At 45.2% G+C, this 119,212-nt stretch overlaps 3 protein-coding genes and 1 long non-coding RNA gene across 7 annotated transcripts; 2 read left to right on the top strand and 2 right to left on the bottom strand.

Moving 5' to 3' along the window:
- Positions 1-15,981: 15,981 nt before the first annotated feature.
- Positions 15,982-17,680, top strand: LOC110743543. Its single transcript, XR_002522807.2, has 2 exons — positions 15,982-16,289; positions 17,202-17,680. It is a non-coding gene; the product is annotated as an uncharacterized LOC110743543 (long non-coding RNA).
- A 19,272-nt stretch (positions 17,681-36,952) lies between these two features.
- COL9A2 (collagen type IX alpha 2 chain) lies at positions 36,953-55,138 on the top strand. 4 transcript variants are annotated; one of them, XM_031667385.1, is made up of 32 exons: positions 36,953-37,123; positions 38,565-38,639; positions 39,828-39,863; positions 39,947-40,009; positions 41,438-41,491; positions 41,613-41,648; positions 41,743-41,766; positions 42,109-42,162; positions 42,508-42,561; positions 42,672-42,719; positions 42,911-42,967; positions 43,051-43,104; positions 43,435-43,488; positions 43,885-43,938; positions 44,038-44,091; positions 44,211-44,264; positions 46,013-46,066; positions 46,496-46,549; positions 46,764-46,817; positions 48,033-48,077; positions 48,454-48,507; positions 49,055-49,108; positions 49,379-49,432; positions 49,517-49,588; positions 49,809-49,844; positions 49,939-49,983; positions 50,073-50,105; positions 50,310-50,456; positions 50,801-50,855; positions 51,178-51,366; positions 52,096-52,173; positions 52,601-55,138. In XM_031667385.1, exons 1-32 carry the CDS (start codon positions 37,049-37,051, stop codon positions 52,798-52,800), a joined length of 2,070 nt encoding a protein of 689 aa, XP_031523245.1. In that variant the 5' UTR covers positions 36,953-37,048; the 3' UTR covers positions 52,801-55,138. The 4 variants fall into 4 exon arrangements, with proteins under 4 accessions (XP_031523245.1, XP_031523246.1, XP_031523240.1 ...); XM_031667386.1 differs by lacking the exon at positions 36,953-37,123 and adding an exon at positions 37,840-38,465; XM_031667387.1 differs by lacking the exons at positions 36,953-37,123; positions 38,565-38,639 and adding an exon at positions 38,714-39,629.
- Positions 55,139-59,832: 4,694 nt separating this feature from the next.
- Positions 59,833-106,045, bottom strand: ZMPSTE24 (zinc metallopeptidase STE24). The gene is made up of 10 exons (XM_031667388.1): positions 105,706-106,045; positions 102,979-103,125; positions 95,539-95,625; positions 94,882-94,998; positions 93,280-93,432; positions 91,336-91,477; positions 81,550-81,734; positions 67,506-67,610; positions 62,966-63,109; positions 59,833-61,538 (listed from the first exon to the last, which is right to left on the bottom strand). Exons 1-10 carry the CDS (start codon positions 105,826-105,828, stop codon positions 61,314-61,316), a joined length of 1,428 nt encoding a protein of 475 aa, XP_031523248.1. The 5' UTR covers positions 105,829-106,045; the 3' UTR covers positions 59,833-61,313.
- A 3,011-nt stretch (positions 106,046-109,056) lies between these two features.
- Positions 109,057-113,734, bottom strand: TMCO2 (transmembrane and coiled-coil domains 2). Its single transcript, XM_003891655.5, has 2 exons — positions 113,141-113,734; positions 109,057-109,471 (listed from the first exon to the last, which is right to left on the bottom strand). Exons 1-2 carry the CDS (start codon positions 113,369-113,371, stop codon positions 109,154-109,156), a joined length of 549 nt encoding a protein of 182 aa, XP_003891704.1. The 5' UTR covers positions 113,372-113,734; the 3' UTR covers positions 109,057-109,153.
- Positions 113,735-119,212: the final 5,478 nt, after the last annotated feature.

Genomic DNA, 119,212 nt, shown 5'->3' with positions numbered 1-119,212 from the left:
TTTTACTGAATGTTATTTGGGAAGGGTGGAGGACAGTGATTAAAGCATAGCACAGAACAGGCAACTCCTTAAAAATGATTATTAAACGTCATTGTACAAAGCCACGCTTGCTACAGATAATTTCTCATTGGCTGTCCTTTTCCTTAGGGATCCACCTGCCATCTGGCTTGTGTTTTCATTCACTCATTCATTCATTCACTGAGCACAATGTTAATGAGAAATTTCTAAGTATCAGGCACTGTACTAGGGGAAAAGGAAACACCATGATCCGATTTGTGGTTTTAAAAGGTCACTCTGGCTGCCATGGAAATAATTAATCAGGGAAGATGGTAAGCAGATGCTAAGAGTTATCTAAACTCTAGTGAAACCCTCTCCTCCATTTCTTTACTTTCTCCCAAGACCAGGATCCCTCAAAGCTTTCATCTCATCAGAGGAAAATTAAACATTTCTATTACTTTATTAATCACAACAATTAAATTTTCTGGCTAAGTCTCTTCCCTTCTAGCCATGCCTAGGGGACTTGACTTTTAAAAACACACAAGTTCATTGGGGTGTTTTTCCTGAGAAAACCCATCCAAATAGGTATTACCGTAACAATTTTTCCGTTGAAACAGTCAAGATTAACCAGTTACTGGGTGTGGTGCCACATACCTGTAGTCCTAGCTACTCAGGATGCCAAGCCAGAGCATCACTTGAGCCCAGGAGTTGGAATCCAGCCCGGGCAACACAGTAAGAACCACCCCTCCAACCTCCAATGTACCCTGTTACCCTGTCTCAAAACAACAACAACAACAACAAACCAGTTAATTGCGATGAGTGGTGATTGTACCTCAGTTCAAGCCCTCCCCATCTTCATCTCCTCACTCTGCAAATAGCCTTCTGGCCTTAGTCTAAATCTGGTTAAATTAAACCTTCACCGTGCTCTCTAGAGGGAGCTTTTAAATGCCAAATCTGATTGACTCACACTCTCCTGCTTAAAAAATCATTTAGTGGCTCTCCATTGCCTGTGGCAGGGTTTCTCAAATTTTTCCACCTAGTGAGAGATATCATGGCTTTGTGGTTAAGCACACAGACTCCGGGGCAAGAATGCTTAGGTTTAAATCCTCAGCTTTTCCCATCTATTATCTATGTGACTTTGAGCAGGTTACTTAGCCTCTTGGTGCCTCAGTTATTTCACCTATAAAATGGGAATGATGATAACATTAATAGTACCTATTTCACAAGATTATTATGAGACTTAGCTGAGATAATTCCTGTCATATAATTAAAACAGCCCTTGGCACATAGTGAATGATAGACCATTCGTGCTCTTCACTAAATATTTCTGGTGTTCTGCCTTCTGAGCACATGGTAGGATTTTATTTCCTGGTTTTCAAGTGATTGGGGAAGACCAATGGGTTTGAGCAGAAAGAATGGATCGCTTTGTCTCTGAAGCATTTATTTGCTGCTTTGAGACTCTTCTGCTTCTCTTTCCCTCTGCCATGGCAACCATCGATGCTGAAGATGTTGGTTGCTCTATTAGCCTGGATTTCTGTGTAGCTGATAAACAAGAGCTCTCTGCCAGCCCATAGAGGATAACTTAGCATAAGCAAGAAATAAGCATTGTGTTGCCATTGAGTTTTGTTTGTTTGTTTACCACTGTATAAGCTAGCCTATCCTAACAGATATATCAAGTATTAGCTTTTTTTTATTATCATTACTAATAGCAGAGTAAAGTGAGAGCATAGCCCAGGGTCTGAGGATATAAACAAAGCAAATTGCTCTTCACGAGTACACATTTTTGTTTGAAATGCTGAATTTTGCTTTGACAAGTCTTGCAAAAATGTTCACTCTGTTCCATCATGCACATGTTATCTTATATAAAACTGTTTCACATTAGTTACAGAATTTTCTTTTTCTTTTTTTTTTTTTTCTTGAGACTGGGTCTCGCTCTTTCACCAGGCTGGAGTGCAGTGGTGCGATCCTGCCTCACTGAAACCTCGCCTCCCAGGTTCAAGCAATTCTCCTGCCTCAGCCTCCCAAGTAGCTGGGACTACAGGCACATGCCACCATGCCCGGCTAATTTTTTGTATTTTAATGGAGACGGGGTTTCACCCTGTTAGCCAGGATGGTCTCAATCTCCTGACCTCGTGATCTGCCCACCTCGGCCTCCCAAAGTGCTAGGATTACAGCCATGAGCCACCGTGCCCAGCCAGTTATAGAATTTTCTATCTGTCCCAGTGGCTACTGAGCACAGTTTGGTTGCACTGTATCTAATGGATTTCAGAAAATTGGAATGAATTGAAGAATCCTGACACCACATTTCATAGTCAGCTTCCAGATAATTTCTCTTCTTTATTGTTTTTGTTTTGTTTTGTTTTTGTTTTTGTTTTGGTGGCAGTAGAATTTATTAGAATGTGCCTTTTAAATAATTATTTGAAATAGAAATGGAGTCTTGCTTTGTTGCTTGGGATGGTCTTGAATTCATAGCCTAAGGCAATCCTCACACCTTGGCCTCCCAAAGTGATGAGGTTACAGGCATGAGCCCAGAATGTGGCTTAATACAGGCACCTGGGCTTGCCCACATTGCTCTCAGTATATAAAGCTCGAATGTCTTGGCAATTTTTCTTGAGTAATGACACTAGGAAGTTGACAGCCAGGTGCATGTTATGTACAAGCTCATCGTCTGTCATCTTCACATGGCCAACAGCCACAGCCAGACATAACACCTTCTTCATCTGAAACTTGGTTGTGGACTTCATCTCATCCACTCTGGCCACCATGTTTTTGTTGTGTGTCAGCAGGGAAGGGAACTCACCCACCTTATTTAGGCCTGGGCCAAGGATTCATGGGATCTGCTTGATCAGAGACTCTGAGGCTAAAAAGACATCATACTTCTTTGACAGCTGTTTGACCAGTTATTATTCTTACTGAGCTTTTCAGCACCTTGATATCCCTGTGGAGGATATCCACAGTCTTGGACTGTTTTTTTTGTTTGTTTGTTTTGGAGACAGGGTCTCACTTTGTCACCCAGGCTGGAGTGCAGTGGTTCCAACATAGCTCACTGCAACCTCGACTTCCCAGGCTCAAGCAATCCTCCCATCTCAGCCTCCTGAGTAGCTGGGACTACAGGCGTACGCCACCATGTCCAGTTAATTTTGGGTATTTTTTGTAAAGACAGGGTTTCACCATGTTGCCCAGGTTGGTCCTGAGCTCCTGGAATCAAGCAATCCTCCTGCCTTGGCCTCCTAAAGTGCTGGGATTACAGGCATGAATCACTAGTGCCTGGTCCATCTTATTTTTCTTTAAAGAATTATTTTCTGTTTGTAGAAATAGGATCTGGCTATGTTGCCCAAGCTGGTCTCAAACTCCTGGCCTCAAACGATCCTCCCCACTCAGCCTCTCTAAGTGCTAGGATTACAGGTGTGAGCCACCATGCTCGGCCTCTTTTTTTTCTTTAAATCAGAGTATTTTGAAACCCCAACTCACATAAATAAGAACAAAATAAAAACCGTTATATTAGAGAAGCCACAGTAGCAAAATGCCCAGATTACTATCAAGAAAGAGGTATGGTGAACATTTTTGGACTATTGCCACAGGAAACTTTCATTAGTGTATCTTATAGCTAAGAGATCAAAATCTCTTAAGCCATATGTTAATCAGTTTCTGATTCACTGGCCAGTCACTTTACCTATTCTGGATAACATTCATAGAATGACTTGTTCATTTAGAAAACTGGATAATTATGCTCCCTGTTTTACTGTGAGCTCTGTGTTATTCATCACATGCAAATGAGCTTAGTGAGACTAAGCTTAGTGAGCTTTATGATTCCCCTCTGGCTATGGCTGGTCTAAATGCTGCCTCTGGCGGCACCGGCTGAGTTCTGCCCGGGGTTGCTTTCCACTGTGACAAGGCAGCACTGAGTTCTAATGCAAAGTCCCACAATTATTGCACTCTCCTTCCCCCAAGCACGCCAGTTCTCTCTCTGATCAACACAGCTGCTGGTGGGGAATGGGGGAGGAGTGGCATCAGCAATTCAAGACTCTTTTGTACTCTCTTCAGTGTCTCTTTCTGTAATATGAAATTAAAACCAAGTACTGTGATTACTCACCATATTTTTGATTCATATAAAGATGATTTTTTGAGTGGATAGTTGTTCAATTTGGTGTTCCTGTCAGGAGGACAATTGGTGAGGTCTTCTGTTTTTGGCCATCTTGCTCTGCCTTCCGATATATTAGATTTTTTTTTTAAGTTTTAAATCAAAGTAAAACATGCACATAGTTTTAAAAGTCAAGAAATTATACAAGGTGTATAATGACAAACAGTAATCTTCTGCCCCATCTCTGCCCACACCGGTCCCTACTCCTCTGAGACAACCATTTTCCACTCTTATAGCTGTTTCTTGTACAATTTATGTATTGCCCAGATTACATGCTTATACCACCATGATTTACCTTCTCAGCTCTGTTTATTCACTTCCTGATATGGAAGATGAGGATTTAGATTTCTTTATATATACTCCCACAGACTTCCTTTCCCACATTCTCCTAGTATAGTTAAATAACAATATTTTGTTAAATTAATGCTCAATGTTTATAATATTATGACTTAATATTATTGACAGTTGTGCTTTGTACTCATTGATTACATTTTTTTCCTGGTTAAACTTTTTGTTTTTCCTGGAGTCAATAATTGCTCCACTTTGAAGTGCTTAATTTTCTATGAATCTATGATTAATTCATCTCCCAATCCTCTGACAGAAGAGAATTTCCTCTTAGTAAGTTCTAACACATCAGCTAAGCTATAAATTTCATTATTCTTGGCACTGTCCATCCTGAAGCTTCTGCCCTGCTGCTCCAAGCTGGAGGAGGCTCCTGCTGCTTAATCATCACCCTGAAATTCCCCTTCACTATTATCCTGGGAATAGCCTTCCTCTTTTTCCTGTATTGAATGCTCTGTTTTCTGGATTTAGTGCTTACGAGGGACTGAGCAAGTATAACTGACCAAGGCCTACTGCAAGAACTCTGTAGTATAATGATAGGAAATTGCCCACACCACAGCATATCAATGTGAAATTGCAGAACACTGGGGGAAAAGGCAAGATCTGTAGTTTCCAGAGAGGAAAAACAAATCACATGAAAAAGAATCAGGAATGAGAATAGCATGGAGTTCTCAACAGTAGCACTGGAAGCCAGAGGGCAATGAAATTTTGCCTCCAAAATTCTGAGAAAAAAAAAAAGAATTGCCAACCCAGAATTCTGTACCAGCCAAACTGCTATTCTAGAGGCAGTGTTGAATAAAGACAGTTTCACATACTGTAGATTTCAAAATCTTTCCTCCTGTGCTGGTTGTGTTCCATTGGCTTCCATGTCCTCTCTCGGCCCTTCACCTGGCTCTGAGGTCCAAGAGACAACTTTGATGGGCGGCATCAACCTGGCTCCTCTGCACACCAGCTTCTGGTTGTGTTCAACCAATGGGAAGAACAGTGGGAAATCAGAAGGCAGGAGGAGAGAGAAGTCGAGTTATTTATTTTCTCCTCTTTCTCCCTGCTGGCAGAGCTACTGCCCCCCTCCAGGGACAGCCAAAGTGTCTGCAACAGTGGCCCTCGTGCCTGTGATAGTGGCTCTCTCCTACAGCGAGGGTTCACATCACATTCTGGTCATACTCTCTCCCATGGCCTCTTTAGGCTTTGAGGGCAACAGCCATCTGCACTTGCTCGCCCCAAGGTACATGCCCTCAGTTGATTTTCTTTCTTTTTTTTTTTTTTTTTTGAGACAGGAGTCTCCCTCTGTGTGAGGCACGGGTGCAGTGGCCACATCTCCAGCTCACTGCAAGCTCCACCTCTGGGGTTTGCAGCCATTCTCCTGCCTCAGCCTCCCAAAGAGTAGCTGGGACTACAGGTTGCCCACCACCTGCATGACTAGTTTTTTAATATTTTTTTTTTTTTTTTTTTTTTTTTTTTTTTTTTTTTGAGATGGGTCTTGCTCTGTCGGCCCAGGCTGGAGTGCAGTGTGGCCCGGATCTCCAGCTCACCGCAAGCTCCGCCTCCCACGGGTTCGCCATTCTGCCTCAGCCTCCCGAGTACCTGGGACTACAGGCCTGCCACTGCCCGGCTAGTTTTTGTATTTTTTAGTAGAGGCGGGGTTTCACCGTGTTAGGCAGGATGGTCTCGATCTCCTGACGTTGTGATCCACCCGTCTCGGCCTCCCAAAGTGCTGGGATTACAGGCTTGAGCCACCGTGCCCGGCCTGTTTTTTGTATTTTTTTTTTAGTAGAGACGGGGTTTCACCGTGTTAGCCAGGATGGTCTCGATCTCCTGACCTCATGATCCGCCCGTCTCGGCCTCCCAAAGTGCCCTCGGTTGATTTTCTTTCACCCTTCTCACACTTTATAAAATGGTCCCTTCTTTAAACTCTCCTCACTGGCCTCTTTTGCACTGGCCATAGACTTCCTATTGGAATCCTAACCAGTTCACCTCCCATGGACACTTTGTCAAAAATGACAGCATAATCAAGCTGGGAGTCAGAAGCCTTAGGAATCTACCTGGTGCTCTCTTCTATAGCAGCTAAGCTGGCACCCAAGCCACAAGGCAAAGTCCTTCCCCCTCTTCCTTTCCCTTTGCTCAAGCAGAGGAGTCTCTCCCTGTGGTCACCAGTGCCCCAGGCCCACGGCAAGTACTCCCTGGCTTCTGTTGATGTTCATTCAAGGCCTAAGGGCTCTTCAGTCAGCTTGTGGTGAATGCTGCGAGGTGTGGGACTCTCCCTTCAGGGCAGTGGGCTTCCCTCTGGCCCAGGGAAGGTTCAGAAATGCCATCTAAGAGCCAAGGTCTGGAATTGAGGACCTCAAGGGCCCACTTGGTCAATCTGGTACCTAAGCTGCAGGACAAAGTTCCCTTTACTCTTCCCTCTTTTTTTCAAGCAGAAGGAGTCCATTCCTGTAGCCATCACAGCTGGGAATGTGCCGGGTCACACATTAAGCCAGCACATCTCTGAGTCTCATGCAAGGCCCATGGTGAGTCCTGCCTGGGTACTGCTTCTGATTATTCGGGGCCCAAGTGCTCTTGAGTGAACTGGGTTCTTCCATTCAAGGCAGTGGGTTCCCTTCTGACCCACGGTGTGTCTAGATATATCATCCAAAACCTAGGGTCTGGAATAGGGGCCTCAAGACTCTGCCTGGTGCCTTGTCCTACTGTGGCTGAACTGGTATCCAAGTTGCAAGACAAAGCCCTCTTTTCTCTCTCCTCTCCTGTGGAAGAAAGGACTTTCTCCTGGAACTGCAAGCTATGCTGCCTGCGGTTGGGGAAGGGATGGCGCAAGCACTACCTTGGCAGCCCCAGCTGGTGTCTCATTGGGTCATGTGTCCCCCATGTCCACTGGCTTCAAGCCCAGTATAGCATCAGGACTTTCCCCAGAACTGCAGTCCTCATGGCCTTGACGGCCTTTCAAGTTTACTTAGAATTCCAGAGCACTTTGGCCTGGGGTGTTGAGACTACAGTGAACTGTTTCCAACCACTGGTATGGACAATTCCCCTCTGGCGAGGGTTGATCTAAATGCTCCCTCTGGAGCACTGGCTGAGTTCTGCCCAGGGTTGTTTTCCACTGTGACAAGGCAGCGCTGAGTTCTAATGCAAAGTCCCACAATCACTGTGCTGTCCTTCCCCCAAGCACACTGATTCTCTCTCTGAGCCACACAGCTGCTGGTGGGGAATGGGGGAGCAGTGCCATCAGCAATTCAAGACTGTCCTTTGAACTGGGTGCAGTGGCTCATGCCTACAATTCCAGCACTTTGGGAGGTCAAGGCAGGCAGATCACCTGAGGTCAGGAGTTTGAGACCAGCCTGGTCAACATGGCAAAACGCTGACTCTACTAAAAATACAAAAATTAGCCAGGTGTGGTAGTGGGTACCTGTAATCCCAGCTACTCAGGAGGCTGAGGCAGGAGAATCACTTGAACCTGGGAGGCAGAGGTTGCAGTGAGTCAAGATCTTGCCACTGCACTCCAGCCTGGGCAACAGAGTAAGACTTTATTTCAAAAAGAAGAAGAAGAAGAAGGAGAAGGAGAAAGAGAAGGAGAAGAAGAAGGAGAAGAAGAACTGTCTTTTGTACTCTCTTCAGTGCCTCTTTCTGTAATACAAAGTTAAAAGCAGGTACTGTGATTGTTTATCGATAACTACAACTTTTCAAGACATAGACAGTCCAATGAGATATAGACAGAAACAACAAAAATTTAAAAAGGAGGGGAATAAAATGTTGCATTTTTATTAGTTTTTTTCTTTGCTTGTTTGTTTATGCAATCAGTGTTAAGTTGTCATCAGTTTAAAATAATGGGTTATAAGAGATGATTTGCAGTCCTCATGGTAACCTCAAATAAAAAAAAACAACAGATAAACAAAAAATAAAAAGCAAAAAAGTAAAGTGTACCACCAGAGAAAACCACCTTCACTAAAAGGAAGACAAGTAGAAAGGAAAGAAGGAAGAGAAGCCCGCAAAACAACCAGAAAACAAATAACAAGTGGCAGGCATAAGTCCTTACTTACCAATAGTAACACTGAATGTAAATGGACTAAACTCTCCATGAAAAGACATAGAGAGACTGAACGGATGAAAAAACAAGACCCGGTGATCTGTTGCATACAAGAAACTTACTTATAAAGACACACATAGGGGTGCAGTGGCTCATGCTAGTAATCCCAGCAATTTGGGAGGCCGAGGTGGGTGGGTCACCTGAGGTCAGGAGTTCGAGACCAGCCTGGACAACATGGGGAAACCCTGTCTCTACTAAAAATACAAAAATTAACTGGGCATGGTGGCATGCACTTGTACTTCCAGCTACTTGGGAGGCTAAGGCAGGAGAATGCTTGAACCTGGGAGGCAGAGGTTGCAGTGAGCTGAGATTGTGCCACTGCACTCCAACCTGGGCAACAAAGCAAGGTTTCGTCTCAAACAAACAAACAAACAAACAAACAAACAAAAAAGATACACAAAGACTGAAAATAAAGGAATGGAAAAAGATACTCCATGTCAATGAAAACGAAAAAGAACAGAAGTAACTATATTTATAACAGACAAAATAGATTTCAAGACACAAACTATAAAAAGAGATAAAGAAGGTCATTATATAATGATAAAGGAATCAATTCAGCAAGAAGATGTATGTATCTGCATCCAACACTGGAGCACCCAAATATATAAAGGAAATATTATTAGAGCTGAAGAGAGAAATAGATCCCAATACATTAGTAGCTGGAGACTCCAGCACCCTACTTTCAACATTGGACAAATCATCCAGATAGAAAATCAACAAAGAAACATCAGACTTAATCTACACTAAAGATCAAATGAACCAATAGATACAAAACATTTCATACAACAGCTGCAGAATACATATTCTTCTCCTCAGCACATGGATCATTCTCAAGGATAGAGCATATGTTAGGCCATAAAATAAGTCTTCAAAAATTCAAGACCAGGTGCAGTGGCTCATGCCTGTAATCCCAGCACTTTGTGTGTGTTTTTTTGTTTTGTTTTGTTTTGTTTTGTTTTGAGAAGGAGTCTTGCTCTGTCACCCAGGCTGGAGTGCAACGGTACAATCTTGGCTTACTACAACCTCTGCCCCCTGGGTTCAAGCAATTCTTCTGCCTCAGCCTCCCAAATAGCTGGGATTACAGGTGTCCACCACCACGCCCAGCTAATTTTTTGTATTTTTAGCAGAGACAGGGTTTCACCATGTTGGCCAGGCTGGTCTTGAACTCCTGACCTCAAGTAATCTGCCTACTTTGGCCTCCCAAAGTTCTGGGATAACAGGTGTGAGCTACTGCACCCAGCCAAAAATCAGTAGCATTTCTGTATGTCAACAGCAAACAATCTGAAAAAGAAATCAAGAAAGTAATCCCATTTACAATAGCTACAAATAAAGTAAAATACATAAGAATTAACCAAAGAAGTGAAGGATCTCAACAATAAAAAGTATAAAACATTGATGAAATAAATCAGGAGGACACAAAAAATGGAAACGTATTCCATGTTCATCGATTGGAAGAATAAATATTGTTAAAATATTCATATTGCCCAAAGCAATGTACAGATTTAATGCAATCCCTATAAAAAAAAAAATTCCTCACAGAAAAAGGAAAAACAATCCTAAAATTTATATGAAACCACAAAAGACCCAGTATATCTAAAGCTGTCCTGAGCAAAAAGAACAAAGCTGGAAGAATCACATTACCTGACTTTAAATTATACTACAGAGCTGTAGTAACCAAAACAGCATGGCATTGGCACAAAAATAGACATATAGACAAATGGAACAAAATGAAGACCCCTGAAACAAATCCATAAACCTACAGTGAACTCTTTTTGAGCAAAGATGCCAAGAATATTCACTGGGGAAAAAACAGTCTCTTCAATAAATGGTGCTAGGAAAGCTGCATATCTATATGTAGAAGAATGAAACTAGACCCTTCTCACCATATATGAAAATCAAACCAAAATTTGATCTAAGACTTAAATCTAAGACTTCAAACTCTGAAACTACTAAAAGAAAACACTGGGGAAACTCTCTGGGACATTGGACTGGGCAAAGATTTCCTTTTTTTATTTTTATTTTGTTGTTGTTGTTGTTTGTTTATTTTTGAGACAGAATCTCACTCTGTGGCCCAGGCTGGAGTGCAGTGGTGTGATCTTGGCTCACTGCAACCTCTGCCTCCCAGGTTCAAGGAGTTCTCCTGCCTCAGCCTCCTGAGTAGCTAGGACTACAGGCACACATCACCATGCCTGGCTAATATTTGTATTTTAAGTAGAGATTTGGGGTTTCACCATGTTGGCCAGGCTGGTCTCAAACTCGTGACCTCAGGTGATCCAAAATTTCTTAAGTAATACCTCACAAGCACAGGAAACCAAAGCAAAAATGGAAAACGGGGGCCATTGGAAATACTCAACAATCCAAAGGAAATAATCAACAAAATGAAGAGACAACCCACAGAATGAGAGAAAAAATGTGCAAACCATTCATCTGACAAGCGCTTAATAAACAGAATATACAAGGAGCTCAAAAAACTCAATAGGAAAATGTCTAATAATCTGATTTTAAAATGGGCAAAAAATCTGAACAGACATTTCTCCAAAGAAGACACACAAAGGTCAAACAGGTATATGAAAAGTTGCTCAACATCACTGCTCATAAGAGAAATGCAAATCACAACTACAATGATATATTATCTCACCCCAGTTAAAGTGGCTTTTATCCAAAAGACAGGCAATAACAAACACTAGAGAGGTTGTGAAGAAAAGGGAACCCTCGCACACTGTTGTTAGGAATGTAAATTAAGACAGCCACTATGGAGAACAGTTTGGAGGTTCCTCAAAAAACTGAAAATAGGGGCCGGGCATGGTGGCTCACACCTGTAATCCCAGCACTTGGGGAGGCCGAGGTGGGCGGCTCACAATATCAGGAGATCGAGACCATCCTGGCTAACACGGTGAAACCCAGTCTCTACTAAAAATACAAAAAATTAGCCAGTCGTGGTGGCGGGCACCTGTAATCCCAGCTACTCGGGAGGCTGAGGCAGGAGAATGGTGAGAACCTGGGAGGTGGAGGTTGCAGTGAGCCGAGATCACACCAGTGCACTCCAGCCTGGGCGACAGAGCGAGACTCCATCTCAAAAAAAAAAAAAGAATTAAAAATAGAACAGCCATATGATCCAGCAATCCCATTGCTAGGTGTATATCCAAAAGAAAGGAAATCAGTATATCGAGGGGATATCTGCACTGTCATGTTTATTGCAGCGCGGTTCACTATAGCCAGGACTTAGAAGCAACCTAAGTGTCTGTCAACAGACAAAAGGATAGAGAAAATGTGGCACATACATACAATGGAGTACTATTCAGCCATAAGAAAGAGTGAGATCCTCTAGTTTGCAACAAGAATGGAACTGGAGGTCATTATGTTAGTGAAATAAGCCAGGCACAGAAAGACAAACTTCACGTGTTCTCACTCATTTGTGGCAGCTAAAAATTAAAACAATTGAACTCATGGAGATAGAGAGTAGAATGATGGTTACCAGAGGCAGGGTGGGGGAAAGTGGGAATGGTTAATGGGTGCAAAAATATAGATAGAATGAATTAGGTCTAGTATTTGCTGGGTGCCGTGGCTCACACCTATAACCACAGCATTTTGGGAGGCTGAGGCAGGTGGGTCGTTTGAGCCCAGGAGTTCTAGAGCAACCTTGGCAACATAGTGAGACCTCATCTGTCCAAAAAAATTTAAAAATTAGCACATGCTTATAGTTCCAGCTACTTAGGGGACTGAGAAGGGAGGATCACTTGAGCCCGGGAGGTCAAGGGTACACAGTGAGCCCTGACGGTGCCACTGCACTCCAGCCTGGGCAACAAAGTGAGACTCTATCGCCAAAAAAAAAAAAAAAAAAAATCTAGTATTAGATAGCACAGCAGGGTGACTATAGTAAAAAATAATTTATTGTATATTTTAAAATAGCTTAAAGAGTATAATTGAATTGTTTGTAACACGAAGAATAAATGCTTGAGACACCTCATCTACCCTGATGTGATTATTATGCATTGTATGCCTGTATCAAAATATCTCATGTACCCCATAAGTACATACACCTACTATGTACCCACAAAAAGTAAAAATTAAAAATAAACAATTATGAATACATATTGAAAGTATAATAGCATAGTGATAATGAGGAATAAGCAAAAAAGAGACCAAAACAAAAAAGCTTAGTAAACAGGCACTGATACTCATCATTCTCTTTGAAAACTAGTCAGAGGCAAAAGCACCACTATCATACCCTGAGTAGAGGCTGGAAGAGTGTTGAAGGTGGCAAAGCAAGAATAGAACTCTGGTCAGTTTCTATTAGTGGCCATTAATTTTAATGGCAAAAACCACAATTACTTTTGCATTAACCTAATATTACTATGTTTAACTCAGCAACATTTTCCCCAACTATTTTTATATTCTACTTCAGTATGGAAAACATAACTGCATGAGACAAATCTCTTTATCAGTATCAGCATAAAATGATCTGTAAAACCTTCAAATGAGGCCAGGTGCACCTCAGGCCTCACTTTGGGAGGGTGAGGCGGGCAGATCACTTGAGGCCAGGAGTTTGAGACCAGCCTGACAAACATGGTGAAACCCCGTCTCTACTAAAAATACAAAAATTAGCTGGGTTTGGTGGTGGGTGCCTATAATCCCAGCTACTTGGGAGACTGAGGCGGGAGAATCACTTGAACCTGGGAGGTGGAGATTGGAGTGAGCTGAGGGCCGAGATCACGCCACTGTACTCCAGCCTGGGTGACAGAGTGAGATTCTGTCTCAAAAAAAAAAAAAAAAAAAAGATTATTCAATGTTTTGGTTCATTTCACTGCTCTGATATGCCAACCTAGTTGGTCACAAGTTATACTACTAAAGCTAATAAAATCCAAAACAATTCTCATTTAAAAAAAAATTAACTAACCTTATATAAAAAAACTTGGCTGGGTGCAGTGGCTCACGCCTGTAATCCAAGCACTTTGGGAGATCAAGGCAGGCGGATCCCAAGGTCAGGAGTTTGAGACCAGCCTGGCCAATATGGTGAAACCCCATCTCTACTAAAAATACAAAAATTAGCCGGGTGTGGTGGTGGGCGCCTGTAGTCCCAGCTACTTGGGAGGCTGAGGCAGGAGAATCGCTTGAACCTGGGAGGCGGAGATCAGTGAGCCGAGATCACGCCACTGCACTCCAGCCTGGGCGACAGAGCGAGACTCCGTCTCAAAAGAAAAACAAAACAAACAAACAACAGCAACAACAAAACCTCACAATCTTACTATTATCAACCCCCATGGACTCTAGGAGATAATTTGAGACATTTCCTGTTGAGGCAGTCTTTATTCCATTTGAAGTCACCCTCGGATGAGCATCCCACTGGATTTTTCTCTGCTTGTGCCCTGCCTACAGAGCCCAGCTCTCTGTAAGTTCAGAAGGCCTTTGAATGAGAATCACGAGAAACCCAACTCACAGTAGCTTGAAGAGTGGTTTATTTTATCACTGAACAAGAAATCCAGAGGCAAGGGAGTGGTTTACATTGATTCAGTTACTGGACAAGGCCATCAATACCCAGGCTTTATCATTCTGCTTTGCCATCCTCAACCTATTGTATTTTTATCCTGATATTCAATGGTTCTCAAAGTGTGGTCCCCAGACAAGTAGCATCAGTGTCACCTGGCAACTTGTTAGAAATGCACATTCTGGCCAGGCACAGTGGCTCACACTCTGGGAGGCTGAGGCAGGAGGACTGCTTGAGGTCAGATGTTCAAGACCACCCTGGCCAACATAGCAAGATACTTGTCTGTTTAAAAAAAGAAAGAGGGCGGGCGCGGTGGCTCACGCCTGTAATCCCTGCACTTTGGGAGGCCGAGGCGGGCGGATCACGAGGTCAGGAGATCGAGACCATCCTGGCTAACACGGTGAAACCCCGTCTCTACTAAAATACAAAAAATTAGCCGGGCGCGGTGGCGGGCACCTGTAGTCCCAGCTACTCGGGAGGCTGAGGCAGGAGAATGGCGCAAACCTGGGAGGCGGAGCTTGCAGTGAGCCGAGATGGTACTCCAGCCTGGGCGACAGAGTGAAGACTCCGCCTCAAAAAAAAAAAAAAAAGAAAGAAAGAAAGAAAGAAATGCAAATTCTCAGCCCACTCTAGATGTATGAATCAGAACCTCTGAGGACAGGGCTCAGCAGTCTCTTTTAAGAAGCCCTCTGGGTCAGGTGCAGTGACCTGTAATCCTAGCACTTTGGGAGGCCAAGGAGGGTGGATCACCTGAGATTAGGGACTCGAGACCAGCCTGGCCAACATGGTGAAAACCCATCTCTATTAAAAAAAAACAAAAAATTAGCCCGGCATGGTGGCAAATGCCTGTAGTCCCAGCTACTCAGGAGGCTGAGGCAGGAGAATCGCTTGAACCTGGGAGGCGGAGGTTGCTGTAAGCCAATATCGTGCCATTGCACTCCAGCCTGGGCGACAAGAGCAAAACTCCACCTCAAAAAAATAAAGATTTTTTTGGGTGATTATAATATCTCTGGTTTTAGATCACTCTGGATATAATATCTCTGGATTATAATCACTCTGGGTGATTATTCTGGTGCACATTCAAGTTTGAGAACTGCTGCTCATGCAGATCACCTCATGGTCACAAGACAGTCACCACAGCTCTAAACATTGCATCATCTTTCAGTGAAGGAAGAAGAGAAAAGGAATGTCCCCAGTCTTAGCTGTTCCTTTCATCAGGAAAACAGAAAGCTCCCAGCAGTCTTTCCCTTAAGACTCCTTGGCCAAAACCAGGTTGCATGGCTCAGCCTCTAACTGCAAAGGACACCAGGAAAGCCCTTATGGCAGGAGGCAGCAAGAGAGGTGGGTGCTGGACATGGCTGTGGGCAGCCCGGGACAATGTCTGCCATGGAGTCCATGGTGGTCAGGACCAAGGATAATGTCATGCTTGACTCCATCTGCAAACATAGTCTTTGAACTTTCAGATTCTTCAGATGGGAGTACCTAGACATAGAAATTTCATTATTGTTAATATCTATCAATTGTGGTCGAGATCATTACTCATCACGCTAAAAGAATCCTTTCCCATCAAAAATGAGCAGGAGGCGCCGTGTATGGTGGCTCACACCTGTAATCTTAGAGCTTTAGGACCTCAAGGAGGGAGGATTGCTTGAGGCCAGGAGTCTGAGACCAGCCTGGGCAACATAGCAAGGCACTGTCTCTACAAACTTTTTAAAAAAATTAGCAGAGAATGGTGGCTTGCTCCTGTAGTCTTAGCTAAGGTGGGAGGATTGCTTGAGCCAGGGAGTTCAAGGTTGCAGTGAGCTATGATCATGCCACTGCACTCCAGCTTGGATGACAGAGCAAGACCCTGTCTTTAAAAGCAAATATATATTTTTTTTAATTAAAATATTTTTAAATGAGCAGGGGAAACAACAAAGAAGGAAGAAGAGAAGGAAGTGATGAACTCTGCCTTGACAGAGTTGAGTTCTTTTCCGAGCAATCAGGGAGGAGAACATTACAGGCAGAGAGATTAATATGCATGAAAATGTGGAAGTGAGAAAGAACTGTGAGCTGCCTAGAGAGGCTACGTGTGGCAAGCATTAGGAGAAGCTGGATGGAGGGTGAGGGCCCGATCACGAAAGGCCTTGTATGCTGTTTTGAGGAGATTGAACTCCACCCTGTTCCTAATATCATTAAAGCTTGGAGGGCATCTTATCCTGGGTCCACAGATGGACTTTGGTACCTTATCAACACTATTTATTGTAAGTATTATCTATAATATCAACCCTCTGAAACTGTATGAAAAATTTCGTGCGGCTACTCTGCCTATGGAGTAGCCATTCTTTTGTTTCTTTACTTTCTTAATAAACTTGCTTTCGCTTTACAAAAAGAATAAAAATTCATGGATGTGTGGGTGTGTGTAGTCTTCTGGAGAGAGGGCCCCAGATTTGCAGGGATGTGCATAACCCAAAGAAGTTTAAGAATCTGGCTGGGTGTGGTGGCTCACACCTGTAATTCCAGCACTTTGGGAGGCCGAGGCAGGCAGATGGCTTGAGGCCAAGAGTTTGAGACCAGCCTGGCCAACATGGTAAAGCCATGTCACTATTAAAAAAAAAAAAAAAAAAATGAAAGTAGGCTGAGCGCGGTGGCTCACCCTTGTAATCCCAGCAATTTGAGAGGCCAAGGTAGGTGGATCACCTGAGGTCACGAGTTTGAGTCCAGCCTGACCAACACGGTAAAACCCCATCTCTATGAAAAACACAAAATTAGCCAGGCGTGGTAGTGCATGCCTGTAATCCCAGCTACTCCGGAGGCTGAGGCATGAGAATCACTTGAACCCAGGAGGCAGAGGTTGCAGTGAGCCAAGATCATGCCATTGCATGCCAGCCTGGACAACAAGAGTGAAACTCTGTCTCAAAAATAAATAAATAAATAAATAAAAGAATCACTTCTTTAAGGAGTCAAGGAGTTAATCATTGTATTCTGTATTCATCACCAGAATAAATGTATACTCAGACCAGACTCTAGATCCAGGTTAACTAGAAAAGACAGAGTTCAGATCAGAGTTGGGATTCTATCTTCTTGTCCACAGCCTTTCCTGTGCAATGTCTGCAATGGACAATCTCCAACAAGTGCCAAGAGAGATGAGTGTCTCCTTTTCCCCTCCTTGTCAGGCCACAGAATCCCTCCTCTCTCCAATAACCTCTCAGCCTTGCTGTCTGTCACCACTCCCAAATGATGAGAAAGGAGGGAGTGGGACATCTGTGAAGAGAGACCCACCAGCTCCCCATCAAAGCCGGGGCACTCCAGAAGCCACCAGAAAATGGAACAAGAGAGGATTCTTTTCCAAGGAGAGTAGGACAAGCACAAGGGAACTTCTTGTCTACGACAGGTCCTTGTGATTCTGGGTAAGGAGGGAGATTGTTTGGATCTGCTCCTGACTTTCAGTCTTCAGAGTCTCCACTTTGGAGGCTTATAATGATTATTTGTAACGAGTTAGTGAGCAGAATGGGGCAGAATAATATCACAGGTTTCTTAATCCAAAGAGAAATGATTTTGTAAAAATCCCAGTAAACAACAGAATTTTAAAATGTTTGTTTTAGAAAAAGATACAGAAATGTTCTTCACATGACTAAACCTCTTCACTAATGGTGTTGTTTTGGTTCCTTCCAATTAATTCCTGAGTTTAAGAAGTCTTTAGGTGCCACATACCTGAAATCTTCATCCAAATAGACACAATAGGGCCTTACTAGGGCCGTTGATTTAGGTGGTAACTTCCCTGAATTCACTGGTTGGGGCCCTACTTACCCAAATATATGATTTACATAACTGGATCCTGAACAGGAAGTAGCGCAGATTTGCAAATCACCACACAAATTCAGTTTTGCACCAATAATACAGTTTCCTCCCGGTTTTGTCTCTTACTGAGAAACAGATGGGTCACCCATCATTGCCAGCCCACCCTCTTCTGTCCTGGAAGCTCTCACTGATTCCTGTTCTGTCCTGGAAGCTCTCACTGATTCCTGTTCTGTCCTGGAAGTTCTCACTGATTCCTGAACCTCTTCTGATCATGCTTTTATGGTGTCATGCAGTAGGGACCTCAGGTGTGCACTCTGCGTCGTGCACCCTTTGTTAATCCCCAACATGATCTGGTGGGTCTGATCTGATTCCTATGTGTCTGGTACTTGTATACCCTGAGGCACACGCGAGGATATCCTGTTTGTTCTGTTTGGGTATTCTACTGACCCCTGCTGAAGGCCATGACTCAGGAAACCAGCGGCTGCCTCTCTGTTGACTCACCTGGCCTAGTCTCTGGCCCTGATGCTATCTAGCTGTTGGCTTCATCTTATGACCTATTCCATGACCTCAGAGTACTCTGCTGGGCAGCTACCCCATAGCTTCTTGATACTGGGAACACATGGTCACACACCTGTCCTCCTCACTGGTGGGAGATTCAACCCCACAGCCTCTGAGAGGCCTGGGAGTAGTGTCCCCCCAGCCAACCTTGACTCTGTGGAAAGGTGGGAGATGATTCTTGCCTTCTGTCTGACTTGCCTGCTCTCTGCCATTTCCAACTGACTCAATGTTGGAGATAACATGTTGGACAAGGTGCTTCTGCAAGTCAGCTTAGAAGGAATGGAACACTGATGCTGGGATTGCAGAGAAAATAATTTTGTGGCTGGGCATAGTGGCTCACGCCTGTAAGCCAAGCACTTTGGGAGGCCGAGACAAGCAGATCACGAGGTCAAGAGATCCAGACCATCCTGGCCAACACGGTGAAACCCTGTCTCTACTAAAAATACAAAAAAAAATGTCTAGGTGTGGTGACACGTGCCTGTAATCCCAGCTACTCGGGAGGCTGAGGCATGAGAATCTGAGAATCACTTGAACCCAGGAGGTGGAGGTTGCAGTGAGCCGAGATGGCACCACTGCACTCCAGCCTGGCAACAGAGTGAGATTCCATCTTTAAAAAAAAAAAAAAAAAAAAAGGAAAAAGAATACAATTTAGTACCAGCTGTTATGAGGATTCAAAATAATAAAAAGCTGTGCCACTTACTAGCTGTGTGACCTAAGGCAAGATACTTAACCTCTGTGTGCTGCAGTTTCCTCATCTGTAACATGAGGATAAAAAGGTGGTTGTGAAAATTAGAAACTATATAGATGAGAAGTGTCTGAGAAGTACCTGGGATACTGTACGTGCTCAACAAGGGGTAACTATCGTTATTATTGACTATGAACAGCAGGCCTATTTTTGACCCCAGCTTTATCATTAACATTACAAAACTTCGCAACATCAGCATCCAAAAGCAAAAAGAATAATCTAAGAAAAATTCACAGAAATGAAATTGTGAGAGAATTTAATAAATTAAACATCCCAATAGGAAAATAGAGAAGATAATATGAGCAAGCACTTTAAAGAAAAACAAAAATGAGGCCAGGCACAGTGGCTTATGTCTGCAATCCCAGCACTTTGGGAGGCCGAGGCAGGTGGATCACCCGAGGTCAGGAGTTCGAGACCAGCCTGGCCAACATGGTGAAGCCCTGCCTCTACTAAAAATACAAAAATTAGCTGGGCGTGGTGGCATGTGCCTGTAATCCCAGCTATTCAGGAGGATGAGGCAGGAGAATTGCTTGAACCCGGGTAGTGGAGGTTGCAGTGAGCCAAGATTGCACCTCTGTACTCCAGCCTAGGCAACAGAGCGAGACTCCATCTCAAAAAAAAAAGAAAAAAGAAAAGAAAAGAAAAAGAAATAGTATTTTATTCTTCCATTGATTTGTATTTCTTTGATTTCTAGTGAGAGCAAATTTTTTCATACGTTTATTAATTTTTTTTCGAGGGGGGACAGAATCTTGCTCTGTCTCCCAGGCTTGAGTGAAGTAGTGCGATCTCTGCTCACTGTAACCTCTGCCTCCCAAGTTCAAGCGATTCTCCTGCCTCATTCTCTGGTGCATGCCACCATGCCCAGCTGATTCTTGTATTTTTACTGGAGGCGGGGCTTCACCGTGTTGGCCAGGCTGGTCTCAAACTACTGACCTCTGATGATCCACCCGCCTCAGCCTCCCAAAGTGCTAGGATTATAGGCGTGAGCCACCGCGCCTGGCCTAAAATTGTATTTCAACCTCCATGTGGGCAAAGATTTTTAAACTATAATACTTCCTGGGCTGGGAAGTGGAAAGCAGGTAACCTTGTACAATGCTGGCAAGGAGGGGGTTGTAATTTGTTAACTCAATTCTAGAGAACAATTCAGAAACACATATCAAATGTCTTAAAATATTGTGTACTCTGTCTTGATATTTTGCTTTCAAGAATGTATCCTAAAGCAATAATTATAGTTGAATACAAGGATTTTTTTTTTTTTTTTTTTTTTTTTGTTTGAGATAGAGTCTTGCTCTGTCACCCGGGCTGGAGTGCAGTGGCGCAATCTCGGCTCACTGCAAGCTCCGCCTCCCGGGTTCCCGACAGACATTCTCCTGCCTCAGCCTCCCGAGTAGCTGGGACTACAGGCGCCTGCCACCTCGCCCGGCTAGTTTTTTGTATTTTTAGTAGAGACGGGGTTTCACCGTGTTAGCCAGGATGGTCTCGATCTCCTGACCTCGTGATCCGCCTGCCTCGGCCTCCCAAAGTGCTGGGATTACAGGCTTGAGCCATTGCGCCTGGCGAATACAAGGATTTTTTAAGTATTTTATTTATTTTAAAAAATTATTTTTCTTTTGCAGAGATGAGGTCACGCTATGTTACCCAGGCTGGTCTTGAACTCCTGAGCTCAAACAATCTGCCTACCTCGACTTCCCAAAGTGCTGGGATTAAAGGTGTAAGCCACTACACCCAGCTAGGATTTTTAAAACATTATTTATAATAGTGAGAAATTGAAAACACACCAAAATAAATTTGAAAAAAATAGACGAGTATGTAGAAGAAATGACCAAAAATTTTTCTAAGCATAAAATTCATGGAATGGAATAAATCTCACACACACATACACACACACACACACTTAATGTATGTTTTTAAAGATCATAAATTATATTTAAAGGAAAGCAACTAGCTGGAAGAATATGTACCACAAATATGCCGAATTGTTAATATCCTAAAACACTACACTAAAAATGTGTATGCTATACTATAAATCAATAAAAATGCCCTCCAACAAAAAAATAAACAAAGAATTACCTGAAGACAGGCCGGGCACAGTGGCTCATGCCTGCAACCCCAGTTACTCTGGAGGCTGAGCCAGGAGAACCACTTGAACTTGGGAGGCGGAGGCTGCAGTGAGCTGAGATTGTGCCCCTGCATTCCAGCCTGGGTGACAGAGCAAGACTCTGTCTCAAAATACAAACAAACAACAACAAAAACCCAAGAATCATCTGAAGACAATTCACAGAAAAAGTGTAAGTGGTTAATAAACGTAAGAAAAATATTCAGCCTTGTTACCAATGAAAGAAATACATATGAAAATGAGATTTGGCCAGGAGCCATGCCTGTAATCCCAGCACTTTGGGAGGTCAAGGCTGGCAAATCACCTAAGGTCAAGACTTTGAGACCAGCCTGGCCAATGTGGTGAAACTCCGTCTTTCCTTAAAGAAAAAAAAAAAAAAATACACACACACAAATTAGCTAGGCGTGGTGGTGCACTTGTGGTCCCAGCTACTCGGGAGGCTGAGGCTGGAGAATCGCTTGAACTTAGGACGTGGAGGCTGCAGTGAGCCGAGATCGCGCCACTGCACTCCAGCCTGGGCAACAGAGTAAGACTGTGTCTCAAAAATTAAATAAATAAATAAATAAATAGATTTTTAAGCCAGGCCAGGTGGCTCACGCCTGTAGTCTCAGAACTTTGGGAGGTTGAGGCAGGAGGATCACCTGAGCCCAGGTGTTCCAGGTTGCAGTGAGCTATGATTGTACGCTCCAGCCTGGGCAACAGAGCAAGAGTTTGTCTCTTTAAAAAAATTAAAAATAAATGAAACGATATTTTTAAAAAAACTTATCAAACCAGCAAAATAAGTTTAATTATAATACCTAATGTTGTGGAGTATACAAGGAACTACGGATTTTCATTTACTTGGAAGTTTAAATTGGTTAAAAATTATTTTCTGAAAAACACCAGCAATATATTAAATGATTTTTTAAAAAATCATACTTTTGGTTATGTGCAGTGGCTCATGGCAGTAATCCCAGCACTTTGGGAGGCTGAGACTGGAGGATCTCTTGAGGCCAGGAGTTTGAGACTAGCCTGGGCAACATAGCAAGATTCCATGGCTACAAAAAATTAAAAAGTTAGCCAGGTGTGGTCGTGCACACCTGTAGTCCCAGCTACTCAGGAGACAGAGGCAGGAGGATCGCTTGAGGCCAGGAGGTTGAGGCTGCAGTGAGCTGTCATCATGCCACTGCACTCCAGTCTGGGCAACAAAGCTAGACTTTGTTTCAAAAAAAAAAAAAAATCCTATTCTTGTCTTTGAGAACCTGTTCTAGCAGTATCCAAAATCCAAAGGACACGATTTAATAAACGCACAAAGCATTATGTGTTGTAACTTTCTTCACAGCATTATTCACATTTTTGTAAACATAGGGGCTGGTTAAATAATGTATTTATATAGGGGTGAAGGGTTAGAGCAGGGAAAGCGATTGCATTTTCATCATCTAGTTCCTTGATTCTGGTGGGCACATCAGCTACTAACAGATATAAAAGTGACTTTAAAAGTATATTGTGGCCAGATGCAGTGACTCACACCTGCAATTTCAGCACTTTGGAAGGCCTAGATGGGATTGCTTGACTTCAGGAATTTGAGACCAGCCTGGGTCTCAACATAGCAAGACCTATCTCTTTAAAAAAAAAAAAAAAAAAAAAAAGGGTGATAGAAATACCTGGTCTGAAGACTACTTTCTAATATAATATAATATAATATAATATAATATAATATAATATAGAAAAGAAAGAAACTCCAGCATAATACTTCCCCTCCTTTCTCCTCCAGCCAGATGCAAATTTAACATTATAATACACAATAGATGTATTCTAAATGTATTTAATAAAATATTAAAAAACAATGAGAGAGATCTTTATATACTGATCAGGAAATAAATTCACGATATGCTGAAGAAGAGAAAATTGTGAAGAAAGATTTAAAAATGAAAATAAAAGGTTGGGTGCAGTGGCTCATGCCTATAATACTAGCACTTTGGGAGGCTGAGGTGGGAGGATTGCTTGAGCCCAGGATTTCAAAACCAGCCTGGGCATTGGGGCAACATAGTGAGACCCTATTTTAAAAAAAGAAAAAAGAAAGAAAAATGAAAATTGTGCATGTGTGTGGTGGGGGGGGTGCGTGGATAAATTGATAGAGTGTTTTTAACAGGTGGAAGTGTAGATACTGTTTACTTTTTTTTTTTTTTTTCCTTAGAGACAGGGTCTTGCTCTATTGCCTAGTCTGGAGTGCAGTGGCACGATCATGGCTCACTGCAGTCTCAAACTGTTCCACCCTCCTCAGCCTCCAGGGAGTAGCTAGGACTACAGGTGTGTGCCACCATGCCCAGACACATTTTTTAATTTTTTGTAGAGATGGAGCCTGCTATGTTTCCCAGGCTCGTGTCAAACTCCTGGTCTCAAGTGATCCTCCCGCCTTGGCCTCCCAAAGCAATGGGATTACAGGTGTAAGCCACTATGCCCAGCCCCTATTTTGCTTTTTACAAATGACAACAAAAAATAAAAGCAAATAAATGTCAGTCTTTAGAGCTGAGCTGTCTGTTTTGCATCAATAGAAAAGAAACTCCTCCCACAACCACACCTTATGAAAGAAAGAAAGAAAGAAAGAAAGAAAGATCTCCTTAGGGACTAACCTGGAGTTGTGACAGTTGTGGCTCAAAGCATTGCTTTCTGAGCTAGGAATGAACTGCAATCACTGCCATTCACTAGTGAGGCAATGGTCCGGCTGCCTGACGCTCTCCCTCTGCCGCCCCCACCCTGAGCTCCAAGTCACTTCCTCTATCATGATGTTTGCATTGGACGTCTCTGCCATCATCCTCCAGCAAATCATGCAATGAGGGTTCACAGAACGGACTGTGTGAGCTCAAAGGAATCTTGCCCATTCATTTTCTCAGCAAATACTCAGCTTCTATTTCACCCTGGACCCTTGCTAAGCAACTGAGGATACAGCAGTGAGGCAGATACAGTCCCTCCCCTCTTGAAGTTTACAATCTAGTAGATAAGACTGAAAAATAAATGGGTCGTTCCGGTAGCATACAATACACCCTGACAGGAGCACATTGGAGGGGGCACATAGCTAGACTGGGACCAGAGGGTCTGGGGGAGAGTGACAGGGCAGGATTCCAGAAGAGTTTAGATGTCTAGCTTGGATGTCATCTAAGAACAAGTAAGAGAGAACTAGATGAGGAGCAAGTAGGAACAATATTAGAAAGGATAGGTGATGGCAGCCTTGACACCGTGAGGCTGCAGGCAGTTTAGTAGGCCTGCAATGCAGGATGCTGGAGGCAGGAGAGAGGAGAAGGGAGAGACATGATGCTCCACAGGAAAGGAGGGCCAACTCACAAACGTTGCTTTATAACAGCCACGGTGAGAATTTGGTCTGCATCCAAAAGTCCATGGAAAGCCATTGGAGAGTTTTAAGCAGCAGGCTAACGAGACTGAGTTTGCTTGGACAGACCACATTGACTACAAGATTTAGAGGGGTGTGGTAAGCAGAAATATGACCCCCCAAAGATGACCACATCCTAATCCCTGGAACCTATGAATATGCTACTTTACATGGCAAAGGAGATGTTGCAGGTGTTGTTAAGGATTTTGAGAGGAGGTGTTTATCCTGGATTAACTAGATTGGCCCAATGTAATCACAAATGTCCTTTAAAGTGGAAGGTGGGGAGAGAAGAGAGAGCCAAAGGAGATTTTACTGCGCAAGAGTGGTCAGGGAGATATCACATTGTTAAACTTTGAAGATGGAGGAAGAGAGCCACAAGCCAAAGAATGCAGAAAGCCTCTAGAAGAGAGAAAAGAAAAGGAAATAGACTCTTCCCTAGAGCCTCAGGAAAGGGATGCAGCCCTGCTCACGTCTTGATTTTAGCCCAGTGTCATTTGGACTTCTTACCTACTGAGCTAGAAGTAACAAATTTGTATTGTGTTTGTTTGTTTGTTTGTTTGTTTTTTGAGACAGAGTCTCGCTCTGTCACCAGGCTGGAGTACAGTGGCACGATCTCGGCTCACTGAAACCTCTGCCTCCCGGGTTCAAGCAATTTTCCTGCCTCAGCCTCCCGAGTAGCTGGGATTACAGATGCCCGCCACCATGCCCAGCTGATTTTTGTATATTTAGTAGAGACGAGGTTTCAACATGTTGGCCAGGATGATCTTGATCTCTTGACCTTGTGATCCACCTGCCTTGGCCTCCCAAAGTGCCGGGATTACAGGTGTGAGCCACCACGCCTGGCCAGAAATTTGTATTGTTTTAAGCCACTAATTTTGTAGTAATTTCTTATAGGAGTAACAGAAAATGGATACAGATTATGTTATTGCTGTAACAAATACCTAAACATGTAGAAGTGGCTTTGGAACTGAACTTCGGGAAGAGGCATGAAAAATACTGAGGAGCATGATGGGAAAAGCCTGTATGGCCTTGAATAGACTGCCAGGAGAAATGTGGATGCTAACAGCTTGGACAGGGAGGACTCTGAAATCAGTGAGGAGCAGAGTCAAGAAAATATGAACCAGGCCGGGCGCGGTGGCTCAAGCCTGTAATCTGGGGAGGCCAGGCGGAGGCGGATCGCGAGGTCAGGAGGTCGAGACCATCCTGGCTGAACACGGTGAAACCCTGTCTCTACTAAAATGTCTAAAAAACTGCTTGAGCTGATGTGGCGGTGCCCTGTAGTCAGCCTTCGGGGGCTGAGCAGGAGAATGGCGTGAACCGGGGAGGCCCGAGGCTGCAGTGAGCTGAGACCGACCCACAACACTCCAGCCTGAAGCGACAGAGAAAGCGAGACTCCGTCCTCAAAAAAAATATGAGACAATTTAGAAATTTATGAACAGGCTTGGAAGAAATATGGCTGTTAAAGGTGCTGTGGGTGATGGCTGAGAAGGAAGTGGGGAATATTTTGGGGGAAACTGGAGGAAAGGGGATCCTTGGTACATAGTGACAAAAAGCTTAGCCAATGCCTTGAAGTTATATGAAACACAGAACTTATAAACAATGGACTTGAGGCTGGGCAAGGTGGCTCACGCCTGTAATCCCAGCACTTTGGCAGGCCGAGGCGAGCGGATCACCTAAGGTCAGGAGCTCAAGACTAACCTGGCCAACATAGTGAAATCACATCTCCACTAAAAATACAAAATTAGCTGGGCATGGTGGCAGACACCTGTAGTTCCAGCTACTAGGGAGGCTGAGGCAGGAGAATTGCTTGAACCCAGAAGGCAGAGGTTGCAGTGAGCCGAGATAGTGCCACTGTCCTCCAACCTGGGCGACAAAGTGGGGCCCTGTCTCAAAAACAAAACAAAACAAAACAACAACAACAACAAAAAAAAAGTGAAATTGGGTAGTTAGCTAAGGAGATTTCCAGGCAGTGTTGAAGCGTGTGGTCTGGTTTCTTCTTGCTGCTTATAGTAAAATGTGAGAGGAAATAGATAATTTGAGAGTAATGTTCAACAGAAAATGAACCAGAACTCGATGACTGGGGGAATTCTCAGCCTATTCAGATTGCAAAAGATGTTAAAAAGATGAAATTCACTGTCAGGAAAGTGTGCTTTAGAGAAAAAGCTAAGGACATGGCTGGACAACCTCAGAAAGATCAAAAGATCAGAGTACCATGCCTGTAATCCCAGCACTTTGGGAGGTTGAGATGGGAGGATTGCTTGAGCCCAGGAGCTCAAGATCAGCCTGGGGAAACATAGGGAGGCCTCAACTCTACGGAAAACAACAACAACAACAACAACAACAAAATTAGCTGGGTAGGTGGTGCATACCTGTAGTCTCAGCTATTTGGGAGGCTGAGGTGGGAGGATTGTTTGAGCCTGGAGAGTCAAGGGTGCAGTGAACTGTGATTGCACTACTGACTCCATCCTGGGCAACAGAGCAAGACCCTATCAAAAAAAAAAAAAAAAAAAAAGTTCAGAGTATTCTGTCACATAAGAGGTTTTTTGAAGCAATTAAGTGTGAGACTCATATATCCCCCCAGCTACCTCAACAGAAGACAGAAATAGAAATGGGCTTATCAAGTGAAGATCTGCAAAGGAGCATTTTGTCTAATGGAGTGACATATATGAGAGACCCACAGGGTTCTTGAGAATTTTATACCAGCAGAAACACTGGAGCTTGGACTGAACGGGATAGAGAGGGTATGAAATGAAAGAAAGCTATAAGATCCCCCAAATTCTACAGGCAGGAAACAAGTTGATAAAACCACCCAGCTGCAACCATGTGCTGAATCTTTCATGAAAAAGGAAGAATGGGCTGGGCGCGGTGGCTCAAGCCTGTAATCCCAGCACTTTGGGAGGCTGAGATGGGCGGATCACGAGGTCAGGAGATCGAGACCATCCTGGCTAACACGTTGAAACCCCGTCTCTACTAAAAAAAAAAAATACAAAAAAAAACTAGCCAGGCGACGTGGCGGGCGCCTGTAGTCCCAGCTACTCGGGAGGCTGAGGTAGGAGAATGGCGTGAACCCGGGAGGCAGAGCTTGCAGTGAGCTGAGATCCGGCCACTGCACTCCAGCCTGGGCAACAGAGCCAGACTCCGTCTCAAAAAAAAAAAAAAAAAAAAAAGAAAAAGGAAGAATGACTCAGAGGACAGAGCTGGGAGACCAGAGGGCAGAGTCCTGAGCTGCAAAGTATTATTTCCAGGCTTTGAAACCTAATGGAGTTTGTCTAACTTAATTTTGAAATTGCTTGGGACTGGTGACCCCTCTATCTCTTCCTTTCTCTCCTTTTACATGGGAATGTCTATAAGTGTTATCCTCCGCTAGACCCATTATCATATTTTGGAAGCAGAAGCTTATTTTCTAGTTTCACATGTCCACAGATGGAGAGAAACTTTGCCCCAGGATAGATTATGCTGAGTCTCATCCAATACCTAATTTAGATAATATCTATGATAAATTTGAAACTCTTGAGCTAATGAGATGTAAATGAGACTATGACCTTTGAGTTGATACTTTAATGGGCTGAGACTTTCAGGGACCTTGGAATAAGGTGAATGCATTTTGTATGTGAGACAGATATGAGTACTGGGACCAGAGAATGGTCTGTGGTAGGCAGAATAATGACCCACCAAAGATTCCTCCAGAACCTGTGAATCTGTTACATTACATGGCAAAAAGAGACTATGAAGAATTGATTAAACTAAGGATTATGAGACAGGGAGATTATCCTACATTACCTAATAGGCCCAATAATCACAGGGGTCCTTAAAAGTGGAAAGGGGGCCGGGTACGGTGGCTCATGCCTATAATTCCTACACTTTGGGAGGCCGACGCAGGCAGATCACTTGAGGTCAGGAGTTCGAGACCAGCTTGGCCAACATGGTGAAACCTCATCTGTACTAAAAATACAAAATTAGCCAGATGTAGTGGCGAGTACTTGTAATCCCAGGTAGTCAGGAGGCTGAGGCAGGGGAATCACTTGAACCTGGGAGGCGGAGGTTGCAGTGAGCCAAGATCATGCCATTGTAGTTCAGCCTGGGCAACAAGAGTGAAACTCCGTCAAAAAAAAAAAAAGTGGAAGGGGAAGACAGAAGAGAGAAGCACAGGGAGATTTTACTATAGTATGGTCAGTAAGACATAACTTTTTTGGTTTTGAAGATGGAAGAAGAGGAAACCAAGGAAAGTGGGAAGCCTCTAGAAGGTGGGAAAGGCTGGGCATGAATTATCTCCTTGAGCCTTCAGAAAGGAACACAGAGGGAAAACAATGGAGCAAAACTAGAAGCAAGGAGTTAAAATAAGAGGCAGTTGCAATACCCCAAGCAAAAGAGGATGGTATGCTGAATGAGGCAGGTGCAGTGGGGATGGAGATAGGTGGATGGATTAAATACCTATGAGGTATAGTCATTGGGACAAGGCGATGATATTTCTCAGGGAGGAGAGAGGGAAGTCTCTTCTCCAGGATGACATCCATAGTTTTGGCTTATGCAATAGGACAGACGGTGGGACCACTGGCTGTGTAGGCCACACAGGAAGAGGAACAGGTTTGTGGGCAAGAAGATAATTTTATTTGGGACATGTCAGGTTGGTGGTGCTTGTGGAACATCCGAGAAGCAGTTGGATAAGCAGGTCTGAGACTCGGGAAAACATATAGGTAGTAGTTAAAGTCAACCTGATGGATAAGATGGCCCAGGAAGAGTATGAAGAATAAGAAGACAGGACCCGACCTTGTAGAGTGCTAAGTAAGGGTGTGCAAAGAAAACAAATCTACAAGGGGCCTGAGAAAGAACAGCTGGAGAGGTAGAAGGAAAGCCAGGAGAGTGTAGTTCATGTAAGCTGACACTAAAGCTTATCAGTGTTGGGCCAGCACTGGGAAGGAATTAGATGGAACAAGTGGGAGGTCAGATGAAACCACGGTCAGGATTGGCAGTTCTGAGGAGTTTGGAGGAGCTCTGTTCTACCTGGAGAAAGAAGCACTTGTGGGAAACTGATGGTTGGTATTTTCTGCCCAGGTATATGAGGGCAGCCAGAGTCCAGGTGAGCAAACTTGTTTAGGATTCCAGCTCAGCCCAGAATGGGCAGCTGTTCCCAGGAAGGGGTTCCAGGTCCTCTCACTATGCTGTAATTAAGAGACGCAGCCCCGCCCCAACTTGCTCCACGGGACTGACCAGCTGTGTTTGCTCTTCTCTAGCAGGGAAGGCGGATCATCTGTCACCTACTCTGTTTTCTGAATATTCATCCCACTCCCTGCCTTTCTTACAAAGTTCCTTCTGCCAGTTAACCTAGTGTGGTGGCAGGCGCCTGTAATCCCAGCTACTCCGGAGGCTGAGGCAGAAGGATCGCTTGAAACCGGAAGGCAGAGGTTGCAGTAAGCAGAGATTGCCACGCTGCACTCCAGCCTGGGCGAAAGAGCGAAACTACGTCCCAAACAAACAAACAAAACAAAGTTCCTTCTGCCCAAAACGAATATCCAAAGCGTTCTGAGCACTGTGCTAAGTACTTCATGGTCATCGAGAGGCACTGATATTCTCCCCATCTTACAACTGAGGAAACCGAGGCTTAAAGAGGTGAAATGACTTGCCCAAGGTCACAGTCAGTATGTGGCAGAACCAGGATCCAAGTCTAGCTGAATCCAAATTCTAAATTCTAATTCCCCAGAAACCACGATTGCTCCCTCGTTGGGTTCCTATAGTGCTTTATCAACCTCTATCTCCGTTTCATCTCGCTAGGAGCTCCCGGAGAAAGGGGCTTTTAATTCGTCTTGTCAAGCAGTCATCATGGTGTGCCGCCGCAGAAGACCACTAGGTGCCGCGAGAGCACCAACCAGCCTAATTTACTGCTCACCTGCAGTGACTAAAGGAGTAGCTGGTGGGGAAGGGAGCCGGGCCTTTTCTTCTTGCCCTCCAGCCCACCTCTCCTTCCTATCAGAGGTGGGAAGAAAGGATTGGGAGATTGGAAGGTTAGAAATTAGAGATTTGACCGGGCGTGGTGGCTCACGCCTGTAATCCCAACACTTTGGGGGCCAGAGGCAGGTGAATCACATGAGGCCTGGGGTTGGAGATCAGCCTGGCCAACACGGTGAAACCCCATTTCTACTAAAAATACAAAAATTAGCTGGGCATGGTGGTGCGCTCCTGTAATCCCAGTTACTCAGGAGGCTGAGGCAGGAGCTGAGGTTTGAACCCAGGAAGCAGAGGTTGCAGTGAGCCGAGATGGCACCACTGCACTCCAGCCTGGGCAACAGTCAGAGCCAGTCTCAAAAATAAATAAATAAGTAAGTAAATAAACAAATAAATTTAGAGATCTGAGGAGCGTAAACTGGGGCAGCCCAGGGCTAAAGTTAAACAGAAGATCCTAAGACTTCTCTGAGAAAGGCTAGAAACAACAAAATAAAATGTTGTGGCAAACGTCGACAGGCTGGGTCTCAGCCCCACTCCTCTGTCCTCCCTTTTTGTGTAGATCCTAAAATGCACAACCCTATGCTGTGGCCTTAGTGGAAAACGGGTGAAATGTATGTTACTGAGACCTATCCAGCGCTAGAAACTGTGGGAAACAGCCGTGTGTCCTTGCGGAAATCTCTTCACGCCTCTAAGCTTCAATCTTCTTGTAAATAAAATGAGGATAATAGGCTGGGCACAGTGGCTCACACCTGTAATCCCAGCACTTTGGGAGGCCAAGGTGGGAGGATCGCTTGAGCCCAGGAGTTCAAGACCAGCCTGGACAACATAGTGAGACCTCATCTCTATTAAAAATAAATAAATAAATAAAATGAGGATAATCAAGGGACCTACCTCATTGAGTGGTTGTGAGGAGTTAAACACAAAATGCATGTGCCACACTGATACAATATCTGTCGTATAGCAAGTGCTTAATAAATATTGTTATAAACAATAATTATGATAATATATTTAAATGTAAACATTATTGTCGTATTTGTCAGGATTCTCCAGAGAAACAGAACCAATAGGATATATATAGATACATAAGAGGAAATTTATTATGGGCGTTGGCTCATGCAATTACAAAGGCCAAGAAGTGCTATGATAAACCGTCCGCAAGCTGAGAACCAGGAAAGCCGGTAGTGTAATTTAGTCCCCAGTGGAAGGCCTGAGAGTGGGGTCGGGGAGGGAAACTTGTTCAAGAACCAGGAGCTCTGATGTCCATGGGGAGGAGAAAATAGATGTCCCAGCTCAAGGACAGAGAATTCACCCTTCCTCTGCCTTTTTTTTTTTTTTTTTTTTTTTTTTGAGGCAGAGTCTCGCTCTGTCGCCCAGGCTGGAGTGCAGTGGCACAATCTCGGCTCACTGCAAGCTCCGCCTCCCGGGTTTACGCCATTCTCCTGCCTCAGCCTCCCGAGTAGCTGGGACTACAGGCGCCGCCACCACGCCCGGCTAATTTTTTGTATTTTTAGTAGAGACGGGGTTTCACTGTGTTAGCCAGGATGGTCTCGATCTCCTGACCTTGTGATTCGCCCGTCTCGGCCTCCCAAAGTGCTGGGATTACAGGCTTGAGCCACCGCGCCCGGCCTCCTCTGCCTTTTTATTCAAGCCCTCAGTGGATTGGATGCTGCCCACTCAAATAGATGAAGGTGGATCTTCTTTGCTGTCAGTCTACTGATTTAAATGTTAACTCTTCCAGAAACACCCTCAAAGGCACACCCAGAAATAATGTTTTGCCACCTAATATCCCTTAGTCCAGTCAAGATGATACATAAAATCAGTACACAAAATTAACAGTCACTGCAGGTCTGGTGGCTCATGCCTGTAATCCCAAAACTTTGGGAGGCTGAGGCGGGAGGATCATCTGAGGTCAGGAGTTCGAGACCACCCTGGCCAACATGGTGAAACCTCGTCTCTACTAAAAATACAAAAAATTAGCTGGGCATGGGGGCGGGTGCCTGTAATTCCAGCTACTTGGAAGGCTGTGGCAGGAGAATCGCTTGAACCTGGGAGGCGGAGGTTGCCTCCCAACACTTTGGGAGGCCGAGGTGGGTGGATTACCTGAGGTCAGGAGGTCAAGACCAGACTGACCAACGTGGTGAAACCCCGTCTCTTCTAAAAATACAAAAATTATCCAGGTGTGGTGGTGTGGGCCTGTAGTCCCAGCTGCTTGGGAGGCTAAGGCAGAGAATCGCTTGAACCCAGGAGGTGGAGGCTGCAGTGAGCCGAGATCATGCCACTGCCTTCCAGCCTGGGCAACAGAGTGAGATTTGGTCCCCAAATAATGAAAATAATAATAATAATAATAAACGGTAGTTCTTAGCTGCTGCCTTCATGATGATGTCATTTAATTATCTTCTCACACTACAGGCCTGACACATAACGTCCTCAACAAATATTTGTAGGATAAAAAAATAAAAATAGTTTTCAATCATGTTCTCTGTGTTAATCCAGCTTGTTGATCCTGAAGAGACTTTCTGGAGGTGGTGTCTTTAAGGATGAACAGGAGTTTGCTGAGGATAATTGCACCTTCTATTTTAAACAGAGCAGTGCCTAGATACAGAGAAAGTGTTTGGTAAATATTTTGGAAAGAAGAAAGAGAAAGAGGAAGAAAGGAAAGAGAGAAGAGAGAAAAGAATGAAGAGGAAGAAGAGAGGAATGAAAGAAAAGCTCAAGAAGGGCCTGACACAGTGGCTCACACCTGTAATCCCCACATTTTGGAAGGAAGGCCAAAGCAGAAGAATCACGTGAACCCAGGAGTTCAAGATCAGCCTGAGCAGCATAGTGGGGTCCTATCTCTACCAAAAAAAAAAAAAAAAGAAAGAAAGAAAGAAAGAAAAAAGACACAAAACAACAACAAAAACCTTAAGAAGGTTTTTTTCTTTTAAAATTTAGCCTTGACTTGAAACTCATCAAGGAGGTTTTTTATTTGAGCTAAGGATCTCTGAGATAGGCTACAAATAGGATCTCTAGCAAAATGTTTCTCTTTTTTTCTTTTCTTTTCTTTTCTTTTCTTTTCTTTTTTTTTTTTTTGAGATGGAGTTTCACTCTTGTCACCCAGGCTGGAGTGCAATGGCGCAATCTTGGCTCACTGCAACCTCCGCCTCCCAGGTTCAAATGATTCTCCTGCCTTGGCCTCCCAAGTAGCTGGGATTACAGGCGCCCACCACCACACCCAGCTGATTTTTGTATTTTTAGTAGAGACAAGGTTTCACCATGTTGGCCAGGCTGTTCTCGATCTCCTGACCTTGTGATCTGCCCACCTCAGCCTCCCAAAGTGCTGGGATTGCAAGCATGAGCAACCACACCCAGTCAATATCTGAAATTTAAAATGTGCTGGATGTATTGAGTAGATTTGACATAATTGAAGAAATAACCCATAAGTGTAAATACAAGTTAATGGGATCAACCAAACTGAAGCAAAGAGGGAGAAAAAACTGAAAAAAAAAAGTGATCACAATCTTTACGGCCTAATAGACACTGTTAAAAGATCTAATACATGTATAATTGGAGTTCCACAAAGATAAGAGAGAGAGATTGTGGATAACAACAAATATTTGAGGAAATACTAGCTGAAATTTTCCACTTTTGATTTTTTCTAAGCAGCAATCTATAGACCAGAAGATTAGAAACCCACAATTTGCTGGGCACGGTGGCTCACGCCTGTAATCCCAGCACTTTGGGAGGCTAAGGTGGGCAGATCACAAGGTCAGGAGTTTAAGACCAGCCTGACCAACATGGTGAAAGCCTGTCTCTACTAAAAATACAAAAATTAGCCAGGTGTGGTGGCGCACGCCAGTAATCTCAGCTACTCAGGAGGTTGTGGCAGGAGAATCACTTGAATCCAGGAGGAGCAGGTTGCAGTGAGCTGAGATCGTGCCACTGCACTCCAGCCTGGGTAATGGGGCAAGTCCATCTCAAAAAAAAGTGACATTAACACTTATCCTTGAAGAGGTGGGGTCTCTGTTCCCTCCCCTTGATCCCAGGCGGACCTTTGTAATTGCCTCAACAGTAAGAATGTAGTGAAGGTGCCACTGCATGACTTCCAAGGACGGGTCCTGAGAGGCAATTCTCTTCAGTCTGGTGCTCTCCTACTGCCTCTGAGCTGCTATAGAGGATGTTCAGCTACCTTGAAGCCGCCATGTTGGAGAGACTTTATGGAAAGCCCACAAAGGGATAAAGGAGAGAACTGTCCAAGCAACTCCAGCTGTTCCAGCCCCAGCAGTTGAAGGCATCCCAGTACAGACATCAGACATGTGAGTTAAGAAGCCTTCTAAGTGACATCAGGCCCAGCCACCATCTGACTGTGACCTCATAACAGACCCCAAGCCAGACCAAACCAGCAGAGCCACTCCCGAATTCCTAATCCAAAGAAATTGTCATTTTAAGCTGCTGAATGTTAGGGTGATTTGTTATGGTGCAACAGGTAATTAATACACCAATGTGTGCTGTCCAGACTGTGAATCTCATCCCCTTTCCATAATTTCCACACACAAAAGAAAACTTACTCACACAAGGCCTTCTTTGTGGTTAGCCACAAAAGATGAAGAGATAAATGATGTGAAACCAACAACTTAAAATTAAATTTTGAAATCCCAGTTCCAAAAATCCTTTATAGATTTACCCCACCCACCCCAAGCAATGCCTACCATCCCTCTCTTACATCCTCCTCCTCCTGCTCTCATCTTCCTACAAACTTCAAATTCTTCACACTGTTAGGCAGAACAATTACATTCTCTCAAGCTCTTTCTCCCAAACTCAGCTCCAGGACAACCTTTCAGAGTCCAGAGCCCTTTGCTAACATGCGCCGTGGAGCTGGACTTTTCTAGCTCCAACTAGATTCATCATTTCAGCAGATCTGCCTGTGGCCAGCTTCCCCACATTGGATGCCAACCTAGTAAAACAGCTATCCATAAATAACAATGAAAGCTAAACTGCATCAAGCACCTACTATGTGCTGGTTCGAGGTTAAACGCCTCACATGAGTCAACGCATTCAATCTCCATAAAACCCCTTTAAGATAAGGACTATTTGCCGGGCACGGTGGCTCATGCCTGTAATCCCAGCACTTTGGGAGGCTGAGGCAGGCGGATCACCTGAGGTCAGGAGTTCAAGAGCAGCCTGGCCAACATGGCAAAACCCCATCTCTACTAAAAATATAAAACTTAGCCAGGCATGGTGGCTCATGCCTGTAATTCCAGCTACTCGGGAGGCTGAAGCAGAGAAATCGCTTGAACTCGGGAGGAGAGGTTGCAGTGAGCTGACATCGCACCACTGCACTCCAGAGCCTTTTAAGACTGTCTTTAAAAAATACATATATATATTAGATATATAGACTATACAGATATATAGACTATTAGTATCCCCATTTTACAGATGAGGAAACTGATACTTCATAGAGTTTTAGGTGCCTGTAGTCATATGTATAATTGTGACAAAGTCAGATTCCAAATCATTTTACCAATATTGCTTAAGTGAGTGGTAGGGAAGGGAAGGCTCTCTGGAGTCAGGCTATGCTGGACAGTGGGGTTTGGAAACTCTGGTGAATAAAGTGGTAGTTGTTTCTATGAACATGGAGTGAGAAGGCCTCATCCTAAACACACCAGTGCTTAAGGCAGCTGCAGAGAATAAAAGGGAATAGAAAAAGGGGAGCTGGATGGCAGGAACATGGATGGGGAAGACTTCAAGGTCAGGTGAAGATGCCAACAGCTTCCTGCCTGGAGGACTGAAGAAGGGTTGGGCTTCACTGGAGACCCCCAGGAGACGGATCTGCTTGTTGGGACAGAGGTAGGGAGGTGAAAGCGAGGTGAGGAAGTTGGGGGTTGGGGGAGGTGCACACCACCACTAAAGAGCTGGAAGAGGCCGATGGAGTATTCGTGAGACGGCTGATCCAGGAAGGGCTGTGGCATATTAATATGGAAAAGGCCTGTTTGTTTGTGCTTGGAGAGGAAGGAGCCAAAGTAGAGGGGAGCAAGGAGGGCGGGAGCTGGGGAGAGCCTGCAGCAAGGTCTGCAGAGGCCGAGGCGCTCTCGGCCTGGGCCCTGGAGAGGACGTGGGGTAAGTGATGGGGCACAGGCTGTGCGTCGGGGGAAGGTGCTGGGGCCTGAAGGTCCTGAGGGGGACCTCAGACGGCCTTATGCCTCCTCACAAAGAAACCGGACCATCATCTCCGTCCGGCACCCCGGTCGCCCCTCGGATTACCAGGCTAAGGCGCCCGGGAAGCCCGGGCAGAGGATAGAGGGTGGACCGAGCGGGGCGGAGCTGGATGCCGGGCGCCGGCCTCCCTCCCCGCAACCCCGCTGGTCCTCTCAGGTGACAGCTCACGCCGGCCCCCGCCCCGCCCCCCGCATATTCAGGAGCCCCGGCCCACCCCGCCCGCGAACAGCCAGCGCCAGGAGCCTCTGCCGTCGGTGCGTGCGCGGACCCGCACCCGTCCCCCTTGACCTCGCCGCCCGCCATGGCCGTCGCTGCGGTCGCCCCCCGCTGCCTCCTTGTTCTTCTCCAGGTGCTAGTGCTCGCTCTGGCGCAGATCGTAAGTCTCGCAGCCCCTCCGCTGCCAGGGTCCAGGGTGCAGGGTCTGGGGTCCGGGATGGAGGAGCTCTGCCTGTGTCCCGCGCCTACTGACAGCCCTAGCCCGAGGGGCCACCTGAGGACAGCGCCACCGGCAGGTCCCCTGGGTGGGTGCATACATGGTGCCCATCGCGGCACTGTGAATGGAGGTGGCTGAGTCGGGGAGTCAGAGGGGACCCGTCCCGAGACGCGCGGCCCCGCCCGGGACAGGCAGCGTGGGGCAGGAGCTGGCGCCCGGTCCTGGCAGCCCGGGGAGCCCAGGTGGCAGGGCATACAATGGTGCTCATTCACCCGCTGCGCAGCCTCCGCCCCCGCCGCCTCCCAGTGGGCGCCGGCTCCAACCAGACGCCGCTATCGCCCCTAGGCGGCCTCTCGGCCCTGCCCGCCAACCCACGTCTCCCTTCCGAGGGCCGCCGGGGGGCTGCGGGCGCGCGGGTAGGGCAGAGACCCGGCCCCGTGGGGTGCTGGGTGTGGTTCCGAGCTCGCCTGCGGGGCGCCAGCCTGGCACTTCGCGGCCTGGGGAGGTGGTGGGCACCGGGACCCCTGCCTGGGTCCGAGCTGGCCTCTGAAAAGGGCCGCCTTTTAAGATCTTTGATCTGTTCAGAGATGGGCAGCAGGACGGAGATTCTCCAGCTGTAAGCTCCCCTCACCTTCATATGACTTGTGACCTCCCTGAAACCTCACACCCACCTGCATTGAATTGCAGGCAACCGGGGTCCACGGAGAGGGTCTGCTTTCTGGGAGGTGCAGGCTCCTCCTGCTTGCCCGCAGCAGTCAGGACTTAGCGGAGGGAGGACCCGGCAGTTGTGCTGCGGGAGGGGCGCTCCGAGTGGGAAGAGAGTACCCGCTTCACCTCCCTACACCTCCTTTCCCTGCGCCTCCCCTACTTTCCCGTCGGGTTTTCCCGCACCATGGGGAGAGAAGGAGGCGCTGTCTCTGCCTGTGGTTCACGTAAGAACAATAACCCGAGTCACCGCTCACTGAGGGCCGGCAGCCTGCTAGGCACAACCTTGCATTCCATCTGTGATTTATTTGAGCTGCCCACGTCTCCAGCTATTCCCCACCGCCACCGCGCAAGGGCAACCTGGCACAGTAGAAGTCGGGCACCCAGGGCGGAGTCCTGGCGCCGCTGCCCACTCTCAGTGACCATGGACCCTTCATGTTCAGAGCCAGTTTCTGCGACTGCAAACGGCGGCCCGTAACAGCGCCCGCCTCCCGGTTCTGAGTATTCTTTAAGATTATGCATTTGGCACACAGTGCCTGCTATGCAGAAGGTTCTCAATACGTGGGAGTTCACGGAGGAGGTGCGCCCCTAGGACCCCGCTCCCAGGGTCGCTTGCAGCCCCGGGGACGCCCAGCTTCCCGCACTGTCTGAGGACTGCCCCCGCCGTGTGTGTTTTCAGAGAGGTCCACCGGGAGAACGGGGCCCCCCGGGCCCCCCGGGACCGCCGGGAGTGCCTGGATCCGACGGCATCGACGTGAGTCTCTAACAAGGGACCAGGGCGGGAGGGAGGCGGCGGACAAAGGAGAACTTTGTGAGCGCTGTGGTGGGGGTGGGGACTGGGGTGCCCAGAGATGTAGTGCCCCCGTCGCCAGTAGGCGGCGCCGGCCCGCACCACAAGGACGCCGTTTGTTCTGCAAAAACCTCAATCCAGGCCTGACTTGCGGAGCGGGTCGTAGCCGCCGACGGACAAGGAGCTGCTGTTCAGTCCGCCGGCCGCAGCTCACAGCGAGGCCTCATGCCCCTCCTCTCCTTTCCCCTCCTTGTGGGGTGGGAGGCGCCTCAACCCCTCACCCTGCCTCTGGCACATCTGGACGCTTCTTCAGGGTCATTGGGAGCCTTGGCCAGACCGCCGACCAGCTTGGGCCAGACTCCTGTCTCTTCCCTTCGGTTTTCTCTCCCTGATTTAGAATCAGCTGGGCTTGTTCCCTGCAGGGCGAGGGTTAAATACTTCATTCTGAAGGCTCCCGCAGGAGGGCCGCTTGATGTTTACCAGTCTGGACAGACTTCTATTCAACCTGGTGCCCCCACCCCCTAAACACAGGATGCTGGGCCCCCGGCCAGGCCCTGGCTGCTAAGGGCTCTGAAATGCCTGGAGGCCTCTCTGGGGCTGAACCGGACTCCACCGGCCCTGCCTGCCCACCACCAAGGGTCCTTTGTCACTGGAAGGAGGTCCTTCCCTCCTTGGGAACACTGAATTTCCCCCTTACAGTCCCCCTTGGTCCTTGCCACTGGCTCAGTTTCCTGTTCTCCTGCCCTGCAGTCTGGAATAGAGCTGCTGCCCAACTTGCTCATCCCCCTTCACGTTTCTCCAGAAGCCCCAACCTTCCTCCCACACGTGCCCAAATCCAAGAGGCATCAGCGTGGAGCCCCCAGCCCTGGTAGTGGGTCTCACAGCTGGCACTTCATGACATCAGCATGTCTGTACCTTCTTGCATGTTGCTGTCACCCTCTCCAGCCCAGCCAGGTTTATTCTCATGCTCCTATAATTTGCATTTGGATTTTATTTTTGAGGAAAAGGGGGCTCTTTTCTCAAAAATTGCAAGGCTTAGGGGATGTAGACAGAAGAGAGGAGAGTGAGGAGAGCCTTTGGGAGCGGCCTGCCAGGGCCTGTGTGTGCCCACGTGGGCCGTATTGTGCTGTCTCACCAACTTGTATCTTGCAGGGTGACAAGGGGCCCCCTGGCAAAGCTGGCCCTCCGGTGAGTGCTTTATCCTCTTTAGCCTTGACCCTTCCTGCTCTTGCTCTCCTCTGGCTCATGTTTGTTCCATCTCTGTTTTCAAGGGACCCAAGGGTGAGCCTGGCAAAGCTGGGCCAGATGGTCCAGACGGGAAGCCTGGGATTGATGTGAGTACCTGCAGGTCGGATGGGGTAGGGAAGGGCTCCACCAATTGACCTCCAGGGCCTGGCTCTGGCATCTTCACTGATCTGTTCAGAGATGGGCAGCAGGATGGAGAATCTCCAGCTGTGAGCCCCCCTTCACCTTGGTATGACTTGTGACCTCCCTGGAACCTCACATCCCCCCGCCAGGGGCATTGATTTGCAGGCAACCGGGGTCCAGAGAGAGGGTCTGCTCCCCTGCAGCAGTCAGGACTTAGTCTCACATTTCTGGCCTCCAAGGATCAGGTTGAATATGTTGGGTGGGGCTGTCCTTGTGTGCCCTGTCCTCCCTCTGCTCTTCCCCCGACCCCTGCCCACAGTCTCAGGCATGACTCAGGAGAGAAACATCACTTAGCTGATACCCCAGAGCTCCCAGGTGCCCCCAAGGTCACAGGCTCCTGGACACAGCCAGTCCCAGGGGCATGAGGACGACATCTGGTGGGAGTTACACTGGGTCAGTCACTGAAAGATGGGAGAAAGGAGAAACCCCCATGACTTGCCTCTGCCCTGCTGGTTCATGAGGTGTGACCAGGGCTGGGACAGTCACCAGGGCCTCTTCAAACTCATCCATACCCTGCAATGATTACAAGGCATATTGCCTTCTATATTGCATTGGTTCTCACATCCACCCAGAGAGGCACCCACATGAGAAACTAAGGCTCAGAAAAAGCTTCCAGTGGCCTGGTGTGGTGGCTCATGACTGTAATCCCAGCACTTTGGGAGGCCAAGGTGGGCAGATTACTTGAGGTCTCAGGAGTTCAAGACCAGCCTGGCCAAGATGACAAAACCCCGTCTCTACTAAAAATACAAAAATTACCCAAGCATGGTGGCACGTGCCTGTGGTCCCAGCTACTTGGGAGGCTGAGGCACAAGAATCACTTGAACCCAGGAGGCGGAGGTTGCAGTGAACTGACCTTGCACCACTGCACTCCAGCCTGGGCAACAGAGTGAGACTGTGTTGGAAGGAAGGAAACGGGAGGGGAGGGGAGGGGAAGGGAAGGGAAGGAAGAAAAGAAAGAAGAGAAAGTAAAGAAAGAAAAGAAAAGAAAAGGAAAAAGTTGCCAGGGCAGGACATCAAGCAAATGACCAATCTTGACCCATGGCTAGGTCTTTTGACTCCTGAACCCAGAGGCATGAAGCCTGGGCCTGGCATGAAGCCAAATCTTTGGGCTTTGGTTTCTCATCTTTCAAAAGAAGGGAATTGTTCTACCTGCCTCCTAGGGTTACTATGGGAACTGGGGAAAAGGAAAGACAGGTGTCAAGGTTCCCAGGCCTTCATGAGGTATGGTGAAAGGGACCATTGGCCCACCCAGGAGGGACCCTTGAACCTGTCCTGTTCTGTGGGTCAGGGGGCAGGTTGGCCCTCACTGATCCTACATTTTCATTCTTCTGCAGGGTTTAACTGGAGCCAAGGGGGAGCCTGGCCCCATGGGTATCCCTGGAGTCAAGGTAAGGGGCCTGCTGGGGCCTCAGCAGGGGCAATCTAGGGACAGCATTTGGGAGTGGCTGTAGATAGGAAGTAGGGGCCAGGGAAACCCCAGTGTCTGAGCCTTTCTCGTTGCTCCCGCAGGGCCAGCCCGGGCTTCCTGGTCCTCCTGGCCTTCCAGTGAGTATAACCTGCAAGGGCTTCGAGGGACTCTCGGGGGAGAGGGGATCTGCAGAGAGAGCCATGAAGCCAATTTTCTTTCCTTCTGTTACAGGGCCCTGGTTTTGCTGGACCTCCTGTAAGTCCTCAGGGATAGGTCAGGGTCCCCAGAGCTCCTAGGGAAGGAGGGGACAACAGAAAGGCTTCAAGGGAATGGCCGCCATGGGGAGGGCCGGTGTGCTGTGATAGTGTCGGGAATAGGTGGACCTGCCAGAGACCCAGGGCCAGCCCACTCTGGGCCTGTCCACTGGCTCTGCAATTCTCTGGTCCTTAAAGCCCTAGTCTGTCAGTCTCTCGGGGGTTGGCAAAAGAAAAAAAAAAGTAAAAGTGGAGAAACGGGCTTTGGTTGCCTGTCTCTACCTTCATGCCCAGGGTATCTGACCCTCTGAGGCATCCTGACCATCACCTCTCTGCTCCCTAGGGACCGCCTGGACCTGTTGGCCTCCCTGGTGAGATTGGAATCCCAGGCCCCAAGGTGAGCGCCAGCCACCTTGTTCGCTGCCTCCTGCCTTCTATCTCCAAGCTGGCAAGCTGGGTGGTCTTTCTGGAAGTTCCTGGGCCTGCTCCTGGCCACTGGGAAACTCCTCCAGGTCTGGGGCAGAAGCCCCTCCTATGAGCCCACCCGGCCCTAGGTCTTTTAGGGACGCCAAGGGCTGGCCCCATCCCCTGTCAATCAGGCCTTGATGTCCCAAGATGGTGGATCTCACAAGGTGACCGGGAAGACAGGGTGGACAGGGCAGCGGCAGGACCTGGAGGAGGGCACTAGGGTAAGCTGGGAAGGGCTGGTCAGGGGTATGATTTGGGCTTCTTTTGCTTCCAGGGGGACCCTGGACCAGATGGACCATCGGGGCCCCCAGGACCTCCAGGGAGACCTGTAAGTGTCCCCAGACACCCCGACATGGCAAAGTGCAGGGGAGCAAGCCTTTGAGCAAGGCTGCAGTGGGAAAGGGTCAGGCAAAGCTCCATCTTCATCTCTCCTCTCAGGGTCGCCCGGGAACCATACAGGTTCTGGAAGGCAGTGCGGATTTCCTGGTGAGAGGCGAGGTCTGGGGCGGGGCTAATGCAGGGAGGCGGGGCCACAGAGACGGCGGGGTCGGGAGAGATGGGGAGGGGCTGCAGTGCAGGGGTTCCACCAGATGAGGCGGAGGAGAGCACAGGAGTTGGAGAGATGGGGGCGCACCGCCCAGCTGATCACAGGGCCCTGCGGATTTTTCTTTTTCCAGTGTCCAACCAACTGTCCACCGGGGATGAAAGGTCCACCAGGGCTGCAGGGAGTGAAGGTGAGAGCGCCTGGCCTGAATCTTGGGAGGGTGGTCCAGCTGACAGGAGGGGACCTCGTATTGAGCTCTCTCCTTCCCTTCAGGGACATGCGGGCAAACGCGGGGTTCTGGGTGATCCTGGCCGCCAGGGGAAGCCGGTGAGTGCGAGGGTGAGGGCTGTGGGTCGAGGATACGTGGAGATGGTCCTACAGGGCTCTATCCCCTTCTTCATCCCTTCGCCTTCCCCTTCCCCTGTGGGTTCTGGGGACAGAGCCTTGAGCCGGGGGCTGGTGACCTGTGCTCCGGGTCGGCATGTCTTTGGTCATGTCTCCTTGCTTGGCCTTTCTCTATCTGTGACATGGGACTGTATGGTTTGTAGGAGTCCTTCCTGTCTGCTTGTGCAGGGGAAAGGAGATGGTATCTTCGCTTGTCTGTATATGTGTCTTGCCATCTGCCTGCCTGTCTGACAGCTCATCCCTGCCCTTTAGGGTCCCAAGGGAGATGTGGGTGCCTCTGGAGAGCAAGGCATCCCTGGACCACCGGTAAGGAACACCTTGCCTCAGCGGCCCTCTTCTCCCTCACCCCAGAAGCCCTTAATGGAGTCATTCGCCTGCTCAGGCCTCTAGCTTGTAAAAGAGACACCTGTGTCTAGCTGGGAGTGTCTCTGGATGGGGAGAGGGAGGCTGAAACTGTCAGGAATGAGGGACAGGAACCAAAACTGTCAGCAAGAAGCCCAGGCTGAGGTCCAGGTCTGACATCGTCCCTTTGAGTAACCAAGTGAGTCCCTCCTCATCTCTGAACCTCAATGTCCCATCCACGAGACAGAGACTCTGCTGCCTACCTCAAAAGGGCACTGGAAGGCTGAAGGTGGGCGTCAGACAAGGTATAATGACGTGGGCTTTGCAATTGCCATTGCTGTCATTTTCCTGTCTCAACAGGGTCCCCAGGGCATCAGGGGCTACCCGGGCATGGCAGGGCCCAAGGGAGAGACGGTAAGTGAATCTCGGGGTGTCATACAAGAGCTTCCAGGAGCCACCTTCTGGCCCCTGGAGTTCAGCCAGGACTGACCTGCAACCCTTTCCTCTCTGCAGGGCCCTCATGGATATAAAGGCATGGTGGGCGCCATTGGTGCCACTGGGCCCCCGGTAAGCCTGCTTTTGCTCCCCCACCCCTGAGGCTGGAGCTCCTACAGCTACAGCCACAGAGTGGGCGTGGCTCCCCCTGAGCCTGTGTGACCTGGATTCCTGCTTGTCTTTCTTGCCAGGGTGAGGAAGGTCCTAGGGGACCGCCAGGCCGAGCTGGGGAGAAGGGCGACGTGGTGAGTCCTCAGGCACCCATTGTTCAGTCAGGACCCCTGGGGAGTACTGGGCAGGACAAAGCTCTCCCTAAGGCTGTGTGTGAGAGTGTGAGTGTGAGTGTGTGTGTGAGTGTGAGAGTGTGAGTGTGTGTGTGAGTGTGAGAGTGTGAGTGTGTGAGTGTGTGTGAGAGTGTGTGAGTGTGTGTGAGAGTGTGTGTGCGCGTGTGAATGTGTAGTGCGTGTGAATGTGCAGTGTGTGTGTGTGTAGACTGTGTATATGAGGGTGTGTGTAGAGTATGTGTGAGGCTGTGTGTGTAGTGTACGTGAGTGTGTGTGTGAGGATATCTCTGAGTGTATGTATGTGTGTATGAGTGAGTATGTGTGTGCACAAGTGGGTGACCTGCTGGGGAGGACCATCTGTGCCAAGAGCCCAGTCAGCCCAAATTCAGACTTTAGGAGAAGCCCTGGGATCCAGTCCCATGGTCACTGGGGCCAGACAATGAGATTCCAGCAAATCAGCCATGGGGCTAATGGGATTTGGTCTGGATCCCAGTTCTCTTAACTCTGTTTTTTTCTAATTAGTAGACCTGTTGGGGGAAGCAGTTTTAAGTTTACAGAAAAATGGAGCAGAAAACACAGTTAACTGTTATTATTATTTAGTTTTTTTAATTATTATTTTCTTTTCTTTTTAAATTTTAAAAAATTCTTATACTTTTCTTTTTCTATTGGATAGCAGAGATCATCGAGTTGTTTTGTTTTGTTTTGTTTTTGAGACAGAGTTTTGTTCTTGTTGCCCAGGCTGGAGTGCAATGGTGCAATCTCAGCTCACTGCAACCTCCGCCTCCCCGGTTCAAGAAATTCTCCTGCCTCAACCTCCCAAGTGGCTGGGATTACAGGCATGTGCCACCACGCTCAGCTAATTTTGTATTTTTTGTAGAGACAGCGTTTCACCATGTTGGTCAGGCTGGTCTCGAACTCCTGACCTCAGGTGATCCACCTGCCTTGGCCTCCCAAAGTGCTGGGATCACAGGCGTGAGTCAACACGCCCAGCCATATCTAGTTTTTTTAATGCGATTTTTTTAACTATACAGAAAACCAGTGAGAGTGATATAAAGAATCCCCATGTACCTATCACAGGTTCCAATTCAGTTACTAACATTTTGTCATTCTTGGATCCTCTATCTCCCAGCCCCCTCCTTCCTTTGCTTTTATTATTGCTTTGCTCTGATGTTTTCAAGTAAATCCTTAACATCCTATCATCTCACCCCTAGATACTTTTGTACATATCTCTAAACAATAAGCACTCATTCTCATATAATCACATTATCACAACTGACAAAATCAACAAGTACTTCCTAACATCATCTAATGACCAGTCTCTGTTCAGTTTTTCCCAATTATCTCAAAAATGTCTTTTCCTGGTTCTTGTTCACACCGAGACTCACACAGCATCCACACACTGCATTTGGTGGTTGTGTTCCTTTGGCTGAGTGGAGGGTGGGGCCTTGGCCAGAGTCTCAGTGGATGCTGGCTCCCACCCCTGCTCCTGCTCAGCCCAGCCTGGCCTCCTGGCACTGACTTCTCCCTCCTGCGGGTGCCAGGGCAGGAAGGGTACTCCCAATGCTCCCTCCTCCAGCCCCTGCATGGTGTGGCCTGTGCCAGAGGAACTCTGGGACCCAGAGGCCACTGTTCTCAGTGGTTCCCCTCTCTGCACAGCCAGACAGGGACCCGATATCCTGAAGGTGACCTGGTGTCTCTCCGCTTTGCAGGGCAGCCCAGGTATTCGTGGACCCCAGGGGATCACAGGCCCGAAGGGAGCAACGGTAGGTGCCAGAGGCCTAGGCCCACCAGGACAGAGACCAAGGGCCCTGTTGCTTTGTCCAAACCCCCAGAAGAGAAGCCTGGGATGCTAGTCTGAACTCTGCAACTGGTGGGCTGGCTCTGTAACCTCAGGAAATGCCTCCCTTTCTGTGCCTCACATCTGTAAACAGGGGTGATGACATAAGGGAGGTCATGGGGAGCTTGCAGCAGTCGGGGACACCACCCTCCACACTAGGGAAGGGCTGTGTTCCATGGTCCTCATCCCCTTCCCACTTCAGCTCCCCTCCCCTAGTTGGCTGGTGGGGCTTCCTGGGATGACCAGAGCCACTCCCTCCCTGCACACTGCAGCTGTCGCAGAGGAACGGGGGTGGGTGGCCGGACCCCAGACATCTCTGCATTGTCACTCTGCCTTGAACTTTCCTCCTGAGTAGGGTCCCCCAGGCATCAACGGCAAGGACGGGACACCAGGCACGCCTGGCATGAAGGTAGGAGTGGGGCTGCAGTTGGGATTGGTGCAGGGGCAGGGCCTTGAGTCCGACCACGCAGGTTCTAGACACCTAGAGCCTGGGGTCCTCGGTTCTGTCATGGACATGCCATTTCTTGCCTCTGGATCTCAGTTTCCCTACCTGCATCTGGGTAGAAGCCATGGCCCTCTGGCTGGAGCTTTAATTTGTATCTCTGGTTCTCTGTCTATCCCAGGGCAGTGCAGGACAGGCAGGACGGCCAGGAAGCCCAGGCCACCAGGGCCTAGCGGTAAGTATCAGGTGGAGCCATGGGGGCTGGCCAGGGGCTAGTGGCTGATGAAGTTAGAATCCACACACACCCGGGGTTCTTGCTCAATCACCACCTCTTGCCTCATTACCGACTCTGGCCCCTGGCCTGGCGAGGGCCTCATCACTTGGACAATTACTCTAGCCTTCTCTTTGGCCATTCCAGTCCTCCATGTTGGCTAAATGGAATCTGACCATTTCCCCACTATAGCACCTTCCATGACCCCCCACCGCCTCCAGGAAAAAGTCATTCAGTCCAGTCCTTCAATAAGTAGTTATTGAGGTTGGGTGCAGTGGTTCATACCTGTAATCCCAGCACTTCAGAAGGCTGAGGCCAGGAGTTCGAGACTAGCCTGGCCAATGTGGTGAAACCCTGTCTCTACTAAAAATACAAAAATTAGCCGGGCATGGTGGCGCATGCCTGTAATCCCAGCTACTCAGGAGGCTGAGGCAGGAGAATTGCTTGAACCCAGGAGGCAGAGGTTACACTGAGCCAAGATTACACTGCTGTACTCCAGCCTGGGCAACAGAGCAAGACTCCATCCCAAAAAAAAAAAATTATTATTGAATATCTGAGGTATACTAAGTGGCAGGTAAACAATTATAAACAGGACAGATGCAATCTTTGTCCTTGTGGCTCATCTTAGCATTCAATGACCACCATAATCTGACCCCAACCTGCCTCCTGCCGTATCAGCAATGGCCCCTCTCTGTCCTTTCCCTTCTCAACAGGCCTTGGCTTTTCTGCCTCCACACCTTTAGGCCTTTGCTGGTCCCTGTGCTTGAAATGCCCTTTCTGGTCTCTTGTGCCTTCTCATTGTTCAGGGCCATCTCCATTCCATACCTTCTGGAGTCCAGTCCATGGGAGCCTGCCCTCCCTCCCTGTGGGGGTACTGAGTGGCCAAACCTGTTTCTGTGCACACGTGTAAACTTGTGTTCCTGGGCTCAGGCACCTGAGAGCACATACTCATCTCTTCCCCATAGACCCCAGGTCCTGGAAGGCAGGCCATTCACTGTGCCCCACTCCTCTCCCACCACTGTGGGAAAGTACAGTTAAGTTCATGATGCCGTGGCTGGGCCTTCTGTTGTTCAGCCCCCACAGGTGGGGGAAATCTGGATTGGGGATGGGAGGCAAAGCAGCAGGTGCATGGGGCTCCCCCCTGCCAGGCCAGAAACTGACTTCAACTTCTTTCTGCAGGGTGTGCCGGGCCAGCCTGGGACAAAAGGAGGCCCTGGAGACCAGGTGAGGCGATCCCAAGCTGGGGACAGAATTGAGCAAGGAAGTCTGGGGCCAGGAAGACAGCAAGGCCCAGGCCTTAGCCAAGTCTCAGAGGCTCAGCCTGAACATAAGCCCCTTGGGCCTAACCACCTCCCTCCTGCCACCTCCCACCCATCATGCACTCCTCAGCCTGCCTCAGTGTAGATAGGATGGCATGGCTTTAAATCCAGAGGAGAAACAAACAGGAAAATCAGGAGCCAAGAGGACTGAACCAAGAATACCGTCTGTCCCTCCCCAACTCATCTGGTTCCAGGCTCTGTTCAGGCTTCATTGGGTTTCCCTGAGGCCAAGGGCCTGACTGGGCCACCCAGACTGACCTGAGAACTGTGTTTTCCTGCAGGGTGAGCCGGGCCCGCAGGGCCTTCCTGGGTTCTCTGGTCCCCCTGGGAAAGAGGTAAGTGCTCCCTCCACTGACAAAAGGGTTCCTGCTTTAGGGTGAGGCCATGGGGTGGAGCCCTAACCTAGGGAGAGTTAGTCTGGCTCTGCCCTGACCCAATGACCCAGGGAAGCTCTTTCTCCTCTCTGGGCCCATTTCCCTATGTACCTTGCAGGGAGGGTGGGGACTAGCTCTGTTCTGGAGTGTGACCTTCCCAGATGACCAAGTTGACAGACTGGGAATCCAGCAGGCAGAGTTCTTCATTCATTTATTCATTGCATAAACATTCACTAAATACTTGCAACTATGAGTCTCCTCCTCACACGGAGGGTATAGTTTAATGGAAGAAATAGACATGAAATAAATGATCACATAAGTAATTCAAATTGTGTTGGATCCTTTGAAGGAAAACTACAGGGACCCAAAGGCATGGAACAGGGGGTCTGGGAAGCCTTCCCTGATGAAGCAAAGTAGCTGAGACCCAAGGGTAGGGAGGGACTGGCCAGGTGTGGAACGGTGGGTTCCACCAGGACAAATGCTTAGCCCCAAATTCTCCTTCCTCCAGGGAGAGCCAGGGCCTCGAGGAGAAATTGGTCCTCAGGGCATCATGGGACAGAAGGTAAGTACCTGGCACAGTGGCCCCTCGCCAGGGGCCTCTGCAGCAGCTGGCACTGCTGGATATAGCACCTGCTCCATGCAGCCTAGCCTGTGAGAGGCCTCCCCAGGCATGGCCTGGGTTTCCTTTGCTGGTCTGCCAAGTGGAGCAAAGGACCCCCTGCCAGTGACAGCAGAAATGGAGGGCACCCTGACCATGCCATGTCAGGCCCGGGCGCGAGAGGCTGCATCTGCCGAGAGCTGCTGAGGGTGTGGCCTTCTCTTTCCATTTCAGGGTGACCAGGGCGAGAGGGGTCCAGTGGGGCAGCCGGGCCCTCAGGGAAGGCAGGTGAGTGCAGGCCAGCTGAGGTGGGCAGGGCATCATATCCAGGCCCCCCACTCCATTTATTCCTTTGGTTTCTTTTCTCCTCAGGGCCCTAAGGGTGAGCAGGGCTCCCCTGGAATTCCGGGGCCCCAAGGCTTGCCGGGCATCAAAGGAAACAAGGTACCAGATGGGGCTGGGAAACACCTGGGAAAGGCACCCTAAAACAGGGGAAGTGGGGTCGGCAGGACGCAGGTCCTTCCGGAGCCTCCAAACCTGCAGGTCGCAGGGTTCTGGTCTGGTCGGCGAGGCAGAGTTGGAAAGAGGGGTGTGGCAGAAAGTTAGGTGGGGGACCCCGTGGAGGGGGTAACTCGCCAAACCCCTCACTCCACGCTTTCTCCAGGGCTCCCCAGGGAAGACCGGGCCTCGCGGCGGAGTGGTGAGTCCCAGCGCCCCTATTCCCAGCCACCCCCAACCCTGCTCCTCGTCCCCGCCACTGCCACCGCGCGTCCGACCCGTGGTTCTCTCTGCAGGGTGACCCGGGGGTGGCCGGCCTTCCTGGAGAGAAAGGCGAGAAGGTGAGCGCGCCACCTGGGGAAGGGCGGGGAGCGGCGGCTGGCCCTGGGGTCCCCCACCGCTTCGTGACCGGGGCTCCTTGTGCCTGCAGGGCGAGTCCGGTGAGCCGGGGCCCAAGGGACAGGTGAATCCTCCCGTTCCGACGCCGCAAGTCCTCCCCTCCCCGCGTTCTCCGACTTTCCTGGGCAGCCCTGGGACCTCCACTCTCCCGGCCCCTCCCTTCTCCCAGCCCCACCCAATTCCTGGACCCCCACCCCCCACTCTCGCCCACACGCCCCCGCCCGGGCGCCTTCTCACCCGGCTCTAATCCCACCCCATCCTCCCGTAGCAAGGAGTACGTGGAGAACCCGGCTACCCCGGCCCCAGTGGGGATGCGGGCGCCCCAGGGGTTCAGGGCTACCCTGGTCTCCCCGGCCCTCGAGGACTGGTGGGGAACCGAGGCGTTCCAGGACAGCCCGGGAGACAGGGCGTGGCGGTGAGTTGGGCCCCGGGGTGGGGGGTGATTCTTCTAGGTAGATCTGTTCTGGGGTGCAGCTTACCCGCCAAAGGCTAGGGGTTCCCAGAGACTCACCGACTTCCCCCAGACTGGTTCCAAGCCCAGAGCAGACAGGAAGGCTGTTGAGTGCAGCCTGAGGGATTACCCCGCGACCTTCCCAGGTAAGCCCGTGGCCCTGCCAGGTACAGTCTGTTCCTCAGCTTGGCAGTTAATGACTGGACACCAGAGTCTCCTCCGTGGCGGCCTCACGCTCAGCCAGGTGGGAGCAGGAGCGGTGGGCCCTTGCAGCCAGGGGCTTCTCCCTGAACGGCCTCTGCTTTCAGGGCCGGGATGCCACTGACCAGCACATCGTGGATGTGGCGCTGAAGATGCTGCAAGGTGAGGGCAGCAACCCCTCCTCACAGTCCGTTCGAGGGCATCGTCGCCCCCTCACCCTTTCCCGGAGCCTCCATGTGTTCACTTGTCTGAAAATCTGGAGTCCTGGGGTTCCTTCCAGCCCAGTCTCCGAAGGGCTTCGGGACCTTGAATAAGTCACTCTGGGCCTCTGACTTCCGCAAAACAGAGCCCAAGGAAGGGGGAACTTAAACACGGTGCTTTGCTGTCTGCAAACCTAGGGGCCAGGGCCCACAGATGCTCTGCCTCCCCTCGTGTTACTGCTGACACCCACCTCATAGACCTCCCTCTCCCTCCCTCCCTCCAGAGCAACTGGCTGAGGTCGCCGTGAGTGCCAAGCGGGAAGCCCTGGGTGCGGTGGGCATGGTGGGTCCCCCAGGACCTCCTGGGCCCCCTGGATACCCAGGCAAGCAGGGACCCCATGGGCACCCTGGCCCTCGGGGTGTTCCTGGCATCGTGGGAGCCGTGGGTCAGATCGGGAACACGGGGCCCAAGGGTGAGTGCTCCTCTGCAGTGGGCGTGGCGGCCAGGCAGGGGGTGTTGTCCCGGCCCGCCCTTTCCCCATTCCCTTCCCAGGATGACATACAGACCCTTCCCCAGTCCCTCAGCCACATAGTCCGGGAGACACTCCTGGACTTTCTTTCCCAGTAGCAAATGGATGGAAACGAATGTACTATTTTTATCACTCAGGGTTTCTGGGGTTTGTTTTTGAATGTGCTTTGTGATACCCCATAAGCATCTTTCCATGTCAGTAGAGATGGGGCGGCAGACCAGCGGAGCAGTCAAGCAGGCAGGCTGGAGCCACACATGGGTGTGAATCCAGACTCCCCTTTCTCAGCGTGGCTCTCAGACAAGTTACCTACTAATTTCCCTGGGCCTTAGGTTTACCATCTGTAAAATGGGGACACTGAAAGTACCCACCTCATAGTGTAGCAGTGAGGACAGTAGTTCATATAGCGTTCGTCTTAGTTCACTGCTTGATCCACAGTAAATGCGAGATACTGTTATGCTTACTTTCCTGTAATAAACTTTATTGGCTACATAATCTTCCATCCTTTGTCTGCACCTTCCTTTATTTAACAAGCCCTGCATGATCATTTCCAACTTTCCTCTATTATAAACTAGCACAAAACAGGAATAATTTCTGTGTGTGAAACATAGCAAAAAATAGAGGAAAAGCATTTTTCAATTCTGAAAAAATGAAGATTCCCTTTTTTGTCTACAGGAAAACGTGGAGAGAAGGGTGATCCAGGAGAAGTGGGACGGGGGCACCCCGGGATGCCTGGGCCCCCAGGGATCCCAGGTAAGCTGTTGGCCCTGCCCAGCTACAGTGTGTTCCTCAGCTTGGGAATTAATGACACGTGGACACCAGGGCCTCCTCCATGGCGACTACATGCTCAGCCAGCTCAGTCCTTGATACTCCGCTTCTGCACCCCTTTGGAGCACCCGGGAGTCCCTGGGTGGTTCTAGCTCTGGAAGCTGGACCTCTCAGGACTTCCCAGGACCCACCATCATCACTTTACGAAGGTGACGGATGGGACGTTTGCTCCCAAAACTCACTGGGAGCTGGGAGTAGGGGACAATCACGTAATCTCTGCCTCTGGGGCAGAGTCCCTTCTCCTGTGGTGTCTTTGGCCTCATTTTCTCCATCTGAAAAATGTCTCCACCTTCAAAATCCTGGGTCTGAGGCAAGAGGCGCCCCTAATGTCTTAACTTTCTCCTGTTCACAGGACTCCCTGGCCGGCCTGGCCAGGCAATCAACGGCAAGGATGGCGATCGAGGGTCCCCAGGGGCTCCAGGAGAGGCAGGTCGACCTGGGCTGCCAGGCCCCGTAGGGCTGCCAGGCTTCTGTGAACCTGCAGCCTGCCTTGGAGCTTCGGCCTATGCCTCTGCCCGCCTTGCAGAGCCCGGATCCATCAAGGGGCCTTGAGCATCAGGCCCGGACAGAGCCCGGCAGGCATCCTGGGGGAGAGGACCAGGTCCCCTCTGGGTGGACATGTACCCATCCCCAACCCAGGAAACCATCTCCCCCAGCACCTTCTGTCTGGAACCCAGGAGTCCTGAGGAAAAGGAATTCTAAAACATCGGGGAAGTGGGGGGAGAGCACTGATGGGTGAAAAAGTGAGGCCAACACACAGGGCAAGTGGTGTCGATGGAGTCGAAGCTCTGAAGGAATGAGGTGGCTTTCCTTCCAGGGGGCATCATTCGGCTGTCACCAAAACAAACATTGCAATCTGCACCATTCTCCACTGGCCATCTTGTCCTTGGGTCAGTGGGACGTGGGCACCCGGGGAGGCCTGGGCCCTGCCCAGCTACAGTTCCACCCCTCAGCTCGAGGATTAATGACTGAGGTCTCTGCCAGTTCCTGAGCCCATCTCCCTCTCTGACCTATCAGGTGACTGCTGCTGGGTGACCACCCTGAGGCGGCTATACCCTTAAGCCAGCCCCACTACTTCCTTCCCTGCCTCCCAACTGAGTATTTAAACATCAACTCCCTTCTCTTTCTCGAATAACTCCCCACCCCTTTCTCCCCAGATCCGCCCAGGCCTTTCTGTAAATAAAAGCTCCCAAGTTGGGTACAAACCAGGATATCGGAGTTACTCTATCCCGAGTTAACCAGGACAGAGGAGTTGTTGGGCTTCTCTTCTTGTGGATGGGGCAGTTGTTGCTGGGCCTCCATTGCCCAGGCAGGAAGGACAGAGGCTCTGGAGGGGGAAGGCAGGATAGGGCGTTTTCTCTGGGCACCTGAATTCTGAGCATTAGGATGGCATGGCATTTTTGAGGAACATCTGTGAGAGGAACTTGAGAATGGAGGCAGGATGCTGACCTACTGTGTAACTTTGGGTGAATCCCTTTTGAGCCGTTGTACAACTGTGGCAAGGACTCACCTGTATCTTGCTCAACCCAGTATAGCACACCCAGTGTCTTGCCAGAGTCTGCCACTTGGAAGGTCATCTGTGAGTTTCAGCACCCACGGTGTGCTGGCCCTGGAGTAGGAGCTGGTAGTGAAAGATTGGAGGACCTTGTTCTTGCCTTCAAAGGGTTTCCGGGTTCATGAGAAAAACAGATATGGACTTGGATGAAAAAAGTCCAGGAGAGACTGGCTCAGATCTGATCTGTACCACCTGGGGGTTCCCAGCCCATAGCTCTGTAGGCCTTCAAGGAGGAAGAAGAGGGGAGGGGGCTGAGGCTCAGGGACTCCAGCCTGAAGTCCAAGCATGTGCGGAAGCCTAGGCCCTCCCACCTTACCATAAACTTGGCTCCAAGTCCCCTCTATGCTGATGCATCCTTGCCCTCCTCCTTCTTCTCCCCCCTACCCTCCACTAGCCCATCTTCCCTCCTCCCTCCTCCCCTCAACACACATTTACCACTAGTGACATCTCAGCACCCCCTACCCCAATCCAGGGACACAGGAGGAACACAGCGGCGTTAAACTGAGGGCCACTGATGTGGCTTCACCCTCCGTGCTTGGGCAGTTCCCGAGTTAATAGCATCTCAGTCCCCAGGGAAGGCCACGCTGCTACCGTAGCCGCCAAGTACCTACTGGAATGCAGGGCACAGAGGAGGAAGGGAGAGGATGCGAGCTGCAGGAGGCAGCTGAAGCCAAGCCTTGGGCAGGCTCTCAGGTATTACATACCTGGTGGGGAGGAGGGTTCTCCCTTCCCTGGGCTGGATCCCTCACTTGCTCCTAGTGCCTGGAACCTTAGGTTTAGAGAGCCACTCTACTCCTTGAAGTCTCTTCGTGCACCTGCCCTGGGGCCCTTTCCTTGTCCCTCTCTGCAGCCTTCCCAGAGATGGTCCACTGGAGGGTTTCAGCACCACAGAGAGGCTGATGATTCACAAATCTCATGCAGTTACACCTCATTCCTTCTGACAGCAATTTGAAGGGGCTGAAAGGGGGCTAATTCCTAAGGACCAGTGGTTGGTAGCCTATGTAAGACTCCCTGGTGGGTGAATTTCACTCAGACCATTTGCTGTGATCTACGAATCTCCTATATGCCTTTCTAAACTCACCTCCGTGCTTGGACTCTGGTACATTCCACTGCAGCGATACCAGCCTATGCTGTTCCTCTAACACGTGCACCACACACAAGCCATGACCTCTGCTTGGAATGTTCTTCCCCAAAATATCACTGCCAGTGACCTTGCTTCAGGTCTTTATTCAAAACTGACCTCATCCTTACCCTGATATTCCATAATACCATTCCGCTTTATTATTTCTCTTCCACACTTACTGTTCAACATAAAGCACTAGAATATAAGCTCCACAAGGGTGGAAACTTTTGTCTCTTATTCGCTGTTCTATTCTGCAGCACATCAAACAGTGCCTGGCACACAGCAGGTGCTCAATAAATACTTATTAAATGAATATGTTCAGGATGCTCAGAGGAAGACCCCACCAATCATCAAACCAGGAAGAAAGGGATCTGGTCTCCAGATCCCTTGTGTGCGGCTGAAATGTGTTCTGAGATGGCCCAGTGTCCAAGTTTTATTCCCTCACCTACTGAGAACAGGGACCTGCCCTTTTGACAGCTGAATCTTGGGAGGCAACAGTCTGATGCAAAAAAAAAAAAAAGTAGGAACTCAGTTCCCCTGTTTACAATTAGGAAAAGAGGGATTTAGAAGTTTAACAGAAAGGGCATTGCACCAAGACAGCCCAGCTCTTTGGCAAAGGTTCAACACCAAACTGCACCTCTAGAATGCAGCCTGCGAGGAGAATCCCACACCTGCAGCTGCTGACTCCTCTTTCAAACTTGATCTCTAGCTATCCTCTCCTCACCCTAAAGGCCAGCTGGGTTAGAACCTTTTTTGTTGTTGTTGTTGTTTTTGAGACAGAGTCTCACTCTGTCACCCAGGCTGGAGTGCAGTGGTGCGATCTCGGCTCACTGCAACCTCCACCTCCCGGGTTCAAGTGATTCTCCTGCCTCAGCCTCCCAAGTAGCTAGGACTACAGGCACCCGCCACCAGGCCTGGCTAATTTTTTTGTATTTTTAGTAGAAACAGGGTTTCACCATGTTAGCCAGGATGGTCTCGATCTCCTGACCTCATGATCCACCCGCCTCGGCCTCCCAAAGTGCTGGGGTTACAGGCTTGAGCCACCGCACCCAGCCCAGAAACATTTTAATTTTGTGCTTATTTACATCATAGCAATTAGGGTGAATTATTATATCACCAAGTATCAATTGTTGAGCTCTTATATTAGTAGATACTGTGCTAAGCGTCTGCAAACATTATCTCATTCTATCCCTACCACAGCCCTGTAAAGTAGGTATTACCCCATTTGTCATGTTAAAAAATAAAATCTCTGTTTCAATCCCACCTGTAGATACTATCCTAAATTTTTGCTCCCTTTTATGGGAAGGGTTGGTCTCACTTTGGCTTTTAGCTCACTGCACTGTTCTCAGATTCCTGCGCTGATTTCTCATCTCTCCAGTATCTGAAAGTCACTTGGTCCTTGGACCACATCTTTTTCTCTGGCTTCTCTCCTATCTCATTCAGTTTCATGGCTTCAACCCTTATCTATACATCCCCAGTCCAGATCTCACTGCTTAACTTGATCCATTGATCCAACTGCCTACTCAACATCTCCCCTTCAATGTCTGATGGGTATCTCAAATTTAACATGTCCAAAACAATTCCTGATCTTCCCCTCCAGAATCCCCCCTCCTGCGATCTTTCCCATCTCGCCCAAGGGCAACTCCATCCTTTCAGTTACTTAAGCCAAGGACACTGGAGTCATCCTCCACTCCCACTTTATCTCTTAGAGCCCACATCTGATCCATCGGCACATCCTGTTGGTTCAGTCTTAAAAATATATCCCAAATCCAGCCACTTACCACCTCCTGACTACCACTCCAGTCTAGCACCATTATTTCTTGCAAGAAGGACTGCAAGCATCTCCCAACTAGTCCCCTGCTTCAACCTTTGCTCCTCAACATAGAAGCCAGAGTGGTCCTATTAAAAATTCAGATCATGTCACTCCTTCGCCTAAAACTCTGCAATGGCTTCCTACCACACTCAAGGAAAGCCTGAATTCTTACAATGGCCTACAAGGCCCTGCAAAATCTAGCGTCTGGGATGCTCTTCCCTCAGACACCTCCCTAGAACACCTCACTCTTCATTTCCTTCAGGTCTTGGTTCAAACATGACTTTCAGTGATGCCTTTTTGTGACCACCCTATTTAAAATTGCTGGCCAGGCACGGTGGCTTATGCCTGTAATCCCAGAACTTTGGGAGGCCAAGGCAGGTGGATCACTTGAGGTCAGGAGTTCATGACCAGCCTGGCCAACACGGTGAAGCCCCATCTCTACTAAAAACACAAAAATGAGCCGGGTGTGGTGGTAGATGCCTGTAATCCCAGCTACTTGGGAGGCTGAGGCAGGAGAATTGCTTGAACCTGGGAGGCGGAGGTTGCAGCGAGCCGAGATTGTGCCACTGCACTCCAGCCTGGGCGACAGAGTGAAACTCTGTCACAAAAAAATAAAAAATAAAAAAATAAAATTACAGCTCCCACCCCCACCCAAACACCTCAGCCTCCCCCTTTTTTTTCTAAAACATGTATCACCATATACATAAATTTTAGTTGTTTGCCTCCCCCATACTAGAATGTAAACTCCAAGAGGTGGAGGATTTTTGTACCTTTTGTTACTATGTATTCCCCAGCACCTAGAGCAGCGCTTCGTAGAGTGGGGACAGATGGAGAAATACAGTCTCGGTCAAATTTCTTACCCAAAGTCTTACTAGTAAGTGGCACGTTGGATTAGAGAGCCCGAGGCTTAATCCTAATACTTTACCTGTTATTGACCGTCATCCAGAGAGCCAGAGGGGAGCTCTGACTCAGCCAAGGGCAGAGTAAGGCTAATCTGCTTCCTGAGTATTGGTGGTCCCGGCTTCATGGGTTTTTAGAACACACAGAGGTATCTTCCTAGCTGTTTCTGGTCAAACTGTTTAGGAATCCTCCTCCCTGGAAATCATCCTGGATAACAGGGAAGAGCCCAAGGTTTCCTTATCCATATTGTCTAAATGGGCCTATCCCATTCCCTGATGGATTATATTTGCCTTCCCACCAAGCTGTACTCAGCCTGACACACACCGTTCAAGTTATATCACTGTGGTCTTAAAAGTTTCTGGATAAAAGTTTTGGATTACAAATTATCTGTAATTTTCTTTGTTTTGCCCTTAGGAGAGAACGTAAGGCCCTTAAGTGGTATGTTAGCTTTCTGCTAATGATGGCAGAATACTCAAAACTATCAAAGATATACAAAGTTTATAAGAACACGGCCAGGTGCGGTGACTCAAACCTGTAATCCCAGCATTTTGGGAGGCTGGGGCGGGCAGATCACAAGATCAGGAGCTCGAGACCAGCCTGGCTAACATGGAGTAACCCCATCTCTACTAAAAATACAAAAATTTGCTGAGCACGGTGGCTCACCCCACAATCCCAGCACTTTGGGAGGACAAGGCAGGTGGATCACCTGAGGTCAGGAGTTCGAGACCAGCCTGGCCAACATGGAGAAATCCCGTCTCTACTAAAAATACAAAAATTAGCCAGGCGTGCTGGCCCATGCCTGTAATCTCAGTTACTCAGGAGGCTGAAGCAGGAGAATCACTTGACCCTGGGAGGCGGAGGTGGCAGTGAGCCGAGATCGCGCCACTGCACTCAAGCCTGGGCAAGAGAGAGAGAGTCTAAAAAAAAAAAAAAAGAAAAAGAAAAGAAAAGAAAAAAATACAAAAATTAGCTGGATGTGGTGGCTCACATGCCTGTAATCCCAGCTACTCAGGAGGCTGAAAAGCAGGAGAATCTCTTGAACCTAGGTGGTAGAGGTTGCAGTAAGCCGAGATCACACCACCGCACTCCAGCCTGGGTAACATGGTGAAATCCCACCTCTACTAAAAATACAAAAAATTAGCCAGGCATGGTGGCGCAAGCCTGTAATCCCAGCTACTCGGGAGGTTGAGGCAGGAGAATCGCTTGAACCCAGGAGGCGGAGGTTGTGGTGAGCTGAGATCAGGGCATTGCACTCCAGCCTGGGCAACAAGAGAGAAACTCCTCAAAAAAAAAAAAAAAGACCAAGTAGAAGGTTTCCTAGGGAGGGAATATCACATGTAGGATCAGCGGTAACAATAAGCATATAAAGCATAAGGGCAAGCTGGGACTCTCATTTGGTTCTAAAACCACTGAACTGATCCTGGGAATTCTCCTATCCTAAACAGAGGCAGAATTTACAAGCAGTTCTCAGACCTCAGCAAAGGACCAACTCAGATAAAGCCAGTATATACACACAACAGAGATTCTACCTTAGATTCAGAGCTTAACTCTGCTGGAGTTGTGCCATTTTACCCAAGGCTCTGACCTACTCAATTTTGCCCCTGCTGCACATCCACCAAGTCTTAGGGTGCAAAGTGGCATCTCTTCCTTTTTTGGTGGGCCTATCTACTCTTCCTTTGATTGGTCAATATCTCAGGAACCCACCAGTGACTGGTCAATATCTCAGGAACCTACCAGTATCCTTTTGGCCATCCCTATGCCTCTGCCATCCATAAAGTGTGGGTGACTAAGTCAGTCACATATTTAAAAGCTAATTACTGCCACCATATGTAAGGAAAACCAAAGAGGCAGCTGGAGCAGACCAGGGAGGCCCAACAATTTGAGGTTATAAAAATGGAGAAGGAATGGTTCCAAATGAAGCTTCCAAGGAAATATCTGCAAGAACTGGTGATACTCTGGAGCAGAGGAGGAGGAAGCCACTGAAGAGACTCTGTGTAAAGCCTAATGATGAGTGGTGGTGCTGACACTCATCATTAGGTGGTGCTGACACCACTCATCATTAGGGCTATTTCTTCATTCCCCTCTTCATTGCTAGCACCTAGTTCCTCTTGGGTAATAAACATACGTTCAGGTAACAAACGATACACAAATTAAACAAATGATACACAAATATCAAACTAAAGACAAAGTACATACATTTGCATTGGCAATGTTTAATGTTTAACTTTTGCAGAACTGAAATTTGTATTCAAAGGCACAGAAGGAAGGAAAGGCAGTTATCAGAGCATGAAGTCACAGATAAAGGATGCTGAATAAAAGGCATAGGACTGCTCCTCTTTAGCCTCAGGAAAATAAATAATGCAGTACTAAACTAGATTTTCACTTTTATTATATTTCCATGTGAAGACATCACCCAAATGTCAGTGGAACAAAAGACTTTATGGTCAGATACCAAAGGCGCACAGTCGATCCCACTTTGGAATAAATGCCCAGAAGGTAAGCATTATCAGTGAGTGACAGCTCTAGGCACAAACTAAGTTCTCATTCAGAAAGTGGACAGAGATATGAAGCAGTGAAACATACAGCTTTAAAAACTGGAAATCTTTCATGACATTTGTTTTCAAAGTAAACATTATCTGCATTTCCAGAACTGTAATTTTCAAGAGTAGAATCAGGCCTGATTAAGCAGTACTTATGACTTACAGATAAAATTACAAAAATAAAAATGAAAACTCTTCTGCCCTTGAAAGAGATAGAAAACTATATTTTTTCCCGAAATGTCATAGAGATTCATTTCACCCTTATGTCGCTTAAAAAATGTTATTTTTGTCTTTCATGTTCTGCCACTTTTAACATAGCAAAACGTGTTTAATATGGCCATCTCTGCTAAGTGAAAGGATGTATTATTTACTGCATGAATGAGAAAAAGCTACAATTTACTCCCAATGGGATCATATTTACCATGTGGGAAAAAAAGATAAAGACAGAGATTTTCCAAAAAATGAAAACAAACAAAACACAAAACTCAATGATTTAAAATATCCTATACATAATTTCTAACTTCAAAGCACTATGAAAAACTCTTGATCAGTGTGTAGCAAGAGAGGGAAGAGAGAAATTTAAAATTTGGTAGGAGAGCATTTTTCTAACTACTTTCATTTAAATAATATTGGCCTTACCAACTATTACCTTTCTTATTTAAAACACTGATTCACCAGATGAAATCATAACAGCATGAAAGTAAGACCAGATTTCAACTTAGGTATGAGCACAACGATTCAGGACCACGGTTTCCGCCTCACAGAAAGGATTCCCGAGGTGGTGCTCCCTCTTTCAAACATATGCCCTCAAACACCTCACATGCAGTTTCCATGTAAGTATATAAATAAAACAAGTTCTGTATTTTTCCAAACAATTTTACAACTTGATGGTAAATTAGATGTCAAAGATAAAACTATGCCTTTAAAAACATTAAGCTTCAAAATTCATTCGGTGTTTTCTTTAAGAAATGAATTATTAAAATCATTTTTGAAATGACATATTAAACGTATTTAAATCTGGGCTTTTCTGTACTTAATTTTTCTTTTAAAAAAAAGTTTAAAAACATCAAGAGCTGGAACATGCTGCCAGGACAGAAATAATCAGAATGTCTGCAGTCACAGACCCTGGGCATCTCAGTGTTGCTTCATACTTTTCAAAGCTTGAAGTCTCTCTAGCAGTGGAGGATGAGAATAATGCCACATTGAGAACAACCAGTCAGAAACAGGGAATCCCAAGTTATCTTTGTTAAGTTTGATTAAAGCAGAATATAAGTCTTTAGCCTTCCCAAGTTTCTTGGCAAATGCATCAGCTTGAAACTCAAATCTGCGGCTTAGGACTGTTAGGCAAAAAGAAAGAACCTGAAAAAGTAAATGAAAGGGTTTTAGCCACTGTCTACCTCTTTGTTGTTACTGAAGGTTCCATGAGCTGAGACTGTAGAGGAAGTTTGGCTTGGGATAAGAGGAATGGCAGGACAAAAGAAAGATCACTAATATTTAGGGGACCTAGGGTGAGGAAATTATAAATTGAGCCTTATTTTCCCCCAAGCAAACAGGCCAGAAACACATATACAAGTTAAACATCCCTAACCGAAAACTTGAAATCTGAAATGTTCCAAAATCTGAAACTTTTGAGTGCTGACATGAGACTCAAAAGTCATGCTCAGGCCGGGTGAGGTGGCTCACACCTGTAATCTCAGCACTTTGGGAAGCTGAGACAGGCGGATCACCTGATGTCAGGAGTTCGAGACCAACCTGGCCAATATGGTGAAACCCCGTTTCTAGTAAAAATACTAAAATTAGCCAGGCGTGGTGATGGGCGCCTGGAATCCCAGCTATTCGGGAGGCTGAGGCAGGAGAATTGCTTGAACCCGGGAGAGGGAGGTTGCAGTAAGCCAAGATGACACCCCCACACTCCAGCCTGGAAGACAGAGTGAGACTCCATCTTAAAAAAAAAAAAAGCGTTTAAAGATAATACATCTCAGTCCTCTGCCAAATTTATTTGGTTTATGTGGAAAATGTTATATGAATATGATCTATGCCCCTCCATTTTTCTTTCTTGGGGTCCCCACCATACATAATAGAAAAATATGATTCATTTAGCTCATCTTAACTCTGCAATCTATCCCAAGAAAGAATTCTTCTGAATGGAGATACCTCAAGATCTTCGATATTATTTCTTAGCGTAATTTGGAAGCCTTACCAAACATGATGAAATGTTGCCACTGTCAGGTTTGTTATATAGTCTCATTAACCTATATATTATCACTCACACAGAATACCCCTAATGAGCTAACACAGAGCAATGTTCTTAAGTTTCATTTACCACAAAATACCTGATTTGGATTCTGTGGGTTTGGGTGGATCCCTCAGGCTATATGGAGGCAGGTGGTCATGGAGCAGAGGAACAGTCACTAAGCCTCCCTTACTGAGCCGTACACAGACTCAATTAGTGTTTGCTTTGTCCCCTCACACACGTAAGATTTTTACCCAAGCACTGGTGAATATGTGGCCTAGGACACAACATTCTACCGAGTCCTTTCAGGTGTTCACCACTGAAGTCTAATTTTCTACTTACATTTTCCTAAGAGTATGCAAGCGTTTATTTATTTGGGCTTGAATTTTTCTGCTACTTTGTCATACTGACCAGTAAATCCAGGGACTAAAAGACTTTGTTTCATCTATTTGTTAAAACTGTACTGTTCTATTTCCTTTTCCACTATCCTGAAAGCTCTAGATTTGAAGCAGGTAAGAGCGTATGTGTGATAATTTTAAAGATCATACATTACCTCATTGTAAGGTGAAAAAATAAACTGGAAGATGATCAATAGTCCAATTAGAGTGGGTTGGCTATCATAAAAACCAAATGCAGCAAAAAGCTCCTTTCGACCAATTAATACAGCAAATAAAAAAAAACACAGGAAAGAATTCATCTAGAAAGAAGGACATGAAATTTCTAAGTTATTACCAAGCTGATTTCACTATGGGATCAGTAGCATCCATAAAGTATAAGAAATCAAACTGTGGTCGGGCGCGGTGGATCACAAGGTCAGGAGATCGAGACCACCCTGGCTAACACGGTGAAACCCTGTCTCTACTAAAAATACAAACAAATTAGCTGGGCATGGTGGCGGGCGCCTGTAGTCCCAGCTACTCGGGAGGCTGAGGCTGGAGAATGGCTTGAACCTGGGAGGCAGAGCTTGCAGTGAGCTGAGATCGTGCCACTGCACTCCAGCCTGGGCAACAGAGCGAGACTCCATCTCAAAAAAACGACAACAAAAAAGAAATCATAGTGTGATCTTAAGAAAGGTATCAGTGTGATCACAGAACAAATTATTTAAGTAGTTTTTACTTATTTTTATTTTTTTGAGACGGGGTCTCACTCTGTTGCCCAGGCTGGATTACAGTGGCACAATCTCTGCTTATTGCAACCACTGCCTCCTGGGTTTGAGCGATTCTCCAGTCTCAGCCTCCCAAGTAGCTGGGATTACAGGAGCCTGCCACCATGCTCAGCTAATTTTTCTGTATTTTTAGTAGAGACGAGATTTCACCATTTTGGCCAGGCTGGTCTTGAACTCCTGACCTCAGGTGATCCGCCCACCTCAGACTCCCAAAGTGCTGGGATTATAGGCATGAGCCATCCTGCCCCGCCAGTAGTTTTTAGTTTCACTTTTATTTCAAAGGTAAAACAAAATGTTCCCAAATGTATAAACTGTATCATTTTCTATAAGGGCAAGCTTCAGTTGAGCCTCCTATCATTGAGGGTTTGAAGTGGTCAATAGCAATGGGATATTTTCTCTCTGTAAAGGGTGAAGTGCTAGAATGGATTCTGGCCTTGTTTTATAAGACTGTAATCAGATACAACGTCTCCCACCTGACTTTGAAGTGGAGGCTCCAAAGCAACAGGCTTCCCTTGAATCCTCTCTAGGCCCACTGGAGCTGTACCGAATAGTTAGAAAGGTCAGGGGAGAAAGTAGATCCATCTTGAACAATAAATGAGTGGGGAAAAAAATAAAAAATCTATACCAAAATACAACCTCTTCGAGTAAGGTTGGAGAACACACAACATTCTTTTTCTGTAGCAAATTAGGATCTTGGAGGCCACATGGACCTTATTTAAGTGTGTTGCTCCAAACCATTTACGAGACAACCCAAGAAGCTGTCAGCTTAGAATGGGGCTCAGAGCATAAGAAGGCTCACCAGCTGCTCCAGGACAAAGGACAAGCAGCTTCGCCCTCATCCTTATCACTCAGTGGATCCATATGACAAGCTCCAACAGAAAACTCAGTGAAGTCTCCTACACTTATCATCTATGCATCCACTTTTGTCAAGTAACCATTGTCCTTTTGAAAAATAACTTTTGGTTTGCTACTGGGCCCTACTACAGACTGAATTCCTGGTCATGGGATACCATGATCCTGCAACCTGAACTATTCCTCCTGAACTGGATGCTATGTTAATCTGCCTAGCCAGGAAACTGGTATGCCCAGAAACACTTCATCATCAAGCATAAGTGATAGATATAAGAGTGGAAATGAAGCAAGTTATGAAGGCACCAGTAAGTTAAATAAGCAGGTGGCTCATACTCTAGTACACCAACTCCTGCCACCAACAACCCTCAACCAACCCTTACTCATAAGCCATTTCCTATAATCAATTAGTTGAACAGGAAAAAAATCAGAGCCTATTTTACAAATAACTTAACACAATATGCTGGCACCAGATGAAAGTGGACTGCTGTGGCATTACAGAGCCACTCAGGGATGGTCTTGGAAGGCGGCGGTGAAGGGATATACTCTCGGTGAGGGGAACTTTAAGGTGTATATCTCACTGTCCACTAAGCCTGGGAGGAGAGAGAGCCTGAGGCAAGGATATATATCCTAATTCATTGGCAGTGGGAAAAAAATGGTTCGGCTGGATAATTAGGGCCTTGGAAAAAAGTAGAGGATGGCTAACAAGGAGATTTGGCAAAGAGGTATGTGACAAAACTTCCAAAATTACTGCAGAGTTTGATTATAGGTGGCCTAATGTTAATGTTCACCAAAAGAGTCCCACAGTCAAGGAGGCTCTTGGTCAACTGGGGAAGACACCTGCTCTGTGAAGGTCAGCTAGCCTTTCTCTGTAGCCACTCCATGACTTAGTCAAGGGACTTATGAATAGAGTGGCCACAGTGACAAAGATGGAGTTAACGTATTAGTCAACACAGACACCCTCCTCACTGGCACCTGCCATATGTCCAGTCTGTCCGGAGAAGCAATCAGTCCCAGTCTTGATAAGGTACCACATCTCAGGGACCAGCCAACCACCTTGTGGTAGGCTGATTCCATTGGAACCCTTCCCTCATGGAAGGGGCAGTGATTTTCCTTATTAGACTGAAAATTCAATTGAATTTGGACCTGGATTTATTTAGTCTTACTCAGTGCCATGTATCCACACAACACAGCTTCAAGCCAAGGAATGCATTTCTATACCTAAAGATACAGGAAAGTGCCCACAGGAGTTCACAAGTCTTCCCTTGTAATTCATCACCCAGAACCAGCTGGCCTTTTTATTTTAATGTTTTTTAGAGACAGGGTCTCCTTGTCACCCAGGCTGGAAGTACAGTGGTGTGATCATGGCTCACTACAGCCTTGATCTCCTGGACTCAAGCCATCCTCCCATCCCAGCCTCCCAAGTAGCTGGGACTGCAGGTGCATACCACCAAGCCCAGCTAATTTTTTAACCTTTTGGAGAGAAGGGGTCTTGCTATGTTGCCTAGGCTGGTCTCAAACTCCTGGCCTCAAGTGATCCTCCCTCATCAACCTTCCAAAGTATTGGGATTACAGGCATGAGCCACTATGCCTGGCTCAGCCAGCCTTTTTAAAGGTCTGAAAACCCACTGAAGATTCAGTTAAGGCCACATATGCTCAGAACTAGTCAACATGATATAGTGCTTTTTCACCCAAAGTCTAAACATCTGTTGGTTTAGAGGTTCTAGAACCCAGAGGAAGAACGTTATTGGAATTGGTTTCTTTTTGTATTTTCTACTCAATGAATATATAATTTTTGAGATGAGTCTCACTCCCCAGTCACTTCAGGCTGAGTGCACTGGGCTGTAACCTCTGCCTCTCCTCTGGGTTGAGGCAGCTTAAATAGATTCTTCGAGTAGCTGATGAGAGGTGCCACCACGCCTGGAAACACTTTGGCCCCAGAGATGGGGTCATTGATAGCTAGGTTGGTTTCTAATCTCCTCACCTCCCGGGGCGATCCACCATCTGGCCTCCCAAAGTGCTGGGATTACATGGAGCCACCACGCCAGCCATAATAATAATAACTTTAAAATGAAAAATGTTTTAGACTGGGCGCAGGTCACGCCTTCTGCACTCCCAGCACTTTGGGAGGTTGAGGCTGGGCAGATCAGCTGAGGTCAGGAGTTCGAGACTGGCCTGGCTCATGTGGGAGAACCACAGCTTTCTACTAAAAATACAAAAATTAGGTCCTGTGTGGTGGAAAAGGTATGCTCAATTCCTGTGCTACTCTGGGGAGTATGAGGCAGGGAATTGCTTGAACCTGGGAGGCAGAGGCTGCAGTGAGCTGAGATCGCTGGGCCATTGGCACTCCAGTTTGGACAACAAGAGCCAAACTCCTGACCAAAAAGCATTTTAGGGGGCAGTGGTTCACGCTTCATAATCCCAGCACTTTGGGAGGCTGAGGCGGTGCATCACCCGAGGTCAGAGTCTCGAGACCAGCCTGGCCAACATGGTGAAACCCCTCATGTCTACTAAAAATACAAAAATTAGCCAGGGATGGTGGTGGGTGCTTGTAGTCTCAGCTACTCAGGAGGCTGAGATAGGAGAATCACTTGAACCTGAGAGGCAGAGGTTGCAGTGAGCCGAGATCACATCACTGCACTCCAGCCTGGGTGACAGAGTGAGACTCCGTCTCAAAAAAAATTTTAAATTTAATTTTAAAAAAGCATTTTAATGTCCAACTTATCTAGGCTTGTTCCTTTTGATCTTCCAAGTTCTTACTCTGGAGGTGATGGTGGTGATAATAATAATTTATACAGTGCTCACCACATTCCAGGTGCTAGTCTAAAATCTTTACATGTATTAACTCACTTAATTCTTAAACAGTCCTATGAGGTATCATCATTCAATGAGGAGACAGAGGCAGAGGTTAAGGAACTTGGCTGAGGTCACACCGGTAGTAAGTCAGGGAGCTGTGATGGGAAACCAGGTAGCCTGGCTGTGGTGTCTGTCTTGACCTCTCTTATATGACCTCTCATGCCTGCCATAGTTCTAATTTGACTACCATGCCATAAAAAAATAATTGTCACTCCACACTTACCTGGCTAATAATGATATTTTTGACTGTATGTCCCAACTTCCAGTGCCCCAGTTCATGGCCTAGTACAGCAAGTACCTCCTCATTTTTACATCCTTGTTTCTTATTCTGAAAAAAAAAAAAAGAAAAATAAATTATTGAGAACCTTTAAAAGGTTTTATCTTTTAACCCAGTAATAGCCCTTCATAGATTTTAACTTAAAGAAATAATCAGTTTTGTTCAAAACTGTTGTCTTAACAAAACATTCCCTGAACCACTGCTCCACATGAGACAGTGGGCTAAGCATTGAAGACAGAATGACGAACAAGATGGACATTTCCAGACTACATAAAGCTTACAGTCTAGACTAACTTAGATTAGGGAAAAAAAAAAAAAAAACTGGAAGAAATAGAAATCTTTATCAATGGGACAATAGTTAAATAAATCATGATAAAGTTATATGACAGTCACACTGTATTACAAAACCATTAGAAATTTTGTTTTCAAAGATTAGGGCCAATTACAGTGGCTCACGCCTGCAGTCCCAACACTTTGGGAGACCGAGGCAGGCAGATAACTTGAGGCCAGGGGTTCTAGACTGGCCTGCCCAACACAGCAAAATCCCATCTCTACTAAAAATACAAAATGTTGCTGGGCGTGGTGGCTCATGCCTGCAATCCCAGCACTTTGAGAGGTCAGGGTGGGCGGATCACGAGGTCAGGAGTTCAAGACCAGACTGACCAACATGGTGAAACCTTGTCTCTACTAAAATACAAAAAATTAGCCGGGTATGGTGGCAGGTGCCTATAATCGCAGCTGCTCTGGAGGCTGAGGCAGGAGAATTGCTTGAACCTGGGAGGTGGAGGTTGCAGTGAGCCGAGATCGCGCCACTGCACTCCAGCCTAGGCGACACAGCAAGACTCCATCTCAAATAATAATAATAATAATAGCCATGTGTGGTGGTGCATGCCTGTAATCCCAGCTACTCAGGAGGCTGAGGCGTGAGATCTGCTTGAAACTGGGAGGCGTAGTCTGTAGTGAGCCAAGATCACGCCACTGTACTCCAACCTGGGCGAAAAAGTGAGGCTCCATCTCAAAAAAAGAAAAAAAAAAAGGATTATGTTCTGACATTGGAAAATGATTAGGTGAAGAAAGACACAAACTAAAAATATATGGTATGATTCTAATTATGAAACAATGTGAATGTGTATATAAAAATATACAAATATAAAAAGTAGACAAAGTATATACAAATGTTAACAATAGTTATTTCTTTTTTTTTTTTAAGACGGAGTTTCACTCTTGTTGCCCAAGCTGGAGTGCAATGGCACGATCTCAGTTCACTGCAACCTCCGCCTCCTGGGTTCAAGTGATTCTCGTGCTTCAGCCGCCTGAGTAGCTGGGACTACAGGCATGCACCACCACGCCTGCCTAATTTTTGTATTTTTAGTAGAGACGGGGTTTCACCATGTGAGCCAGTCTGGTCTCGAACTCCTGATCGCAGGGGATCCACCCGCCTCAGCCTTCCAAAGTGCTGGGATTACAGGCATGAGCCACTGTGCCCGGCCTAGTCCCATTCTCTTACTAAGGAGCAAATAACCAAGGATTTACCAGACATATGAGGTAAGTTGTTAACATGGAAGATCTGATCCAGAAAAAAAGCAACATGAAATAAACAAATTATATAAAGAGAAAGTTTAGAAAATTAAGATACTGTACCTAAGAAAAAATAACAAAGTGCTGTAACATGGAAAATTCAGATAAAAAAATTCTTAGAAATCCAAGTTGAAGGCTGGGCATGGTGACTCACGCCTGCAATCCCAGCACTCTGGGAGGCTGAGGCAGGTGTATCACAAGATCAGGAGTTCGAGACCAGCCTGGCCAACATGGTGAAACCCCGTTTCTACTAAAGATACAAAAATAAAAAATAAAAAAAATTAGCTGGGCGTGGTGGTGCGCACCTGTAATCACAGCTACTCAGGAGGCTGAGGCAGGAGAATTGCTTAAACCCGGGAGGCAGAGGTTGCAGTTAGCTGAGATTGTGCCATTACACTACAGCCTGGGTGAGAGGGCAAGACTCCATCTCAAAAAAAAAAAAAAAGAAAGAAAGAAAAAAAAAGAATTGGAAGATGATGAGGGAATTCTAGAAAGTAGAAAGAGATATATTTAAAATGGAAAAGACGGTTAAAAAGATACGAGAGTTCAGTATAAGAAATCCAGCACTCGAGTAAGAGGAGCCCTGAAAAGACAGAATTTTAAAAATGGAGAGGAGAAAAATCAACAAAATAATTCCAGAAAATTCTTATAACCACAAGACCTCGATTTCCAGAATAAAAGAGCCTAATGCATACATCACAGTGGATGAAAACAGTGTGATGCATATAACACGGTGGAAGAAAACAGATCCCCATCAGGGTATGTGAAATTTTAGAACAATGAAACAGAGAAAGATCTAACAAACTTCCAGAAAAGCAAAAAACAAAAACAAAAACAAAAACAAAAACAAAAGGATCAGCAATTTTTGAGACGGATCCTCGCCTGTCGCCCAGGCTGGAAGTGCAGGGTCGTGATCTCAGCTCACTGCAAGCTCCGCTCTGCTGGACGCTTTTCTCCTCCTGCCCCCAGCCTCCTGAGTATCTGGGACTACAGGCTTCGCCACCCCGCCCGCTGGTTTTTGTATTTTTATAAAGAGATGGGGTTCCAATCAGCAGCCAGCCAGGATGACCGCATCTCTGACCTCGCGGATCCCGGGCCTGCCTTGCCTCCCAAAGTGGTGGGATTACAGGCTTCAGCCACCGCTACCGCCTTTTTAAGACAGGGTCTCACTTCTGCTACCCAGGCTGGAATGCAGACGGATCTCTGCCCACGCAACCTCCACCTCCCAGGTTCAAGCAATTTTGGGTGCCTGTGACTCTCTGGGCACTGGGATCATTGGTATGGAGCTTTATCATGCCCAGGTACTTTTATATTTTTGTAGAGACGGGGTTTCCTCATCATGTTGGCCAGGCTGGTCTCGAACTCCTGGTCTCAAAAGTTATCCTCCGCCTTTGGCCTCCAAAGTGCTGGGATTACAGGCGTGAGCCACCATGCCTGGCTAGGATCAGTAATCTGAATGACTTCAGATACTTCATCAGCAGTGTTGGAATCAAGCAGGCAATGAAACGATGCCTTCACAATCCTGAAGGAGAAGTAGAACTCTATACCCAGTCTAAGTAGCAAGCCAGTATGACAGAAAAATGAAGGCATTTTAAGCATACAAACTTAAAACTTTACCGATGTAATCTTTCTCAGGAAGGTACTAGAGGATGTTTCCTACCAAAATAAAGGAATAAATTAAGAAATAAAAAGTCATGGACCAGCCTGGGCAACATAATGAGACCCTGTTTCTACAAAAAAATTTTTAAAAAATTAGCCAGGCATAGTGGTGTGCGCCTATAGTCCCAGCTACTTGAGAGGCTGAGATGGGAGGATGGCTTGAACCCAGGAGTTCAAGGCTACAGTGATCTATGATTGTGCCATTGCACTCCAGCCTGGTAACAAGAGCAAGACTGTCTCACAAAAAAAGGGAAAAAAAATGCATCCTAATTTGTAAATGTAAAAAAATAATAATAATAAAAAAAGAAGACAATAAGCTCAGAGCCAGATGTTTTCAACGGGAACAACAAAGAAATCCAGAACATGGGCCGGGCCCGGTGGCTCACACCTGTAATCCCAGCACTTTGGGAGGCCAAGGCAGGTGGATCACCTGAGGTCACGAGTTCAAGACCAGCCTGGCCAACATGGTGAAACCCTGTCCCTACTAAAAATACAAAAATTAGCTGGGCGTGGTGGCAGGCGCCTGTAATCACAGCTACTCAGGAGGCTGAGGCAGGAGAATCCCTTGAACCTGGGAGGCGAAGGTTGCAGTGAGCCGAGATAGCGCCATTGCACTCCAGCCTGGGGGACAAGAGTGAAACTCCGTATCAAAAAAAAAAAAAAAAAAAATCCAGAACACAATAGAACACTATCTTTATCTTATTTATTTATTTATTTATTTTTGAGGCAGGGTCTCGTTCTGTTGCCCAAGCTGGAGTGCAGTGGTACGATCATAGCTCACTGCAGCCTTGATCTCCTGGGCTCAAAAGATCCTCCCACCTCAGCCTCCTGAATAGCTGGGACTATAGGCACACACCACTACACCTAGCTAATTTGCTAATTTTTATTTTTAGTAGAGACAAGTTCTCGCTATGTTGCCCAGGCTAGTCTTGAACTCCTGAGCTCAAGTGACCCTCCAGCCTTGGCCTCCCAAAGTACTGAGATTACAGGTGTAAGCACCTGGCAGAATGATTATCTTTAAATATAAAAGAGCTGTCATTTCTGCATTGATATCCAAGAATAAGAGCAAAATAAAAACAAAACCAGAATTTTCCAAAGAAATTCCTAAAGCACGGCAGGGCGCAGTGGCTCACACCTGTAATGCCAGTAATTTGGGAGGCCGAGGCAGGTGGATCATAAGGTCAAGAGATCGAGACCATCTTGGCCAACATGATGAAACCCCGTTTCTACTAAGTACAAAAATTAGCTGGGCATGGTGGCGTGCGCCTGTAGTTGTGCCTGTAGTCCCAGCTACTTGGGAGGCTGAGGCAGGAGAATCACTTGAACCCGGGAGGCAGAGGTTGCAGTGAGTTGAGATCACGCCACTGCACTCCAGCCTGGTGACAGAGTGAGATTCCATCTCATAGAAAAAAAGAAAAAGACAATCCTAAAGTATATACTTCTGAAAGAAGGAAAATGATTTCTTTTTTTTTTTTTTTTTTTTTTGAGACTCTCGCTCTGTCACCCAGGCTGGAGTGCAGTGGCCGGACCTCAGCTCACAGCAAGCTCCGCCTCCCGGGTTCACGCCATTCTCCTGCCTCAGCCTCCCGAGTAGCTGGGACTACAGGCGCCCGCCACCTCGCCCGGCTAGTTTTTTGTATTTTTTAGTAGAGACAGGGTTTCACCGTGTTAGCCAGGATGGTCTCGATCTCCTGACCTCGTGATCCGCCCGTCTCGGCCTCCCAAAGTGCTGGGATTACAGGCTTGAGCCACCGCGCCCGGCCAAGGAAAATGATTTCTAAAAGATGTGAGGTGAATAAGGAATGTTAAGCAGAAAAACAGATAAGCATATAGACGAATCTAAATGATAACTCTATAAGACCAAAAAAAAAAAAAAAAATGACAATTTGGGGGATAAACAATGAACAGGATAAAACTAAAATAAAAGATGAAAGGCATAATGGTTTCAAAGTATTTAAGGACCCTGGATTGTTCCGGAAATAGTGAAGATATCATGTATTTTAAGATCTTCAGATATGTGGGCATGCTTAAGTTTTAGCGGCAATCATTAAAAGAATAGTAATACTAGAACATCCAAAGATGAATAATGACCTAAGCAGAATTTTTTAAAAACCTTCAATCAGTTCTTAGAAAAAAGTGGGAGGGTGTATATGTTGTGTTGAGGTGAGGAGAAGATAAGGGTGGAGAACAGAAAGGACAGAAAAGAGACACAAAGGGCATAAAATAATATGGCAGAAATAATTCCAAATATGTCAGTAATCACAACATACATAAACTAAATCTGTCAATAAAAAGATAGTAACTGTCAGTATAGCTTTAAAAACAACCATAATAAAATCTATTAACATGCTATATACAAAAGACATTGAAAATAAAAGGCCAAGGTTAAAAGTAAAAGGATGAATTAGATAGTGGTTTAGTGATGGTTATACAACTTTTTGAATATACTATAAGCCACTGAATTACACGCTTTAAAATGGTTAAGATGGTGAATCTTATGTGAATTTTATCTAAATTTTTTTTTTGAGACGGAGTCTCACTCTGTTGCCCAGGCTGGAGTGCAGTGGCACGGTCTCGGCTCACTGCAAGCTCCGCCTCTCAGGTTCACGCCATTCTCCTGCCTCAGCCTCCTGAGTAGCTGGGACTACAGGTGCCTGCCACCATGCCTGACTAATTTGTTGTATTTTTAGTACAGATGGAGTTTCACCGTGTTAGCCAGGATGGTCTTGATCTCCTGATCTCGTGATCCACCCGCCTCAGCCTCCCAAAGTGCTGGGATTACAGGCATAAGCCACTGTGCCCGGCCATCACTAAATTTTTTTTTTTTTTAAGTAAAAAGATGACCTCTGAGGCTGGGTGCAGTGACTCATGCCTGTAATCCCAGCACTTTGGGAGGCTGAGGTGGGCGGATCAAAAGGGCAGGAGCTCGAGAGCAGCCTGGCCAACATAGTGAAACTCCATCTCTACCAAAAATAGAAAAAATTAGCCAGGCTTGGTGGTGGGCACCTGTAATCCCAGCTACTCGGGAGGCCGAGGCAGGAGAATCACTTGAACCCAGGAGGCGGAGGTTGCAGTGAGTCAAGGTCACGCCATTGGATTCCAGCCCGGGCGACAGTGTGACTCCGTTTCAAAAATAATAATAATAATAATAATGATAAAATAAAAAATAAAAAAGATAACCTCTAACAAACACTAGCCGAAGGAAAGCTGGGACACCTGTATTAATATCAGACAAAATCAACCTTTTTTTTTTTTTGAGACGGAATTTAGCTCTTGTTGCCTAGACTGGAGTGCAATTGCACAATCTCAGCTCACTGCAACCTCTGCCTCCTGGGTTCAAGCGATTCTCCTACCTCAGCCTCCTGAGTAGCTAGGATTACAGGAATGCGCTACCACTCCCAGCTAATTTTGTATTTTTAGTAGAGATGGGATTTCTCCATGTTGGTCAGGTGGGTCTCGAACTCCCGACCTCAGGTGATCCACCTGCCTCGTCCTCCCAAAGTGCTGGGATTATAGGCGTGAGCCACCGTGCCCAGCCAACTTAAAGGCAACGTAAAGGCAAAAAGGATTATTTAGGAAGGCCACAACACAATCATAAAAATTTCACTTTACCAGGAGGATACATTAATTTTTAATTTGCATGTAACTATACACTGGCCTCAGAATATATTATTTCAAAACTGTAATATTTGCAAAGAAGGCCGGGCGCAGTGGCTCACGCCTGTAATCCCAGCACTTTGGGAGGCCAAGACGGGCGGATCACGAGGTCAGGAGATCGAGACTACCCTGGCTAACACGGTGAAACCCCGTCTCTACTAAAAATACAAAAAAACTAGCCGGGCATAGTGGCGGGCGCCTGTAGTCCCAGCTACTCGGGAGGCTGAGGCAGCAGAATGGTGTAAACCCGGGAGGCAGAGCTTGCAGTGAGCCAAGATCGCGCCACCGCACTCCAGCCTGGGTGACTGAGCAAGACTCCGTCTCAAAAAAAAAAAAAAAAAGATTGCAAAGAAAACTTGACAAATCTACTATAATAAAGGATAGTAACAGACCCCTATCAATAATGGAAACACCAAACAAATAAAATATTAATAAAGATATAAATATTTGAATAAAATAATAAACAAGTTTGATCCATTGGACACATACAGTACCCTGCAACAGTTAGAGAACATATATCCCAGAAAGTTCAGGCTAAAGATTTTGAAATACGCTTCAGCTACTGAAAAGAGCAAATTATGTAAAAAAAAAAAAAAAAAAAAAAAAAAAAAAAAGGATGAACTTGGAATAGATTTTGTTTCACAGCTGAGAAAATGCAGCCTCATGAGAACACAGACAAGATTTATTGGAATCTAGATATTCTACCACTTTCCCCCTCTTTCACCAGTTCCTCATTTTTTAAAGGAAAATGACCACATATAGAGAAGCTAGGTCCCTTGTATGAGAAAGAGGGATAAATTATAATGATTTGCAATACATGATTAACATTTATTACCTCTTTCCTATTTAAATTTTAGAGTTTGGGTCACAGTACATTTAGTAGAGAAACGCATCACATAACTAACCTCGTTCCTTAAAGAGCTAAGAGACACACACTTACCTGTACCTTCAGGGAATGGTCATGAAGGAGTAACAAACTAAAGCACCAATTTATAGACTACTCTAAAGGGAAAATTAAGAGTTACAACTGAAGGATTACATACAAAAAAACTGCAGAAACATTTTTAACAGCAAAAAATTGGAAACAATCCATATATTCAATAAAAGGAAAATGGTAAAAAAAAAAAAATTATACTTTAGAAGACTAGAAATATATCTAGTAAGATGTTTATGGTTTGTTGGATCATTATTTTTGTTATTGATGTTTTCTAACTGTTTTATTTTTACTTTTATTATTTATTTATTTTTTGAGACAGACTTTCACTTTTGTTGCCCAGACTGGAGTGGAATGGCACGATCCTGGCTCACTGCAACCTCTGCCTCCCGGGTTCAAGAGATTCTCCTGCCTCAGCCTCCCAAGTAGCTAGGACTACAGAAATGTGTTACCACACCCAGCTAATTTTGTAATTTTAGTAGAGATGGGGTTTCACCATGTTGGTCAGGCTGGTCTCAAACTCCTGACCTAAGGTGATCCACCAGCCTCAGCCTCCCAAAGTGCTGGGATTACAGGGGTAAGCCACTGTGCCAGGCCGACTTTTCTACTTTAGTAATAAGCAAAAATATAGCTAATGTTTTTGTTTAATAATAACAGTGATAACAGCTTCCATTTATTAACTGCCTATGTACAGATACTGTAGGTATCAGATATTTTACAAACAGTTCATTAATCTTCACTACTATAAGGCAGGTATTAACAGCCTTATTTTACACAAAGTAACATGGTCCTTAGGCTTCTGTTTTCACCAGTCACCTGCTTTCCAATATGAATTATGCATTATTTTATAAAACAACCAATTCTCTATTGTTCAGGATATGCTCTCGTCTCTTGGTTTGATGTCTGGATTTAGGAAGCTGTTTAGAACAGCATCAGGGTCACACTCAAAGATATGGTGACGTGGAATGATTACAGTTTAAACAGTGTGGATCACTTTCCACAGAAAGGAGACTTTCTTATTCATGAGAGACTCTTAGCTCTCGATTTTCTTTTCTTCCCACTCTAATTTCACATAAGAGAACAAAAATAGGTACTGCCCATCTATTAGTTTTCTTAGCATTTTCCTTTTTACAAAATTCATACACTACCTCATTTGATCCTCACAACACCAAGTTGGGCAGATGGGAAGAAAGGTCTTCATTTTAGAGATGAAGAAAAGGAGGTAAGAAATTAAAATGTCTTGCTACTAAATAGTGGGTAAAATCCACCTCTCCAGAGCCTGCATCCTTTCCATCATATTTATCAACTGGGAAGACTTTCATATAACCCTAGTACTTACTGGGGAAATACTTGCTGTCTTCTACAAAAGGGCAGCTTATATATATTTAAAATTATTTTCTTAAATTGCTTTTGAACATTTTGCATTTTTTAATTTTCTGTACAGATAGGGGTCTTGCTATGTTGCCCAAACTCCTGGCCTCAAGCAATCCTCTCACACTGGCCTCCCAAAACGCTGGGATTACAGGCGTGAGGCACTGTGCCTGGCCTTAAATTGCTTTTGAGACAGGTTGTTTCAATTCTTCTATTTGTCTTCTGAAGGGTAAAATTCCAGCCAGGTTTCCCAGTTATCTTTTAAAATGTAATAGCCATTATGGACACACTCATCAAAATGTTAGTTATCTCTAAGGGGTGGGATTTCAGGTAACTTTAGTTTTTTTCTTTAAATTTCTGTTAAAATGAAAAGCTTCATGTTCTCTGTACCATCCAGGCTAACACCATCTTTGCATCCCTTACTGCATTGTACATAGTAGGCATTCAGTAGCAAGTGCTGAATAAATCTGCTTCCTAAACTTCCACCACATCTGTGTACCCTCCATGTAATTATTTACTTATTTCTTTAAACCAAGCCACTTTTTAAAACTAGCCTTATCCTAAGTGACAATACATTTGTATGAAATCATGAGTTTGATACACTAGTTTCATTTTTCCCCCTAATATACATTAATAGATATAAAACTAATCAAATTTAAAATGTTGATATACCTAAAATGATCTCACCAGTGGTACATGTGCCAAAAAGCAATAAAGTAATAACTGTTGAGTCTTTTTTTTGAGACGAAGTTTCACTCTTGTTGCCTAGGCTGGAGTGCAATGGCACAATCTCAGCTCACTGCAACCTCTGCCTCCCAAGTTCAAGTGATTCTCCTGCCTCAGCTTCCCAAGTAGCTGGGATTACAGGTGCCCACCACCATGCCTGGCTAATTTTTGTATTTTTAGTAGAGACGGGGTTTCACCATGTTGGCCAGGCTGGTCTCAAACTCCTGACCTCAGGTGATCCACCTGCCTCAGCCTCTCAAAGTGCTGGGATTACAGGCGTGAGCCACCGCACCTGGCTTGTTGAGTCAATCTTTGACCTTCTCCTTCACTTCCCATAATATCAATCTCTAAGTACAGTCATGCATCATTTGATGATGGGGATATGTTTTGGTAAGTGTGTTGTTAGGTGATTTTGTTGTGCAAACATCATAGTGTACACTTACACAAACACCTGTCTATCATGTTACCACACTGAATACTGTAGGCAACTGTAACACAATAGTGCGTAAGTGTGTATCTAAGCATATGTAACCTTAGGACAAGTATGGTTACAAACATGGTATTATAATATTATGGTAGCATATTTGGTCCATTATTGACTGAAATGTCATTATGTGGAGCATGACTGTACTTTCAATCCATCCTTTATTATGACTCTTGCACTTACTTGGACCTCTCATTCTGGCGCAGGCCCTCATTATCTCACGCTTATCTTGGTCATCTTAATGCAGTAGACTCCTAGAAGTCTCCTTGCCTCCAATCTTTGCTCTATTCTATATTCTGCCATCAGATTTGAATCTTCCTAAAATAAGCTTTGGCCTCTACCCAAATTAAACTTTCCAGGCCACTGGAAACAATCACTTGATGGCTTCAGGAAAAAGTATTCAAAAAACTGGTCCTGGCCTACCTTCCTATCCCCATCTACAAGAATCCATTTAATCATTAGTTTCAGAACAGGCATTGTGAACTTTATCTCTATTTATTCCTAGCCTTCAACCTGAAAAACCCCAGCCCCAAGTCAAACTTCTACCTACTTCAAATAGCCTCACTTCTAAGAAACTTGCTGACCATTAGAATCTGCATCAATATCTCCATTTCTGAAAGCCACACTATATCAGCTGCTACTCATGACATTTACCATGCCCTGCCTTAAACTCTAGGCTATTTGTCTCCTCTACTGTAGGTTCTTTAGGGTAAAACTATGTCTGTTGTATCTTGTCATGTAATATGTATTTAGACAGTAAAATATTTGTAGTTAACCAATGAAGCAAAGCAGGCTCTTTTTGTTTGTTTTGAAGACATGGTCTCGCTCTGTTGCCCAGATTGAAGTGCAGTGGAGCAAACACAGCTCACTGCAGCCTTAACCTCCTGAACTCCAGTGATTCTCCCATCTCAGCCTCCCGAGTGGCTGGAACTACAGGTGGGCATCACCACGCTCAGCTATTTTTTTATTTTTTGAGAAGATGAAGTCTCACCATGTTGCTCAGGATGGTCTCAAACTCCTGGGCTCCAGCAATCCTCTAACCCCAGCCTCCCAAAGTGCTGGGATTACAGGTGTGAGCCACTACACCCAGCTGCGGGCCTCTAAAGCAGCCAGCAAAATAAGTCAAATCCCATTCAACATACTTCAAAGGACCACTCAATTGTTTTTGTAGCCAAAGAAAACTATTCTCATAGACATTAAATGTCTGTTATCTCTGTACTTTGCTTGTAATCAGTGCACCATTAGCTAATGTCTAGGTTTAGACATTACTTAACATTACCAGGTTTAGACAATGCTTAAGATGCCTCTTAAGCAGGTTAACTTTCTTTTTTTTGAGACAGGGTCTTACTCTGTCACCCAGGCTGGAGTGCAGTGGCACAATCTCAGCTCACGGCAGCCTCTGCCTCCTGGGTTCAAGCGATTCTCCCACCTCAGCCTCTGGACAGGCACGCGATGCCCGGCTAATTTTTGTATTTTTAGTGGAGATGGGGTTTCACCATGTGGGCTAGGCTGGTCTCTAACTCCTGACATCAAGTGGTCCACCTGTTTTGGCCTTCCAAAGTGCTGGGATTACAGGTATGAGCCACAGCGCCCGACCATAAGCAGATTAACTTTCTAAACTTGCATGATTCTCTAGTGCTATCACTGGGTTATTCTTTCTGGACTTCAGTTTTCCTATCTATAAGATGACCTTAAGATGTCTTCTAATCCCTTCACAGAATTTTATTTCCTCTACATATTTATAATAGGCTAGGTACTTTACTAGAACCTGTTTTTAGGGTCAAAACAGATGCTCAGATGCTAATCATTTTCTGGTACTCTCTACATTTTGATAGACAGTACAAGGTATTTCACACATATTATTTCATTTAATCTTCAAAATCCTAAAATGTAGGCATCTTTAGCCGTGTATTTCTCAACCAGGGGAGACCTGACCCCACCCGAACCTTTAGGGGACATCTGGCAATATTCTGAGACATTGTCACAATTTTTGGAGGTTGTAGGGGGGAAATGGCCCCTAGTGGCGAGAGACCAGGGATGCTGCTAAACATCCTATGATGCGCAAGATGCCTCCCACAACAAAAACATTATCTGTCCCCAAAAAATAGTGTGGAGCTTGAGAAACCCTATTGGCCTCATCTTTCAGTTAAGAAATCAAATATTTAGAAAGCTTGGCCGGGTGCAGTGGCACACGCCTATAATCCCAGCACTTTGGGAGGCCGAGGCAGGCGGGTAACTTGAGGCCAGGAGTTCGACAAGCCTGGGAAACATAATGAGACCTCATCTCAAAATAAATAAATACATAGATAAATGAAAGCTTGGCCGGGCGCGGTGGCTCAAGCCTGTAATCCCAGCACTTTGGGAGGCCGAGGCGGGTGGATCACGAGGTCAGGAGATCGAGACTATCCTGGCTAACATGGTGAAACCCCGTCTCTACTAAAAATACAAAAAATTAGCCGGGCACGGTGGCGGGCGCCTGTGGTCCCAGCTACTTGGGAGGCTGAGGCGGGAGAATGGCGTGAACCCGGGAGGCGGAGCTTGCAGTGAGCCGAGATTGCGCCACTGCACTCCAGCCTGGGAGACACAGTGAGACTCCGTAAAAAAAAAAAAAAGATAAATGAAAGCTTAACTTACTTGCACAGAGTTACACAGATGGTGAGTGAACAGGGATCTAAAATCATCTCTGTATGACACCAAAGGCAATGGTACATTCCATCACACATACAAATACTGATGACTGTTTCTGACAGTTTGTATTGTTTCTTATCATTGTCCCCTCTCCCCCATTTAGTCTTGATATTTTAAATTCTGCTAATCAATATCAGTCAGTCTTATCCAGGAAAAGGATTCAGAAGCAGCTTTCTCAGACTCTCAGGTCAGATTCGAGAAACATCTTTTCTTGTGCTCCCACTGTATCTAGAGTCTAAAGCTTGACAGTAGCAATTAACGTATTGTACTGTGATTGCATGACTAGCTCCCCTTTGGACTGTAAGCTTAAGAAGAAGGTATTCCTTTTGATTTTTGTGTACCTAGTGCCAAGCAAAGTATCTCAGCACAGAGTATACATTTCATAAATGTGTGTTAAACAAATAAAACAGACTAAATTACATAATGTATCCAAGGATACAAACCTACTAAATGACAGAACCAGGATTCAAATCCAAGTCTCTCCATTGCCAAAGCCTATAATTACTGTCTTAATAAAGCTAAAAATTAGATGTTTATCTTCTCTTTATCTTGCTTGTGGGAATTCTTTGATCATAAACACATCAGAAATTTTATACACACACACACCCCCCCCCCCCAAGTTACTGTTTTAAAGACAGCTTATAATCATATGAATTTTCTTATAAGAGCTTCCAATTTTAATCTCTACATTCTTTAAAAGCTTGCAAGGTAGTTAGCATGTAATAATAGTGGTAAACTCTCCTAAATACCAGAACTATAAAGGAGCCATGGTTTTTTATTTGATAGTCTCCCTGAATTCAACACTCACTGCATAGAAACTGATGCTATTTTGAGTTGTCACAGGAACTGTGTATAAAAACTAAGGTAGAGTCTCTTAGGAAAAAAGAACTCACTTTAACTTTAGCTTTTATTTCTTCACTGTTCCCTTCTTCCTCATTGCGGGGTTCCATGCCAGAATCCTCCTGGATGTCTTTGTTTAGTACAGAGTACTCTTCTAGTAGAGTGTCAAACAAAACTATTCGCTTGTTCTTGAAGAAGCCATAAAAATAAGCATTGCTGTGGGAAGAGCGTTTAGATCCTAAGGAAAAGACAGTTCAAAGCATGGAATATAATTAAAAAGTTTGGGGTCCTTTGGAGAGACTCCTAGAAATTGAATTACTGGAAAGGACATTAACATTTTTAAATTGTTTAATAGAAGAAAAACCATATCAATATAATTCACCACCAGAAGTGGAGAGTGTCTGTTTTTTGCCAATAAATGTGCTCATCACAGCTTTATAGCAATAAGTAAATAAGTAAAGCCTAAACATCCAACAGTTATGGAATGATTCAATTATAGTAAAACTATGAAATAGAATTTTAAGCAGCCAGAAAAAAATTGTACTTCCAAAGAATTTTAACAAGAAAAAGCTCACCAATATATTGTGAAGCATACAAAACTTCATATATATAAGGTTCCATTATTGTCAAGAAAAAGTGTACATGTATTAGATGGGTGCAAACGTAATTGCGATTTTTGCATTGTTGAAATTTGCTGTTTGATATTGGAATTCATTCTTAAATATGGTTATGTTATATGTCATTTTAATGCACATTTCTCGTTTTGTTTTTTGCTAATGATTTATTACTTGCTGTTTATTTTATATTTATTTTAGATAAGGGAAATGATATTAGACAAAAAGCAAATTCAGCCGGATACTGTGGCTCATACCTGTAATCCCAGCACTTTGGGAGGCTGAGGCAGGCGGATCACTTATAGTCAGGAGTTCGTGACCAGCCTGGCCAACATGGTGAAACCCTGTCTCTACCAAAAATACAAAAAATTAGCCGAGCATGGTGGCGCACGCCAGTAATCCCAGCTACACGTGGGGCTGAGGTATGAAAATTGCTTGAACCCAGGAGACAGAGATTGCAGTGAGCAGAGATGTCGCCGCTGCACGCCAGCCTGGGCAGCAGAAGGAGACTCTCTCACAAAAAAAAAAAAAAAAAAAAAAGCAAATTCAAGCAATTTTCTTATTTGAGTTCAAAATGGGTCATAAAGCAGTAGAGACAACTCGCAACATCAACCACGTATTTGGCCCAGGAACTGCTAACGAACGTACAGCACGGTGGTGGTTCAAGAAGTTTGCAAAGGAGACGAGAGCCTTGAAGATGAGGAGCGTAGTGGTAGGCCATCAGAAGATGACAACGACCAATGGAGAGCAATCATCGAAGCTGATCCCCTTACAACTACACAAGAAGTTGCCGAAGAACTCAATGTCGACCATTCTACGGTCGTTTGGCATTTGAAGCAAACTGGAAAGGTGAAAAAGCCTGATAAGTGGGTGCCTCATCAGCTGAGCAAAAATAAAAATAAAAATAAATCATTGTTTTGAAGTGTCGTCTTCTCTTATTTTATACAACAAACCATTTCTCTATCAGACTGTGATGTGAGACGAAACATGGATTTTATACAACAACGGGCGATGACCAGCTCAGTGGGTGGACCCAGAAGAAGCTCCAAAGCACTTCCCAAATCCAAACTTGCACCAAAAAACGGTCATGGTCACTGTTTGGTGGTCTGCTGCCAGTCTGATCCACTATAGCTTTCTGAATCCTGGCAAAACCATTACATTTGAGAAGTATGCACAGCAAATCGATGAGAAAACTGCAATGCCTGCAACCAGCATTGGTCAACAGAAAGGGCCCAATTCTTCTCCAAGACAACACCCAACTGCACATCGCAAAACCAATGCTTCAAAAGTTGAACAAATTGGGCTATGAAGTTTTGCCTGATCTGCCATATTCATCTGACCTCTTGCCAACTGACTACCACTTCTTCAAGCATCTCGACAACTTTTTAAAGAGAAAACGTTTCCACAACTAGCTGGATGCAGAAAATGCTTTCCAAAAGTTTGCCAAATCCCGAAGCACAGAGTTTTACCCTACAGGAATAAACAAACTTATTTCTTGTTGGCACAAATGCGTTGATTGTAATGGTTCCTCTTTTGATTAATAAAGATGTGTTTAAGCCTAGTTATAAAATTCATGGTCTAAAACCGCAATTACTTTTGCACCGATCTAATAAATATTAATAGAAAAGCATAAGCCCATGCCTGTTAGGAAACATACCAAAATACTGAAATGTTTATCACTAAATTCTAGAATTATGGATTTTTGTTTCCTTTTTTTCCCCAAGACTTTTAAAATAAGCATACCTACTTCTATAATTAAAGCAATTTTTATAAAGACTGGAAGAAGACATACCTTTTTTGCTTTTGAGACAGGGTCTCTCTCTGTCGCCCAGACTGTAATGCAATGGCATAATCATGGCTCACTGCAGCCTTGACCTCCTGAGCTCAATCAATCCTCCTGCCTCAGCCTCCTGGGTAGCTAGGACTACAGATACATACCACCATGCCCGGCTAATTTTTTGTAGAGACAGGGTCTTGCTACGTTGCCCAGGCTGGTCTCTAACTCCTGGGCTCAAGCAATTCTCCTGCCTCGGAATCCCAAAGTGCTGGGATTACAGGTGTGAATCACCACAGCCAGCCCATACCTACATTTTTAACAGTACCTGAACTATGGCTGATTTTCATTTTCTTCTTTATATACTTCTTTGACTTCCAAATGTTCTACAATGTGCAGTGAGTTGAGTACAGTGATTAAGAGCATAGACTCTGGGTTCAAATCTTGGCTCTGCCATGTATTAGTTATGTAAATTTAGAAAACTTTCTTCATTTCTTTAAGCTTTAGTTTCCTATTTATGAAGCGAGGCTATTATCTACCTTATTAGGTTAGATTATGGATTACATGAGAGATTCTAAGTGAAGCAATTAGTATGCTGTCTTATCTCTATACTACTACAATTATTTATATACTTTTTTCAAAAAAGAAATGATAAATGTTTATTTCTCTTGAGAATCTGAAGTCTCTCACAAAAAACATGAATTTTCTATCTACTCATATATCTAATGAAAAGTACTTGGCAGTATGTTTAGTAGTAAAACTTTGACAAATAGAAGCTATTATTTATTTATTGCATTATTACATTTCTTTTCGGTTTGGTTGCCAGGAAGAGCCAAACATGTTTGTTTATTTTGTCTGTGTTACCCTTTGAAGTCCCATTCTTCTATCTCATTTCTGTCTTTTCTGATCTTAAATTTTTTTTTTTTTTTTTTTTCTGAAATGGAGTCTCACTCTGTCACCCAGGCTGGTAGTGGCATGATCTCTACTCACTGCAGCCTCTGCCTCCCGGGTTCCAGCGATTCTCTTGCCTCAGCCTCCTGGGTAGCTGGGATTCCATGCACACGCCACCACACCCAGCTAATTTTTGTATTTTTAGTAGAGACGGGGTTTCATCACGTTGGCCAGGCTGGTCTTGAACTCCTGACCTCAGGTGATCTGCCCACCTCGGCCTCCCAAAGTACTAGGATTACAGGCGTGAGCTACCATGCTTGGCCCTAATCCTAAATTTTTAAATTAATTTAAAAAATTTCTTAAATGCTATCTGAAGTTATTTATGAAAGTAAGCAGATTGTATGCACACAAACAAAAGTAAATTAATGTCTTACTATCTCCCACCAGTCCAAGTATCTCAAAGTGTGGTCCAAGGAATACACCAAAATCACCTAGGGGTACTTGTTAGAAGTAGATACTGGAAACACCTACTAAGTCAGAATCTCTGGGAATGAAGCCCAGGAATTGTGGGGAAAAGAAAGAGATCAGACTGTTACTGTGTCTATACAGAAAGAAGTAGATATAAGAGACTCAATTTTGTTCTGTATTTAAGATGCTGTTAATCTGTGACCCTACCCCCAACCTTGTCCTTGCAAGAGACATGTGCTGTGGTGACTCAAGGTTTAAAGGATTTGGGGCTGTGCAGGGTGTGCTTTGTTAAACAAGTGCCTGAAGGCAGTATGCTTATGAAAAGTCATCACCATTCTCTTAATCTCAAGGACCCAGGGATCTCTGCCTAGGAAAGCTAGGTGTTGTCCAAGGTTTCTCCCCATGTGATAGTCTGAAATATGGCCTCGTGGGAAGGGAAAGACCTGATCGTCCCCAGTCTGACACCCATGAAGGGTCTGTGCTGAGGAGGATTAGTATAAGAGGAAAGAAGGCCTCTTGGCAGTTGAGATAGAGAAAAGCACCTGTCTCCTGCCCGTTCCTGGGCAATGGAACATCTCAGTGTAAAACCCGACTGTATGTTCTGTTTACTGAGAAAGGAGAAAACCGCCTTAGGGCTGAAGGTGGGCCGTGCTACTGGCAATGCTGCTCTTTATGCACTAAAAAGGTTTATGGAGGTGTTTACATATGTATATCAAGTCACAGCACTTTTCCTTAAACTTATTCATGTCACAGAGATCTTTATTCATATGTCTTACTGCTGACCTTCTCCCTACGATGATCCTATTATCCTGCCACTTCCCTTTTTCTAAGATGGTAAAATCAATAAATACTGAGGGAACTCAGAGACCGGTGCTGGCATGGGTCCTCTGTATGCTCAGCGGCGGTCCCCTGGGCCCACTTTTTCTTTCTCTATACTTTGTCTCTGTGTCTCACTTCTTTTCTCAAGTCTCTTGTTCCACCTAACGAGAAACGCCCACAGGTGTGGAGGGGCAGGCCACCCCTTCAAGGAATCTGTCTTTTAACAAACTCTCAAGGGACTTTTATACTTACTAAAGTTTAAGTATCCCTGTACTGGCCAGGTGCGGTGGCTCACGCCTGTAATCCCAGCACTTTGGGAGGCCGACGCGGGTAGATCACGAGGTCAGGAGATCGAGACCATCCTGGCTGACACAGTGAAACCGTGTCTCTACTGAAAATACAAAAAATTAGCCGGGCGTGGTGGTGGGTGCCTGTAGTCCCAGTTACTCGGGAGGCTGAGGCAGGAGAATGGCCTGAACCCGGGAGGCAGAGCTTGCAGTGAGCCAAGATCGCACCACTGCACTCCAGCCTGGGCAACAGAGCAAAACTCCATCTCAAAAACAAAAAAGAATCCCTGTACTGTAACATAAGCTTTTTATATCGCTGTGCCTGGCATGTAGTATACAGTCACATACCACATAATAACATCCCGGTCCACAGACTACATACAGGACAGTGGTCCCACAAAATTATAATGAAGCTGAAAAATTCCTATCACCTAGTGACCTCATAGCCACCGTAATGTTGTAGCAGAGCACACTATCTTTTCTATGTTTAGATACACAAATGCTAATCATCATGCTAAAATTGCCTACAGTATTCAGTACAGTAACATGCTAGATAGGTTTGTAGTCTAGAAGCAAGAGGCTATAGCATACAACCTAGGTGTGCAGTAGGTAATACCATCTAGGTTTGCATGAGTATACTCTTGGTGTTTGCATGACAATGAAAAGCCTAATGATGCATTTCTCAGAACATATTGCCATCATTAAGCGATGCATGACTGTATATTCAATGATGCTTATTTACTGAATGGATTAATGATATCACTTGAGGTATGAAGTAATGTATTTGAGAACTCCAAAAATCAAAACATTCTACAAAAATGTAAGGCATTGCCATTTTTTCTTTAAAATGCTTCCTCTTAATCAACCTCTTAGCAGCATTTAACATAGTTGACCACTTTCTCCTTAAAACACAATCTTCTCCCAGCTTTTGAGACACCAGTTTCTTCTGGTTTTCTTCCCACCTCAAGGGCCTCTCCTCCTTATCCTCCCTCCTGGCTGTTTCTCTGCTGACTCTGACCCTGGTCCCCTTCTCGTAAGTGCCCTCATTGATGGCATTAAACACCATCTATGTGCCAGATACTTCCAAATCTGTATTTTTAGTGCTGACCTCACCCTAAAACTCCAGACTCATACATACAGCTACCTATTTGACATCTCCACAGTGATGTCTATAGACCTATTTGTTGTTTGTATTCTTGTGTGTAGTCTTCTTTCCTGTCCAAAATTAGAATCTCCTTTCAGAGTTTAGGGAGTGTCACACCACGTGAGAGGCTGCTTCTCATTTGAGAAATCTAAAAAGACCAGAGATTTGTTTCTCCAGCACTCCGAGCAGCTAGCCCCATGCCCTGGCTTAGTCAATCAGATGCACCCCTTAGGGACTCTGAATAGTTAGCTAATTACACAAAAAAGCAAAGCAGTGAGGAATTAATTATGCAGGTGCTAGTGGCTGAATCCGGTGTTCTGAAGTAGCCACAGCAGTGTCCTCACCAGATAGGCTCCACAATATGATCATACGTTCCTAGCCTTCCTATGTAACAGCCCATTTTCTGAACTTTGTAAACTTAATTTTCCCGCAGACTTTGTGAGATATCAAATATTGTTTCTGGTTTTTTTGTTTGTTTGTTTTTTATTTTTGAGACAGGGTCTCACTCTTTTGCCCAGGCTGGAGTGCAGTGGTGTGATCTCGGCTCACTGCAACCTCCATCTCCCAGATTCAAGCGATCCTCCTGCCTCAGCCTCCCAAGTAGCTGGAACTACAGGTGTGTACCACCATGCCCGGCTAATTTTTGTATTTTTAGTAGAGATAGGGTTTCACCATGTTGGCCAGGCTGGTCTCGAACTCTTGACCTCAGGTAATCCACCTGCCTCAGCTTCTCAAAGTTCTGGAATTACAGGTGTGAGCCACCACACCTGGCCAAATACTGTTCTTTTTTTTGAGACAGAGTCTTGCTCTGTCACCCAGGCTGGAGTGCAGTGGCACCATCTTGACTCACTGCAACCTCTGCCTCCCGGGTTCAAGCAATTCTACTGCCTCAGCCTCCCAAGTAGCTGGGACTACAGGCGCCCGCCACCACGCCCAGCTAACTTTTTTTTTAGTAGAGACAGGGTTTCACCATGTTGGCCAGGCTTGTCTCGAACTTCTGACCTCAAGTGATCCGCCCGCCTCAGCCTCCCCAAGTGCTGGGATTACAAGCATGAGCCACCGCGCCTGGCCCAAATATTGCTTCAATAAGCAGTTTTTCTGCTTAAATCAGCCACAGTTGGTTTCTATTGCTTACAGAACTCTAATACAATGTTTAATAGGTTTCTCAATATGTAATATAACCATTAGAAGTCTTAATTCCCCAGAAACCTACTAGTCTCCCAGTTTTTCCCATCTCAGTAAACTACGATATATCCAACTGCTCAGGTCAAAAGTTCTAGGCCATTATCTTTGATGTCACTCTTTCCTTTATTCTCCCAATGCAATCAATTAGAAAATTCAATCAACTCTAGCCCTAAAACTTGTCCCAAATATATCCACTTCTCTCCATTAGTTACTATTATCCTAGTCTAAGCTACCATTATGTCCTACCTAGACTCTTGCCTCTCTTTACATATATTCTCCTTACAGTAGCCCAGGATATTTTAAAAATACAAAGCAGACCATGTCACTTTCGTGTCTAAGCCTCCAATGGCTCTTCCCACTGAACTTAAAATCCAAACTCCTTACCCTGACTTACAAAGGCCTATGTAGTCTGATTCTTGCCTATGTCTCAGATTTCATCTCCTAACACTCTCCTGCTATGGTGCAGCCACACTGGACTTCTTTATGGTCCCTGAACATCTTCCCATTGACGTCAAGTGGGTAGCTCCTCCGTTTAGGTCTCAGCTTAATCTGATGACCCAATCTACAGTATCAACTTATCAGACCAAACTAGTTTAATTCTCTGCATAGCACTTGCTACCTGATAATATTTTGAGAGCAAGATTCCTGGCTTTTCACTACAATCTCCCTACCAATTTACAAATACGTAATATGTGTTGTTATTGTCGGCAACAACATTCATTCATTCGAAATATTTTTGAGAACTGTTACTATTGTTAACAATAAAAACATACATTATAGATGAGTAAATTGCTGTTTAGCAAACCTAAGTTGTCCAAAGTCACACAAGTAGTTTGTCTCGAACTTCTGACCTCCCACCTCAGCCTTCCCAGTAGATGGGATTACAGGCTGGAGCCACTAAACCCAGCACTGGTAATCTGTGATAGAACTATGATTCGAACCCAAGCCTTTTGACCCTGAAGCCTGATGTCTGAAATGCTGCCCCCAACCTACTCAAATCTTGACTTCCCATTAACACCCAGCTCAGGTCATAACCCTCCATAAAGCCTTCCCTGACTATTTTATCTAAAATGAAAATAGCTCTCATACTCTGGATGTTGTAGGGGGGGAAAAGATAAAAAGAAAATAGCACTGATATATTTCACATATTCTATTGACTACCTCCACTGTCAATAGCATTAGCTATTATTTCACATTATCTGATTATAACTTAAGGGATCAGCAACTTAGGTTGCTCCTTTAGTAAAAGCCACTTAGAGACTATTCTGTTGTACTGATTAGTGATTAAATTTTTAGTTTAATATTACCTTAAAAAAAAAACCCAAAAAAACAGTAGTTATTTCAGAGGCTAAAGAAGTAAGTATGAACTGGCTTACTCTTCTACCATTTATCCACAGACTTTTAAGCTACTCCAATTGTGGCTTTAGTTGGGCTATATATCCTCAGGAGCCACTAAATGTCTGAAATTTCTAAGTTCTTCCAGTTGCTGTTGATTTATTCTTTTCAGTTGTGACCATCTCTATTTTCCTCTAACCCTGTGATTGCTTCTCAGTTTCTAGTCCTTCATCTAACATAGCTGCTTCTCACTGGTAATATTTTATTTTAGAGCAGGGATCAGCAAACTGCAACTCACAGGCCAAATCCAGTCTGCCATTTATTTTCATAAAGTTTTACAGGAACACAGCCATGCTCATTTGTTTAGTATTGTCTACGACTGCTTTTGCGCTATAATAGTAGCATTGAATAGTTGCAACAGAGAACAAGTGGCCCACAAAGCCTAAAATATTTACTATCTAGCCCTTTACAAAAAACATTTGTGAAACCATAGCTTAGAGGAAACACAACTGAAACCCAGAAGGGTGAAGTTACTTGTCCAAGATCCCATAACTGGCAAGTGGCAGGGGCAGAACTATTACATTCATTATATGGACCTTATAAATTCTCAAAGTCATAGAACCTTACAACAGTTTCTCTCTACATCTCCGTAGGCTTCTTTGAGACTTTGGTAGTTGACTACCAAAGTCTCAAAGAAAGTAATAGACTGGGTGTTAATGGAAAGTCAAGATTTGAGTAGCAGTCAAGAGACCACTTAAATCTCAAAAGCAATCATCAAAAAAGCAGAGTATAACGAATCTGCAGTACTCGATGGTACTGTAGTCTTTGGTAATCAATCTTCAGGTGAGTCCTCCAGAACACTGGATATTTTGTTGGAGGAGACAAGGTCAATAACACTGGCTTTGTTTAAGAGCCTCCAAACTAATACTAAACAGAATCTGACTATTCAAGAGTTCAACTTAATTACCTGAAAGAACCAGGCAGATAACAGAAGTGAATAAATCAGTCTAACATATAACATAATATAACAGAGAGTGAAAAAACCTTGGCCAAAAACTCAAAACAATACTGTAAAACCAAACAAACATAGCTGCAGACAAGAGCAGGATTTGGCATCAAGCCACCAGTTTCTACCCCTGGCCTATGTTATCGATTTCTGTAAATCTTAAAAAGCCAAAAGGTAAACTCCTAGCCTTTAAATAACAAAGTTTAAAAAGAAAAAAACCAAAAACTGATTTATTCTTTTATTAAAATTTTAAGAATAAATCATCAAATAAAACAAACCACTTGAATAAAACCTTCTTATCCCCAGGTAGCCTTACCTTCCACAACATACACCTTCGTCAAAGGAAAGTCAATACTCTTCGCCATCACTTCAATTTCTTCTTTAAGCTTTCCCTCGGGCAGAGGTGTGAATTTGTCAAATAAAGGGGCAATATAATCAGCATAGATTGTGACAAGAACCTGAAAAGCAAATGTCAGAACAACATATAAACATGTTCTTAAATAAAAACCATTCTTTATTATACAGATTAAATTATATTAAAACAATTATGTTGACCTCAAACTTGAGAACAAGGAACTTACTTGCTCTGGTATTCCCAGGCCCAAATAGTACCAGATAGTAAGAGCATAATATCTGTCTGATGAATTAAATTGAAATGAGTAGTCTGGTAACCGAGTAAACCCATGAATTTTATTTTAGAGGATAATGCTACTAACAGTGATTAAGATCTCTAGGTGGTAATAAGTATAGTCCTTTCAAAACTATCTTGGGGATTTCCGATGCTTCATGAGCCAATCATAACACGCAGTTCTGCCTTTGAGCGTAATCACAATAGACCTGAAGTCTTTCCTAAAAAAGAATTCGTAGAACTTGATTGTATGCTGTTACTTGGTTGGCTTATCAGCTAAAATTAATTACCTGTAGTTCATAATCGTACATTGTGGTTGAAAAAGCACTTCCTTAAGCATTTTTAGAGCATTTTCTCTGCTCTTTTTCCTCTTACTTTAATTTGCCATACAATAGATACCTGTAAATCCAACTACCGCCCATTTTCTGATCTTGATCCCACCAGTGGAAAATGAAACAATGGGCATTATGTAATTCAGACTAAAATAAACCTCAGCTGGGGCGTGGTATAACACACCTGTAGTCCCAGCTACTTGGGAGGCTGAGGCAGGAGGATTGCTTGAGCCCAGGAGTTCAAGGCTGTAGTGCACTATGATCATGCCTGTGAAATAGCCACTGTACTCCAGCCTGGGCAACATAGGGAGGCCCTGTCTCAAACTAAACTAAACTAAACTAAACTAAACTAAACTAAACTAAAATAAACCTCATCATCAGTGGAGTTGAAGAGCTGATAGATGATAATTTCTGGGTGTACTGAACAGACCATTCTGGTCTTTTTCATTTGGGTTTTTAAAAAGTTATTATTTGTAGAGACACAGTCTCACTGTGTTACCTAGGCTGGTCTTAAACTCTTGGGCTTAAGTAATCCTCGCACCTTGGCTTCCCAAAGTGCTGGGGTTACAGGCATAAGACACTGTGCCTGGCCCTGAACAGACCATTCTGACTGTGTTGCAGTGTTTGTGTTGTGAAGCACTTGAGAGTATGGAAAGAGAAGAGGAATAGGAGATGTGAGGGAGGGAAGGGGGAAAAGAGTGAGAGGGAAAAGGAAAGGAGAAGAAGAGAGGCAGGAATAGGTGACAGTTGGGGAGACAAGGGAAGACAAAGGAGAAGGAAAGGAAGAAGAATGCGTAAAAGATAGAAGGGGAAGGGGAAGTAGATGGGGCAAAGAAGGCAGAGAGTGTCTAACGGGGAAGGGAAAGGCAGGGGAAGGGAAGCAGAAGAAAGCCAGTTAAATATATGTTTTCTTTCTCTTGTCCCTCTTAAATCTCATTTCTCTTCAAAATAACCATGATTTTAGGCAGTGGAGGTCAGTCAGGAGTCATTAAATTATCACACTTAGTCATTCTGGTGGCAACTCACAAATGCACAACCCAAAACTGCCTGACAACAGAATCATTAAAAGTGACTAACAACTAGTTTCTATGACCTGTAAGAGTTAGCATAAGGAGAAGGAAATTTATGGTCAATCAATACTCCTGTTTCTATAATCAAAAGCAGAAACCAAAGGGGAAATGTATATAAGCACCTATTTATATTTCAGCTGCTTCTTAAGAACTATTTACATGCCAATGAAGATTACAGTAATCTCACCAAGGAACTTTTGTAAAGAAAATGAAATAAAGATTTTACTCACCAGAGACACAACTAATGTAAACAGCCAGGCATAAATAAAAAAATAGTCACCCCCAATTTTAATAATGTAAAGTAGAAGTGAAGACACAGGCAACAAAATACACTGAGTCACAACAAATTTCTTGATTGCATCTTTCATGAAGAACCCCAAAGTCTGCAAAAAGAAAACATTACCACAAGAAACTGAGAAACTGGTTTTGCTTTTTAAATAACTAATAAATAACTACAAAGGATACATTATTAAAGCAATTTTTTAAATTAACATGCAGTGAAACTATATTATATGACATTAGATAGCTTAAGACAATGAGTAAATGTCCTGCATCTTACAGGTGAAAATTCATTTAAACATTATTAACTGAGGACGAGTGCAGTGGCTCACGACTATAATTCCACCACTTTGGGAGGCCTAGATGGGAAGATTGCTTGAGTCCAGTAGTTCCAGACCAGCCTGGGCAACATAGTGAGATCCTGTCACTAAAAATTAAAAAAAAAAAAAAAAAAAAATTAACCTAGTGTAGTGTAATTCATCTATAGTCCCAGATACTAGGGAGGCTGAGGTGGGAGGATTGCTTGAGTCTGGAAGGTTGTGGCTACAGTGAGCCATGATCCTGCCACTGCACTCCAGCCTAGGCGACAGAACAAGACCCTGTCACAAACAAACAAATGATTATCAGTAGCTGAAAAACAACAGACATTAGTGCTAAAAGAGTTTATAACATAAATTTCTTTTTTTTTTTTTTAAGAGACAGGGTCTGGCTCTGTTGCCCAGGTTGGTGTACAGTGGCACAATGATGGCTCACCGTAGCCTCAACCTCCTGGGCTCAAGTAATCCTTCTGCTTTAGCCTCCCAAGTAGCTGGGACTACAGGTGCACGCCACCACAACTGGCTAACTTTTAGAATTTTTTTGTAGAGATGAAGTCTCACTATACTGCCCAAGCTGGTCTTGAACTCCTGAGCTCAAGTGATCCTCCCGCCTTAGCCTCCCCAAAGTGTTGGGATTACAGGTGTGAGCCACTCTACCCAGTCGAGGCTTTCTTTTTTTTTTTTTTGAGATGGAGTCTTGCTCTGTCACCCAGGCTGGAGTACAGTGGCGAGATCTCAGCTCACTGCAAGCTCCGCCTCCCGGGTTCACGCCATTCTCCTGCCTCAGCCTCCTGAGTAGCTGGGACTACAGGCGCCCGCCACCATGCCCAGATAATTTTTTGTATTTTCAGTAGAGATGGGGTTTCACGGGGTTAGCCAGGATGGCCTCAATCTCCTGACCTTGTGATCCGCCCGCCTTGGCCTCCCAAAGTGCTGGGATTACAGGCATGAGCCACTGCACCCGGCCTAAGTTTTTTTTCTTTTTATTTTTTTTAATCAACGTTGACCAGGTTGGCCTTGAACGTGTAGCCTCGCCTCCCTGAGTGCCAGGGCAACTGGTCTGAGCCACCGTGGCTCCCAAGACTTTCAGCTATGATCTTTACCATATCTGCAGTTCCGTTTTTTCTCAATTCATACTCTGAAATAGTAAATTATGTTTAAATTATAAACAGTACAGGATAAAAGCACAGAAGTTTTTCACATTTAAAAGAGAACATTTGTTATTCTTTATTATACCTGTTGATTGAAACCATGTTTTTCTTCTATCACAAAAGTATTATAAAGACTCCATGGCAAACCAGTCAATGCACTGAAAAGTGTAGCCAACAGCAGAAACACCAGGGACTGAGTGATCTAAGCAAAAGAAAAAACAAAAATCTAGTTTTTATGAACTACTAGCAAACAAATCAACAAGTATTTGCTGAGCACTTACTACATCCCAAGCAATATGCTTGATTCTACGGATAATAAAAGCTCTGAAACATCATCCCTGCCTTCAAAAAAGTTTACTTTTGAGAGAAGTAAACGAGAAACAAAACAAATCCTTTTCTACTACACAGGCACTATATGAAAGGTACCTTAAATCATATAGACAAATCCCTAAGATAAAGAGCCTGGATTCTTGGCTTACCACATGGAAGAAAGTCACCTGATAACTAAAAATACTCACACTGGACTATTACGTGATTGAGAAATAAACCATTGCAAATAAGCCTGTGATATTCTGGGATTTGTTATCATAACTAATGTTATGCCAATACAGCATGGGTAACCAAGGACTATGCAGACAGAGAGGCAAATCTAACATTGGCAGAAGCCAAAAAATTAACTTTAGTAGAAAGCCTGCCAAGCCAAAAGAAATACCATGACAAATATATGCTAATAATCACATACCTCATATTCTGGTCCAAAGCCAGCATAACCGCAGAACCGTCCAGAAAGTCTCCAGAGATAAGGTATTCCTCCAAAGAGAAGAATAAGCTATAAAACAAAGCATACTTTGATCGCAGTTGAACAGTACTAGAAACTATCATATGAGAAAGCATGGTATAAAGAAAGAAAGGACAAAATAATAATCTAGTAAAAAAAAAAGAGGCCAGTACCGTGGCTCATGCCTGTAATCCCAGCACTTTGGGAGACTGAGGCAGGAGGATGGCTTGAGGCCAGCAATTCAAGACCAGCCTGGGCACCAAGGTGAGTTGAGACCCCATCTCTACAAAAAATTTAAAAATTAGCTGGGCCTGATAGTACCTGTAGACCCAGCTACTTGGGGGGCTGAGGTGAGAGGATTGCCTGAGCCTAGGAAGTCAAGGCTGCAGTGAGCCATGATCGTGACACTGCACTCCAGCAAGGCAATAAAGTGAGACCCTGTCTCAAATAAAATAAAATAAAATGACAAAATAAAATTAATTTTTAAAAAAATAGACCTATTTAACATTTAGCATAATTTATGCATGTAGATGAGTACAAACCACTGAGATACTAAATTTAGGCAGTTAAAATAACATTTTTGTCTGTACACTATATACGGATGAATTGTATGGTACATTAATTACCTCAATAAAGCTTTTCTAAAACAAAACAAAACAAAAACACACTTCTGTCAAAAGACCACAACAAAATCACAAACTAAACTTGGAAAGGTTAAACAGCCGGGTGTGGTAGCATATGCCTGTAATCCCAGCATTTCGGGAGACCAAGGCAGGCAGATTGCTTGTGTTCAGGAATTTGAGACCCAGCCTGGACATGGTGAAACCTGTCTCTACAAAAAATACAAAAATGAGCCGATTATGGTGACATGATTCTGTGGTCCTAGCTACTTGGGGGAGCTGAGGTAGGAGGATTGCTTGAGCCTGGGAGGTCGAGGCTGCAGCGAGCCATGATCATGCCTGCACTCCAGCCTGGGTGACAGAATGAGACCCTGTCTCAAAAACAAACAACAACAACAACAACAACAACGAAGTTCGAAATCCAAAAGCTAATGAGTGATAGAAATGGAATTTGAACCATGTTAATATGGCTCCATAATTGTCTTTTCTGTAAAAGAAAATAGTCCTCTTCCATCAGGACAAAGCACAGAAGTAGAGAGTCATGTCCACTTACTAAACTGGGGAACAGAATGGGATTATCTGTGCCTTTGCTGGGTCAGGAAGAGGCGAGGTAGGGGCCAGGCTTTCACAGGAGAAGTCTCTTCCTCAGCACCACCCTTTGTCTTGGTCTTGGGCAGATAAAGTGAACACAGACATTCACTAAATAACCAGGACATTAGGAGCTAGGAAGCAGCTCAAAATTTGAAAAGAATGCATGTTTAAGAAATTCTACTGCCCGAAACACATACAACTTTGTGGGACTCATTTGTCAAGAGGAATCAATTTATTTTTTCTCTCTACAGGACAGGACCTTAGGAGCACAATGATCAATCACATTCCTTGACTGGAAGCACAATATTCCCATTGGTTCAGACATAGTTCCTCATGGTTTCAGGGGTTTTGGTACTATCGTATTTCATGGGTATCCTTTCAATCTAATTCGCATTTTCATATATGTATCTACAAATAATATAGTGATTTATGTATGCTTTTAAAGAACGTATATAAATGACATTATATTGTACTTATCAGTCTACGATTTGCTTTTTATACTCTAAATTTTCTTAGATCCAACCATGGTAGACTTCAACTTTATTTGGTATTATCAGGATATTTCCTAAAGTGTTTATAACAAATTACACTCCCATCAGCAGTACTTGAGTGTTTCTGTTTTCCCACAATCTCACCCACACTTTACTCATCTTTTAGACTGTTAGCAGTACATTGGATTGGTTTAATATCATGGGTCTCAAATATGGTCTCTGGACAGTAGCAACAGCATCTGGGAATTTCACAGCAACGCAGTGTCTCAGGTCCTACCCCAGATGTACCAAATCAGAAGCTGGAAGTGGGACCCAGCAGTTTCTAGGTAAACCTGATGTATACTAAAGTTTGAAAATCATTGCGTTAATAAATTGTTTTCTTTTTTTAAGAGACAGAGTCTCACTCTGTCACTCAGGCTGGGGAGCAGTGTTATGACCATAGCTTACTGTATTTTTTAACTCCTGGGTTCAAAGGCTCTTCCCATGTCAGCCTCCCAAGTAGCCAGGACTATAGGTATGCACCACCATACTTGGCTAATTTTAATTTTTTGTACAGATAGGGTATCTCTATGTTGCCCAGGCTGGCCTCAAGCAGTCCTCTCACTGTGGCCTCCCAAAGTGCTGGGACTATAGGCGTGAGCTACTGCACTCAGCCCCAATAAACTGCTTTTCAAAAGGCTCCCCTAACACTACCTCCAGGTATTTCCACTTTACTACAACTAACTCAACCTTAGACATAAACCTTGTTTTCCCAAAAGACACCACTGTCTGACATATGCCCTAGTTGTTGAAGTAATTGACCTGGGATGGTATTTCTTTCAGCCAATTCCCAATACTAATAAATAATGTATAATTGGCCGGGCACGGTGGCTCACGCCTGTAATCCCAGCACTTTGGGAGGCCGAGGCGGGTGGATCATGAGGTCAGGAGATCGAGACCATCCTGACTAACACAGTGAAACCCCATCTCTACTAAAAATACAAAATATTAGCCGGGCGTGATGGCAGGCGCCTGTAGTCCCAGCTACTCAGGAGGCTGAGGCAGGAGAATGGTGTGAACCCAGGAGGTGGAGCTTGCAGTAAGCCGAGATCGCACCACTGCACTCCAGCCTGGGCAACAGAGCGAGACTCTGTCTCAAAAAAAAAAATTAAATAAAAATAATAATAATAATGTATAATTAAGGACTTATAATGCTTTTAGTAAAGGCTAGAGCAACTATTGCTAAAAGTCCAGTATTTAAATGAGCATTAAGGATAGTTTTAATGTGAATTTTGAATGATCTATAAATGCATTTGAAAATCGATACTGCAAACCTTGTTTAGTTTCTTCTGGGGACTGAAAAACAAAGCATGGTGAACTGTACAATGTCTCTATGTTGATAATTTCACTAAGTATGCTCCCAGGGTTGTTCTATGGCAAAATTAATGATCCCAGAAAAAATAATTCCAGTGCTTTGACATATATTATTTCACTACTTTTTTTTTTTTTTGAGACAGAATCTTACTCTGTCACCAGGTGGGGTACATTGGTGTGATCACAGCTCACTGAAGCCTCGACCTCCTGGGCTCCAGTAACCCTCCCACCTCAGCCTCCAGGGAGCTGGAACTGCAGGTGCATATCACCACACTCAGCTGATTTTTAAAAAAATTTTTTTGCAGAGATGGGGTATCACTATGTTTCCTAGGCTGGTCTCCAACTCCTAGGCTCAAGTGATCCTCCCACCTGAGCCTCTCAAAATGCTATGATTACAGGATTGAGTCATCATGCCTGGCTTCACTACTACAGTCTTGAAAAGCAGGCAGGGAAAAGGGTATAATCATCTCTATTTAATAGATGAGGCAACTGAAACTCTTTAACTGAAAGGTTACTTTAACTGAGAGGTTAAAGTAACTTAGCCAAAGAAACCCAATGACTAAGTAATTCCTATGCATTGAGCTTCATTTACATTACCTCACTCACTTAGTCCTTGCCACAAACCATACAAGGTATGGCTTAACATCCACACACTTCTCATTTTATTTTCGTTTATTTTTGAGATGGAGTCTCGCTCTATCACCCACGCTGGAGTACAGTGGTACAATCTCAGCTCACTGCAACCTCCACCTCCTGGGTTCAAGCAATTCTCGTGTCTCAGCCTGCTGAGTTAGCTGGGATTACAGGCACGTGCCAAAAGTCCAGGCTAATTTTTGTATTTTTAGTAGAGACAGGGTTTCGCCATGTTGGTCAGGCTGGTCTCAAACTCCTGACCTCAGGTGATCCGCCCCACCTCGGCCTCTCAAAGTGCTGGGAATACAGGCGTGAGCCACTGTACCCAGCCCACTTCTTAGTTTAAGGATGAGAAAACTTAGGCTCAAGAAGGTGAAACTGCTCACATAGAAACATGCAAAAATTACAGAAGCAACAATTTAAACTTTTCAACTCTGCCCTACTCTGCTCCTCAACCACTCCATTTCTTCAGTGAGCCCTTTATTGATATCTGTGAGATACTAGAGAAAGTGTCTCAGAGAGGCTGAACATTTTCTGTCTGGATGCAATGTCATATTTATGTGAACAGTGGCAACCATAACTGGCCACACAAGGACTCTATTTAGGTTCTATCAAGTAGAAAGTACTATGGCAAAAAAAAAAAAGTCGAAACTAATCTTCTCACTTGATCTCTGTGATCAAAACATACAAACCTATTAATTTTAATCAAATAGAAATTAATGAACTTGTTTCCAAACAAAACAAGGTTTCAAAGTTACCCAAAATACTCTTCCTGCCAAGCGTAAATGCAGCCACAAAATCCCCAGAGATAAATTTAGCACATTCATGTTGCAGTCTTCAGAGTTTCAAGAATGGTTTTTTCAATGTCATTTTAAAGACTCAGAAGAACAGAGTTTGAAACCCAGTTATACTACTTATTAGCATGTCCCCTGGCCATTAAACATGCAAGCCCTTTAATTTATCCAAGCCTTTGCTTCCTCATCCATAAAAAGGGAATAATAATGCCTATCCTTTCTACTTCACTGTTGTAAACATCAAATAATAAATATAAAAACTATGTATGAAGTGAAAATCATGACAACTATTACTGTTCCCAACCTTAGCCCATCAGTACTGCTTCTAGTTTGAGCCACAGTACATTACAAAGCTCTCACTTTATATATGTATTCTCCCTATTTCTGTTATCTCCTAGAACAAATAGTCACCAACCATAATTACCAAGCTACTGTCTATCTTTTCTGGCACTATTTACCAGGGACAACCAAGGAGATTGAAAATGCTTTTCCGGCCGGGCGCGGTGGCTCAAGCCTGTAATCCCAGCACTTTGGGAGGCCGAGACAGGCGGATCACGAGGTCAGGAGATCGAGACCATCCTGGCTGACACGGTGAAACCCCGTCTCTACTAAAAAATACAAAAAAGTAGCCGGGCGAGGTGGCGGGCGCCTGTAGTCCCAGCTACTCGGGAGGCTGAGGCAGGAGAATGGCGTGAACCCGGGAGGCGGAGCTTGCAGTGAGCTGAGATCTGGCCACTGCACTCCAGCCTGGGCCACAGAGCCAGACTCTGTCTCAAAAAAAAAAAAAAAAAAAAAAAGAAAATGCTTTTCCTATCATTTTACTATGGCCCTGTAGGGGGTAAAGTCAAAGGACTTCCAAGAAGCAAACATCAGAAAGAGAATAGTGTCTATCTCATCTAATTGCCTTGTCATCATTAAACAGAGAATTCAGACCTTTCGGAGATGAAGAAAAATATGGGAGCTATTAATCAGTATAGAACAAGAACTCTCAGTATTATTTCTTCAGGTAGTGTTGTAAGCTGTTCAACAATTCCTCTGAAACTGGTGAAACAGAAGGGGAAATGGCAGTTGACAAAACAGCAAAACTCAGCTGTCAGACATCGATTGCAGAAAGGAGAGGCAAATACACTTACCAAGCAATGGAGGGAAAACATGCAAAATATTAAATCAAGTTTGGAAGCAGCTAGCTTTTGGGGAGAATAATACATTTAAGATCTTGGATATGCTTAATGTATTTTTTAAAGTTACTATAATTCTTTTTTGAGCTCCCATTAGTCTTTTTTGGACCAAGGCCATTATATAAATACATAAGTAAACTCTCTTTCATCTATTAAAAAAAAAAAAAAGAAAGAATAGTGTCTAAATTAACCACTTCTACTTCCATCTGTCTCTGAAGGATGATTTCCTACTTGTGACCTGTCCCTAACAGAAGAAATGATCAGATAAATTAACTAAAGCCAAGTCATTATTGAAAAGATTACTTAACAGCAATAGCTGTGTATCCCCAAAGCCAATGAGATTTTGTTTTCCAAATCATTTATTAATTTTTCTAAATACCAAAATTTAACTCTTCTAGAAGCATTGCCATTTTCCATCACCCTGAAGAAATAAGCACAGTTTCTAATAATTTGGATCTAACCACACTAGTCTTATTATTCCATACTTGTTAAGAAAAATTTTGTGATGAGCTAGACAATTCTGTCATTTAACACAGCTACATAAAGCCAGTTTCTTTAACTCACGAAACAATGATGGTATCTGATCATAATTCTTTTAAATTTAGGAATCTTTCTCTTAGTGGTACTAGTGGATCTAAAAGTTCTAGAGAAATGATGATGATGATGATGATCAGGATGATAAAAATAATAAAAGTGGCAGGGCACAGTGGCTCATGACTGTAATCCCAGCACTTTGGGAGGACGAGGCAGGCAGATCACGAGGTCAGGAGATTGAGATCATTCTGGCTAACACAGTGAAACTCCATCTCTACTAAAAATACAAAAAAATTAGCCAGGCGTGGTGGTACATGCCTGTAGTCCCAGCTACTCAGGAGGCTAAGGAAGGAGAATCGCTTGAACCCGGAAAGCGGAGGTTGCAGTGAGCCAAGATCATGCCACTGCACTCCAGTCTGTGTGACGGAGCAAGACAAAAACAAAAACAAAACAAAACAAAACAAAAAAGCAACAACAAAAAGAAACCCCACATTATTTCATTCGGTAAATAGGAACTACATGCTGATTACATGCCATGCACTAGGTATAAAATGATGAACAAGACCTTAAAGTACTATTTCTTTAAGGAACTACCAGTCTGCCAATTAAACAGTCAAATCAGGCCAGGCACAGTGGCTCATGCCTGTAATCCCAGCACTTTGAGAGGGTGTGGTGGCATGCAACTGTAGTCCCAGCTACTCAAGAGGCTGAGATGGGAGGATCATTTGCGCCTGGGAAGCAGAGGTTGCAGTGAGCCAAGATCATGCTACTGTACTTCAGCCTGGGTGACAGAGCGAGACCGTGCCGGAAGAAAAAAAAAAAATCCAGGCAAATTCAACATAATGCGGTAAGTACTCTGACAGGAATAATGATAGGATGCTACCCTACCCACATTCATCAGGCAGGGAGTTTCAATTGGTTTCTTGGAAGACATGACATCTCAGCTGGATCCTAATGGAAGAGGATCTTTTTTCTACCTGGCTTCAGGGTAACAGTTCCCATATTCTGTAGTTTTAAACTGACTAAGCAGTTATGTTTCTGTTTTTTTTGCTCCACAGCCATTACTACCAATAACAAAGGTTAAGAAAGCATGCTGGGACTTGTAAGTGTGGCACCCTCTTTTGTGTTACAAAAATATGAAAATGAAAACAACCATTATGAAGTATTAAACAATTTGACAGACTGTCTCTCCAAGAAGTAAATTACTCACAGTGCCTTCAATCTCTGAATAGAGTCCTGACCAGAAGCTGAAAGTGCTTTTATCCAGTTGATACAGTCGAGATTTCTCAAATGTTTCAGAATCCATGATCTGTCCTAATTCTGGTGGTACATGAGTTGTTGTTTTATATATTCTTCTCTGAAATATTTTAAAGAAAACACTTAAGTGAAACAGTCGATTATTACAATAGTCATTTATGATCAAACATTGAATGGTTTATGGCTTGCCACTTATTTCTGTTGAATTTGCTTTATACCTACACAAATATTGCACTTGATCAAATACATTAACCACTGAAATGACTGATGCAGGAAAAAAAAAGCAGAACAAGAGAACCTGAGGTTAGCTGACTGGTAAAACTATAATCAGGGTTGTCACCACACTTCAGTTTGTATATGTAAACCAAAGTTGTAACATCACAACTTTGTAACACGTACTACTCATTCTAGGTTTACATACCTCCTATAATACAGAAAACAAACTCATGGAAAGGAGAAGCACACATGCTAACCGTGAGTATGAACAGATACTGAGGCTGCTCATTAAATTTGGTCCTAAATGCCAGAAACTTGAGGAGTACCAGATGGAAACATATCAGGTCTGTGAGAAAAGAGCAACTTTCAGTCAGGCACGCTGGGTCACGCCTGTAATCCCAGCACTTTGGAAGGCACGGGCAGGATTCCTTGAGCCCAGGATTTCGAGACTGGCCTGAGCAATGTGGTGAAATCCCGTCTCTACAAAAAATACAAAAATTAGCAGAGTGTGGTGGTGTGCACCTGTGGTCCCAGCTACTTGGGAGGCTGAGGTGGGAGGATCACCTGAGCCTGGGAGGCAGAGGTTGCAGTAAGCCCATATTGTGCCACAGCACTACACCCTGGGTGACAGAGACTCTATCTCTTTAGGAGAAAGATCAACTTTCTCATTATACTAAATTCTAAAAGGTAAGGGTAATTTCAGTTCAGGAAATGTAATACAGAGAATGGATACCAAACAAAATAATGGGCCACTACAACATGCTTTCCCTATATATTGTTGTGTGCCAATAAAAGCTGAGGGCAGGTAGAGCACGGTGGCTCACGCCTGCAATCCCAGCCCTTTGGGAGGTCGAGGCAGCAGGATGACTTGAGTCCAGGAACTCCACACCAGCCCAGGCAACAGCTCTATAAAACAATCAAAAAATTAGCCGGGTACAGTGAGCCACACCTGTGGTCCTAGCTACTCAGAAGGCTGAGGTAGAGGTGGAGGGGTCATTTGAGCCCAGGAGTTCGAGGCTGCCGTGAGCTATGATGATGCTATTGCTCTTGAGCCTGGGTGGCAGAGTGAGCCCCTGTCTCTGAATAAAATAAATAAATATTCTATCCTGGCCAAGATGGTGAAACCCCATCTCTACTAAAAATACAAAAATTAGCTGGGCATGGTGGCACGTGCCTGTAATCCCAGCTACTCGGGATGCTGAGGCAGGAGAATCACTTGAACCAGTGAGCCGAGATCGCGCCACTGTACTCCAGCCTGGCGACAGAGCTAGACTCCGTCTAAAATGAAATAAATAAATAAAGATTAAAAATAAACAAATAAAAGTTCAGATCTCTAATTCATGGTTATCTCAGATAATTTTTTTTTTTTTGAGGCGGAGTCTCGCTCTGTGCCCCAGGCTGGAGTGCAGTGGCGCAATCTCGGCTCACTGTAAGCTCCGCCTCCCCGGTTCACGCCATTCTCCTGCCTCAGCCTCCTGAGTAGCTGGACTACAGGCACCCGCCACCGCGCGCGGCTAATTTTTTGTATTTTTGGTAGAGACGGGGTTTCACCGTGTTAGCCAGGATGGTCTCGATCTCCTGACCTCGTGATCCGCCAGTCTCGGCCTCCCAAAGTGCTGGGATTACAGGCGTGAGCCACCGTGCCCGGCCGTAAATTGTTAACTTTCACTTTCTATTTTACCATTTTAATACTTTAAACTAAAATGATGATTTTATAGAAAATGAGAAAAAAATATATATATTTAATTTTGAGACCGAGTTTCACTCTTGTCACCCAGGTTGGAGTGCAGTGGTGCAATCTCAGCTCAAGCGATTCGCCTGCCTCAGCCTCCCAAATAGCTGGGACTACAGGTGCACGCCACCACACCCGGCTAATTTTTCTATTTTTAGTAGAGAGGGGTTTTCGCCACGTTGGTCAGGCTGGTCTTGAACTCCTGACCTCAGGTGATCCACCTGCCTCGCGGCCTCCCAAAGTGCTGGGATTACAGGCATGAGATACCGCGCCCAGCCCGATAAGTTTTGTTTTCAGCAGAAATAATATATGCTCTTTAAGGGCGCAAGTTCTTGGAAGGACTGCAAAATCCTGTGGTTAGGCATGATTACATAAATGTCATGAGGAAGTTGGGTGTCTAAATCCTTTTGAAGGCTTATTCCAAAGATAAAGGAGGCCAAGTCTGGGCCCAAGGATCCCAAGGAAGCTGCAGGGAGGGCACAAGAGCCCAAGCCTTCCTCCAGGCCCTGACGGGATTAGGTCCCATGATAACGTTACAGAAAACTTCCTTGACGCACCAAGATCCCCCTCAAAGCCACAGCCCGCCATCGGGCCAAGTTACGAGACTCAGCAGGGACCACAGAGACAAGACTGGCGCAGGGACTGGAGCAATCAAGAGTCTCAGGGTCGAAGTCAAGGCTAGTCCAGGGCTGGCCGGGTGTGGGGGTCAGGTTGGACCCTGTCTAGGCTCACCTGCCGCTGTGCTAGGAAGGTCTCCCAAAGATACACTGTCCAGGAGAAGAGCAGCACCGCTCCGAAGATACGCTTTTCGGCCGGTATCTCCCACAAAGCGTCCAGCGATACCCACATCCCCATGGCCACCCGGTTCCGCCGGCTCCTTCAGCGTGCACCGGTGCCACACCGACACTCGTCCCCTCAGAGCGTCCCCGCGGTGTCACAGCTATATCCGTTCTTTCCGAGGGCCCCTATTCCGATACCCGCCCCCATCCCTCCCTCTGCGCGCTGCTGGCAGTGTCACAGACACACTCTTCCCTTTGCAGACTCTACCCAGTCCCTCCTAGTTTCTACAGAAAAAGCCCCAGCCCCACCTTCCTCACTTCCGGCCCAAAGAGGGCGGGGACCCAGACGCCAAGTTCCCGGACCTGCTGAGCTGTGTTGCATCAACATTCTTCCCCCACCTCTTGACGCTGGGTTCCGGTCTAGGGTTCTGGCTTTCCTCCTGGGCCCGTGAACGCGGCGATATTCTTGGCTTTCTAATCTCCAGAGCCGCAGTTCCATCCCCCTGGGTCAGCGGCTTACCTTGACTGGGCTGCAGTATCTGCCCTCCTTCCCCCAACAAGGCGACAGGTAGTCGGGGCTGGGGCCGGACTGAGTGGACCGCGGCTCCCGCCTGAGGTGGCTTGGAAGGACGCGACAGCAGCCAATTTCCCAGTCTCTAAAAATCGTGCCTCTGAATTACAGCTAACTCAAAAGCGAGACCAGGCATTAGAAATGGAGTCTTTTGGCCAGTATTGGGGTGTTCCGAATTCAAGCGTATGAGAGAATTCAAGCGTTTGAAAATCTCGTCTCAACCACCCCAAGTGTAGTCAGAGGCGGCGTTTTCCCTGCGAGAGTGCCCTGGAACAAAGCAAGGATCTCGTGGGTTAGACATACCTGAAATGAAAGCGTCTTACTTTAGGGCACAAATTTGCATCAGTAAGGCGCAATGCCATTTCTCTCTTGGAATTCAGAAGTGAAATATGGTGACTGGGACACCTGTACATTTCTTTGACTTAAAAAGTGAAGTCAATTATTCTGACCGAAAGTTAATCTGATGATTAATTGGTTAAACATACTATCGTTGCTAATTAGCATAATTATTATTTACAATAAAGTGAGCTAAATAGCTACAACTAAAATATATTTAAATTACTGTGATATTGTGATGCTAAAGATGTATTGAAATTAATATCTTCAATTTCTCAACCCTGCCTAAATGCCTCTGAGAGTAATTAGTATAATTAAAAGTCACTAGAGAGGCCGGGCGCGGTGGCTCAAGCCTGTAATCCCAGCACTTTGGGAGGCCGAGATGGGCGGATCACGAGGTCAGGAGATCGAGACCATCCTGGCTAACACGGTGAAACCCCGTCTCTACTAAGAAATACAAAAAAAATAGCTGGGCGAGGTGGCGGGCGCCTGTAGTCCCAGCTACTCGGAAGGCTGAGGCCGGAGAATGGCGTGAACCCGGGAGGCGGAGCTTGCAGTGAGCTGAGATCCGGCCACTGCACTCCAGCCTGGGCTACAGAGTGAGACTCCGTCTCACAAAAAAAAAAAAAAAAAAAAAAAGTCACTAGAGAAAGTGGATGACTCTAATAACAGGATAACAAATTCTTTTCAAGTCAGATGGTTTCCAGTTCTTTGCTTTCAACAAAATTAATGGTGGCCCTATTGAATTGTCAGCTGATGAAGGAACACTGTTTGGTTTTTGGCATGCAACTCAGAAAGAAACCAAACGATTGATTGACATTCTTACAACAAAACTACTAGCATTCTCACCTATTTGTTTATGTAAAACCATTTCTCAGCACTTGTATCTGTGAAAACAACAGAATTGAAACTGAACCCTGTTAATCCATCAGTAGGAAGTATTCATCCAGATAAATGAATTAATTGGTGGGTCAGCCCCATCTATCTGACTAAGAAATGTGTTCCCAATAGAATTTCACCTTTTATAACTACGTATTATCGATATTTGTAATCGTGTCATTTTGATCCATTATATACTAAAGATTATTGTGATGATTACTCGCTTCAGAAGAATTCCAGTGTAGAGCCATAAAGTTACAGGAAATTTTTTTAAAGTTTACTACATGTCGTATTTTTATTGCCAAGAAGTGATCAATAAAAGGTTGTTCAGACATCAAAGTATTACATTTGAATAACATTTTTTTATTAGAGTACAATCTAAATATGTTAGAGATAATAAAAGAACAATGTTGAAGAGCTCATTAGTGTATGTTTTAATGGATAATGTGGTTATTCAGTTATATAGATTCTCTTGGATACGTTATAGTGATTTAACAGTTTTTAAAATTCTTTATCTTGAAAAGTTGCAATGATTTAACAGTTTTATCTTAAAATGTCAGTATTTATAATTTGCAAGAATTTACATCGATTGCAACTATTTGAATTTATGATGAAACCTGTTAGATACCAACTTAAAAATATGAGGGGTAAACACTTTTTCAAAATTTTCTCTCCCTCAGGCCATCATTGCTATGCCCTCTTCACTCTTGTCTTCAGCTGTCTTTGAGTCCAAAGCCTCACAGGAGCTTCTACCACCCAAGTTTTGTGGCTAAGGGCACAGGTTTAGAGTCAAGCTGCTTGATTGCCAGCCATGGCTGCACCATGTATTAGCAAGTTATTTAATCTGTCTGTGCATCAGATCCTCCTCAGTAACATGAGAATAACATAGTATGTACTTACTTTCTTGTATTGTTAAGATCAAATGAGAAAATTCATGTAAAGCTCCTAGCAATGTGGATGGCTCTGAGTGCCCAATAAAGGTTAGCTACTGCTTGGGAGGGGGGCATCATAGCATTGATCGGTCACCATGTGTCTGAAGAGATAGGAGAGTAGGAGGCCCAGGTTTCAAAAAGCCAAGACTGACTAGAATTCATTCATTCAATTAATACTGAATGTCTGTGAAATGCCAGACGCATTTCCGGGTGCCACGGATATAGCAGTGAACCAAAGCCCCTCTCCGTGTTAGCCAGGATGGTCTTGACCTCCTGACCTTGTGATCCGCCCGCCTTGGCCTCCCAAAGTGCTGGGATTACAGGCCTGAACCACCATTAGTTAGACTATTATATTTAGTCTAACCTTGTCGTCATGGACCTCAAGGCCATACACCTGACCACCCTCCCTTCTCTTTCTACAGCCTTAGATTCCAGCTCAGCTATCCTCTCCCCTCTATGGCAGCTTATGGTCTCCAGCCTGCTGAGTGTACACCACAATCCTAGAGACATTTTAAACTACCACTGTATCCCACTTTACCCCACCATACATACAAGTAGAGTTCAGCGCTACTAAATAGAGAGCCAGTTTTTGCAGGGTAATTTCAATAGAGTTCTCTATCTTTATTGATACACCACTGCACACATGAGGGAAACAGTGCTTTTCTGGAAAAGATTGGAGTCCATCACATTTCAAATGGGGAAGTAAACCCTGATGTGGGCAAGGGACTCTGGCAGTCAGAGCAGCTGCAGTAGGGCTCAGAGGAACAATCCCTCTTCGTGGCAGGTTTTTGAGCAATGATTATCCCTTCTAGGTCCTTCACTTTGTTTTCCACTGTCAGAAGTTTTTTCAAAATTTTCTCTTGCAGACCCAAGGACAGAAAGATATTATTATTGTCTTGAATTTGGAGACCACTTCCTTCTGGGTTGGCTAGCAAAGCCTGAAAAATAGCTGAGCCCTTCTTATAAAGTTTGTAGAGTGTGATTATAAACAACAACGTTTTCTAAAATGGAACAACAGAAGTTGAATGTTAGTTGCTACAGTTTACTATCTATAAGAGAAAAAACAAAAATGTAATAGTAACAATAATTCCTCATTCCAATAACAAGTCTCCCATTTAGCAAAGTATTTTCACATCTGTTTCATCTTTTGATTTTCACTGCAAACCACAGGTAGGCAGGTCAGGCAGGACTATTATTTGCATTTAATCAAGATTGTAATCATAGATAACCATTTTCTGAATGTGTGGAAGTTACTTTGCCTATGCATGACCTATTTATGCAGAAAAAACAGAACTGGATAACTATATACCTTCCAGTTTGAACTCTGTCATTGACCAAGGTTATATATTGGAAGTGGTAGAGCCAGGACAACAATCCAGAAATTTACACCTCCAAGTACACTTTAGGACATAGTAGTCTGAAAAACTGGATTTCTTGGTCATAGAAAAGGTTCTTAAAATATACTAGGAGATGGCCGGGCGCGGTGGCTCAAGCCTGTAACCCCAGCACTTTGGGAGGTTGAGACGGGCGGATCACGAGGTCAGATCGAGACCATCCTGGCTAACACGGTGAAACCCCGTCTCTACTAAAAAGAATACAAAAAACTAGCCGGGCGCGGTGGTGGGTGCCTGTAGTCCCAGCTACTCGGGAGGCTGAGGCAGGAGAATGACGTGAACCCGGGAGGCGGAGCTTGCAGTGAGCCCAGATTGTGCCACTGCACTCCAGCCTGGGTGACAGAGCGAGACTCCGTCTCAAAAAAAAAAAAAATATATATATATATATACACACACACACACTAGGAGAGATCTGGGTACAATGGCACACACATGTAGTCCGAGCTACTAGGAAGGGTGAGGTGAGAGGATCACTTGAGCCCAGGAGTAGTGTGCTATGATGGCACCTGTGAATGGCTACTGCACTCCAGCCTGGGCAACATAGCCAGACCCTGTCTCTTAAACAAATTTTATATATATATTTTATTTATATAAAATAAATTTTAGGTGTGAACCACTGCATCCAGCACTTTGAGAGGCTTTGATTTTTTTTTGAGACGGAGTCTCGCTCTGCCGCCCAGGCTAGAGTGCAGTGGCGGGATCTCAGCTCACTGCAAGCTCCACCTCCCAGGTTCATGCCATTCTCCGGCCTCAGCCTCCCGAGTAGCTGGGACTACAGGCGCCCGCCACCTCGCCCGGCTAGTTTTTTGTATTTCTTAATAGAGACGGGGTTTCACTGTGTTAGCCAGGATGGTCTCGATCTCCTGACCTCGTGATCCGCCCATCTCGGCCTCCCAAAGTGCTGGGATTACAGGCTTGAGCCACCGCGCCCGGCCTGCATCCAGCACTTTGAGAGGCTGAGATGGGAGGATTGCTTGAGGCCAGGAGTTAAAGACCAGCCTGAGCAACATAGTGAATGTAGCGAGACCCTGTCTTTACAAAAAAGTTTTAAAAATTAGCCAAGCCTGGTGGTGCAGGCCTATGGTTCCAGCTGCTCAGGAGGCTGAGGCAGGAGGATCACCTGAGACCAGGAGTTTGAGGCTGCAGTGAGCTATGATGACACCACTGCACTCTAGCCTGGGTGACAGAGCAAGACACTGCTGTCTCTAAAACATAAAAAAGAAATTAAAAAAAAAAAAAGCATATGCCAGGCACGGTGACTCATGCCTGTAATCCTAGCACTTTGCGAGGGCGACGTGGGCGGATCACCTGAGGTCAGGAGTTCAAGACCAGCCTGGCCAACATGGTGAAACCCGGTCTCTACTTAAAATACAAAAAATTAGCTGGGCATGGTGGTACGCGCCTGTAATCCCAGCTACTCAGGAGGCTGAGGCAGGAAAATTGCTTGAACCTGGGAGGCAAAGGTTGCAGTGATCCGAGATCACGCCATTGCACTCCAGACTGGGGGACAAGAGCGAGACTTCATCTCAAAATAAATAAATGAAAAATAAATGCATATGTATAGGACAGATTCTTGCTAGGATAAGAAAAAAAAATCATCTTGTTCCTTATAACAACTAGCACCACTTTTTTTTTTTTTTTTTTTTTTTTTGAGACAGAGTCTCTGTCGCCTAGGCTGGAGTACAGTGGTGCGATCTTGGCTCACTGCAACCTCCACCTCCCGGGTTCAAGCAGTTCTCTTGCCTCAGCCTCCTGAGTAGCTGGGACTACAGGCATGTGCCACCACCAGGCCCGGCTAATTTTTGTATTTTAAGTAGAGATGGGGTTTCACCGTACCACCACTTATTGCATATATGTGCTAAGATTTATATATATGGCCGGGCGCGGTGGCTGAAGCCTGTAATCCCAGCACTTTGGGAGGCTGAGACGGCGGATCACAAGGTCGGGAGATTGAGACCATCCTGGTTAACATGGTGAAACCCCGTCTCTACTAAAAAATACAAAAAACTAGCCGGGCGAGGTGGCGGCCGCCTGTAGTCCTAGCTACTCGGGAGGCTGAGGCAGGAGAATGGCGTAAACCCGGGAGGCGGAGCTTGCAGTGAGCTGAGATCCGGCCACTGCACTCCAGCCTGGGCGACAGAGCGAGACTCCGTCTAAAAAAAAAAAAAAGATTTATATATATAATATCTCCTGTAATCCTCACAATACACATATATATGCGTGCGCACGCGCAAACACACATACACACACATTCCTGTTCAAGATTTAGGCCAGTTGGTTTACATTAAATGAGATTTTGGAGAAGAACTGAATTTCAAATCCTAAAAATTCAGTTCAAACTCCAATTTTGCCAGCTCTTACAAACTATGTGAACCTGGGTGGGTGATAATCAAGTTCTCTCATCTACAAAATGGAGAAAATAATATCTGCCGTGACTACTATGCAGGATTGTGATGGTTTAAAATAGAAAGGACCTGTGACCATAATTACTAAACAATAGTGACATATGAAAATAAGTAAATGCTAAAAAATGATCCAGTAACAACTTCTCTCTGCATTTATCAAGTAAACTTGCCACTCTAAGAAAGCCGTTTTAAAAGCCTGTCACCCTAAGTTTCCACTAAACCTCAGTGCACCTCAGTTTCTTCACTTGTCATATGAAAATAACCTCTGTCCATTTCATGGAATTTTTGAGATTCTCAAAGCATTCGACTATATTGTATGTCAAATGTTATTACTGATGACTACACAGATGTAAAATCCTGTCTTTCACAATCCCAGTCAGTTAAATTCTTACTCCCCAAAGAGCTCCTATATACTTGTGGAGCCTTATTTTGTTAAAACACAATAATGAGCACATTGTGATGACTTCATACATATGCCTTCTTATCAGTTACAGAACAATGGCATAGGAAGAAAGGCCATACTCATGATCCTAGCTATACTTTGTTGCCTATTCTATAAACATAGTAGAACTCAAAGATGAATAAATGATCAAAACATTTTGAGGGTAAGGCCGTCTTTTCAGGTTACAAACATATTTGGTCTATTTTATTACAGAAGACAAGCCAAAGACCATTGTGAGAAAGAGCATTTTTATGCCCAAAGCCTAATTGATGGAGGTTTTCAAGGATAACCTACTTTCTGCCAACTTAAGAGACAAAGGTTTGCCTTGGTACATCTGTGTGATCTTTAAACTGGTGGCAGCAATATGGGAGAGAACTAATCAAATTTCAATTTATAACTATAGAAATGTTTGTAACAAAAAAGTATAACCTGAATTGACCGAATACTTCGTTTCCATAAGGCATATATTCCTATTGCCAACAAAATCAAGAAAGAAATCCTCAAGATGATTTGCACAGCCGGAGCAAGATTATCTAATAGTCCCAAATTTGTTTGCTGAGGTGCACTAGTCTCTCCCAAAAAACTTGCTTGTATCCAATTCCATACTGTGCTCAGAGAATCTAAGAGGTTGTCCCAGTTAGAAAACGAAGATGTTGACATTTTAATAAGTAGCAGCTCCAGGAACTACATGTGCAGAAGCTTCAGGAATCTAGATATCAGTTAGGGGTAGTGGCCTGGCAGCCTACATGTTCTGGAGCCATTGTGAGCTGTGCTTTGTGATGTCACTGTTCCAAAGATCAGCTTGCTTCCCACTCACCCAACCAGTGAATCTTACTCAAAACCACCCATGCACCGGCCTGGGTTTTCAGTTCATTCATATTACTTTATCTGATCTTTGGCTAGTTCTGGCTCTAGCAAAGTGCTGTCCAGTACAACTTTCTGCAATAATGAAAATGTTCTTTATCTGCCATGTCCAATATGGTAACCACTAGTTAATGCTGAAATGTGAACAGTGCAGCAGAGATGGAATTTTGCATTTTAACTAAATTTGGCCAGGCACGGTGGCTCACGCTTGTAATCCCAGCACTTTGGGAGGCCGAGGCAGGTGGATCACTTGAGCCCAGGAGTTCAAGACCAACCTGGCCAACAAGGTGAAATCCTGTCTCTACTAAACATACAAAAATTAGCCTGACATGGTAGTGCACACCTGTAGTCCCAGCTACTTGGGAGGCTGAAGCAGGAGAATCACTTAAACCTGGGAGGCAGAGGTTGCAGTGAGCTGATGTTGTGCTCCAGCCTTGGTGACAGAATGAGACTCCATCTAAAAAAAAAGTTAAATAGCCACATGTGGCTAGTGGCTTCTCTCTTATTTAGTGTAGATCTACATTTCCAACAATTCATCACATGGACAGCAGCTGTTGCAGCTATTTTCACATAATAAAAAAAAGCTGAGGTGTATTGAGGTTGAATGGAAATGTGAGGAGATAGGATTTTTTATTTTTATTTTTTTGAGCTGGAGTGCAGTGGCATGATCTCAGCTCACTGCAACCTGTGCCTCCTAGGTTCAAGCGATTCTCCTGCCTCAGCCTCCTGAGTAGCTGGGATTACAGGCTTGCGCCACCATGCCTGGCTAATTTGTTGTATTTTTAGTAGAGATGGGGTTTCACCATGTTGGCCAGGCTGGTCTGGAACTCCTGACCTCAAGTGATCCACCCACCTCAGCCTCCCAAAGTGCAGGGATTACAGGCATGAGCCACTGCACCCAGCAAGGAAATAGGATATAAACAGGGCTTTTTTTTTTTTTTTTTTTTTTTCTGAGACGGAGTCTTGGAGTCTCACCTTGTCGCCTGGGCTGGAGTGCAGTGGCGCAATGTCAGCTCACTGCAACCTCTGCCTCCTGGGTTCAAGTGATTCTCCTGGCTCAGCCTCCTTAGTAGCTGGGATTACAGGCACCCGCCACCACGCCCAGCTAATTTTTTAATTTTTAGTAGAGATGGGGTTTCACCATGTTGATTAGGCTGGTCTCGAACTCCTGACCGCATGATCCACCTGCCTCGGCCTCCCACAGTGCTGGGATTACAGGCATGAACCACTATGCCTGGCCTTCAGTTCACCTTTAATAGTGGCATCCACCCACTCATCTGTCAGTCACTTCTACTCAGTAGTCGCATCATGCCCTATTAGGACTTACTGACTTATGCAATGCCTACTTTCAAGCCTTTGATAAATTCTTTTTTTTTGAGACAGAGTCTTGCTCTGTTGCCCAAGCTGGAGTGCAGTGGTGCGATCTTGGCTCACTGCAACCTCTGCCTCCTGGGTTCAAACTATTCTCCTGCCTCAGCCTCTTGAGTGGCTGGGACTAGGCACGCGCCACACCTGGCTAATCTCTGCATTTTTAGTAGAAACGGGGTTTCACCATGTTGGCCAGGCTGGTCTCGAATTCCTGATCTCAGGTGATCCTCCTACCTTGCCCTCCTAAAATGCTGGGATTACAGGCATGAGAAATAGCACCTAGTCAGCCTTTGATAAATTCTTACAGGTTTTTCATTGCCTTTCAAACAAAATCCAAAATCTGTAACATGGCTAACAGGGCACTAAAATGCCTGGTCCCTGCTTGTGTACCAAGTCTTCTCTTCCTCTGCCATTTGTTCTTTCAACTCCAGCTATAGTAGTCTTATCAATGTCACCAACACACCAAGCTGTTGAACCACAAAGCCTTGGCACATAATTGGATTACGATTACTCGCATTCTTTGCCTGGCTTCCCCCTCCTCCCCCAGGTTGGAGTTCAGTGCCTATTCACAGGTGCGATTATTGCACACTACAGCCTCTAACTCCTGGGCTCAAGTGATCCTCCCACCTCAGCCTCCCGAGTAGCTGGCACTACAGGTTATTGCCTGGCTAACTTCTATTGATTCTTTAGGTTTCAGTTTAAACATTATCCTCAATGAAGCCTTTGCTGTCCTTTTTTGGTCCACTTCTCACAAGCCCCTCCATTCCCCCTGTTTAAAAATAAAAGCACTTTTACTTATTTGTACTGTTTTAATGTCTGTCTTCCCTATTGGATTTTTTTTTTTTGAGGTGGGGAGGTTGATGGGGTACAGGGTCTCACTCTGTTGCCCACGCTGGAGTGCAGTGGCCTGATCTCGGCTCACTGCAACCTCTGCTTCCTGGATTCAAGCAGTTCTCCTGCCTCAGCCTCCCTAGTAGCTGGGATTACAGGCGCGCACGCCACCATGGCCCAGCTAATTTTTGTATTTTTACTAGAGACAGGGTTTCACCATGTTGACCAGGCTGGTCTCAAACTCCTGACTTCAAATATCCACCTGCCTCTGCCTCCCAAAGTGCTGGGATTACAGACATGAGTCACCACACCCAGTCCCCTATTGGATTCTTAAATCTCTATGATGCAGGGAAGAGTCTTGTTCAACACTTACCACCCAGGGGCTAGCAGATAGTATATGCTTTCTAAATATTTGGCTTCTTAACCATTTAGATAGCTTTCCTATGCCTCTGGTCTTTTTTTTTTCAGGCTATACCTGCCAAATACATGTTGACAGATTTTTAAATCTCTTGCCTATCCTGGTTACCTTCCCCAGAGTGAATCAAACCTCCAAATGCAGTCTGTCACAGAAACCACTCCTGCAGGAGTAGACCAAGGTCACAGAGGGATAGGCCACTCTTTCTAGACACAGTTCTACATAATAGGGTATAAAATCAGTAGTATAAAGCCAGGAGGTATCACAGTTTACCTTGGAGTAGGAGGTGAGGAGGAGCAACGTTTCTGAGTTTTAGAAGTTTCTGGCCAGGTGCAGTGGTTCATGCTTGCAATTCCAGCACTTTGGGAGGCTGGGGTGGGAGAACTGCTTGGGCTCAGGAGTTCAAGATCAGCCTGGGCAACCTAATGAGATCTCGTCTCAAAAAATAGCAAAAATGAGTAAGTAAAAGTTTCTTTCAGAAAACTTGCCTTTTTTGTAGTTTTCATGTTATTCACAGAAAAAAATATGCACCAGTTTCCCATCTCTATATTCAAAAATGAAGAAATGCCAACACCATGACTGTGGAGTTTGAGTTGAATAACCTGGCTTTCACCTACACTTCAAATTGTATTTCCCACTATTCACCTTCACAAACACTCACATTACAGAACTGTGGTATTTTTGGGACTTCAAATACCACCTGCAACTTTCCATCTGTTATTCCTTTATACTAAATGTCCCTCTCTGACATTCTTCCAGTCAGAAGAGATTGGAAACTGGGCTCCATCTCTATTTGTGCCAGCCAGGCAAGATGCTTCATCTCAAGTACTTTGTCAAATAAGGATAATAACAGCACCTACTTCACTAGATTATGAAAATTCAACAAGATAATTTTATGTAAAATGAGAAAAAGCATAACTACCCTGAATTCTCACAGTACTTCCCACTTCCAGGCCAGTGCTTCTAGAACTTTTCTGTGCCTAAGAATCACCTGGAGATCTTACTAACACGCACATTTGGGTCCAGTAGGTCTAGAGTAGGGCCTGAAATTATGCATTTTTAATAACAATATCCTAGGTGATGCCCATACTGCTGGCCCACTACCACACTTTAAGTAACAATGTTATGAGAAACTCCAGCCCTCCCTTCACCTTGTGAAAGCTTCTTGATGGCCCTGACAACTTTACTTTTTTTCCTCGTCTCCCATTGCACCTGGAATTGTATCTTTTTAAATATGTGTACTTAAATATTTGATGAATGACTATGTCTTAGGCAGTTCAGCTCAGTAGGCCATTTGGGACTGAGAAAGGATTGAGCATGGAATACCCCGAGGAAGGCTAATAAAAGACTTTCTTCTCCACAGTTCCTTACCCTTTTTCATACATGGGCTCATGAAAATGGGAAAAACACTGAAGCAAGAGAATTCTGGGTAAAGGCAAGAATAGAAGCGTCTGGAAGTCTTCATTCCTACTCACCATTTGGAGGCACTCTTGAATTGAAAAAGCTTTGAAAACAAAGTCAGTGCTTTCAGGTCTGTGCCAGGGTTGGGACAAATTCCAGAGATACCAAGTTAAAATGATTACTACAAGCTAAAAAAAAAAAAATAACCCTTTGCCCTGTATTATCATATAGTCATTCATGCTGGTTTAAACATAAAAGTCTTTTTTTTTGAAACGGAGTCTCGCTCAGTTGCCCAGACTGGAGTGCAATGGCACTATCTCAGCTCACTGCAACTTCCACCTCCAGGGTCCAAGCGATTCTCCTGCCTCAGCCTCCTGAGTAGCTGGGATTACAGGCATCTGCCACCACACCTAGCTATTTTTTGTATTTTTAGTAGAGATAGGGTTTCTCCATGTTGGTCAGGCTGGTCTCAAACTCCTGACCTCAGGTGACCTACCCGCCTCGGCCTCCCAAAGTGCCAGGATTACAGGTGCGAGCCACCACACCCAGCCAAAAGTATTTAATACAGATCAAATGATGCAAGCTGCTCTAACTGGGATAGACAGTGATCTTAGGATCAATTACTTAGGCTTGTACTTGAACTATTTATTTTTGAGACAGTCTCGCTCCGTCACCCAGGCTAAAGTGCAGTGGTGTGATCTCGGCTCACTGCAGCATCCACCTCACGGGTTCAAGCGATTCTCCTGCCTCAGCCTCCCAAGTAGCTGAGACTACAGGCGTGTACCATCATGCCCAGCTAATTTTTTGTATTTTCGGTAGAGACGGGGTTTCACCGTGTTAGCTAGTTTGCTCTTGACCTCCCGACCTCATGATCTGCCCACCTCAGCCTCCCAAAGTGCTGGGGTTACAGGCATAAGCCACCGCGCCCGGCCTAATTGGGCTCTTAAAATCTGGGTTTAGTTTCACTGTGAATGGCCTCACTTGGTCCTTCCAGGGGCTACAAGTTTTTTGTGGTTGAATGGATATAGTTCAGTCTTAGATAAATTAGTAGCTTTTTCTTATTCTGGGCTAACCATCTCTCTAGTATGAGGAATTTTTACTAGGCCTACAGGTGCTTCTCATGCTCAAATCACAAAAAGGGACCTTTCACCTATACCCCCTCCCTTCGTAAGTGAGGAAATCAAGTCGCTGAAGAATTAGCTGGATTCCAAAGAAACAATAGTGGTCTCAGTCTCTAAGATCCTCATTTCTGCCACTTCTTTCAACAGTCTTACTCAGATCATTCCGATTTCTCAGAATCCTCTGTTACCTACTGGGAGCTGAGACAAGAAATGACTTGGTTATGGGGGTGCTTTAGACTCAGGGTGAGGTGACAGAATGAAATTCCTGAAGAGCTAACAAAACAAGAAAATAAGGTTTTTTTTTTTTTTTTGAGACGGAGTCTCGCTCTGTCGCCCAGGCGGGAGTGCAGTGGCCGGATCTCAGCTCACTGCAAGCTCCGCCTCCGGGGTTTACGCCATTCTCCTGCCTCAGCCTCCCGAGTAGCTGGGACTACAGGCGCCCGCCACCTCGCCCGGCTAGTTTTTTGTATTTTTTAGTAGAGACGGGGTTTCACCGTGCTA

The sequence above is a fragment of the Papio anubis genome, chromosome 1 (assembly GCF_008728515.1).
Source record: "Papio anubis isolate 15944 chromosome 1, Panubis1.0, whole genome shotgun sequence".
Classification (NCBI taxonomy): Eukaryota; Metazoa; Chordata; class Mammalia; order Primates; family Cercopithecidae; genus Papio; species Papio anubis.
Note: the sequence above shows the minus strand (reverse complement) of the source record. Positions and strands in the feature narration are given on the sequence as shown.

Bases quoted from the DNA above. Each gene is read 5' to 3' on its own strand.
- COL9A2 (XM_031667380.1), top strand. From the start codon at position 39,570: ATGACATCAGCATGTCTGTACCTTCTTGCATGTTGCTGTCACCCTCTC. The intron at 43,105-43,434 runs GTGAGTGCGAGG...CCTGCCCTTTAG, and splicing joins CTGGCCGCCAGGGGAAGCCG to GGTCCCAAGGGAGATGTGGG. The intron at 46,818-48,032 runs GTAAGTATCAGG...TTCTTTCTGCAG, and splicing joins CAGGCCACCAGGGCCTAGCG to GGTGTGCCGGGCCAGCCTGG.
- ZMPSTE24 (XM_031667388.1), bottom strand. From the start codon at position 105,828: ATGGGGATGTGGGTATCGCTGGACGCTTTGTGGGAGATACCGGCCGAA. The intron at 91,478-93,279 runs GTGAGTAAAATC...TTTGCTTTTCAG, and splicing joins TTACATTAGTTGTGTCTCTG to GTTCTTGTCACAATCTATGC. The intron at 81,735-91,335 runs GTAAGGCTACCT...TCTTTTCCTTAG, and splicing joins GAAGGTGTATGTTGTGGAAG to GATCTAAACGCTCTTCCCAC.
- TMCO2 (XM_003891655.5), bottom strand. From the start codon at position 113,371: ATGTCAACATCTTCGTTTTCTAACTGGGACAACCTCTTAGATTCTCTG. The intron at 109,472-113,140 runs GTTATACTTTTT...GTTCCATTTTAG, and splicing joins GAAGTATTCGGTCAATTCAG to AAAACGTTGTTGTTTATAAT.